Raw genomic sequence first — 144,179 nt, 5'->3', positions numbered from 1 at the left:
CCAAAGTTTTATCTTGCATGCTGACCAACGCAAGAAGCCTGACCAATAAGGCGGATGAGCTGCAGGCGCTTATATCGGAGGAGAGGTATGACATCGTAGGTATAACAGAGACTTGGCTAGACGATAGCTACGACTGGGCGGTAAATTTAACAGATTATAGTTTATTTAGAAGGCACCGGAAACAGGGGAAGGGCGGAGGAGTCTGCTTTTATGTAAAGTCACGTCTAAAGCCCAGACTAAGGGAAGATATAGGAGAGGGAGAAGAGGGGGTCGAGTCCATGTGGGTAGAGATAGAGGGGGCAAAAAATAATAATAAAATATTACTGGGGGTCTGCTATAAGCCACCCAATATAACAGAGGAGAATGAGAAACTGCTATTAGGACAAATAGACAAAGTAGCAAAACATAATGAGGTGATTGTAATGGGGGACTTCAACTACCCGGATATTGACTGGGAAACAGAAACCTGTAGATCGCAGAAAGGAAAAAGGTTCTTGACAAATATCAAGGATAATTATCTCTCCCAACTAGTGCAGGAACCAACGAGAGGGAAGGCCGTGTTGGACTTAATATTGACTAATAGGCCTGATAGAATAACTGAGGTACAGATAGGGGGGCACCTAGGTAATAGCGACCATAATATTATCAATTTCAAAATGCCCTTCAGTAGGGTTATCAATAAGGGAACAACTAAAACATTAAACTTTAGGAGGGCGAAGTTTGATCAGCTGAAAGAAAACCTTCAACTTATAGACTGGGACAAAGTTCTTAATCAAGGAAATACGAATAGTAAATGGGAAACCTTCAAAAGAATTCTGAATACTCAGTGCGAGAGGTATATACCGTATGGGAATAAAAGGGCCAGAAATAAGAGGAAACCAATATGGTTGAACAAGAACGTAAAAGGGGCGTTAAATAGCAAAAAAGAGGCATTCAAGAGATTAAAACAGGAAAACAGCAAGGAGGCACTAATGTGTTACAAGGAAAAAACGAGAACCTGCAAAAAACAAATAAAAATAGCAAAGGAGGAAACAGAGAGACGTATTGCTAGGGAAAGTAGATCAAATCCCAAACTGTTCTTTACGTATATAAATAGTAAAAGGATTAAATCAAATAATATTGGACCGATAAAAAGTGATGAAGGCAAAATCATAGAGAAAGATGAGGATAAAGCTAATCTATTAAATAAATGTTTTTCGTCAACTTTCACAAAGGAAAAAGAACTAACAGGCGAAATGAGAAGTGACAAGCTTAATCCTCCACTAAGTATGACAAATCTAACCCAAGCTGGGGTACAGAAACGCCTCAGTAACATTAAAATAAACAAATCACCAGGACCTAATGGCATACACCCACGGGTACTAAGGGAACTAAGTAATGTGATAGACAGACCGTTATATCTTATATTTAAGGACTCTGTTGAGACTGGGTCTGTACCACTTGATTGGCGACAGGCGAATGTAGTGCCAATATTCAAAAAGGGAGCGAAAAGTGACGCCGGAAACTATCGGCCGGTGAGTCTGACGTCCGTTGTGGGCAAAATTTTTGAAGGCTTCATTAAAGAGGCAATTACGGAGCATCTTGATGCTAATAATCTATTAACCCCGAACCAACATGGATTCATGAGGAATCGCTCCTGCCAAACAAACCTGATTGACTTCTACGAGGAGGTTAGCTCTCGAGTAGATCAGGGGGAACCAGTGGATGTCGTGTATCTCGACTTCTCAAAAGCGTTCGATAGCGTGCCACATAATAGGTTGGTATACAAAATGAGAATGATGGGGCTGGGGGAAAATGTCTGCAAGTGGGTAGCTAACTGGCTAAAGGATAGAAGGCAGAGGGTGGTTATAAATGGAATATACTCAGATTGGGTAAGCGTCACTAGTGGGGTACCACAGGGGTCTGTACTAGGCCCAATGTTATTTAATATCTTTATTAACGACATAGTCAACGGGATAAATAGTAAAATATCAATATTTGCAGATGACACAAAGTTATGTAAAACAATTAATACAAAAGAGGACAGTGCAGACCTACAGAGGGATTTGGATAAGCTGGGTAGGTGGAGCATTAAATGGCAAATGAGGTTTAACGAGGAGAAATGTAAGGTCATACATATGGGAAGGAAAAATGGAAGTCACCAGTACTCACTAAATGGGAAATCATTGGGGAATTCAGAGATGGAGAAGGACTTGGGCATCTTGATTGATAGCAAACTAAATTGGAGTGCCCAAAGTCAGGCCGCTGCTGTAAGGGCAAACAGGGTAATGGGATGTATCAGAAGAGGTATAGCTGCAAAGGAGGAGAACATTGTTCTTCCACTGTACAAAGCACTGGTCAGACCACACTTGGAATACTGTGCTCAGTTATGGGCCCCAATATATAGAAAGGATATAAATGAGCTTGAAAAGGTACAAAGGAGGGCAACAAAATTAATAAAGGGAATGGAGGGACTGCAATACCCAGAGAGGTTGGCAAAACTAGGACTATTCAGCCTGGAAAAGAGAAGGTTGAGGGGGGACATAATAAATGTGTACAAATATGTTAGGGGACAGTATAGAGACCTTGCCCGGGATTTGTTCAAAAGGAGGGATATTACGGTAACAAGAGGGCACTCACTAAGACTGGAAGAGAAAAGGTTTCAGCACCAGCATAGGAAGGGGTTCTTTAAGGTAAGAGCAGTGAGAATATGGAATTCACTGAGTGAGGAGACGGTAATGTCGGATTCACTAAACCAGTTCAAGCGGGGACTGGATGCATTTCTAGATACCAGGCAGATTTCTGCATATACTTAAAAATAAAATAAAATAGTAGGTTGATACAGGGATTTATTCTGACTGCTGGTTTCAGAGTCGGGAGGGAATTTTTCCTCAGGTGAAGATTGGCTAAATCATTTGGGGTTTTTGCCCTCCTCTGGATCAACTTTAGCAATTACAGAACTAACAGGTCGAACTTGATGGACGCAAGTCTTTATTCGGCTTTACTAACTATGTAATACTATGTAAAGGGATGGGGAGCCATGGTCTCCCAAAAGCTATTCCAGGGTATATGGACCAAAGAGGTGAGCCAACGCTCCTCAAATTTCAGAGAACTAAAAGCCGTAGAGGAAGTCCTCAGAGCAGCAGAGCCTCTGGTCCAGAAATCTCACATTCAGATATTTTCAGACAATATCACCACGGTAGTCCCCCTTCGTCATCAAGTGGGCACAAGATGCGAAAGATTAAAAGCAATCTCAGCAAGAATATTCTCCTTGGCCGAAGAACATTTTCTATCCTTGTCGGCTCTTCATATCAAAGGTTCAGTGAATATCCAGGCCGACTTCTTAAGCAGAACAAAGATTCATCCAGGAGAGTGGAGCCTAAACCCAGAAGTCTTCCAGATGTTAGTTGAGAGATGGGGCTATCCAGAGGTAGATCTCTTCGCCAGACACCAGAATGCGAAAGTACCTCAATATTTCTCCCTGCATCCAAACTGCCCTTGCCTAGGCGTGGACGCATTTGCTTACAAATGGGAATTCAAACTAGCGTATGCCTTTCCCCCACTACCTATCCTTTCAAAAACCTTACAGAAGATAAGGACTGAAGGGACCAGAGTAATCCTAGTGGCCCCTCGCTGGCCAAAAAGAAGTTGGTTCGGAACGTTAACCAGTCTGAGTGTGGAGAGCCCTCTAATCCTTCCTCCCATCAAGGATCTCCTTCTCCAGGGACCGATTCACCATCCGGATCCCGAGAGACTACACCTAACTGCCTGGCTTCTGAATTCCTGATATTAAAAACAAGAGGCCCCTCAGAGAAAGTCATCAAAACTCTCCAGAAGAGCAGGAAACCTGTAACAAACACCATTTACCATAAGATCTGGAAAACCTTCTTAAGGTGGTGTGCACCCACTCACCCAGACCCTCATAGGGCTGATGTGGCTCAGATTCGAGACTTTTTACAAGAAGGTCTAGACAAAGGTCTCAGACCTAGTACTCTTAAGGTCCAGGTAGCGGCGTTAAGTTCATACTTCGATCAAAGACTAGCGGAACATCAGTGGGTGAGAAGATTTATGACAGTAGCCACCCGCATCCACCCTAGAGTAACAGACCTGGTTCCCCCCTGGGACATTAACATTGTTCTGAAAGGGTTAACCCTTCCACCCTTTGAGCCCTTATCAACCATAAGACTGGACAGGCTGACCAGGAAAACGGCTTTCCTGGTGGCAATAACTACAGCCAGAAGAGTGTGTGAACTACAGGCCCTTTCGGTCAAAGAACCCTACCTGAGAATCCTGGAAGATCGTCTAATTTTCCAACTTGACCCTTGATTTCTACCTAAGGTGGTCTCAAATTTCCACAGATCTCAGGAGATAATCCTTTCATCTTTTTGTCACAACCCAAAAGACAAAAAAGAGATGGAATTCCACACTCTGGACGTTCGGAGAATAGTACTGCACTATCTTCAGGAAACAGAAGAAGGAAGGAAAGATAAGAACCTATTTGTCCATACACAAGGTCCAAACAGAGGAAAGAAAGCACAAAATCCACAATAGCCAACTGGATTAAGAGGGCGATTATGGAGGCTTACCAGATCCAGGATCTACCTCCTCCAGCAAAGCTCAAGGCCCATTCTACAAGGGCGATATCTGTCTCCTGGGATGAAAAACCCAGCGCATCCATCGAACAGATTTGCAGAGCTGCCACATGGTCCTCAATTCATACTTTCTCCAAACACTACAGACTAGACCTAATTAAATCAAAAGATGACACCCCTCTCCTAATAATAAGGGGGGGGGTAATCAAACCATGACCACAGCTGTTATCATTAAAATGAATATTTATTAATACAAAAAATTCATTTATAAACAACATTAAATGTATGCAGTACCTCAATAGTGAGGGATAGCAAATAGCTCTGCCCTATAGCCACTATATACTCGAACAATCAAATTACGTCTAATTTGGAAAAGTTCATTATTGTAAAAAATGGGCTCAACCAGAAATCCATAATACAATAATCCAATAATTAGTACATAAAAAGAAAATACAAAATCACATAATTCATATGATAAAAAAATGTTATTAAGTGAACTCATGCAGAGGGATCTGTGTCCTGGAAATGGAGTAAAGTGCAATATGCAGGGGCTGCTGGTGTAAATTAGAAAACAATTCTCGCAACCAAATGTTGATAATAAGGCTCTAATAGAATGCAGCACTCCAAAAGTTAATTATATATAAAAGTCCCCTGAGCAAGTGTTAACGAAACGCGCGTCGGGGTTGAGGGACGCGTGCTTGCCCTACACAGAGCTCCTTTACAATTACAGGTAATTCATGGATATAGGTGGACTTTTATATATAATTAACTTTTGGAGTGCTGCATTCTATTAGAGCCTTATTATCAACATTTGGTTCCGAGAATTGTTTTCTAATTTACACCAGCAGCCCCTGCATATTGCACTTTACTCCATTTCGAGGACACAGATCCCTCTGCATGAGTTCACTTTATAAAAAATTTTTATCATATGAATTATGTGATTTTGTATTTTCTTTTTATGCACTACCATATTTTTCGGACTATAAGACACACCGGACCATAAGATGCACCTAGGTTTTAGAGGAGGAAAATAAAAAAATAAAAATTTAAGCAAAAAATGTGGTCATGATGCACTTTTAAGGGGGAGGGGGTCTTCTCCTGACACTGGTATAGGGGTAATGTCCCCCAATTCTGACAATATCCCCCATCCTGGTATATATGCCGCCCCCCTTCCTTTTATACGTGGTCCCCATCCCCATCCTGATATGCCTGGCATCCCTCCATCTTGGTATGCATGTCACCCCTCATCCTTATCCTGGTATGCATGGCACCCCTCATACCTATCCTGATATGCATGGCACCCCTCATCCCTGTCCTAGTATGCATGGTACCCCTCATCCCTGTCCTGGTATGCATGGCACCCCTCATCCCTATCCTAGTATGCATGGCACCCCTCATCCCTGTCCTGGTATGCATGGCACCCCTCATCCCTGTCCTGGTATGCATGGCACCCCTCATCCCTGTCCTGGTATGCATGGCACCCCTCATCCCTGTCCTGGTATGCATGGCACCCCTCATCCCTGTCCTGGTATGCATGGCACCCCTCATCCCTGTCCTGGTATGCATGGCACCCCTCATACCTGTCCTGGTGTGCATGGCACCCCTCATCCCTATTCTGGTATGCATGGCACCCCTCATCCCTATCCTGGTATACATGGTACCCCTAATCCCTGTCCTGGTATGCATGGCACCCCTAATCCCTGTCCTGGTATGCATGGCACCCCTAATCTCTGTCCTGGTATGCATGGCACCCCTCATCCCTGTCCTGGTATGCATGGCACCCCTCATCCCTGTCCTGGTATGCATGGCACCCCTCATCCCTGTCCTGGTATGCATGGCACCCTTAATCCCTGTCCTGGTATGCATGGCACCCCTAATCCCTGTCCTGGTATGCATGGCACCCCTAATCCCTGTCCTGGTATGCATGGCACCCCTAATCCCTGTCCTGGTATGCATGGCACCCCTAATCCCCATCAGGCTGCACATTAAAAAAAAATAAACACTCCTACTCACCTTTCTTCTCTCTCCTCCAGCGCTGCATCCTGTCTGCCCGCACTGATCTCTCACAAGGACAGATCAGCTGCCGGAAGTCACTGCTCCCCACGCCGGGACTGTGTGTGCGGGGAGCAGTGACTTCACTCTCCTTCATAGCCGGCACACAGCGGAGCCGCGCTGCGGCTGCTGCTGGCTATCTCCTGTGCCCGCTCATTAAAGGGCATGAATATTCACCCCCTCCCCACGCCCATGAGCGTGGAGAGAGGTTGAATATTCATGCCATTTAACAGCGGGCACAGGAGATAGCCGGCAGCAGAAGGAGCCGCTCTGCGGCTACACTGTATACCGCTATTATTAAGGAGCATGAATATTCATTTTCTTTAGCAGCGGGGATAGTGTAGGCTGCAGTAGGCGGATGCTGCCTCCTGTGCCCCGCTCCTCCACCGATACTGCTCCCCCCACACCACACATAAATATACCCCCCCCCCCAACATTGCGACTATAAGACGCACCCCCCATTTTCCTCCAAAATTTTGGAGGAAAAAAGTGCGTCTTATAGTCCGAAAAATACGGTAAGTATTGGATTATTGTATTATGGATTTCTGGTTGAGACCATTTTTTACAATAATGAACTTTTCCAAATTATACGTAATTTGATTGTTTGAGTATATAGTGGCTATAGGGCAGAGCTATTTGCTATCCCTCACTATTGAGGTACTGCATACATTTTAATGTTGTTTATAAATTAATTTTTTGTATTAATAAATATTAATTTTAATGATAACAGCTGTGGTCTTGATTCGATTACCCCCCCCCTTATTATTAGGAGAGGGGTGTCATCTTTTGATTTAATTTATTGTTTATGAATCCTTTGATTTATTAGACCTAATGTCTGTTGGAGATTTAGCCTTTGGAAGGAAGGTCCTTCAGGCTATTGTCCCTCCCTAGTATATCTTTGGTATACCTCCTGGTATACCAAATTACCAGTAAGTCTAATTCTATTTTTTTTTTATCTGGTATAGTGTAGAAGTTGTGGAAAAATTGGGGAATTTGCTCTGGAAGCAGTCCTCTATATAACTGTGTTATTTTCTGCAGAGAAGAGTCCCGGCTGGAAGAAGTGAAGGTGGGCTGTGCTGGATGAAGAAGAAAAGCGAAGATGAAGGACTTCACCTAGCAATGTCACTAGTGAGTCTGTAGGTTATCTGTACACTGACACTATACACTATATACTATGTATAGAGCTCCTGTGTATAATGTCACCGGTGATCCCTGTATTACCTGTACACTGACACTATACACTGTATACTATGTACAGAGCTCCTGTGAATATTGGCACTTATGGTAATAAAAATATTGTGTTTTTTTATTAAATGATCAATATTGTAGCATTCAGTCACTATGTGGTAGTAATATGTGGTCTGGTCATGGTGTGGTGGTATTTGTCCCTTGTATGTGGTATTATTTTGTCACTATGTGGTGGTGATATGTGTTCTGGTTACGGTGCGGTGGTATGTGTTCCTTGTATGTGGTATTATTCGGTCACTATGTGGTCTGGTCATGGTGTGGCGGAATTTGTTCCTTGTACATGATATTATTCAGTCACTATGTGGTGGTAATATGTGGTCTGGTCATGGTGTGGTGGTATTTGTTCCTTGTATGTGGTATTATTTGGTCATTATGTGGTGGTTGTTAGAACTCTCCTGTTAGGTTTTTTCTATTTTGCTGGTCACATGACCTTTTTGCCTATTTAATCCTGCTCCGCCCTTCTGGCCATGCTGGACTTCATTGTATTTCTACTCTTAAGCTAGCCAGGTGCTTTGTAACCTTTCTCAGTCAGTTTAGCTAGGTCTTTTGACCTTTATGTTCTATGTTGTGTGTTTGTCTTTTTACTGCTACAATTTCTGCTAGGATGTGTCCATCTTTCTCCCAGTCCCTAGTTCTTGTAGGGATCCCTCCCTCACATCTATAGGTCTTCGTTCAGACTAGCTGAGGACATTAGCGGGTCTGATCGCAGGATCAGGTTCCCCGTTACATCGTAGGGATCTAGCTTAGTTCTATTGTAGGGACAGATCTCCTGTCTTTCCTTAGTGGTTGTAGCCTATCATAACAGTGGTAATATGTGGTTCGGCCATGGTGTGATGGTATTTGTCCCTTGTAGGTGGTATTATTGGTCATTTTAAAAAATGTATGTGACATATTGCCTTAAAGAAAAATTAATAAAAATATACCTAAAAAGAGTATTAGATATTTTGAGAAATGTTTAATAGGTTAGAATAAAGTAGGGCCCTGCAAAAAGAGTCTACCTTGTCATGGTGACAGGCTTAAAACATCTTTTGGCCAAAATAAAAGCTGCTGTCTATGTATGTGATCTGGTGTTCGATGGGACCTGTTAATGTGTGATTGGTCAGGAAGTAGAACATGGAACAGAAGTGGAGTTTTTCCAAGAGTGGGTGGTGGAACTGTGGAAAGTTTGAGGGGTGGAGGCAGCGCTGGGGTGGAGGCGGAGCTGGGGTGGAGCCTAGGTGGAGTCTCAAGGGGGCCCGAAAAATTTGGCAGTTGGGGCTCTGAAATTCCTAGTGGCAGCCCTGACTGTGAGCATCTAGAACCCACAGGTGCTTCACAGAACTTAATAATATTAGGATGTGAAATTGAAAAATGTTTTTTCCATAATAATATTGCTTTAGTCCCATATTTTTCATATTCCAAGGAGTAGAAGGATAAAACGTATTCTGATGCCCTAAATCAAGTAATGGCTGTGTGTTACAGCCAAAATCTGCCTCTAGGAGTTGCTGGCTCTGACAGCGGCATTAACAGCGCACTGGCATGGGTGTGTGTCATTCTATATGCCCATTGGCGCTTCTGTGATGCAATTGTGGCACCCCAGGGGTCTGGTTTTCCACAGTAATGTAATGTTATGTCTGAGAGCAGGTGGGAGGTCCTTTGGTCAGGGATCCTGTGCATGCCACACCTCCTGCCCAGTCTTGGGAGGGGAAGAACTTCCCCTGTATAAACCCTGGGCTGAGGCAGGGTTAGTCAGTCAAGGAGAGTAGAGACAGAGAAGCAGCATAGGAAGAAACAGCAGAAGCTCATTGGGAGCAATATTACTACGAGTCAGGGGCTGGCAGCTGCAGAGCTCGCCCTGACTGAGAAGCTTTCTTACCGGACCCGGCGTCCGAGGCTGTGGGGACTAACTCTTACCCAGCAGCAGAAGCCGACCGGCAGGGGATTTCAGGTCCTCAGGCCCAGAAACCCGAAGGCACGGTCACACGCGTGGGACCAGCACCGCCATCGTGGTAGGAAGCCATTAGAAGGCCCCGAGTCACCGGCCATACGGGTGAGCACCACACGGTACACTCAGGGACGTGGGCTACTTATATCCGCTTCTAGCAAGGTAGCCAGAAGAGTACAGTCAGTTTGGGAGGCCTACAACTCCGCCTGGCCAGGGGAGATCCCATCTGCTCAAGGACTGACCAGGCCCCGTTCACTAGCAAGTACTCCGGGAGGGTCTATCGTTGTTACCAGTAAAGACCCTGAATTACACCGCACCGTCTCTGAGTGGTTCCTGCTACCCCCATCATCCACATCTGCTGCCCTGAGGCCATACCCCTCCCGTTGGGGGTTATACCATCTACGCTGCACCATCCATCCACCGGCCTCAGCGGACTGTCCTGCAGCGGCAGCTCCATAGCTGCATTCAACGGGTGGCGTAGTCGTCCTGCATCTACCGCTGTTACATCGCCGCTCAGTTTGACTCCCTGGGCACGGACCGGGTCACCGCCACGAGACTACAACCCTCAAGAGATCCGGCTCCGGGTAAGCTCCCGCATGCGCAACGCAGCGCGACACAGGCCCAGGGGCGCGTCAACTTTGGCGTAGTCGGCAGGATTTCGTGCCCGCAACCACCGGGTACTGCGTGCCTGAAAAAGACTGTTCAATCTTACCAGTGGTGAAGATTCCCGCCATCTGTGAAGATTCCCGCCATCCGTGGAGTTTTCCCGCCATCCAGCGCCATCTTCTGCCTTCTTCCCGCCATCCGAGGAGTTTTCCCGCCATCCGGCGCCATCTTCTGCCTTCTTCCCGCCATCCGAGGAGTTTTCCCGCCATCCGGCGCCATCTTGGAGACGCCGCGCGGGAAGAAGAGGGGCGTGGACTCCGAAAGCGCGCGAGAACTGAAGCCCCGCCTCACGTCCGGACGTTGCGTAAGGTCCTGGAAGGAGCCCAGCAGACGCCGACGTCACAGGAGCGCGACGCCAGGTCCTCTACCCCGACGATTGACTGCGGAGCCGTGGCCTACGGAAGAGGATCTCCGGAAGGTAGGCCACGGTCCACTAGGGGGGAGGAGGACACCAGGAACGGACAGCAAGATGGCGGACCGGCAGCAGACTAAGCTGCCCAGCATCGGCAGTGCCCCAGTCGTCGCCGGCCCCGACCAGCGCCGGGAGAAGACGCGTGACGCAGGAGCGGTCGCGGGAGCAGTTAAGAGGAGTCTCCCTGTCCCGGACGCTGCCAGCGTCAGCCTGCTCCCGGGCCCCCTGGTGGAGCCGCCGATTCCGGGCGCTGCAGACACCGACCTGCTCCAGCCCCCGCAACAAGCCCTGCGGCCAAGCCCTCCAGCCCTGGGCACTACCACCACCAGCCCGCGCCCAGGCCCAAAGTTGCACCCTCTGACCCCGGGCGTCATCAACGGCGACCCTCTCCACGCCTGGTCGCAAGGCCTGAACTCCCCAGGTGCAAAAGGACTGTACGCCCTCCACGTTCACCGGCTAACCAAGGAGGAGCTGCAGTACTACCAATACGAGGAAAGCCAAGAGGACCCGGACGGGTCTGAAGACTACCATCAGGAGGAGACAAAGAGAGGACACCGCTACTGAAGGGAAGTAGCATAAATAAAGAGCTGTACATAGTTACCCGTCAGGGTATGAGAACTTGCTGAAACTGTTAAATGATTGAAGTGTGGTCCCCGTTGGGACAAGTGTGAACTGTTATCCGTGTGTCCCTATCCCTTACCAGGCTGAGGACTGTGAGCAGCCATTCCCTATCCCTTACCAGGCTGAGGACTGTGAACAGCCGTCCCTTTTTCCCCACTGGCCGAGGACTGAGAGCGGCCACCCTGTACATAGTTGGAGCGTAACCCAGGATGGACTAAAGACTGTTAAGGACTCGGGGAAGGACAAACCCCTATCTGGTTACGTCTCCCTGTTCTGGTGAAATGGACACCGTCACCCTGTTCTGGTGAAATGGACACCGTCACCCTGTTTTGGTGAAATGGACACCGTCTCCCTGTTTTGGTGAAATGGACACCTTGCTTCCCTCAAAGACTGCACCTGGTTGCGGACACGCCGTGACCACCTTTATGTGTTTCTTTATTGTATTGTTATTGTTATATCTTGTTATGTTTTTCTAAAATATGTTTAGTCCCGGAGTACTAAATTTTACTAGGGGGGAATGTGGCACCCCAGGGGTCTGGTTTTCCACAGTAATGTAATGTTATGTCTGAGAGCAGGTGGGAGGTCCTTTGGTCAGGGATCCTGTGCATGCCACACCTCCTGCCCAGTCTTGGGAGGGGAAGAACTTCCCCTGTATAAACCCTGGGCTGAGGCAGGGTTAGTCAGTCAAGGAGAGTAGAGACAGAGAAGCAGCATAGGAAGAAACAGCAGAAGCTCATTGGGAGCAATATTACTACGAGTCAGGGGCTGGCAGCTGCAGAGCTCGCCCTGACTGAGAAGCTTTCTTACCGGACCCGGCGTCCGAGGCTGTGGGGACTAACTCTTACCCAGCAGCAGAAGCCGACCGGCAGGGGATTTCAGGTCCTCAGGCCCAGAAACCCGAAGGCACGGTCCCACGTGTGGGACCAGCACCGCCATCGTGGAGCGGAAGCCATTAGAAGGCCCCGAGTCACCGGCCATACGGGTGAGCACCACACGGTACACTCAGGGACGTGGGCTACTTATATCCGCTTCTAGCAAGGTAGCCAGAAGAGTACAGTCAGTTTGGGAGGCCTACAACTCCGCCTGGCCAGGGGAGATCCCATCTGCTCAAGGACTGACCAGGCCCCGTTCACTAGCAAGTACTCCGGGAGGGTCTATCGTTGTTACCAGTAAAGACCCTGAATTACACCGCACCGTCTCTGAGTGGTTCCTGCTACCCCCATCATCCACATCTGCTGTCCTGAGGCCATACCCCTCCCGTTGGGGGTTATACCATCTACGCTGCACCATCCATCCACCGGCCTCAGCGGACTGTCCTGCAGCGGCAGCTCCATAGCTGCATTCAACGGGTGGCGTAGTCGTCCTGCATCTACCGCTGTTACATCGCCGCTCAGTTTGACTCCCTGGGCACGGACCGGGTCACCGCCACGAGACTACAACCCTCAAGAGATCCGGCTCCGGGTAAGCTCCCGCGTGCGCAACGCAGCGCGACACAGGCCCAGGGGCGCGTCACAATCGCTGGGCAACAATGAGTTGCTATGACAGCCAGGGCTCTGATGAAGACCTCCATGCATGTCATCACAAAGTCCCCGTGAAATAGAGCTTGTGGCAGGGCTTCAAAGGAGACTATGATTTTTACTATATGCAGTAATACTGTAATATTGCTGCATAGATTACAAGTGATCAGACAATTGGAGGTGCAAGGTCCCTAAGGGGACTAGTAAATACAGTAAACAGTAAAAAAAGTTATGGAAAAAAAATCATAAATGTTCAAATTACCCCCGATTAAAAATTAAGATTTTTTTTAAAAAAAAAACTGAAATGTAGCATCACCGCGACCAATAATGTCCGCTCTATCAAAATGTAAAAATAATTGCCGGTAACCAAGTCAGTAAAAACAAGCCAAAATTGCGGGTTTTTTTGGTTATTGCAATACCATGACAAAAGCTGTAACAAGCGATCAAAATGTCATATCTATCCCCAAATGGTATCAATAAAAACGATATCTCACTCAAAACATAAGTCTTCACACAGCTCCACCGACCAAAAAATTAAAGCGTGAGGGAGTTACAGAAAATGGCGACACAATAAAAAAAAATATGTATTTTTTAAGTTCTGATTTTCTTTTCACCACTAAAATAATTAAAAAAATAGACAAGTTTAGTATCGCTATAATTGTACAGATGTGGATAATCATATTGCCAGGTCATTTTCACCACACGATTTACGTTGTGAAAACAATTCTCAAAAAACAATGTGGCTTTCAAGCACCACTCCAGTGTGTTTTTTTTTGCAGCACTGGAGTGGTGCTTCTAATGTAAGATCCCGGCACCTAGTATTATAGTAACCAACTTTCGTCTTCAGCTTTTCCCAGCGCTGCTCTGGTCCCATGCTGCCATCTTTTGAACGCAGCTTCTAACCGACCGGAAGACAGAGGTAAAGCTCACAAGCTCTCAGTGTCTATGGGAATCTCGTTCAGTAAACAGTGGAAGATCACAAACTGCTGGAGACTGACCAGAACGGCGCTGGGAACAGATGAAGATGGCGGCTGATGAGTGTGAGTCAAAGTGCAGGCATCTTACACTAGTGGCACCAATAAAAAAAAAAAGAAAAATGCTGGAGTGGTGCTTTCAGTCATAGAGACACCGCCAGAGTGGATTCAGTCACCGCTCAGTACATGGTGAGTGGTGGTTGTAGCCATGCCCTGATATTAACTGACATCTGTCTCTGCAGTGCATCCGTACAGAGCTGGCTGTCAGTCAGTGCTGTGGCGCGGTTACAGCTGCTGCTCACTATATACGGAGCGGTGACTGAAGCCGTGTAATAGTGGGGAAGGGCGTAGCCTTCCTTTGGCACTGAAGTAGTTAAGGAAAGTGTTCCCTTAATCAATTCTCTCTGAACTGTGGTAGGCCAAGCTAAGGGGTTAGCTCTGGCATAGTTCCTTGTGGGCTGCAGTACCAGTAATCAGCCACAAGATGCCACTGTCCTTGGTGCAGATGTCAGGTTGAGTCTGCTAGCAGTGTTACAGACAGTGATGGGTTAATGTTGTGTGATGACAGCTCACAGAGGGTGGGCACATTAGCAAATTCCTGCTTAGTTTCCAGAAAGCAGGAAGTGAAGTCCAGTAAGAGATAGGACAGTGACCATTACAGGCAGCCTGAATATATGTGGCTGCTAGGGTAGATGGGAGCTCCATACCCTCAGACAGTGGGATCAATAGTGCAAAAGTCTCCCTACGCAAGAGCAAGAGTCCTATTAGCCGGCTGGAGAATATTGTATATATTCCTCTTCCCCAAGTAAAGTTCAAGTTCTGGTTAAGAACCTTGTGTCCTCTGAATTTATTGCTGCCCTGGTCCCAGAAGAGAAATGCCTGGAGACAGCCGCGATCGGATGGCTTGAAGTAAGTGAAGAGCACCACATACACAGCCACACTTCAGAGGGAGGACACGTATTGTCTGTAGGGTGCCAGAGCGAGAGGGGGCTACAGCTCGCCCACGACTACCTCGCTGGGGCACCTCACATTTGGGTAGTCGGCAGGATGCCAGCTCCTCGCATGAAGTAAGCGGGGAAGAGCCGACGCAGAACACTGAGGAGAAAGTGTTCGAAGGCATGCGGCCCAAGATGGCGGACCGAAGCATGGATTCCAAGATGGTGATAATGGCGGTAAAGTCTGGGAGAAGAACCGCCTATCGTGGGAGTGGATGGCGCCGGAGAGCGCGAAAAGATGTCCAGCCCCTATGAGTTCCGACCCGAAGAAGGATGGGCCCAGCGGTGGAGATGCGTCCCAGGATGGGACATCCAGTGAGGAAGAGGGCGCGGCGTAAAGTGAAGTCCGGCCCCGTGAGTATCAGCGCACACAGAGAAGGGGCGCGGCTGAAGGTGGAGCTGCCGAGAGTGACGCGGCGGTCTCGTCAGAAGGCCGGCCCAGGAAGAAGCGGAGTTGGACGCACAGGACGTGCATCACCGGTAAGCGACCAGCACCATTTCTTGTCCAGTGCACGAGGAGAAGAGGGTGCTGCAGCGGACGCTCTGTGAAAATGGCAGCCGGAGGAGCGGATGACATGCCTGAGATGAGCGGTGAGGAGGAACTCCTGAAGCTCACCACGCCAGGGGCCGTAGTCGGAAGCCACTCACTCGCGGGCGCTGCCCGTGAGTCTTTGTCCTTGCCCCCAGTGGTCCACTAGGCCCAATCCGGAGCTGGGCCTGCTCGTCCATGAGTTCCATATGTGGTGCTGGAGCCGGATGCCGGAAGACCCGTCCCCCTCAGCCGAGGGTGGAGAACATTCCGGTGGGGCCGGAGCAACAGCTGCAACAGGGCTTGACGGAGGTGAACAGCCTATACCCCAGTGGCCGGTTTCGCCTGCGGCGCCTGCCGCGACAGCTTCCACGGCGACAGGGGCCCCTAGGCCTGAAAGGAGTGGTGCGGAGGCGAGGCCTCCCAGAAAAAGGGCCCCGCAAGAGAGTTTTTGGCAGCTGGCATTGGAGGCCATCAACGCCCCTTCGGCGAAGCGTTACGCCGAGCTCGGGAGTCTGAAGTGGACTACCCGCAACCCCCCGATGACGCCACGGGAGCAGCGGCGATGGACTGACACTTTCCAGAGAGGCTGGCTGGAAGGGTCCAACGCGGCGCGGAGTCGGTGGAGGCCTCCCAGACTCGGGGACGAGTCCTTGAGTTCCACATCCGTGAGGGGTACGGATTCCTGGAGGAAGAGTGGACCGGGCACGAGGTGTTCGTTACTCACGAGGTAATTAAGCGAGATTATCTGCCTGATCGCCTTCACAATCTGCGTGTGGGGGACATAGTGCACTTCGTTAAGTGCGAGTGTTCCGGAGGGTGGTACGCGGCTGCGCTCACCCGACCGTATGAATAGAAAGATGTCCTGGAAAAGGACGAAGAGGTCTTCAGAAGGAGTGCCAAGAGGGAGGCTAAGCAGTGCTGGGCTAAGGAAGCCCCTAAAGGCTTTCTGCCCCCACCTAAGGCCAGTGCTCCACCAGCAGAGGAGCCTAGGAGGCGGCAGTGGGGGGAGATTGTGAGCGAGGAAGAAGAAGATCTCGCAAGTGACAAGGAAGCTGATTTCCCTAGTGAGGTGCCAGAGGAGGAGTCGGCGCCACAATACCCAGGAGGGGCTGAGAGAGCTGTCGGGGAAATTCAAGCTGGCACCAGTAATGTCGTCCACAGCTTTACAGTGACCAGCTACGGCCCTACCCAGGTCGGCTGTGGCAGTGCTACATCCTCGGACGAGGACCCTGGGCCTACTAAGTACCCCGATCAGCCTTGGAGGTGGAAGAAGGAAGAAGTGAGCTGGCTAAAAGGTCCGTTGACCTTTCACCTTTTCTTCTACTAGGACCCACCAGCTGTGGTCCTGATTCTGGGACTGTTTCCCAATGGGGGCGGAGTGCCCCATGTTGAATTAGGTTGGAGAGAAAAATGGAGGACTGTTTCCCTACCTCCCAGGCCAGGAAGGCCTTAAGCAGCACTAAAGTTGTGTGCCCAAGAGAGCTGCTCTTCTTGTTTTTACTTTTTATTTTTATTTTTGTTGCGCTTGTTGCGCCTTTTTCTGCTGGAATTTAAAACGCTGAGGCACACCTTGAGGATGGATATCCTCTAAATCTAAGAGACTTGCGGCCTAGCGGGAAGAACCGGTGACCCCCGCTAGGGCCAAGAAGAAAGAGACTCACGGGGTGTTACCTGTGACTGTGTGCCTCAGAATGCAGCCCTTAAAGGAGATTGGGGCTATTGAGATCTCGGCCTGTCTTAAAAATATGGACATGGACACTGTGTTTCCAGGGTCCTTACCAAAAAGGACCGGTACCTCTGAAAAGTTTTGAAAGGTTGATAATGGACTGTCCTGAATTGCTGTTCCGGGGCCCTTAACCGAGAAGGGCCAGTCTCCCATCCAAGAAGACGACTTCAGGACCAGTCTCGTACTAAAATGTAGTAATATATTATGATGCCATAATTGCTGATCTGTATTGATTGTTTAGTGTGGTCGGGGACGACCAACATTAAAGTGTCGGGGAATGTAATAGTGGGGAAGGGCGTAGCCTTCCTTTGGCACTGAAGTAGTTAAGGAAAGTGTTCCCTTAATCAATCCTCTCTGAACTGTGGTAGGCCAAGCTAAGGGGTTAGCTCTGGCATAGTTCCTTGTGGGCTGCAGTACCAGTAATCAGCCACAAGATGCCACTGTCCTTGGTGCAGATGTCAGGTTGAGTCTGCTAGCAGTGTTACAGACAGTGATGGGTTAATGTTGTGTGATGACAGCTCACAGAGGGTGGGCACATTAGCAAATTCCTGCTTAGTTTCCAGAAAACAGGAAGTGAAGTCCAGTAAGAGATAGGACAGTGACCATTACGTGCAGCCTGAATATATGTGGCTGCTAGGGTAGACGGGAGCTCCATACCCTCAGACAGTGGGATCAATAGTGCAAAAGTCTCCCTACGCAAGAGCAAGAGTCCTATTAGCCGGCTGGAGAAACTCAAAGGAAGTGTTGAGGACCCGGGGCACTTCTAGTCTGCAGGAAGCAGAAGAAGATAAATAGGACTCCAGGCTAAGACGTGGGGGAGAGATTGGATCCAGATCACTGTTAATATTACAGAAGAGTCTCTTGGGCTAGAGATAGAGTCACAGAGATGCTTCACTCAAAGAGGGAACCAGGGCTGAAGATGTTGCCAGCGCCTGTGAGAGAGATGATAACCTGTTGGGCCTTATCCATTATATCTGCCTGTAAATATTGTATATATTCCTCTTCCCCAAGTAAAGTTCAAGTTCTGGTTAAGAACCTCGTGTCCTCTGAATTTATTGCTGCCCTGGTCCCAGAAGAGAAATGCCTGGAGACAGCCACGATCGGATGGCTTGAAGTAAGTGAAGAGCACCACATACACAGCCACACTTCAGAGGGAGGACACGTATTGTCTGTAGGGTGCCAGAGCGAGAGGGGGCTACAGCTCGCCCACGACTACCTCGCTGGGGCACCTTACAGCCGTGCTGGGCGTGCCTCTATGACTAAAAGCTATAGCCTCCTGGGAGGAGTAAAGTTAATTTCCTCCAGGTATCTGTGCTTTTAGTGCGGCAGCTGGGCAGCTTTAAAATGCTATTAACCTGCAGATTAACCTCATATCTGCAGATTAATAGCGTTTTTTGACATGACAGGTTACCTTTAAATCTCTAACCATATATGAGCTTATTTTAAGCATAAAAGGCTGACTATTCTGAATGTGACTACAGTAGTGGTAACATTTTTTGAGGTTTTAACGTGCAAATAACCCTTTAAGAGGTTAGCCATGGCCTTATGGAATGGCAGCCTGTTAGTTGGCTCTGGTGTAAAGACTCAGCATCTGTCACTTTATTCACTGAAATGATGAAGACAAAAAAATATCTTGATCCAAGACATTCTTGTAAAAATTCCCTGCAATGCAGAGTTTAATTAAAATGAATAAGAACACATAGGTTTAAAGCACATGATAAGCTCAAAATTGGGAAATGTCTCTTTTTCACAATTCAGCCTTTTGGCTCATACTCATCTGCACTCTGACTAATGTTAGTCAATGATTCTGTGTTCATCTGCGATTTTTTTCTCAGCTCGGCTTAGACTGAGAAAAAAAATCACAACATGCTGCCAGTGGCCGCGTATATCGAAACTCGCCAATACAAGTCAAAAGAATCGCACGGCACAGGAACCATGTGTGTGCCGTGCAATTTTTACGCACCCATCTCATAGGAAACCCGACATTTCATCAGCCGAGTACAGTAAAATGACAGCGTGAACCGTCAGAATAGAATAGATAGAATAGTTATACCGTGGGAAAAATAAGTATTTGATACACTGCCGATTTTGCAATTTTTCCTACCTACAAAGAATGGAGATTTTATTGCATGAAATAAGTATTTGATCACCTACCAACTGTAACGGTTTCACCCCTCAGTGTGTCTGGGATGGAGTTACTGACAGCTCATGCTGTCTGTTTTTAATGTTAGAGTAGGGACTTGCAAAACCGTGAGGACCCTTGACGATGGGTTGCGAGCGTACGTATTTTGGCCAAAATATTAACTAATACCTCATATGATATTTTTTGCACTTTTTTTATCTGCCAGGGCACGGCCAGGCCCAGTAATGGTGACCTTGTGAGTTGGGGCTTCGCAACTCTGCGATGCACGCATAGGGTGCCCGGCATCCCGCCTAGTCGAATAGTAGGGGCGTGTAATAGTATGCTGGCTAGGCACGGTGCCGCGAGTGTGTGAATTGCACTCTACTGCAAGTTTCATCTGTGTGCAGTTTTAGTGCTAGGCAATCGCCCCTTCAGTGAGAGTGGGTGAGGGCGATTGTTCATCAGCATTCTGCACCTGTGTTACCTCCTTCTAACAAAAGGGGGACGGCCGTTTCCTGGTGTGCATTTTTCTTGAAACCTTGGCTGGTGAGTACTATTGCCTTTTGCTATTTTCTAAAAAATTACTGACAGCTCAGCCATCCAATCTGGTACACGGGCGTGTTGAAGCTGTCAGTGCTTTGATTGCTCAGTTGCCCAGTCTGGTGCAGGGGCGTGCTGAGCTGTCAGTGAGTTGATTGACAGCTCGGCCGTCCAATCTGAGACTGGAAGGCGCTGGCTATCTCCAGGTGTTTATTATCCCAGGTGATTGCCAGGCTACTTAACTAGGCGGCTTCTCCCAGACCTCTGTCAGATGTACATTCAGCTTGTGTGAGGTTTGTCTCTGTGCTTTGTGTTCTGTGTATTGATGTTCTGTTTCCTGACCTTGGATCTTGTTCTGACCATCCATCTGTTTAACCCCTTCTGCTCTATTCCACTATCCTCCTGGTATTCTGACCAACGGAATGTTACCTGACTATGCCTTTCTCTCTTCCGTCTGGCTTTTGACTTTCGACTCCTTGACCATCCCATCTCATGGCTTGGCCGTGAAACGTGACTCAGCATCACACCAACCAGCAAGAATTCTGGCTCTCACAGACCAGTTTTTCTTTAAGAAGCCCTCCTACTCTGCACTCATTACCTGTATTAATTGCACCTGCTTGACCTCGTTACCTGTATAAAAGATACATGTCCACACAATCAATCATACTCCAACCTCTCCACCATGGCCAAGAGCAAAGAGCTGTCTAAGGATGAACTCCAGTCACCTTACTACCTTATGTCAGCGCACGGCGCTGAAGTCATGTTCTCATGCTCAGCTCAGGGTCTCCTGGATGCCGGGCTGAGTGGTTGCATCATGCCACTGCTCAGCAATGCATCCAGATGTAGCTGAGCTGGGCTTGTCGCAGGACATATGGATTATCGACGGACAGGTGAGGATTTATTTATTTATTTTTTTTACTTTTCTTTGGATATTAATAAATGGATAAAAGAGGGTCGAGGAGTGTTTTGTTCAAATAAAGGACTTTGCTCTGTGTGTGTGTTTTTGTTTTTTTTTAACTTAAATTGACAGGGTTAGTAATAGGGGTGTTTTATAGATGCCTCTCATTTACTAATCTCTGGACTTGATGTCAGCTGACATTACAAAGCTAACATCAACCCCAATACTATTACCCCACTTGTCACCACACCAGGGCAAATGGGAAGAGCCGAGGTTAAGCTCCAGAATTGGCGCATCTAGAGGATGCGCCATTTCTGTGGCGGCTGAGGGCTGATGTTAGTCTGGAAGTGAGCCAATATCCATAGCCCCTTCCTAGGCTATTAATATTAGCTTGCAGCTGTCTGTTTAGCCTCTTCTGGTTATAGGGGGGACCCCACATCATTTTTTTTGGGGGGGGGGGCGGTCACCCCATATTAAGAACCAGTAAAGGTTAGGCAGACAGCTGTGAACTGATATTAATAGCCTGGGAAGCTCCATGTTTATTACCCCCTTCCTGGAATACACTGCTCAAAAAAATAAAGGAAACACTCAAATAACACATCCTAGATCTGAATGAATGAAATATTCTCATTGAATACTTTGTTCTGTACAAAGTTGAATGTGCTGACAACAAAATCACACAAAAATCATCAATGGAAATCAAATTTATTAACCAATGGAGGCCTGGATTTGGAGTCACCCCCAAAATTAAAGTGGAAAAACACACTACAGGCTGATCCAACTTTGATGTAATGTCCTTAAAACAAGTCAAAATGAGGCTCAGTATTGTGTGTGGCCTCCACGTGCCTGTATGACATCCCTACAATGCCTGGGCATGCTCCTGATGAGGTTGCGGATGGTCTCCTGTGAGATCTCCTCCAGAATGGCACATCAATGCGAGCTGTGACAAAAAGGTTTGCTGTGTCTGGCAGCGTAGTGTCCAGAGGCTGGAGGCGCTACCAGGAGACAGGCGAGTACACCAGGAGACGTGGAGGGGGCCGTAAGAGGGCAACAACTCAGCAGCAGGACCGCTACCTCCGCCTTTGTGCAAGGAGGAACAGGAGGAGCACTGCCAGAGCCCTGTAAAATGACCTCCAGCTGGCCACAAATGTGCATGTGTCTGCACAAACGGTTAGAAACCGACTCCGTGAGGGTGGTATGAGGGCCCGACGTCCACAGATGGGGTTTGTGCTCACAGCCCAACACCCTGCACAACGCTTGGCATTTGCCACAGAGCACCAGGATTGGCAAAGTCTCCACTGGCGCCCTGTGCTCTTCACAGATGAAAGCAGGTTCACACTGAGCACATGTGACAGACGTGACAGAGTCTGGAGACGCCGTGGAGAGCGATCTGCTGCCTGCAACATCCTTCAGCGTGACCGGTTTGGCAGTGGGTCAGTACTGCTGTGGGGTGGCATTTCTTTGGAGGGCTGCACAGCCCTCCATGTGCTCGCCAGAGGTAGTCTGACTGCCATTAGGTACCGAGATGAGATCCTCAGAACCCTTGTGAGACCATATGCTGGTGCGGTTGGCCCTGGGTTCCTCCTAATGCAGGACAATCCCAGACCTCATGTGGCTGGAGTGTGTCAGCAGTTCTTGCCAGATGAAGGCATTGAAGCTATGGACTGGCCAGCCCGTTCCCCAGACCTGAATCCGATTAAGCTCATCTGGGACATCATGTCTCGCTCCATCCACGTTGCACCACAGACTGTCCAGGAGTTGGCGGATGCTTTAGTCCAGGTCTGGGAGGAGATATCACAGGAGACAATCTGCAACCTCATCAGGAGCATGCCCAGGCGTTGTAGGGAGATCATACAGGCACGTGGAGGCCACACACAATACTGAGCCTCATTTTGACTTGTTTTAAGGACATTACATCAATGTTGGATCAGCCTGTAGTGTGTTTTTCCACTTTAATTTTGGGGGTGACTCCAAATCCAGGCCTCCATTGGTTAATACATTTGATCTCCATTGATGATTTTTGTGTGATTTTGTTGTCAGCACATTCAACTTTGTACAGAACAAAGTATTCAATGAGAATATTTCATTCATTCAGATCTAGGATGTGTTATTTGAGTGTTCCCTTAATTTTTTTGAGCAGTGTATAAACATCAGCCCCCAGCTGTTGGCTTTACCTCAGCTGGTTAAGAAAAATATGGGGGACCGCATGCCATTTTTTTATTTTAATTCTTTAATTATTAGCTAAATACATGTACAGAAAACTACACACTCACTGCACTAATTATGTATCTCTATCAATCCATCTATATCTGTATATAGTGGGTACGGAAAGTATTCAGACCCCATTACATTTTTCACTCTTTGCTTCATTGCAGCCATTTGTTAAATTCTAAAAAGTTCATTTTTTTTCTCATTAAAGTACACTCTGCATCCCATCTTGACTGAAAAAAAACAGAAATTTTTGCAAATTTATTAAAAAATAAAAACTGAAATATCACATGGTCATAAGTATACAGACCCTTTGCTCAGTATTGAGTAGAAGCACCCTTTTGAGCTAGTACAGCCATGAGTCTTCTTGGGAATGATGCAACAAGTTTTTCACACCTGGATTTGGGGATCCTCTGCCATTCTTCCTTGCAGATCCTCTCCAGTTCCGTCAGGTTGGATGGTCAATGTTGGTGGACAGCCATTTTCAAGTCTCTCCAGAGATGCTCAATTGGGTTTAGGTCAGGGCTCTGGCTGGGCCAGTCAAGAATGGTCACAGAGTTGTTCTGAAGCCACTTCTTTGTTATTTTAGCTGTGTGCTTAGGGTCATTGTCTTGTTGGAAGGTGAACCTTCGGCCAAGTCTGAGGTCCAGAGCACTCTGAAAGAGGTTTTCATCCAGGATATCTCTGTACTTGGCCGCATTCATGTTTCCTTCAATTGCAACCAGTCGTCCTGTCAATTGCAACCAGTCGTCCTGTCCCTGCAGCTGAAAAACACCCCCATAGCGTGATGCTGCCACCACCATGTTTCACTGTTGAGATTGTATTGGGCAGGTGATGAGCAGTGCCTGGTTTTCTCCACACATACCGCTTAGAATTATCACCAAAAAGTTCTATCTTCGTCTCATCAGACCAGAGAATCTTATTTCTCATAGTCTGGGAGTCCTTCATGTGTTTTTGAGCAACCTCTATACGGGATTTCATGTGTCTTGCACTGAGGAGAGGCTTCCGTTGGGAAGCTCTGCCATAAAGGCCTGATTGGTGGAGGGCTACAGTGATAGTTGACTTTGTGGAACTTTCTCCCATCTCCCTACTGCATCTCTGGAGCTCAGCCACAGTAATCTTGGGGTTCTTCTTTACCTCTCTCACCAAGGCTCTTCTCCCACGATTGCTCAGTTTATGCCTCTACGGTCAGGTCTAGGAAGACTTCTGGTGGTCCCAAACTTCTTCCATTTAAGGATTATGGAGGCCACTGTGCTTTTAGGAACCTTGGGTAATGCAGAAATTCTTCTGTAACCTTCGCCAGATTTGTGCCTTGCCACAATTATGTCTCTGAGCTCCTTGGATAGTTCCTTTGAGCTCATGATTCTCATTTGGTCTGACATGCACTGTGAGCTGTGAGGTCTTATATAGACAGGTGTGTGCCTTTCCAAATCAAGTCCTATCAGTTTAATTAAACACAGCTGGACTCCAATAAAGGAGTAGAACCATGTCAAGGAGGGATCACAAGGAAATGGACAGCATGTGACTTAAATATGAGTGTCTGAGCAAAGAGTCTGAATACTTATGACCATGTGATATTTCAGTTTTTCTTTTATAATACATTTGCAAAAATTTCTACATTTCAGTTTTTTTCTCAGTCAAGATGGAGTGCAAAGTGTACTTTAATGAAAAAAAAATGAACTTTTTATAATTTACCAAATGGATGCAATGAAACAAAGAGTGAAAAATTTAAACAGGGCTGAATACTTTCCGTACCCACTGTATAAGATTGTTTTATTAGTTAGAAAACTAGCTTGACATGACAGAGAATTGCTGCATGTAAAAGCTGATGTTAAAAATGCATTGCATACGGGTTGAATATGTATGTCATACGGATGGTAGGTGAGAAAAATTGCACTGTACTCGCATGACACTTGTCCTACTTTTCGGGAACCACATTGGACCAATGATGAGTGTGAGCCCTTTAACAGCAGATGTGAAGTGTATGATTACTTATAGGTAGTGTTGAGCATTCCGATACTGAAATATCGGGTATCGGCCGATATTCGCAGTATCGGAATTCCGATACTTAATTCCGATACTTTTGCAATATCGTATACCGGAATCGGAAGTTCCCATAATGCAATGAGCCATTTTCATTTTATTCAGCCAATGAGGATCCTAAGAAGTGTGGGCACATCCTGTTAGGCATGTAGGCATCTTAACTAATGGCATGGCTGTGATTGGCTGCTGAAATGATGTCATGATGCACTATAAAAGCCGCCGCCGCCATTTTGAGCTCACTCTGCTGTGAATTAAGTTAGGGATAGGATGCTGTTGTTCTGAGGGACAGTTTTAGCTACCTATTTGGTCTATTCTGCTTTACCCAAGCTACTTTATAAATCGCTGTGCCTTGCAGTGCTAGTGCACAGTTCTCTGTGCTGTTCACCGCTTTCTGCAAGGTCTCTGTGTGTGAGTGCAGCTCACCCTGTAGTGTGTGCTTCAGCCACGTCTGGTTATAGTGCACTCAGTGTGTGTCACTGCCTCATACATTGTCCTTTTTTGCTAATTCATAATTTTTCCTGATATCTCCTATTAGTGTGGTGGTTCCATCCGTATTCAGCTAAATTTGTTCCAAACACACTATATAGGAGTAGATAGAGAAATTTTTTTGGTCTTGCAGCGCTAGTGCACAGTGCTCTGCATCTGTACTGTTCACCGCTGTCTGCAAGGTTTGGTGTGTGAGTGCAGCTCACCCTGTAGTGTGTGCTTCAACCACGTCTGGTTGTAGTGCACTCAGTGTGTGTCACTGCCTCATACATTGTCCTTTTTTGCCAATTCATAATTTTTCCTGATTTCTCCTATTAGTGTGGTGGTTCCATCCGTATTCAGCTAAATTGGTTCCAAACACACTATATAGGAGTAGTTAGAGGAGCCTTTCTGCAGCATTGGGCCCTGCAGCCCCAGCCAGATTAGTATTAGCCTATTTTTTGCAGCCTCATCTATTGCATTGTAGGTTACCTTCCTACATTGTAATAGCTACAAAAAGTTTGTGATACTATCGTTATTACATCTTTAGGCACATCCAGTGTCTTTTTGTGACAAAAAAAACCTAAATAAAGTTCACCAAACACTCCACTTTACAGTTCTGTAGGCCACATTAGCTCATATTAAAGTCTAGTCCACACTTTATAAAATTAGTGTTTCTTATGCCTGTTAGCAGCTGTTCAGGAATAAGCACACTAAGCCCTTAGTACTTTTCTGCCTATCTTTATCAGTCTACCAAGATGAAGAAGGCAGGGAGTAAGGCATGTGGTCGTGGGCGTGGAGTTTCTGCAGGGAGAGGACGTGAGGATTCTGTGCCTGCAGGGAGAGGACGTGGGGATTCTGTGCCTGCTGCGGGCACCAGTGACTCAGCATCCCCAAGTTTTACCAGGGAACAGTCCTTTATGCGCAGCTTTGTAGGAGCTAGCCGTACCCCACTGCTGCGGGAGGACCAAATTGAAGCCGTTGTCGGATGGATGGCAGCTAACGCATCGACTTCAATTAGTTCCAGATCCTCTCAGGTCCTGACCACTGAAGAGCACCCATCTGTCTCTTCACCACCTGCCAAATTGCCCAGGCAGTCAGAGAGCCCTGGACAGGAGCCATCTCTACTTCTGTTCTCTGAATCTCTTGGCTTGGAAAGAGGGGGCCAGCCAAGCAGAATTCGAGAATTTGTAGAAGAGGTAGTATGCAGTGATGCGCAACCGTTTTGTCTCTCTGAATCTGAAGAGGCGGGTGGGCCAGTGCCTATGGTCAGCAGCACACCTCAGTACGCATCTGATGATGAGACTCAGGTGCCACTTTCTGGTGCGTACTGTGCTGTCGAGACTACCCAGGAGAAGCAGTTGTTTGAAGAGGGTGGTGTAGATGATGAGGTCCTTGACCCATCATGGCGTGAGGGACAGGAAGGTGGTGGGAGCAGCTCTGAGGAAGAGATTCCCCGAACAGCCCAAAAAGGAGGGAGAGGGAGGGGGCAGACTTGGTTGCCTGTAGCCTCCACTTCGGCACCCATTAGGAGCATGGCTCTTCCAAAATCCAAAGCGGGCGCTCCCAAGACTTGCAGTGCCTGGTCCTTTTTTGACACAGTTGCAGATGACATTTGCTTTGTCAAATGCAAGCTGTGTAATCAGAAGGTGAAAAGAGGGAAAAGTGTCAGCAACCTCAATACCACAAATATGTGGAAACATGTGCGGACCAAGCACGTGGTGGAGTTACAAAAACACACTGAAGACCTAGGCCAACCTACAGCGCCACCTACCACCTCTTCAGCTCGTGTTGTAGCCTCTTCCTCCAGCTCACACACAGCTGGTTCGGCTTCCTCACAGGATCGCCATGGAAGAATCTCTGGCACTGTTGTACAGAGACACAGTGTAATTCCACCCACAGCACCACTTTCCCAGTCATCCTCACACTCCCAGGCCAGTCTACAGCCATCGTTAGCACAGGCATGGGAGAAAAGGCGCCCATACTCGGCACAGGCTCTGAATGCTGGCATTGCTAAACTACTGGCCCTTGAAATGCTATCATTCAGGCTGGTGGAGACTGACACATTCCGTAACTTTATGGCATTGGCAGTCCCACAATACAACGTGCCCAGCCGATTTTATTTCAGCAGGCAAGCCGTCCCTGCCCTGCAACATCATGTGGAGGGAAAAATTAAACATGCGCTACAAAACGCCGTCAGTAGCAAGGTCCACCTGACCACCGATGCGTGGACCAGTAAGCATGGACAGGGACGATACCTTTCCCTCACTGCCCATTGGGTAAATGTTGTGGAGCCGGGTACAGATCTTGAGAGTGGCGCTGTACGTGTTCTGCCAACTCCAAGGATTGCAGGAATCCAGTCTGTACACATTGACTCCTCCTCATACTCCAGTTCCTCTGAATCAGCGCTGCAGGAGCCGTCACGGTCTACCTCCACATCGACCCGTGAACGGTTACCTGTTATGGTGACCAATATGAGCACAGCCGTGGCCAAACGTCAACAGGCCGTATTAAAATTAATTTCTTTGGGGAATCGAAGCCACACAGCGCAGGAGCTCTGGAATGCCATCAAGCAGCAGAGCGACGTGTGGTTTGTGCCAGCGAATCTCCAGCCAGGCATGGTAGTGTGTGACAATGGCCGAAATCTGGTGGCAGCTCTGGGCCTAGGCAACCTCACTCACATCCCATGTCTGGCACATGTGCTCAACTTGGTCATGCAGAGTTTTTTGAGGGACTATCCGGATCTTGATGCACTGCTTCACAAGGTCCGCATAGAGTGCGCTCACTTGCGGCGTTCCAGCAATGCAAGATCACGCATTGCAGCTCTGCAGCGCCGATTACGTCTTCCGGAACATCGCATCATATGTGACCTACCCACCAGGTGGAATTCAACGTTACATATGTTGGAGAGGTTGTGTGAGCAGCAGGCAGCAGTAATGGAGTACCAGCTGCAGCAGGCGCAAAGAAGTCGCAGTGCGCGCCGTTCACACTTCACCACCACTGAGTGGGCCTCTATGAAGGACATTTGCCACGTTTTGCGTGCCTTCGATTATTCCACGCGGATGGCGAGTGCAGATGATGCACTAGTCAGCATGACTATCCCCCTTATCTGCCTGCTTGAAAAAACACTGCAAGCACTAAGGGACGAGGTTTTGGAAGAGGTGGAGGATGTGGAGTCACAAATGCCATCTGCTTCTCTACAGTCTGCGCAACGTGGTTCCTCACAAAGGCCTAGGCAGGGGACACTTTGTGAGGAGGATGAGGAGGAGTCAATGGATGAGGAAGACATCTGTCCAGAGGAGGGAGGTACACAATGCTCTAGTAGTCAGTATCTAGAGCGAGGGTGGGGTGATGCAGAGCAGGCAGAGATCACGCCTCAAGCAGGGGACAGCGTTTCTTGGTCCAGTTGGCAGTCTGCAGCACATGGTTGATTTCATGCTGCAGTGCCTGAGAAACGACCGCCGCATCGCCCACATTCTCAACACGGCTGATTATTGGGTGTCCACCCTCCTAGATCCTCGCTACCGGGACAACTTACAAAGCCTCATAACACCGTTGAACCGGGAGCGTAAAATGCGGGAGTACCAAGACGCACTGGTGCATTCCATCATGTTCTCCATTCCAACCGAGAGCAGTGCTGCTAGTGCTTTACAAAGCAGCTCAGTGCGTCGAGGCAGTGGAGGAAGCTCTGCACAAAGAGGGAGCAGAAGCAGCGCCTCAGCACAAGTCAAGACCAGTATGGCCGAAATGTGGCAAAGTTTTGTGTCCCCGCCTCCACAAATGTCTACACCATCACAGACGGCTCCAGTCAGCAGGAGGCAACGTTTCCGTCAGATGGTGACAGACTACATGTCTTGCCCTCTTAGTGTACTCCCAGACGGCTCTTCTCCCTTCAAGTTTTGGGTCTGTAAGCTAGATACATGGCCAGAGCTAAGTCAGTATGCATTGGAGGTGCTAGCTTGCCCTGCTGCTAGTGTATTATCGGAACGCGTCTTTAGTGCCGCAGGTGGTGTACTAACAGACCGTCGCATGCGACTGACCGGCTTACTTTTCTCAAAATGAACAAGGCCTGGATCTCTCATGAATTTGCCAGTCCTCTTCCAGAATAAATAATTGTTGGCAAAAGTATCCAGGTCTCCTGTTCTGTTCATGTTTCTACCACCTGAACTGTAATCCCTGAGCTCCAACACCGCCAGTTGGAGCTCGGAAGTGCCGTCTGCACAGTCAACACTTGCTGCCGCATCATTGGGGTTCAGTAACGTCAGCTGTTCCCCGGCTGTGCGGACGGCAATTTCTCCTGCTCTGTCCACATTCTCACTACTACAGATTTTAAAGTTGCTCCAATTACACCTCTGGCTCCTCTGTTTTCAGTATTATCCCTGAGCTCCAACACCGCCAGTTGGCGCTCGGAAGTGCCGTCTGCACAGTCAACACTTGCTGCCATGTCATTGGGGTTCAGTAACGTCAGCTGTTCCCCTGCTGTGCGGACGGCAATTTCTCCTGCTCTGTCCACATTTTCACTACTACAGATTTTAAAGTTGCTCCAATTACACCTCTGGCTCCTCTGTTTTCAGTATTATCCCTGAGCTCCAACACCGCCAGTTGGTGCTCGGAAGTGCCGTCTGCACAGTCAACACTTGCTGCCGTGTTATTGGGGTTCAGTAACGTCAGCTGTTCCCCTGCTGTGCGGACGGCAATTTCTCCTGCTCTGTCCACATTCTCACTACTACTGATTTTAAAGTTGCTCCAATTACACCTCTGGCTCCTCTGTTTTCAGTATTATCCCTGAGCTCCAACACCGCCAGTTGGCGCTCGGAAGTGCCGTCTGCACAGTCAACACTTGCTGCCATGTTATTGGGGTTCAGTAACGTCAGCTGTTCCCCTGCTGTGCGGACGGCACTTTCTCCTGCTCTGTCCACATCCACTGTACTACTGATTTAAAACCTCCTCCAAATACACCTCTGGCTCCTCTGTTTTCAGTATTATCCCTGAGCTCCAACACCGCCAGTTGGCGCTCGGAAGTGCCGTCTGCACAGTCAACACTTGCTGCCATGTTATTGGGGTTCAGTAACGTCAGCTGTTCCCCTGCTGTGCGGACGGCAATTTCTCCTGCTCTGTCCACATTCTCACTACTACAGATTTTAAAGTTGCTCCAATTACACCTCTGGCTCCTCTGTTTTCAGTATTATCCCTGAGCTCCAAGACCGCCAGTTGGCGCTCGGAAGTGCTGTCTGCACAGTCAACACTTGCTGCCGTGTTATTGGGGTTCAGTAACGTCAGCTGTTCCCCTGCTGTGCGGATGGCAATTTCTCCTGCTGTGTCCACATTCACTGTACTACTGATTTAAAACCTCCTCCAAATACACCTCTGGCTCCTCTGTTTTCAGTATTATCCCTGAGCTCCAACACCGCCAGTTGGCGCTCGGAAGTGCCGTCTGCACAGTCAACACTTGCTGCCATGTTATTGGGGTTCGGTAACGTCAGTTGTTCCCCTGCTGTGCGGACGGCAATTTCTCCTGCTCTGTCCACATTCTCACTACTACAGATTTTAAAGTTGCTCCAATTACACCTCTGGCTCCTCTGTTTTCAGTATTATCCCTGAGCTCCAATTTCTCCTGCTTTGTCCACATCCACTGTACTACTGATTTAAAACTTGCTCCAATTACACCTCTGGCTCCACTCTGTTTTTAGTATTTACCCTGGGTTCCAGCACCGCCAGCTGGTTCTCGGTAGTTCCATTTGCTCTTGTACCTTCTACTACCCATCCGGGTTCCAGTACCGTCAGCTGGTTCTCGGCAGTGCCTTTGGATTAGGTGCCTCCATCTCGGTATCCAAGTTCCACCAACGTCTGCTGGTTCTTGGTAGTGCTTTCTGGCACAGGTACCTCCTGCTTAGTAACCGAGTTCCAGTACCGTCAGCTGGTCTTCGGCAGTTCCATTGGCTCTTGTACCTTCTGCTACCCATCCGGGTTCCAGTACCGTCAGCTGGTCCTCGGTAGTTCAATTTGCTCTTGTACCTTCTACTACCCATCCGGGTTCCAGTACCGTCAGCTGGTTCTCGGCAGTGACTTTGGCACGGGTACTCCCTCCTGCCCAGCCTGGTTCCAGCACGCCAGCTGTTTCCGGGTAGTGTCAACGTCACTTTGCCTCCAATGCGTTGTCCTGTCGTATTGCGGTCGGGTTAGCCGACTCTATGGTGCCTGCAGTTTAGGTGACTCCTATGTGGGCTGCGGGATCTGGCAATGAAGGCTGGTTCCATAGTGCCAATAGGACAAGCACCCCCTGTAGGACTGTTGGTTTTGGTAACTGCGGCCGGCTCGTGGCCTTGAACTTTTTTTTACATGGGTACCTTCTGCTACCCATCCGGGTTCCAGTACCGTCAGCTGGTTCTCGGCAGTGCCTTTGGATTAGGTGCCTCCTTCTCGGTATCCAAGTTCCACCAACGTCTGCTGGTCCTTGGTAGTGCTTTCTGGCACAGGTACCTCCTGCTTAGTAACCGAGTTCCAGTACCGTCAGCTGGTCTTCGGCAGTTCCATTGACTCTTGTACCTTCTGCTACCCATCCGGGTTCCAGTACCGTCAGCTGGTCCTCGGTAGTTCCATTTGCTCTTGTACCTTCTACTACCCATCCGGGTTCCAGTACCGTCAGCTGGTTCTCGGCAGTGACTTTGGCACGGGTACTCTCTCCTGCCCAGCCTGGTTCCAGCACGCCAGCTGTTTCCGGGTAGTGTCAACGTCACTTTGCCTCCAATGCGTTGTCCTGTCGTGTTGCGGTCGGGTTAGCCGACTCTATGGTGCCTGCAGTTTAGGTGACTCCTATGTGGGCTGCGGGATCAGGCAATGAAGGCTGGTTCCATAGTGCCAATAGGACAAGCACCCCCTGTAGGACTGTGGGTTTTGGTAACTGCGGCCGGCTCGCGGCCTTGAACTTTTTTTTACATGGGTACCTTCTGCTACCCATCCGGGTTCCAGTACCGTCAGCTGGTTCTCGGCAGTGCCTTTGGATTAGGTGCCTCCTTCTCGGTATCCAAGTTCCACCAACGTCTGCTGGTCCTTGGTAGTGCTTTCTGGCACAGGTACCTCCTGCTTAGTAACCGAGTTCCAGTACCTTCAGCTGGTCTTCAGCAGTTCCATTGGCTCTTGTACCTTCTGCTACCCATCCGGGTTCCAGTACCGTCAGCTGGTTCTCGGTTGTTCCTCAGCTTTCTTGTACCTTCTGCTACATTTCCAAGTTCAAGCTTTTTGAAATGGTTCTTGGTAATCACTCTGGATCTCCCTGACGAGGACCCTGAAGACGAGGACCCTGAAGACCAACCCTAAGAAGACGAGGACCCCGAAGACAACGACCCTGAAGACGAGGACCCTGAAGACCACCCCAAAGAAGACGAGGACCCTGAACACCACCCCGAAGAAGACGAGGACCCTGAAGACCACCCCGAAGAAGACGAGGACCCTGAAGACCACCCCGAAGAAGACGAGGACCCCGAAGACGAGGACCCAGAAGACCAACCCGAAGAAGACGAGGACCCCGAAGACGAGGACCCCCGAAGACGACGACCCTGAAGACCACCCCGAAGAAGACCAAGAAGATGACCCTGAAGAAGTTGACCAAGAGGACAAAGAAGAGAAGACAAGCACCAAGATACAGAAGAACAAGAGACAGAAAACCAAGAAGCAGAAATACAAGAAGCTGCAGAACAAAAAGCGGAAGAACATTAAGCATAAGACTAAAAATCAGAGCAAAAGATAATATCTAAATTATAAGCAGAAGATGACTAAGCAGTGTATGGAGGTGAGTCCGTTCCTCCTCGTGGTGCCCCTGGAAAAGACCTACTGCTGCAGGCCAAACTGAACGCGGACAAATCCTGTTGTAAATCTTTTGTGACGGGCAGAACGAAAGGTGTAATGTCCAACCTTTTATAGATAACAACTACAGGAATGCCTGTCACAAATAAGAATATGATGAAGAAGAAGAATATGAAGAAGATGAAGAAGTAGAATATGAAGAAAGTAAAAAAAAAGAATAATACGAAGAAGGTGAAGAAGAAGAAGATGAAGAAGGTGAAGAAGAAGAGGATGAAAAAGATGCTGAGGATGATGAAGGAGAAAGTGTGGGAGAAGTAAAAAAGAAGGTGAAGAGCATGGAAGTAGTGAAACATAAATATCTGACAAAATATAAAAATACTTAACATAGTCAATATTTCCGTAACTCAGAAAGTCTTAAAAAAAATATTAATTCCTGCTATTCCATTTGATTGGGCTAAACCTCTATGCCTTTATTGTCTCCCCCACCTCCCCCAATACATTCTACATTATTCTTAGTTGTTTTCCTTCATGTAGAATTAACCTACAAGGAAAGAAAGGGTTTATTTTCATTCCGATATTTCTGTCCCATTGACTTGCATTGGTTTCCGGTATCGGAATCGGCGATATCCGATACTTTTTCGGTATCGGTCCGATCCAATCCGATCCGATATTTCCCGATATCGGAAGGTATCGCTCAACACTACTTATAGGACATTCATCAATAATGTATTCACACATAATGCAAAAAGTGATGCTCATAGGGTGTGTTTACACTTGCCAACTTGTGACGTTTAATGATTGCAGATGGCTACGTTTATTCAATCCAACCACACTTCGCATGTGCACAGGATAATCTGTAATAGGTCTCTCTCTATCTGTGTTTTGACTGTCATTTTTAAAAATCATTTCACAGATTACATGCATTTTTAGTGCATTTCAGCAGGGGAAACGGCCTAAAAATGCATACGAGTTTTTTACCTGCAGATTTTCCCATCTAATAGAAACACGTCACCACTTCTGTATTTATCACCCACTCCTAGTTTAGGTTTACAAATACTGAGATAAAAAACTCACCAAATACTCAACGTGTAAACGTGGCCTTTAGTTATAAAAAAGCACAGTGGGCATGAGATGTCTATAAAGCCCCATTCCCACAATGAGCTTTTATCGCGTTTTTGACGCTGCGTGTTTTCCCTGCGTCAAAAATGCAGCATCTTAGAGTTGCAGCAAAGTGGATGGGATTTCTGGAAATCTCCTGCCCACTGTGCTTCTTATTCACGCTGCGTCAATTGACCTGCAGTGCGTTTTTCTAATCTGCATCATGCCAATCTCTCTTGCGGGTATACTCTGAGTTTTCTGTGCAAATTTTTCTCATAGACTTGCATTAGATGTGGAAAATCCACAGGTAAAAAACGCACATGCGTTTTTAGCGCGTTTCCCCTGCGGAAACACATCAAGACAGTATGTAGTCCGCACCTAAGTATGTCAATAAAGTTCAGTAAAATCAAAATACCAGAAAGTTTTAAAAACAAAGCATCTTTATTAAAGAATGACACATCAGAGTCAAAAACACAGTAAAAATGCATGTTAAAAAAACGCACACAAAAACGCAATGAAGAAACGCAAGTAACCTAATTTTAATAATAGGTGTAGAAGTTCCGCAATATCAAAAATGCACCAAAAGCTCATTGTGGGAACGTAGCCTAAACCCCATCCACTTTACTGGAACTATAAGATACTGCGTGTTTTGACACAGGGAGAACACGCATCATTAAAAACACGATAAAAGATCATTGTGGGAACGTAGCCTTAAAAATCTGCCAGTAATGTCTTGGTAGCAGATGACTTTAAAGGGGTTTTCCTACTAACAAAATACATTTTAATCAATAGATCGTGGAATAATAATAATTTCCACAATTGGATGTGTTTAAATAGAATATTCCTGTGCTGAGATAATCTTATAAATGTGTCCCTGCTGTGTACTGTGTAATGGCTGTGTCTGACCATGCAGGGACAAGGACTGATCACACCACAGCTCCTGGGCAGAGGAGGAAGCAAAAGAGTATACAGACATTACAGCACGGGATCACAGCTGATTCTTTCTGTGAGGTAAAACATTTCCCTGCCTGTTTATAAACAATGTTTTACCTCAATGAATTAATCATTTGTGATCTGTCGGGGGTTCTATCTGAATCACGTATTTTAGAAATTTAAGTGGTTAGCATAGGGCACAGGATAAATGTGAACCCGAGTATTTAAAGTGATCCAAAATGTTATGTACCCCAAAATGGTACCAATAAAAGCTTTAACTCAACTCACAAAAAGCAAGCCCAGCTTTGTCATCTGTTAGCTGAAATATAGGTGGTGTCCACATTACTGGTAATGTAAAGGTTCTGGAAAAGTGACAGGGCTCTCCCCAAAAGAAACCCAGCAATATCTGCAAACCCAAATCCAAATACCCACCTCCATTCTGATCCCTAAAGGGTGCCTAAACTGCAGCTTGCATCTACGTGTGTGACATTACTGTAGCAGGGAGAGCCCACTTAATTTATTGGGCACATCTTTCTGGAAGCTTGGCACAATGTATTGGGGGGCACAATGTATTGGGCTCTACAATGTATTGGGCACTACAATGGCATATCTGAAATGTTCTCTCTACAACATTCAGTGCATGCTTGTTTCTAGAAAACACCCACGGAGTCAAAATCATCACCACATGTGTAGATGATTTCCCACAGGAGTGTAGTATTCTTGGAAAATCTGTGTTCCAAAAGTCAAATAATGCTTCATCCTTCCCTAGCCTGCCGAAGTGGCCATACAGCACTGTACAACCACATATGGGGTATTGCCACATTAAGGAAAATTGTATAACAAATTATGAGGCCATTTTTGCCAATGTTTCCTTGTGAAAATGTAAAACTTGGGGCTAAAACAACATTTTAGTGTTAATAATGTAATTAATTTTTCTTTACCGCAAATGGTATAAAATTCTGTGAAACACCTGTGATGTCAATATACTTGACTCGCCCCCTGGGCCGTGGGGTACTCGGGACCGGGCCTTTAGGGCAATGCTCGGAGTAGTAGTGGCAACCCGATCCCGTGGCTCAGGGTGGTCAGACCAGTGGCGGTGGAATTATGTGGTTTGCAATGTCCGACTACGCCACCCGTGGATTGCCGTCAGGGAGGACCGCCGCTGCAAGGCAGACCGCTGAGGTTGATGTAGATTTGCAGCACAGGGATAGGATAACTCCCCACGGAAAGAGTGTAGCCTCAGGGCAGTGTAGGTGAATGCTGGGGGTGGTGGTGCAGGGCATCCCATTACCGTTAGTGCTGGCGTGGTAAGAAACACAACGACAACGTGTTCCAGTCCAGGGTCTTTTACTCACAGTTCGTATACTCCAAGCCACTTCTGTACAGGTAGTGACTACCCAAGCCGTGCTGCGTCCACCAGGTGAGGGGCTCGGTCAACCCCCAGGCAATTCAGGAGCATGACACAGAACTCCCTTCTATCCTTTCTCTGGCCGTGCCCCACCAGTGACCAAACTTCTGTCCGGCTGCCTCGGGCCTTCTCTGGGAGAACTTGGCGCCAGCTTCCCTGGCCCTGTGTGGTGCCTTCCTAGTAGGTTTAGCGAGGGGTCGCACCAATAAATGATCACGACCTCCGCTTCTTGGCTGAGGATTATTTGGCTCCACCAACTTGGGATCCGGTACCCTTTTCTTGCCTGACCCGTCACCCGTAATCTCCTGGGTCCTTAGGGTCCCTTCTACCTTCGTGTTTCTGGGCCTTTCTGTTCTGTTCCTTTCTCTTTCTCTGTTCCGTTCCTTTCTTTCTCTCCCTCTCGCCCTGCCCGTGTCCTAGGCCTGGCTCTGGAGCAGAACTCCAGCGGAGCCTCTGCTCCCCTCCTCCTCCACTCTCACTTTCTCCTCACAGACTGAACTTCCTCTTGAACTAAGATGGTGCCTACCTTTCATACCTCCTCCTCCATGTCTGAGCTCAGGTGACCTGCAACCAATGAGCTCCTTCCTATGCCCAGAAGCCAGCCCCTATCTGCTCCCACATCACTAGGGTTCCCTTCCTCCCCACTCCAGCCAGGGACATAGTCAGTCGTGCCTGCATACTAATGGGAGCACCGTAGAGCTGTCCCCCGGAAATGAGGAGTGTATATGTGTGCAGCTAACTGAGCCCTGGTCCATACTCCATCGTTACCCGGGAGTGGAATACCACACCTCTGGTTGAGGTGCAATACCCCTGTAGCAGCCGAACCCTAGGGGCGCTACATACTCACTACACCTCTGGATGAATTCATAGAGGGAAATAGTTTGTAAAATCGGTTCACTTATGTAGGTTTCTGCTGTTTTGGTACCTCAGGAGATCTACCAATGTGACATGGCATCTGTAAACCATTCCAGCAAAATCTGCACTTCAGTATGGGGTACCTTCCCATCAGCTTTGCACTGTACCTGAAAAGTAGTTCCCAACCACATATGGCGTATTGGCATATTCAAGAGAAATTAGGTAAAAAATGATGTCGTCGGTTTTCTTTTTTCATTTTCACAGCCAAATGCTATAAAATTCGGTGCATCACCTGTGGATTTAAAATGCTCACTACACCCCTAGATAAATTTCAATTAGGGTGTAGTTTCCAAAATAGGGCAACTTGTGGGTGGTTTCTACCGCTTTTTCACCTCAGGGGCTCATGTCAGAAAAGTCATGCTATGAAATTCAGTGGTGCTCCTTCCCTTCCATGTGCACCAACATTAGTTTATGACACATATGGGGCGTTGGTGTACTCAGAAGAAATTGAACAACAAATTAAAGGGTCCATTTTCTCTTGTTACATTTGTGAAAATGAGAAATTTGGGGCTAAAGCAACATTTTTGTGGAAAAAAGCACAGGGCCCGATTCATCAAAGCTTTCATGCTATAATTCTGGCGTAGAAGCTTTGAAAAGTCACAAAATATAGGTGCACTTTTTAAATTTTGTGACTTTTGGCTTTTTTACGCTATTTTCTCCCAGCTGCAACAAAATGGGCAGAGCTGGGGTGGGACGCCATGCTGCTCGCCAGATGCTTCAGATTCATGAAGAGATGTGCACCTCTTCGTGAATCAGGAGCGTCTGAGTCCAGCACATTGTTCACGCTGGTCCTAATGACTCGGGCCCACAATATTTAATTTTTTTTTAATTACTTTTTTTAAAATTTTTCACCAATGCTCATAACACCTTGAGGCATGTAGTATCCAAAATGGGGACACTTGTGGGAGATTTCGGCTGCTTTGGCACTGCTGGGGCTCTGCAAACTCGACATGGTGTTTGAAATCTATTTCAGCTAAATTTGCACTCCAAAAATCAAATGGCACTCTTTTGATTCCGAGCCATCAAATAATAGTTTCCGACCACATGTGGGGTATTGATGAACTATGGAGAGATTACACAACAAATTGAGTCTATTTTCTCTTAGTTTTCTCCTTGAAAAATTTGTGTCCTAATCCAAATGTTGTCGAAGGCCTTGAAGCGAGTAGTTTGTGGGAGAAACGCCATAGCTCAGTTGAAACTGTTTTGTCAGGTAGAATTGGCTAAAATTTCTGCAAGCCGACGTGCAGGACTATTCAACAATTACTGGAAATATTCAGATTCAGCTATTGCTCCACAAGGAGGTCACACCAGATACTGAATGCAAAGGTTCATACTTTTGCCACGCACAGACATGTGATATTGGATCATTTTCCTCATTTAAAGTCTAATATTTGTGACTCATTTGTTAGATTTAGTTCTCCGCCTTTTTATGGCTTGTGTGAAAATCAGATGTTATTGATCAAATTTATGCAGAAATATGGAACATTTTCAACGGTTCACTTACGGTGGTGCTTGAAAGTTTTATACATACATATATAATGTGTATACCAGAAGTCACATTTTGAGTATTGTTCCTTAGAATGTTTTCTGACTAACCTCATGCTGGGTGACTGGTCACCGAGTATGAGCTCCCTTCTTCATCTCCTATAATGACACCATTACTTAGTGTATTCTTCCACCCCCATATCTCCTCCTGTCATTCCCACCTCCTACTCGCCACAGCACCCTGATTTCTTTCAGCTCCACGACTGCCATAGAATGACATAATGCATGTTATTGCCATGGGAACCCCTCCTACAGTCTTAATGTCCCTTGAAACATTCCAAACTTGTGATGCATCAGAGATAGACGGTGGTGCCGCCCTGTACAAATTGGGCTTTACATATTAACTTTTGTAATCATGTATAGTCACAGCAACAAAGAGTCAACTGGCAAATGATCAAACCTTTATTTCTGAAACATCCCTCTTTCGATATGTCTTTATTGCAGGATTAATACAGTTGTGCTTTAACCCTATGTTTTCTTAGTAACACTAATGATCCACATAAAACAATAACTCACTGATATAAATCTTCTACAGAATAGTTGACACAGCTGCATAATGGCCCACAGTTGTCCCCACAACTGTATAATGTTCCCCACAGCTAGGGCCGGCTCCAGGTTTTTCTGGGCCCCGGGCGAAAGAGTCTCAGTGGGCGCCTTTAAGACATACCACGATTCATGATGCAGAGATACGGCAGAGAAATATATATATATATATAGTACAATGCAAAGATTTCACTTCTTACATTACATGAGTGATATCTATTGTAAATTCCACAATAGCTCAGAAACCGGTGAATCGCTCCACACAGAATACTGGCCCCCATATAAGGCTCCATACGGAATACTGACCCCCATATAAGGCTCCATACGGAATACTGGTCCCCATATAACGCTTCATACGGAATACTGGCCCCCATATAACGCTTCATACGGAATACTGGCCCCCATATAATGCTTCATACGGAATACTGGCCCCCATATAACGCTTCATACGGAATACTGGTCCCCATATAACGCTTCATACGGAATACTGGTCCCCATATAACGCTTCATACGGAATACTGGCCCCCATATAATGCTTCATACGGAATACTGGCCCCCATATAACGCTTCATACGGAATACTGGCCCCCATATAAGGCCCCATACGGAATACTGGCCCCCATATAAGGCCCCATAAGGAATACTGGCCCCCATATAAGGCCCCATACGGAATACTGGCCCCCATATAAGGCTCCATGCGGAATACTGACCCCCATATAAGGCTCCATGAGGAATACTGGCCCCCATATAAGGCTCCATACAGAATACTGGCCCCCATATAAGGCTCCATACAGGATACTGGTCCCCTTATAAAGCTCCATACAGGATACTGGCCCCCATATAACGCTCCATACAGCATACTGGTCCCCTTATAAAACTCCATACAGGATACTGGCCCCCATATAATGCTCCATACAGGATACCGGTCCCCTTATAACGCTCCATACAGGATACTGGCCCCCATATAATGCTGCATGCAGGCTGTTACCCCCCACATAATGCCCCATACAGGCTGTCCCCCCCTTATAATGCTCCATGCAGGCTGTTACCCCCCACATAATGCCCCATACAGGCCCCCCCCTTTTAATGCTCCATGCAGGCTGTTACCCCCCACATAATGCCCCATACAGGCTGCCCCCCCCCCCTTATAATGCTCCATGCAGGCTGTTCCCCGCCACATAATGCACTATGCAGGCTGCCCCCCCCCCCTTTATAATGCCCCATGCAGGCTGTTCACCACCTTATAATGCCCCACGCAGGATGTCCCCCCCCTCTTTATAATGCCTCATGCAGGATGTCCCCCCCTCTCTTTTTATAATGCCCCATGCAGGATGCCCCCCCCTTCTCTTTATACTGCCCCATGCCTCCATACATTAAAAAAAAAAATCAAATACTCACCTCCCTTCTCCTCACCTGCTACCTGCTGCCCGCTGCCCGCTGCTCGAGTCCGAACTCCAGCGTTGTCGGCGTCTTCCCGCTCAGCGCTCCCTGTGACGGCTCAGGGGAGGGCGCGGTGTAAAGACGTCACCGCGCCCTGTGACCTGAGACGTTACAGGGAGCGCAGAGCAGGAAGACAGCTGATCTGCGGAGGGACGAGGAGAGGTAAGTATCCAGCTGCCGGGGCCCTGAGCAAGCGGCGGAGAAGGGCGGGCGCTGACACCGCTCTCCTCCGCCCATAGCCCAGCGGGGTGCGCGACCGCCAGTGGGCCCCTCTGCCTGCTCAGGGCCCCGGCATTTGCCCGGGTGCGCCGGGTGCTGACGCCGGCCCTGCCCACAGCAGCCACCCAAACTGTATCATAGCCCCCACAGAAGTTCTTGCACTTCATGAGGGCCCCCACACTATGTAAGGGCCTCCACAGTAGCCCCCAAACTGTATAATGACTCCCACACTGTATCATGGCCCCCACACTTCATAAAGGCCCCCACAGTAGTTATTTCAATGCATGAGGGGCAACCCACAGTAGCCCCAACATAGTATGAAGGTCCCCCACACTGTATGTACATTATGATGCCCCCAGTGTCACACAACCATTTTTAATTCAAATAAAAAATCATATACTCACTGAATCCAGGATCCTCACAAATCCGGCAAAGCGTTGATGTAATTTTGCAGGCTGTGTCCCGGTGCGGCGTCATTACGTCTCCATCTGCCGGGACTCTGATGTTTTGTGCGTGTGCCGGTGCCTCGGCCAGTGCGGTCTACAGGACTTCCTGGACTACCGTAGAACTTAACTATATTGGTGTGCTGCTTATGCCGATACAGTTAGGAGTAGCAATAGCTCAAGATGCGCCGCTACTAGTGAGGGGCCCGTGATGACTGCACACCCCCCCCCCTACCCCTCCGGTAGGTACGCTACTGCAACAGACCACATGAAAGTTGGGCTGAGGTTTGATGTGGTCATAAATCAGCTTGTAAAATTTTAATTTTAATTGAAACCCAATTACAAAATCATTTTTAGAATAGATACATGCATTTCAAAGAAGAAAATGCCCCCAAAGGTGTCCATATCCTCTAAGATTAAATACCTGGCATTATAAACGGATCTTAACACACATTTTTCTTAAATACAAGTACAAGCAATAACTCCCATGGCAGATGGTTTCCAGCTGATATGAGCAGTGTAGTGTCCTCAGAATCCCTGCACTGTGGCGGAGTGGTGATAAAGCGCACAATGTGTTCCAGCATAATGGAGGCTGTTCACATTGGGCAGGCCCCGGCTATCTGTTTTCCTGTCCATAAGCAGTCTCTCCTTATTTCATTCTGAAGGATAGACTTTTTAGCAGGCTGAGAATGTCAAGGTTTCATAGTGGATATTCAAGGATCTTCTTGTACATGAGGGTCAACAAGAAGGTATTATGCAAGGCTCCAGCTTAACCCCTTTACCCCACAGCGTAGTTTGCACGCTAATGACCAGGCCAATTTTTACAATTCTGAACACTGTCACTTTATGAGGTAAGAACTCTGGAACGCTTCAACGGATCCCCCTGATTCTGAGATAGTTTTTTCGTGACATATTGTACTTCATGATTGTGGTAACATTTATTCGATATGACTTGCGTTTATTTGTGAAAAAAATGGAAATTTGGAGAAAATTTTGAAAATTTCAAACTTTGAATTGTCATGCTCTTAAATCAGAGAGATATGTCATACAAAATAGTTAATAAATAACATTTCCCGCATGTCTACTTTACATCAGCACAATTTTGGAAACAAAATTTTTTTTGTTAAGGAGCTATAAGGGTTAAAAGTTGACCAGCGATTTTACAACAAAATTTACAAAAACATTTTTTTTAGGGTCCACATCACATTTGAAGTCACTTTGAGGGGTCTTTATGACAGAAAATACCCAAAAGTGACACCATTCTAAAAACTACACCCCTCAAGGTGCTCAAAACCACATTCAAGAAGTTTATTAACCCTTCACATGCTTCACAGCAATTAATTGAACGTGAGAGGAAAAAATTAACATTTAACTTTTTTTTCACTAAAATTTTACTTTAGACCCCAATTTTTTTATTTTCACGAGGGTAACACGAGAAATTGGACCCCAAAAGTTGTTGTGCAATTTCTCCTGAGTACGCTGATATCCCATATGTGGGGGAAAACAATTGTTTGGGTGCACGGCAGGGCTCAGAAGGGAAGGAGCACCATTTAACGTTTTCAATGCAAAACTCGCTGGAATTGACAACGGACCCCATGTCGCGTTTGGAGAGTCCCTGATGTGCCTAAACAGTGGAAACCCCCCACAAGTGACCCCATTTTGGAATCTGTTGTGCAATTTCTCCTATGTTGAAACCCCATGTGTTGGAGAAAACTACTGTTTGGGCGCATGTCAGGGCTTTGAAGGGAAGGAGAGACGCTTTGGAATGCAGACTTTGATTGAATTGTTTGTGGGCGTCATGTCACGTTCTCAGAGCCCCTGATGTGCCTGAACAGTGGAAATACCCAATAAGTGCCCCCTTTTTGGAACTGATACCTGATTTTTGAATCTTATAATGTAGTGTCATACGTCAGTTGTGTAGGACAACTTGACAAACACTACACAACTGATGTAGGACAACCTGACGAACACTACGTCAGTTGTGTAGTGTTCGTCAAGTTGTCATACGTCAGAAATTAATTTAGCAGTCCATGAAAGTATGGTACCTTTTGAAGCATTCTTTCATGCACAGGCCAGGTTTGTCGGGGCCGGTGTCACATTGATAAATGGTGTCCTTGCGCATTCCCCTTTTATAACACACTCGGCACTTCTTTTGTGACTTACCTTTTTTCCGCTGTGAGGGATCTGGGAAATGCTGGCCTGGTACAATTCAAGGTCCTTCATTTCTGGAAGTACTGGGGCCCGCTCCGTCACCGCTGCCAAATATCAGGGCCTTGATCACTACCTCCTGGAACTGAAGGTACGACGCAGAAGTTTGGCCTGCACATCGTGACAGAAGGAAGGCGTTGTGTATTGCCATCTGAACGAAGTGCACGGCCAGCTTCTTGTACCACATTCTGGCCTTTCTCAAAGTACTGTACGGCTGGAGGACTTGATCAGAGAGATCAACTCCCCCATGTACTTGTTGTACCCCACTACACAGTCTGGCTTGACGACCTGTGTAGTGGAACCTCATACAGTGCTGAAGGTTCTGCCATCACCATTTATGGTGGTCAAGAAAAGAACATCTCTCTTGTCCTTGAACTTGATCACCAGCAGGTGGTTGCTACATTGGGCTCTGCTCTCACCCCTTCTGAGCAGCTGCCCAATTAGCTCTGATTTTTGTGGACAGTACCGCAGGCTGAGGGACTTGAAGAGAGGGACACTGGTATAAAAGTTATCCACGTACAGGTGATAGCCTTTATCCAGCAGTGGGTGCACCAAGTCCCACACAATTTTCCCACTCACTCCCAGAACAAGGGGGCATTCAGGGGGGTTCAATCTGGGAGTCCTTCCCTTCATAAACTCTAAACTTGTGAGTGTACCCTGAGGTACTCTCATAAAGTTTATACAGCTTGATTCCATACATGACCCTCTTACTGGGCAGGTACTACCGGAATCCAAGCCGCCCCTTAAAAGCGATTAAGGACTCATCCATTCAGATGTCCCTTTGGGGCATGTACACTTCAGCAAACTTGTTGAAGTGCTCGATGACAGGCCGAACTTTGAAAAGATAAAAGTTCGGGTCATCGCGTGCAAGACACCTTGCATTATCGTTGTAATGCAAGAACTTGCGGATGGCCTGAAAACGTTTCCAGGTCATGATCATTCGGAACACTGGAGTGTTATACAAAAGGTCAACACTCCAGTATTCCCGAAGTTCTGGCTTCTTCAGGATCCCCATATGAAGGACCAGGCCCCAAAACGTTATCATTTCTACTGCGACTACAGTAGACCAGTTAGAAAATGATGAAGAGGGATTTTGTTCCAAAAATTGATGAGTGTGCAGATAAGTTTGGCCCACCATAAGGTTTTCAAAATCCTCAGAGAAAAAGACTTTGAAAAAGTCTAGTTCTGTGAGGCCAGTGGTGTCAAACTTGATTCCTGATTCTGCCACGAAATCAGGAATCAGTGGTTCATAATTTTCAGGGGGCGAGGTCCATAAGGGGTCAGTAGTGGGGGGCGCTGGTTCATCTTCTCTTCTGGGGCATCTGCGTGGCGGTACAGCAGCACCTGAGGGGGGGGAGAGGAAGAATAAGAGGAGGACGATGAGGAATCAGAAAAATAAAGAAAGGTGGGATCCTCGCCCTCGCTGTCAGTGTCGGAGGCAAGAAAAGCATATGCCTCCTCCTGAATAGCGAGTTTGGGATGAGCGGGACATTTTATTTTTGTGGTGCATGTGTATCAGTACTTTATTTAGAGTGTGTGTGTGTCAGTGTGCTTGTTGTGAACTTTTTTTTCTGAAAAAAAAGAGAAAAAAAGGAACTAGAGTAGGTGGTGCAAACAGCGAGCACGAGTGCGGATCGGTGAACTGTCATTGATCAACACTCGGCGGCTGCTGGGTGTGCACGCGGATGTGGTGCAAAGGACGAGGCTATGTAAAACAGCGAGCACGAGTGCGGATCAATTATCTGTGGTCACTGAACAGCGCTCTGGCCGCTGCAGGAAGAACAAAAAAAAAAACGGACAACAGTCAAGCGATCAAGTACTGATCAAGTAATAATCAGCACTTGGCGGCAGAAAGGGGTATAGGAAGGGGGGGGGGAGGGAGAGGGGGATTGGGGTGGATGAGGAGGGATCAAAAAATCCTACTTACAGATGTCTTCTGGAGCAGGAGCGACGATTGTGGCGTCACAGGCTTCTGTGGCACCGCAAGGCCTAGCACGGCGCCCAAAAGAAAAAAGGTTAGTTGAAAAAAAAAGGGTAAAGTAGCGAGCGCGAGTGCTGATCGGTAATTTGCGTCACTGATCAACTCTCGGCGGCTGCTGGATGCACACAAGTAGGTGGGGCAAAGTGAGGAGGGGGGGAGAATTGACGGGGACAAAAGTCCTGAAAAGTAGCGAGCAGGAACGTTGATCAGTGAAGTAGTCACTGGTCAGCGCTCGGCAGCTGCAGGACGCACAAAACAAAAAAAAACTGGAGGTATGGGGGGTAAAAAGAGGGTGGAGGTGAATGAGGGGAGAACAGAGATGGACTTACCAAAGTCTTCTCTGTTCTTCTTTCAGCAGCAGGATTAGCAGCAGGTTCTGGAGGAGGCTTTGGAGCAGGAACCGCAGCAGCAGGACACGGAGCAGGAGACCCAGGACCCAGGAGACCGCAACAGGAGACCGGAGCAGCAGCAGCAGTGACTGGAGCAGGTGAGAAGAAGGTCTTGTGGTGTCACAGGTGCTTCTGTGGCACCACAAGGCCCAGCACAGAGGTGATCAAACGTGACCACTCTGTAGAAATCCTCACCAAGTGTGAGGATCTGCAGGGTGGCATAGAGGGGTGATAGGGTGGTGACAGCCAGATCACCACCCGGTCGGAACTCTGATTGTTGCGATCTATGATGACATCAATCGCACAAATCAGAGATGGCTGGGGCCTGGGCAGTATCACAGGGGCTCACAGGGAGGTGACACCGCCCTGTGACTGCCCGGTCACCTGTGTTCAGGTACTCTGATTGGAGCGATCCATGTCATCATCGATCGCTCCAATCAGAGCTGTCTGGAGCCTCTACACACGTCACAGGGGGTCATGGGGCGGTGACAGGGAGGTCACAAGCCGGTCACCGCCCCGTGACCGCCCTGTCACTGCGCGGTCGCGCTATGATCGGTGCGGTGACACCCCCCCAGGATGACAGCGCCATCTACCCTGAGGTAAGATGGCGCTGGAAATTTAATGCGATCACCACAACTTCGGTCGCGGGACCGCATTGAAGCTAGGGCGTACTAATTTGTATCAGGCTCTTAAGTCCCAGGGTGCAAATACGTATTAGTATGCCTTGGGCTAGAAAGGGGTTTTCCCATGAACAAAAGTTCATTTTAATCAATAGATCTTGGAATGATAATAAGTTCTACAATTGAATGCATTTAAATAAAATGTTCCTGTACTGAGATAATCTTATAAAGGTTGCCCCAGCTGTGTACTGGCTGCGTCTGACCATGTACGGAACACGGTCTAATCATACCACATCTCCTGGGCAGGGGAGGACACAAAAGAGTATACAGACATTGTTAGAACCCTCCTGTTAGTTTTTTCCATCTTGTGTTTAGCGGTCACGTGACCATCTGCCTTTATATTCCAGCTCAGCCCTTTGGCTGTGCTGGACTTTAGTGTTTGACTGTTTATCTAGCCAGGTGCTTCTGTGCCTTTCTCTGTCAGTTTGCTTGGTCCTTCTGGGACCTCTAGTACCTTTTTGTCAGTTTGTCTTTTTGTGTTCTGCAACAACTTCTCTGTTTAGGAGGTGTCCCATTTTTGTCCCAGTCCTTAGTTCTTTTAGGGACCCCTCCCTTAATGCTATAGGTCTTCGTTCAGACTAGCCGAGGACTAAGGCGGGTCTGTTCGCTAGGAACAGGCAGGAACAGGCAGCCCGCTACATCGTAGGGATTCAGCTTAGTCTTACTGTAGGGACAGCTTTCCCTTATCTTTCCTTAGTGCATGTTGCAGATCATAACAGACATTTCAGCATGGGGTCACAGCTGATTCTTTCTTTGAATTAAAACATTATTTAAAAACAGGCTGTGAAATGTTTTACCTCACAAAAAATCAGCTGTGATCCCATACTGTAATATTTGTATACTCTTTTGCTCCCCCCCCCCCGCCCAGGAGCTGTGGTATGATCAGACCATGTTCCGTACACGGTCAGACACGGCCATTACACAGGGACACATTTATAAGATTATCTCAGCACAGGAACATTTTATTTAAACACATCCAATTGTGGAAGTTATTATTATTCCAAGATCTATTGATCAAAATGAACTTTCATTCGTGGGAAAACCCCTTTAAGTAATAGGTTTTGCAGTATCGTACAAATTACCAATGATGGCTGAATTAAGCTTAAGGCTGAGTTCACACGATGCGTTTTTCATGCGTTTCCGCGGCGTTTTTGCAGTTGCGTAAACGCCGCGGAAACGCATGAAAAACGCATGGTAGAAGGGCAGCAATGTTCCCCAATGGAAATCCGCATGTGCTGTGCCCATGATGCGGATTTTTCCGCAGCGTAAACGCTGCGGTCAAAAATCCGCAGCATGTCCATTAATTTTGCGGAAACGCTGCTCTTTTGCCGCCATTGACTTGCATTAGACCGCATGGAATCCGCATCACTGTATATGTTGATGCGCTTTTCATGCGGTCTAATGTGCGGATGGTACCCGGGTGTGGATGAGAGGACTCTCATCCAGACCCAGGTACCAAAAGAATAAAATAAAAAATATATATATTCTCACCTTCTGACGGCCCGCGCTGCGTCCTGCCGGCTTCCCAGGCACTTCGCGTTTGAATGAAGAAGGACCTTCGCTGACGTCAGAGTCATGTGACGGGTCACGTGACGCTGACGTCGGAAGGTCCTACAGTCTTCACTGCCGGCAGCCGGGACCGATGAAGCAGGACACCGGGGGCCATCAGAGGGTAACGTATAGATTTATTTTTTATTTTTTGACATCACACACTATATAAATCCATGCCGGTTGCATGGATTTATATAGTGTGAAGTTGACAAGCACTTTCCAAGTGATGCTAAAATCGCTTGGGAAGCGCTTGTCAACCCGCATGCGGAAATGAAAGTGAAGACCGCTTCATTTCCGCATGTCCCTGGCAGGAAACCGCATGTACAATCCGCATGCGTTTTTTCCTGCCAGAGAGATGCAGAAACGCTCAGGAAAAAATCCTGAGCATTTCTGCATCGTGTGCACATACCCTTAAAGTGACTGTCTATTCCCCGAATGACAATTATCCCTGGGCTCTTATTTTGCATAGTAACTGTTTGAGTTTTTTTTATCTAAATAATCTCCCCCATGGCTCCCCTTCCATTTCAAAATATAGAGGAAGGGTGGATGCTAGTGACATCACTACTTGTGCTCGCTGACACTATTCACTAGACTGTTCTGTTAGCACAGTATCATACTGCTGTTTTTCCAAATTGAAACTGGGGAGAAATGGTATTTTGTATGTTGTAATTACATCCGATGCTGCTTTTACATCCAGACAGCAGCTATAGGAGCAGAAATGTAAGGGGTGTTTATGGCCGATGTTGCCTTCAATGCGACTGTTGCATTGTACATTATTTTTATTTCTTCTGCATGGTTGCTGCCATCATACTTGAACAGCAGTGATCTTACGTATTACACTTTGGCTTGTTGACATTGCTGGTGAATAATATCATTAATGAAATATTCTTCCTCCTCATTCAATGTATTCATATCAGAAATTGACTTTTACTTTTTAGCAATGAATAATCAGCAGGGAGGTTAATATTTGTAGGATATAATTGTTCTACACACAACACAGCTGTAATGTTAAATAGCATTTCATCATTATATATTTATACAGAGACCCATGGGTGCAATTAGCAGCGGTTGGTTAGATTATTTGTATTTTCCATTGTGCCAATAAAGAGTTTTAGCTGGGCAGGATTCTGGAGATGTACAATAATGAGTTAATTCTAAACAGATAAAGTCTGTCTTCATCCTCTAAAGTCATGTGAGTGCCAAAACTACATAGAATCATAGAATGGTAGAGTTGGAAGGGACCTCCTGGGTCATCTGGTCCAACCCCCTGCTCAAAGCAGGATTCACTAAATCATCTCAGACAGATATCTGTCCAGCCTCTGTTTGAAGACATCCATTGAAGGGGAACTCACCACCTCTCGTGGCAGCCTGTTCCACTCATTGATCACCCTGTCAAAAAGTTTTTTCTAATATCTAATCTGTGTCTCCTCCCATTCAGTTTCATCCCATTGCTTCTAGTCTTTCCTTGTGCAAATGAGAATAAAGATGATCCTTCTACAATGTGACATCCCTTGAGATATTTGTAGACAGCTATTAAGTCTCCTCTCAGTCTTCTTTTTTGCAAGCTAAACATTCCCAAATCCTGTAACCGTTCCTCATAGGACATGGTTTGCAGACCGGTCACCATTCTGGTCGCTCTTCTCTGAACTTGCTCCAGTTTGTCAATGTCTTTTTTAAAATGTGGTGCCCAAAACTGAACACAGTATTCCAGATGATGTCTGACCAAAGAGGAGTAAAGTGCGATAATGACATCACGTGATCTAGACTGTATGCTTCTGTTAATACATCCCAGAATTGTATTTGCCTTTTTTGCTGCTGCATCACACTGTTGACTCATGTTCAGTCTATGATCTATTAGTATACCTAAGTCTTTTTCACATGTACTGTTGCTTAGCTGTATTCCTCCCATTCTGTATATTCTTTTTCATTTTTATTGCCAAGATGTAGTACTTTGCATTTTTCCCGGTTAAAAACCATTCTGTTAGTTGCTGCCCACTGCTCCAGTTTATTTAGGTCTTTTTGAATCTAGTGTTAGCTATCCCCCCTAGCTTTGTGTTATCAGCAAATTTAATCAGTTTACCCTCAATTCCTTCATCTAAATTATTGATAAAGATGTTGAACAATACAGGTCCCAGGACAGAGCCCCGTGGTAACCACTTGAGACATTCATCCAACTGGATGTGAAGCCATTTCCGACCACTCTTTGAGTCCGATCACTAAGCCAGTTATGAATCCACCTAACAGTTGCCTTGTCCATTCCATACTTGATAATTTTTTCAATAAGGATGGTGTGAGATACTTTGTCAAATGCTTTGCTGAAGTCAAGATATACTATATCTACAGCATTTCCCTGATACACCCAGTCAGTGATTCTGTTATAGAAGGAAATTAAGTTAGTCTGACATGACTTGTTAGTTACAAACCCATGCTGACTCTGGTTAATCACTTCATTCTTATCCAGGTACTTACATACATGTTGTTTAATAATTTGTTCAAAGATCTTTCCTGGTATAGAAGTCAGACTCACCGGCCTATAGTTCCCTGGGTCCACCTTTTTCCCCTTTTTGAAGATAGGAACAACATTTGCTCTTCTCCAGTCTTCTGGGACTTCTCCTGTTCTCCAAGAACAACATGAAGACATCTGTCGACTGATTAAGCATCGCCATTTTCTAATGATCTTTACCTGAGTAGCAATGGAAGAGGACTGTGTTGCTCCTCAACAGTAGTTTTTAGCTTGAGAGGTGGGTAATAAGTAATTTAAGTAGAATCACGGATATAAACTATATCTACGGTGATTACTGTACTAGTCAAAAATTTGGAAATACTTGTTCATGCAAAAAGTTTTCCTTGTTCTTATTAGAATGTGCATATTGTAAATTCAGACTGAATGCAGCAAAACCATGAAGGAACAAATATGTAAAGGAGTAAAAAAGCATATATGAAACAAACCAGAATGTGTGTTAAACCTTAGATTCCCCAAAGTGCCCTGCTTTTACTCTGATGACAGCTTTATACACCCTTGTCATACTCTCTCACAGCTTCATCAGATAGCTGTTATGGCTTTCCAACAGTCTTTAAGAAGTTTGTTACAACACAAATGATAGACTGACTGACTAATTTCAAACCAGATGGGATGGCATGTCATTGCAGAATTCTATGATAGCCATGCTAAGTGTGCCTTGTATTTGGAACAACTCACAAAGTGTCACAAGCAAACCAACCCACCATCACATCATTTAATGGACAGTATTTTGAAGGGGATTAATATTTTCAAGATGTTATCTTGAATAAAAAAATGTTAAATAAGTAATTCTCATTCTTTTTTGGGTACCCCCTCGTATTATACGTTGATCTACTGTGGCTAAGTAAAATTTTTAAAAAATGGAAATGAACTCCTTTGTTAACATTTTGAGTGTATAAATCCACTGCCACCTCATGGTAACCTCCGTAGTGAGTCTTTTAAAGGGAGCCTATCACCATGAAAATGCTGTCGAATCTGCAGGCATCCTGTTATAGAGCAGAAGGGGCCGAGGAAGAGGCCAAGTAGATTGATATACAGTTTTGTGAGAAAAGGTTCAGTATAACCTGCGTTTTGATCTTTTAAATCTCTGCCCTTTCTGGGATTTTTTTTTCCATTGGGCGGTCCTATCAGTGACTGATAGCTGTCTCATTAAATACACTTATACATGGAAGGCTGTCATTTCGAAAATCTCAGAAAGAACAGAGGATTAAATGATTAAAACACAAGTTATACTTAATTTTTCTCAAAAATGTATATATCAATCTACTCAGATACCACTGCTCTATAACATGCTGTCTGTAGCGTCGGCATCCCTGTACGTTCCTCCTCTCCCTCGGCAGGGACGCTGATTTACTCACCTCCTTGGCCCCTGTCCCGCACTCCCTCCTTCTTCCTCTCTGTATGCCGCCCGGGGTCTTTTCAAGGTGCGCAGATCCCAGGGTACTGTGCTTAGGGTGTGCGCACACTCCCTCCTTCTTAAAGGGGCCGAGCGCGCTGTCCTAAAGTGTCCCCAGCCAATGGCTAGGAGACACTTGTTATTTACCTGAATGGAGGTGCCTGTGCAACGTGTATAATTAGCTACCCTGCACGCCTGCTAGTTGTCAGGTCCCCAGTACCTGCCTGCCCGTACTTGCCTTTTGTTCCTACATTTCAGCCTTGCCCGCCTGCAAGTCGTGTCCACCTGTCCGAATACCAGCTTGCGCCCGCCAGTGTCCATCTGTATACCAGCCTGAACCTGCTGTGCTCATCCGCATATCAGCCTGCACCTGCCGTGCTCATCCGCATATCCGCCTGCACCTGCCGTGCTCATCCACATATCAGCCTGCACCTGCCATGCTCATCTGCATATCAGCCTGTGCCCTTTCCATGCTCATCTGCATATCAGCCTGCACCCACCAGTGTCCATCCGTATACCAACCCGTACCAGCCAGTGCCTATCTATATCCCAGCCTGCACCGGCCAGTGCCTATCTGCAGGCTAGCCGTACCTGCCAGCATCTGTGATTCCTGTGTTCCCGCTGTGCCTGCTTGTACCAGTTGTACTCTCCTACTGGGCCGTTCTAGCTACCTGTCCCTTGGGGTCAGTTGCCGTGCATCCGAGATCTGACCTGGAGTAGAACCTGGTGTCCATTGGGAACCAAACCTAACCCCATCATAAGCGGCTCTACTAGTGAAGAGTCTGGTGTTCACCTAGTCATGCCCCACCAGGCGCTCCTCGGACCACGGCACCGTGGTTCCACCATTACCATTGCAGTTTACACAGGCTCTCAGAACCCCTTTATCTCAGACCTGTATCAAGAGGTCTCCCACCAGAAAGACCAGCAGGATAAAATTCTCTCCTACTTGTGGACAGTGACCACCCGCCTAGATGTATTGACAACTCTGGCTGCCTCTGCACCTCCCCAAGCTGCGACAACCTCGGACGTGACCCATCAGCCTGCCAGCTATGTTCCTGGTGATCCTGCCCTATGTTGGAGGCTCATCAATCAGTGCACACTGCACTTTGAACTTTTGGCTCATCAGTTCGTTCAGACAAAGATAAGGTGGCCTTCATCATGTCCCATCTCACTGGCAAAGCTCCGTGTGGCTCAATCTCCTAAGGGAGAGAGGGGACCATCTTGTTTCTAACATACAGTTCTTTTTTGAAGCCTTCCGTGAGGTATTTGATGAGCCTTGCCATGTTACCTCCACAGCATCTTCTCTTCTCAGACTGTGCCAGGGAAACCTGACTGTGGGCTAGTACGCTGTCCAATTCCGTACTCTGTCCTCCGAGCTTGCCTGGAAAAATGATGCGCTTGTAGCCCCCTTATGGAAGAGTCTGTTTGAGTGAATCAAGGATAAGCTGGCTGCTCGTGATATACCCACGTCACTGGATGACCTGGTGTCTCTGGCAACTCGGATCAACATCAGGTTCCAGGAGCGTTCTAAGGAGGTGATCCGCAAGAGAAGACCTGTGCCCTTGGCTCCTACCTTTGAAAGGCCGATAATGCAGCAGACTTCAGCTTCGGCATCTCCCCCAGAGTCCATGCAAATCAACCAGGTAAAGATGGCCAAGCATTGTCAGGAGGCCCGTCATGCCGAGGGTAGGTGCTTCTATTGCAACAGTTCTGAACATTTAATCCGCTCCTGCCCTGAAGAACAGGGAGACTCTAGAGTCTAGTGTCTGCTGGAGAGGCTACTCTGGGCGAGGATCACTCCTCTCCTTTGCTAACTCTGTCAGTATCCGTTTCCTGTGGCAACATCCATTTTGTCGAATCGGACTCTGGTTCCACAGGAAATCTCATTCAACAGGCCATTGTGGAGCAGTATCATATCCCGATCCAACATCTACAGGTTCCGTTGGTGGTTTCTTCGGTGGATGGAAAACCTCTTTCCAAGACCATCCTCTTCACTACCGAACCTGTGGAAATTTAGGCAGGATTGCTACACTCAGAGAAGAATCCTCTCTATGTGCTGTCAGGTCTGTCTTATCCTCTTCTTCTAGGTCTGCCATGACTGCGGAGACACAAGCAAGTTTGGATTGGAGATCCGGTGAAGTACTCCGTTGGGGACTGGAGTGCCACGAGAGATGTCTTATTTATTCTTAATTATTACCGCCAGTTCATCCCTCATTTCTCGGACGAGTCGTCCGAGAAGAGAAATGAGAGATGAACTGGTGTGTAATAATTTGTGAATCTGAGAAACCGCTGGATAGCTTTCAGACCGCCTGGACAGGATGGCGGACACCTTCTCTATTTCTGCCCTTATCCCGCATAGGGCCAATCCTAAGGTATGGACTACGGAGGCAGAGAACGCCTTTGTCTCCTTAAAACAGGCCTTCCCTCTGCCCCTGTGCTGCATCAACCAGACAATAATAAGCAATACTTTTTGGAAATGGATGCTTCTTCCTCTGTTCCTCTAGGGCCAGAACCGTTCTTACCCAGAAGTCTCCTTCCGGCTGTATGGTGATCTGCGGCTTTTTTTCAAAAATATTCTCATCTCCAAAACGTAACTATTCGATAGTGTTAGAGATAAAACTGGCACTGGAGGAGTGGCGATTTTTGCTTAAAGGAGTGATGCATCTGATGGTTATTTACACTGACCACAAGAATCTAGCCTATCTACAGTCCGCACAGTGGCTAAACTCAGGTGCTCTCTCTTCTTCGCCTGTTTCAACTTTTTTCTCCATTTCCGGCCGGCAGATCAGAACGTCAAGGTGGATGCACTCTCTATGTCCTTTCTCTCTTCTGACCAGGAAGAGGAGCTTCAATACATCATTGAGCTCTCCATAATACTTATGGTCGCTCCTCTGGATTTATCTTGTGTCCCATCCGGAAAGACTTTTGTTGCTGAACCAGACAGGTTCTTTACTGGGGTCACTCCTCTAAATTGGCTGGTCATGCCGGACAGAAGAAAATGTCTCCCCTCATTTCCCGGCATTATTGGTGGCCGACCCAGAACAAGACTCCGAAACACCTTTCAACCGGTTGGCTACTTTCTTTGCCTGTAGCATCTGCTCTCTGGCAGCATATTGCGATAGATTTCATTACTGATCTTCCAGTATCAGCCGGGTGTACCGTCATCTGGGTGATTGTGGATCACTTCTCTAAGATGGCCCATTTCACTCCACTGTCCGGTCTTCCGTCTGCTCCTGTGCTTGCAGAGAAGTTCATACTACATATTTTCCGCCTCCATGGATTGCCTCTGCATATACAGTAGTCTCAGAGGCGTTCAGTTTACATCTCGCTTCTGGAAGGCTACCTGCAAACTACTGAATGTCACTTTGGATTTCTCTTCAGCCTACCATCCACAATCCAATGGTCAAGTAGAGCAGGTCGACCAGATCCTGAGCAACTTGCTGCGTCACTTCGTTAATGCCCACCACAATGATTGGGTCGAACTCCTACCTTTGCCCGAATTCTCATACAACAACCATGTGAGTGACTCCTTTGCTAAATCTCCATCATTTGTGGTCTATGGTCAACAACCCAATATTCCATTCCCTGTGTCTACTACCACTGACATTCCTGCAGCAGAAACCCTTGTCAAGGGCTTTTCTAATATCTGGGAAGACACCAAGACAACCTTATTGAAATCCTCTGAACAAATGAAGAAACACGCAGAGAAGAGACGTCTGGATCCACCTCTGTTTCATCCAGGAGACAAGGCTTAGCTCTCATCAAAGTATGTCCGTCTCAAGCTCGCTTCGTATAAATTGGGTCCTCGTTTCATTGATCCATTCGAGGTTCTTAAACAGATAAATCCTGTAGCCTATAGGCTCAAACTCCCGGCCTCTTTATGGATACCAAATTCATTTCACGTGTTTCTCCTCAAGCCTGTCGTCCTCAGTTCCTTCTTCAAAGATCCAGGTACCACTCCTGCTCCAGTCAGCTCTGAAGATGTTTTTGATGTAGAAAACATTCTGGCCACCAAGAGGGTAAGGGGAAAAACCTTTTTTCTTGTGGATTGGAAGGGGTTCGGTCCCGAGGAGAGGTCATGGGAGCCCAGGGAAAACATACATGCCCCTCTCCTCCTGGAGAGATTTTTTGCGGGCTTGAAGGAGATGGGGCATAAAGGGTGTGTGGGGAGCACTGTAGCATTGGCGTCCCTGCATGCTTCTCCTATTTCCTGGCAGGGACACTGACTTACTCACTGCCGCGGTCCCTGTCCCGCACTCCCTCCTTCTTCCACTCCAGCTGCTGCCCCGGGTCTGAAAAATGGCACTCCCCCCTTCTTAAAGGGGCTGCACGCACCATCCTAAAGTGTCCCCAGACAATGGCTGAGAGACACTTGTTATTTAAGGCACCTCCACCTGAATGGAGGTGCTTGTGCAACGTGTATAGTTAGTCCCTGCACGCTTGCTAGTTGTCAGGTCCCCAGTACATGTCAGTCAGTCCAGTACCTGTCTGCCTGTAATTGCCTTTAGTTCCTATATTTCAGCCTTGCCAGCCTGCCTGTATATCAGCCATGTCTGCCTGTCCGAATACCAGCCTGCATCTGCCAGTGTCCTTCAGTACACCAGCCTGCACCTCTGCACCTACCGTGCTCATCCGCATATCAGGCTGCACCTACCGTGCTCATCTGCATATCAGCCTGCACCTGCCGTGCTCATCCGCATATCAGCCTGCACCCACCAGTGTCCATCTGAATATCAGCCTGCACCAGCCAGTGTCTATCCATATATCAACCCGTACCTGCCAGTGTCTATCTGTATTCCAGCCTGCACCTGCCAGTGCCTATCTGCAGACTAGCCATACCCGCCAGCCTCTGTGATTCCTGTGTTCCTGCCAGTAAAGCTGTACTCTCCTAAAGGGGCGTTCCAGCTACCTGTCCCTTGGGGTTAGCTGTCGCGCGTCCGAGATCTGACCTGGAGTAGCACCTGGTGGCCATTGGGAGCCAAGCCTAACCCCATCATCAGGACCTCTAGTGAAGAGTCTGGTGTTCACCTAGTCACGCCCCACCAGGCTCTCCTCGCACCATGGACCACTCCCGTTACACTGCCTGCAGATTCTACTGCATTTTCATAGTGACAGGTTCTCTTTAAAGAAGAAAAAAATTGCAATCCAACACCGTGAGAAAAGTAAAAACGTTGTCGTTATTAAATTACCATCTTTTTTCTTGGTGCTGGATTGCAACTTTTTTCTACTTTAAAACATCTAATTGAGGATACTGGCCTGGAGAGCATCATTGCAAAGAATATTTTTTTTATTATCTAATTGATAATAAAAAATATCATATCTGTAGTGGTTCCTGATTCTACAAAAGGGCTTGTCCGGCATATAATATTTATGATCTGCCTAAAGGATAGGTCATCAATATCAGATCGGTGGGGGTCCGACGCCCAGCTCCCCCACGATCAGCTATTAGCTACAGCAGCAGTAAACATTGTACTCTCACTGATCTCATATTGATTACCTATGCTAAAGATAGGTCAATATTATGTGCCTGGACAAACCCCTGTATCACGGCGACCTCTGTAGTAGGTCCCTACTCTATTAATTGTAGCTCAGGTTGGTGGCCGCTGACCCTGCACCCACCCTCAAAACCACCCAGGTCCAACAACACACCCCCTGTCTGATTAAAATATTAGCTAAGAAAAACAAATGTTCATTTTGGATACATTTTGCTTAGCTTCAACATATCAATATGCAATAGTTTGATAGGCGGTCCGTGTTTTTTATCTACAGTTATGGCATAATTACTTATTCTGTCCCTTCATGTTTCCTTTTCTATTAGTACCAACAGACCTCCACTTGACCCAGCTGTTTTTAATTTATCAGGAGACTGGAACAGCACCTACTTACTCTCAAGTTTTTGCCTAAGACCAAATAGAAAGGTGAGTTTTTGAGAACAATTCACTTGGTGCTGTGTGGCAACCAATACTACTGTGGTGTTGTTTCTGAGGGGTACTTAGCCTGGCAGCAGGGGTGCTGTTAGGCATGTGTGTCGCTGCGGACGCTGGTAAGGACCCATTAAAGAGGCCGTTGTGACGTGGCAGTAGGCCTATACATTTTTGATCAAAATGTTAACTAAGATCTTCCTGTTCATATTTGAAAAAAATATCTTTGCCTTTGTAAATCAATGTATAAAATTTGAATATCCATTTTTCTACAGTTATAGTTCAATTACATATTAATCTCTTTCCCATGGTCTACTGTGATCTAAGGTGACTACCCATGTGAATGGTGAAGATGAGATGTGTAGTTCATTTAGCAATTTAAAGAAGTTGTCCACTAACCTCCCCAATGTATCCCCCCGGGGGCCTCTAAGACTTCTTGTAAATACCCTCTGTTGCTGATAGCGCCGCTCACAGGCATTATCGGTGGCTGCTCACAGACATCACGTGACCCCGCACTGACGTCACGACAAATGAGGTGTGACTCAGCGCTGGGGTCCCCGCGATGGCTGGGGTTACCCACTGCGTCACACCCAGCATCCACAGCGCGCTTTCACAATGAATGGGGAGAGGCAGAGTGCGCGGTGGATGCCGGGTGTGACACGGGGGGTAATCCCGCCCACAGCCTGGCATCCACCGTGGAACCAGGAAGATCGTGACCCCCGGCTGCTGACAGCACCTGTCGTGACATCAGCAGATGTCAGAGCCGGCTGCAGCCGGGGGTCACGTGATGCCTGTGAGAGGCCGGTGATAGCGTCGCTCACAGGCATTATGTGCAACAGAAGGTAATTACAAGAAGTCTTAGGGACCCCGGGGGATACATAGGGGAGGAATATAAAGTAGTGGACAACCCCTTTAAGGAGAAAACACTTTTGAAATATTACATAAATGAATAGTTTTAAATGTTTATCATCTTTCACTCCCCAGTGAGTACAGCCCAAAAACTTCCTTCCAGATAACACTGGACTCTTCAGAATTCTGACATTTTGTTGTCATCAATCAATGATTTTGACACTCAGACTTTGCACGCACAATGGCTTTCATTGCCCCAAAGTTAAGATGTCCTTGTAAATTATCATAAAAAGGAAGGAGTGAAAAGGATATATATGTAAAAGGTTCAGAATGCACACATAATCCCAGTCTGTGACATGTTTTATGATTTGGAGCCAGCAACCTGCACCATGCCCATGGATCATTTATGTATTATTTGCATGAGCGTGCTAGATTACACTATTAGATGTGAATATTTATAAAGGCTAGACCAAAGAAGCCTCATACGGATGGCATTTAATTGGCTAATAAGTAGCTCTGTTTGAGCCCACTTACTGGCATAATCTGGCAATTGACTTTTGATGTAATGTTTTTATTACTTTATAGCCATCTGGTGACTTAATTTACCATTGTCATCATCATATTCATGATGGCAACAGGAAATAAGCTTCTCTATGGCTGAGAAACAAGGAAGAAATATACATTTTCACTGCGGTAAGATATGGCCTAATGTTATTGTAGCGAGTGCGGTCATAATTAGCTTGTGGTTAGGTCTCTACTCTTTTGCAAGTCTGGCAGTAACAACTTGCATCAGATCCCCATCATTGTTTCCGTCAGTAGATGGAAAAGATATAGAAACAATATATATTTACTCAGAAGATAAAGAAAAATATTCCTTCAAAAAGATACATATAATCCTATAGGGACTATGAAGTCGCATATGATCCACGATATTTCAATATAGTATAATTTTTATTAAAGATACAAAATACCAAAATTGATAAAAAGACATTCTGTTGTCAGTTGACAATAAAATCAACACATTATACAGACAGAATTTCTGGCTTCAAACATAAAGATATAAAATTCTAATTTTTTTGGGAAGAATCAACAACAAGTGGGACACAATCGTGAAGTGGAACGAAATTTATAGGATATTTTAAAGTTTTTTACCAAATTAAAAACTGAAAAGTGGGGCGTGCAACATTATTCGGCCCCCTTGAGTTAATACTTTGTAGTGCCACCTTTTGCTGCGATTACAGCTGCAAGTCGCTTGGGGTATGTCTCTATTATTTTTGCACATCGAGAGGCTGAAATTCTTGCCCATTCTTCCTTGCAAAACAGCTCGAGCTCATTGAGGTTGGATGGAGGGCGTTTGTGAACAGCAGTTTTCAGCTCTTTCCACAGAGTCTCGATTGAATTCAGGTCTGGACTTTGACTTGGCCATTCTAACACCTGGATACTTTTATATTTGAACCATTCCATTGTAGATTTTGCTTTATGTTTGGGATCATTGTCTTGTTGGAAGATAAATCTCCGTCCCAGTCTCAGGTCTTTTGCAGACTCCAACAGGTTTTCTTCCAGAACGGTCCTGTATTTGGCTCCGTCCATCTTCCCATCAATTTTAACCATCTTCCCTGTCTCTGTTGAAGAAAAGCAGGCCCAAACCATGATGCTGCCACCACGTTTGACAGTGGGGATGGTGTTTTGAGGGTGATGAGCTGTGTTGCTTTTATGCCAAACATATTGTTTTGCATTGTGGCCAAAAAGTTCGATTTTGGTTTCATCTGACCAGAGCACCTTATTCCACATATTTGGTGTGTCTCCCAGGTGGCTTGTGGCAAACTTCAAACGAGACTTTTTATGGATATCTTTGAGAAATGGCTTTTTTCTTGCCACTTTTCCATAAAGGCCAGATTTGTGCAGTGTACGACTAATTGTAGTCCTATGGACAGACTCTCCCACCTCAGCTGTAGATCTCTGCAGTTCATCCAGAGTGATCATGGGCCTTTTGGCTGCATCTCTGATCAGTCTTCTCCTTGTTCGAGATGAAAGTTTAGAGGGACGGCCAGGTCTTGGTAGATTTGCACTGGTCTGATACTCCTTCCATTTCAATATGATCGCTTGCACAGTGCTCTTTGAGATATTTAAAACTTGGGAAATCTTTTTGTATCCAAATCCGGCTTTAAACTTCGCCACAACAGTATCTCGGACCTGCCTGGTGTGTTCCTTGGTCTTCATGATGCTCTCTGCACTTGAAACACAACCCTGAGACTATCACAGAGCAGGTGCATTTATACGGAGACTTGATTACACACAGGTGGATTCTATTTATCATTACCAGTCATTTAGGACAACATTGGATCATTCAGAGATCCTCACTGAACTTCTGGAGTGAGTTTGCTGCACTGAAAGTAAAGGGGCCGAATAATATTGCACGCCCCACTTTTCAGTTTTTAATTTGGTAAAAAAGTTTAAAATATCCAATAAATTTCGTTACACTTCACGATTGTGTCCCACTTGTTGTTGATTCTTCCCAAAAAAATTAGAATTTTATATCTTTGTTTGAATCCAGAAATGTGGCAAAAGGTAGAAAAGTTCAAGGGGGCCAAATACTTACACAATGCACTGTAACCCTATAGACAATTCATATGGTATAGCAAGTAGAGTTATATAATGTGATACAGGCCATATGTATTGGCAATATTATAACATGCATACATACAGTTAGGTCCATATATATTTGGACAGAGACAATATTTTTCTAATTTTGGTTCTAGACACAATGAATTTTAGACAAAACATTTCAGATGCAGTTGAAGTTCAGACTTTCAGCTTTCATTTGAGGATATTCACATTAAAATTGGATGAAGGGTTTAGGAGTTTCAGCTCCTTAACATGTGCCACCCTGTTTTTAAAGGGACTAAAAGTAATTGGACAGATTAAATAATTGTAAATAAAATGTTCATTTCTAGTACTTGGTTGAAAACCCTTTGTTGGCAATGACTGCCTGAAGTCTTGAACTCATGGACATCACCAGATGCTGTGTTTCCTCCTTTTTGATGCTCTGCCAGGCCTTCACTGCGGTGGTTTTCAGTTGCTGTTTGTTTGTGGGCCTTTCTGTCTGAAGTTTAGTCTTTAACAAGTAAAATGCATGCTCAATTGGGTTGAGATCAGGTGACTGACTTGGCCATTGAAGAATATTCCACTTCTTTGCTTTAATAAACTCCTGGGTTGCTTTGGCTTTATGCTTTGGGTCATTGTCCATCTGTAGTATGAAACGACGACCAGTTTGGCTGCATTTGGCTGGATCTGAGCACACAGAATGGCTCTGAATACATCATAATTCATTCGGCTGCTTCTGTCCTGTGTCACATCATCAATAAACACTAGTGACCCAGTGCCACTGGCAGCCATGCATGCCCGCGCCATCACACTGCCTCCGCTGTGTTTTACAGATGATGTGGTATGCTTTGGATCATGAGCTGTACCACGCCTTCGCCATACTTTTCTCTTTCCATCATTCTGGTAGAGGTTGATCTTGGATTCATCTGTCCAAAGAATGTTCTTCCAGAACTGTGCTGGCTTTTTTAGATGTTTTTTAGCAAAGTCCAGTCTAGCCTTTTTATTCTTGATGCTTATGAGTGGCTTGCACCGTGCAGTGAACCCTCTGTATTTACTTTCATGCAGTCTTCTCTTTATGGTAGATTTGGATATTGATACGCCTACCTCCTGGAGAGTGTTGTTCACTTGGTTGGCTGTTGTGAAGGGGTTTCTCTTCACCATGGAGATTATTCTGCGATCATCCACCACTGTTGTCTTCCGTGGGCGTCCAGGTCTTTTTGCATTGATGAGTTCACCAGTGCTTGCTTTCTTTCTCAGGATGTACCAAACTGTAGATTTTGCCTCTCCTAATATTGTAGCAATTTCTCGGATGGGTTTTTTTCTGTTTTTGCAGCTTAAGGATGGCTTGTTTCACCTGCATGGAGAGCTCCTTTGACCGCATGTTTACTTCACAGCAAAACCTTCCAAATGCAAGCACCACACCTCAAATCAACTCCAGGCCTTTTATCTGCTTAATTGAGAATGACATAACGAAGGGATTGCCCACACCTGTCCATGAAATAGCCTTGGAGTCAATTGTCCAATTACTTTTGGTCCCTTTAAAAACAGGATGGCACATGTTAAGGAGCTGAAACTCCTAAACCCTTCATCCACTTTTAATGTGGATACCCTCAAATGAAAGCTGAAAGTCTGAACTTCAACTGCATCTGAATTGTTTTGTTTAAAATTCATTGTGGTAATGTCTAGAACCAAAATTAGAAAAATGTTGTCTCTGTCCAAATATATATGGACCTAACTGTATAACTCTTGGCCAATCTTAGTCGGAAAACGTGCCAGAACCAATTGGCTTGAAACATGCATATATTATAATAATAAAATTATCTAATACCATCCAAATAGATTCATGAATCCTTCACCTCAGTATTGCCATATGAATTAACATGAAGTTGAACACCGCTATAGTGGATCAGTATCTCAATAAAGTAGTATTATCTGTGGCGATATTGGAGGAGGAAAAAAGGGCTACTGCACTCCTCGACGCGCATTTCACCGCCACCTGGGGTTTCGTCAGGGAAAGCTATAGAATCTGGGACAGTCTAATAACTTCTACAATTGTACACAGTTAGGCTATATTCACATGTCAAGTAGTGATCAGTTAGAACGGATCCAGAAGCAATTCATTAACAAAATAGTTGTGCAGACACAACTTTTTAGTCTGTTTTTAGAGAACTGACCTCTGCTGGATCCGTTTTTTTAACATGGAAGTCTATGGAAAATGGATCTGTTAATTAGCCATCTGTTTTTTGCTTACTGTATCCAGTAAGCCAATATGTTCCTCCACTACTGAGAAATCAGCGTTTGAGTTGATTTGCACATGAGGCTGAAGAGCTATTTGTAGGTCTGAAGCCTCTGTCACTCCAGCTCTATTCCCCACTCAGTACCTCCTCTTCCTACTTGACTGACAGCCTCTTTACTATGTGATTTTAGGTAATAGAGTCATTAGTCAAGCAGGAAGAGGTGGCTTTAGATGAGGTATAGAACTGGAGTGACAGAGGCTTCAGATCTACCATAGTCCTTTAGCCTCATTTGCATAGCAATTTAAACCCTGATTTCTCAGTAAAGGAGGAACGGACTGGCCATACAAAGGTATTGCTTGACTTGTCTTTGAAAAAGCTATATGTGCATATAAATAGTTTGGGGAATGAAATACTGCTGACAGATTCCCTTTCAGAGTCACAATTCTGCTTTTGTAATTGCCACAATTCTAAATACGAACTTGAATATGTATGTTTATCTTTTTCAGCAATTACCTTCAAAAACTGAAGCAGAATATATGTCCATGAGCATCATCCTCGTCATTTTCAGTCTCAGATTTTGGAAAGTTGTTGACAAATGGACATTTCATTTACAAATAATGTGATATCAAGAAGCAAAAGCTGGAAGATCAACATCACTATCTATAACTGCACCTATTTGAGATTCAGTATTTCCCATACCTGTATCTATTATGTGCTTGGAATTGACAGAGTTTGTTTTATGAAAATGAAATATTCAGTTTGGACATTTAGATGAGACATATTATACTTTATATACTTTTAAAGGTAGCCTGTCACCAAGTTTTTGCCATCTAATCTGAGAGCAGCATAATATAGGGATGGAGGCCCTGATTACAGCAATATGTCACTTACTGGGCTGCTTGCTGCAGTTTTTATAAAATAACTGTTTTATCAGCAGGAAATTATCAGTAGAGGACTAGTAAACCTGCTGCCATGTCATCTTCCATATTTACAATCTCTTTATAACCTGCCCCCACCACTGATTGGCAGCTTTCTGCCTATGCACAGTGTACACAGAAAGCTGACAATCACTGGTGTTGACGGGGTTTTACAGAGCTCAGCATTCAGAGAACTGGTAGATCTGCAGCTGATTGAAGTTTTTTTTTCAAAATGACAGCATGCAGACCAGTAAGTGACTAATTGCTGGAATCAGGGTATCTGTCCCTACACCATGCTGCTCTCAGATGGTGTAGCAAAAGCCTGGTGATAGATTCTCTTTAATAATGTCCCTGGGATTGGTTATAGTCCAGTGGAATACAGGGAGTTGGAATAAGTTGGGATGTGTGTAAAAGTTATCTAAGGATATACTAATTTCTATATGTCAAGATAAATAAAAAAAGAAACTCAAAAGCTGTAATAGTATTAACATAGGAAAATAATGGTTTCCTAAAAAGGCTTTAGTACGGATTCTATATGATTAATGCTTAACATTCTGGGATTTCTAAATTAGTTGATACAGATATATATAGATGCACTCATATACGATCTGGGTGCTCAAGATTTGGTAAAATAATATGCGTTTCACATTTTAGTTACTTTATCACTTTATTATGTTATTGTGGGTCTGCCATTTGATCCCAGGGGGGAGCTACCCTCTATGGAAAGCACGCTTCCACTAAGGGGATCTACATTCCGCTAGACGGGTGTGGAATTTTAGATTTTCCCCTATCAGTCGTTTTTTTTTTTAGGACTTTCTTTGCGGCTGGGAAGGTCTCCCATCCGATCGTTTTTATTTTCTTTCTTTTTCTGCTCCCCCCTCCTCCTCTCTTTTTTTTTTAAGGGAAACACCATTATCTTGTCAGAGAATCTGACTTTTTCTGGAGATTTCTTCTTTTTCCGGTCTTTTCTCAAACCCTATACCTGGTCCTTGAAATGAACTCGGTCAAATTCTGTTCACTGAATGCTAGAGGTTTTAATGTCCCTCAGAAGCGCTCTCAGATTCTTTACTCTATGCACAAAGAGTCCAAATTCTTACGTTTCAAGAAACACAATTTAAATCTGATCATATTCCTAAGTTAAAAGATAGGTACTTCAACACCTGGTTCCATAGCACAAATCCTGAATCAAAATCCAAAGGTGTCTCCATTGCAGTCCATAAGTCATTAGCATTTTCTCTCAATGATACACTTATAGACACACAGGGTAGATATATCTTTCTTAAGATAAAAATTGCAGACTCAACATACACATTTGCTAACTGGTATCTTCCTAATAAGGGCCAGATCCCAGCATGCCGTGCGTTCCTAACCTCACTCTCTAATTTCGCAGAAGGTACACTGATCGCAGGTGGAGACATCAATTTTACAATGAACCCCAAAGGTAGACTCTTCCTCTGGGAGGGAAACTGTTCCGGTCAGACAGCTGCGTTCTCTTAAAAGGGTCCTTCATGCCCTCCGACTGACTGATGTTTGGCGGATAATGAATCCTCAGGGGATGGACTACACATATTATTCTCATATACCGTATTTTCCGGAGTATAAAACGACTGGGTGTATAAGACGACCCCCAACTTTTCCAGTTAAAATATAGAGTTTGGGATATACTCGCTGTATAAGACTACCCCTAAGGCACATACGGTAAAAATTAGAAAAAAATCAGATTTGATTTCAATATGGTAATTTTAAAGTGATGAACCTTACCGGCGATTGGCTGGTTGTTATATACAAATCCTGCTTGGATTGGTCAGCTCTCCCTGCCTGCCCAGCTCTCCCTGTCTCCAAGACTATCAGAGCGGTAGCACGTCCCTCTGACCCGCCCTTGTATCCTATTACTGGTATCTCCTTCTCTGCCTCTCTGATCTGAGGACTCCTGAGGACTGCAGTGACGAGGTGAGGGGGCGCCTCACCGGGAAGGTGTAAGTGAAGCAAGTTGCAGGCGTCCGGGACGCCCGGGGTATGGAAAAAAGAGAAAGAGCGGTGCTGTGCCCAGAAAAACACGCCTCTTTCACTCGTCTGGCCCGCCCTTGTATTACCTCCTTCACTGCCTCTCAGATCTCGAACATGCGCGCCTGCGCCACTTCATTGCAGTCCTCAGGAGAAAGACCTGAGAGGCAGAGAAGGAGGTAATACAAGGGAGGGCCAGATGAGTGAAAGAGGCGTGTTTTTCTGGGCACAGCACCACTGTTTCTCTTTTTTTCCATACCCCGGGCGTCCCGGACGCCTGCAGCTTGCTTCACTTACACTTTCCCGGTGAGGCGCTCCCTCACCTCGTCACTGCAGTCCTCAGGAGCGAGATCTGAGATGCAGAGATGGAGGTACCAGTAATATGATATAAGGGCGGGCCAGAGAGATGTGCTACCACTCTGACAGTCTTGGCGACAGGGAGGGCTTATAAATTACCATAAATACCGTATTTTTCGGACTATAAGACGCACCGGACCATAAGACGCACCTAGGTTTTAGAGGAGGAAAATAGAAAAAAAATTTAAGCAAAAAATGTGTTCACGATGCACTTTTAAGGGGGAGGGTGTCTTCTGCTGACACTGGTATAGGGGTAATGTCCCCCAATTCTGACAATATCCCCCATCCTGGTATATATGCCCCCCCTTCCTTTTATACGTGGCCCCCATCCCCATCCTGGTATGCCTGGCATCCCTCCATCCTGGTATGCATGGAACCCATCCATCCTGGTATGCATGGCACCCCTCATCCTTATCTTGGTATGCATTGCACCCCTCATCCCTATCCTGGTATGCATGGCACCCCTCATCCCTGTCCTGGTATGCATGGCACCCCTCCATCCTGGTATGCATGGCACCCCTCATCCCTATCCTGGTATGCATGGCACCCCTCATCCCTATCCTGGTATGCATGGCACAGCAATCCCCATCCTAGTACGCATGGCACCCCTCATCCCTATCCTGGTATGCATGGCACACCTCATCCCTATCCTGGTATGCATGGCACCCCTAATCCCTATCCTGGTATGCATGGCACCCCTAATCCCTATCCTGGTATGCATGGCACCCCTCATCCTTATCCTGGTATGTATGGCCCCCTCATCTTTATCCTGTTATGTATGCCCCCCTCAGCCTTATCCTGGTATGTATGCCCCCTCATCCTTACTTTGGTATGCATGGCCCCCCTAATCCCCATCATGCTGCATATAAAAAAAATAAAGACTCCTACTCACCTTTCTTCTCTCCTCCAGTGCTGCATCCTGTCTGCCCGCACTGATTTCGCCATGTGAGCCGCGCATGGCGTCACTACCATGCACGGCTCACAAGGAGAGATCAGCTACCGGAAGTCACTGCTCCCCACGCCGGGACTGTGTGCGCGGGGAGCAGTGACTTCATGCTCCTTAATAGCCGGCACACAGCGTGGCCGCAGTGCGGCTCCTGCTGCTGCCGGGCGATCGCATGTGCCCGCTATTAAAGGGCATGAATATTCACCCCTCCCCACGCCCATGGGCGTGGAGAGAGGTTGAATATTCATGCCCTTTAACAGCAGGCACAGGCGATTCCGGCAGCAGCAGGAGCCGCGCTGCGGCTACACTGTGTGCCGCTATTAAGGAGCATGAATATTCAGTGCTCCCCACGCCCCATGGGCGTGGAGAGCACTTTATATTCATTTTTTTTAGCAGAGGGGACAGTGTAGGCTTCAGCAGACAGCTGCTGCCTCCTGTGCCCCGCTCCTCCACGGCTACAGCTCCCCCCCCACACTCCACACATCATATATATATACCCCCTCCTCCCCCAACATTCGGACTATAAGGGTATACGCCCTGTAAGATGACACCCGGCGTATAAGACGACTCCTGACTTTTTGAGAAGATTTTCAGGGGTTAAAAAGTCATCTTATACGCCGGAAAATATGATACACAATTCTTATAGCCGCATCGACCTCTTTCTTTTGAGCCACCATGCTCTGTCCAGGCAACCTAAGGCCACAATCTGAGACATTCTGTGGTCGGACCACACTCCCATTTTTCTGTCCTTATCTCTGTCATCTCTGGTCCAACGTTCTTGGACTTGGAGATTAAAGGATAACTTTATCAAAGATATTTTATGTGCTTCGGAGCTGAAAGAGTCTATTGACTCCTTTATCCAAATACATACAGTATAGACCAAAAGTTTGGACACACCTCATTTAAAGATTTTTCTGTATTTTCATGACTATGAAAATTGTACATTCACACTGAAGGCATCAAAACTATGAATTAATACATGTGGAATTATATACTTAACAAAAAAGTGTGAAACAACTGAAAATATGTCTTATATTCTAGGTTCTTCAAAGTAGCCACCTTTTGCTTTGATGACTGCTTTGCACACTCTTGGCATTCTCTTGATGAGCTTCAAGAGGTAGTCACCGGAAATGGTTTTCACTTCACAGGTGTGCCCTGTCAGGTTTAATAAGTGGGATTTCTTGCCTTATAAATGGGGTTGGGACCATCAGTTGTGTTGTGCAGAAGTCTGGTGGATACACAGCTGATAGTCCTACTGAATAGACTGTTAGAATTTGTATTATGGCAAGAAAAAAGCAGCTAAGTAAAGAAAAACGAGTGGCCATCATTAAGAAATGAAGGTCAGTCAGTGGGAAAAACTTTGAAAGTGTCCCCAAGTGCAGTTGCAAAAACCATCAAGCGCTACAAAGAAACTGGCTCACATGAGGACCGCCCCAGGAAAGGAAGACAAAAAGTCACCTCTGCTTCTGAGGATAAGTTTATCCAAGTCACCAGCCTCAGAAATCGCAGGTTAACAGCAGCTCAGATTAGAGACCAGGTCAATGCCACACAGAGTTATAGCAGCAGACACATCTCTACAACAACTGTTAAGAGGAGACTTTGTACAGCAGGCCTTCATGGTAAAATAGCTGCTAGGAAACCACTGCTAAGGACAGGCAACAAGCAGAAGAGACTTGTTTGGGCTAAAGAACACAGGGAATGGACATTAGACCAGAGGAAATCTGAGCTTTGGTCTGATGAGTCCAAATTTGAGATCTTTGGTTCCAACCACCGTGCCTTTGTGCGACGCAGAAAAGGTGAATGGATGGACTCTACATGCCTGATTCCAACCGTGAAGCATGGAGGAGGAGGAGTGATGGTGTGGGGGTGCTTTTCTGGTGACACTGTTGGGGATTTATTCAAAATTGAAGGCATACTGAACCAGCATGGCTACCACAGCATCTTGCAGCGGCATGCTGTTCCATCCGGTTTGCGTTTAGTTGGACCATCATTTATTTTTCAACAGGACAATGACCCCAAACACACCTCCAGGCTGTGTAAGGGCTATTTGACCAAGAAGGAGAGTGATGGGGTGCTACGCCAGATGACCTGGCCTCCACAATCACCAGACCTGAACCCAATCGAGATGGTTTTGGGTGAGCTGGACCGCAGAGTGAAGGCAAAAGGGCCAAAAAGTGCTAAGCATCTCTGGGAACTCCTTCAAGATTGTTGGAAGACCATTTCTGGTGACTACCTCTTGAAGCTCATCAAGAGAATGCCAAGAGTGTGCAAAGCAGTCATCAAAGCAAAAGGTGGCTACTTTGAAGAACCTAGAATATAAGACATATCTTCAGTTGTTTCACACTTTTTTGTTAAGTATATAATTCCACATGTGTTAATTCATAGTTTTGATGCCTTCAGTGTGAATGTACAATTTTCATAGTCATGAAAATACAGAAAAATCTTTAAATGAGAAGGTGTGTCCAAACTTTTGGTCTGTACTGTACCTCTGACCAAACTTCAACTCCTTTGCAATGGGAGACTTTGAAATGCATTATGAGAGGGATTCTGATAAAGCATGGTTCTAGGTTAAAGAGAGAGAGCTTGAAAAGTGGATGAATTATTACAGCAAATTCATTCCCTTGAAATTTCACACAAACAAACTCTATCTGCTTCCACGCATAACCCCTTAAGCCCCGAGGGTGGTTTGCACGTTAAAGACCAGGCCAATTTTTACAATTCTGACCACTGTCACTTTATGAGGTAATTACTCTGGAATGCTTCAACGGATCCCCCTGATTCTGAGATTGTTTTTTCGTGACATATTGTACTTCATGATTGTGGAAAAATTTCTTCGATATCACTTGCGTTTATTTGTGAAAAAAACAGAAATTTGGTGAAAATTTTGAAAATTTTGCAATTTTCAAAATTTGAATTTTTAAGCCCTGAAATCAGAGAGATATGTCACACAAAAGAGTTAATAAATAACATTTCCCACATGTCTACTTTACATCAGCACGGCAGGGCTCGGAAGGGAAGGAGCGCCATTTGACTTTTTGATTGTAAAATTTGCTTGAATAATTAGCGGACACCATGTTGTGTTTGGAGAGCCCCTGTGTGCCCAAACTTTGGAGCTCCCCCACAAGTGACCCCATTTTGGAAACTAGACCCCCCAAGGCACCTTTCCAGATGCATAGTGAGCACTTGGAACCCCCAGGTGCTTCACAAACTGATTCGTAAAAATGAAAAAGTGAAAAAAAAAACACTTTTTCATTTTTACGAATCAATTTGTGAAGCACCTGGGGGTTCCAAGTGCTCACTATGCATCTAGATAGGTGCCTTGGGGGGTCTAGTTTCCAAAATGGGGTCACTTGTGGGGGAGCTCCAATGTTTGGGCACACAGGGACTCTCCAAATGCAACATGGTATCCGCTAACAAATTGAATGGAAAATCGGCTCAAATTGTTAGCGGACACCACGTTGCGTTTGGAGAGCCCCTCTGTGCCCAAACTTTGGAGCTCCCCCACAAGTGACCCCATTTTGGAAACTAGACCCCCCAAGGCACCTTTCTAGATGCATAGTGAGCACTTGGAACCCCCAGGTGCTTCACAAATTGATTAGTAAAAATGAAAAAGTAAAAAAAAAAACACTTTTTCATTTTTATGAATCAATTTGTGAAGCACCTGGGGTTCCAAGTGCTCACTAAGCATCTAGATAGGTGCCTTGGGGGGTCTAGTTTCCAAAATGGGGTCACTTGTGGGGGAGCTCGGGCACACAGGGACTCTCCAAATGCAACATGATATCCGCTAACAAAATGTCGGCTCAAATTGTTAGCGGACACCATGTTGCGTTTGGAGAGCCCCTGTGTGCCCAAACTTTAGAGCTCCCCCACAAGTGACCCCATTTTGGAAACTAGACCCCCCAAGGCACCTATCTAGATGCATAGTGAGCACTTGGAACCCCCAGGTGCTTCACAAATTGATTCGTAAAAATGAAAAAGTGAAAAAAAAACACTTTTTCATTTTTATGAATCAATTTGTGAAGCACCTGGGGTTCCAAGTGCTCACTATGAATCTAGATAGGTGCCTTGGGGGGTCTAGTTTCCAAAATGGGGTCAATTGTGGGGGAGCTCCAAAGTTTGGGCACACAGGGGCTCTCCAAACGCAACATGGTGTCCGCTAACAATTTGAGCCGACAATTTGTTAGCGGATATCATGTTGCATTTGGAGAGTCCCTGTGTGCCCAAACATTGGAGCTCCCCCACAAGTGACCCCATTTTGGAAACTAGACCCCCCAAGGCACCTATCTAGATTCATAGTGAGCACTTGGAACCCCAGGTGCTTCACAAATTGATTCATAAAAATGAAAAAGTGTTTTTTTTTTCACTTTTTCATTTTTACGAATCAATTTGTGAAGCACCTGGGGGTTCCAAGTGCTCACTATGCATCTAGATAGGTGCCTTGGGGGGTCTAGTTTCCAAAATGGGGTCACTTGTGGGGGAGCTCCAAAGTTTGGGCACACAGAGGCTCTCCAAACGCAACATGGTGTCCGCTAACAATTTGAGCCGACAATTTGTTAGCGGATATCATGTTGCATTTGGAGAGTCCCTGTGTGCCCAAACATTGGAGCTCCCCCACAAGTGACCCCATTTTGGAAACTAGACCCCCCAAGGCACCTATCTAGATTCATAGTGAGCACTTGGAACCCCAGGTGCTTCACAAATTGATTCATAAAAATGAAAAAGTGTTTTTTTTTTCACTTTTTCATTTTTACGAATCAATTTGTTAAGCACCTGGGGGTTCCAAGTGCTCACTATGCATCTAGATAGGTGCCTTGGGGGGTCTAGTTTCCAAAATGGGGTCACTTGTGGGGGAGCTCCAATGTTTGGGCACACAGGGGCTCTCCAAACGCAACATGGCGTCCGCTAACAATTTGAGCCGATTTTCCATTCAATTCGTTAGCGGACACCATGTCGCGTTTGGAGAGCCCGTGATGTGCCTAAACAGTGGAGCTCCCCCACAAGTGTCCCCATTTTGGAAACTATACCCCTCAAGTATTTTATTAAGGTGTATAGTGAACATTTTGAACCCAGAGGTACGGCACAGAATTTGTTTACATTAGGTCATCATATTGAATAAGTTGTCATTATTCTTGAGCGCAAGTGCTCGCTACTTGAGTTTGCATCGGGTACTCAGGTATGCACCATGTACAGCGTGTGCTCGAGTGACATGCTCGAGTCCCTGCTCCGCATGTTTCACGGTTATTAGACACCCAAAAAAAAACATGCGGGGATCGCTCGTGCATGGCAGGCAATCCCCGTAAAGTTTTTTGGCCGCGAAGCATATGGGGCAGAGACTCGAGCATGTCACTCAAATACCCACGATACTCAATGCATACCAGAGCACCCGATGCAAACTCAAGTAGCGAGCACTTGTGCTCAACACTAGTCGCCATATCGTCATCTTTTTTTCTTACTTTTGAAAAAAATCCCAACCCCAGCCCTAACCCTAGCACAACCCTAACCATAGCACAACCCTAGCCCCAGCACAACCCTAGCCCCAGCACAACCCTAGCCCCAGCACAACCCTAGCCCCAGCACAACCCTAGCCCCAGCACAACCCTAGCCCCAAACCCTAGCCCAATCCTAACTCAAGAGTTTATTTTTGACGCCGTTCCTTGTGCGGTATAAGTGATTAGATGACTTTATTCTTCAGGTCGGTGTGATTACAGCAATGCCAGAATCATATGGGGTTTTTATGACTGACAGCTGTCACACACTAAAAGACGCATTTTTTGTAAAATCTAGTTTTTGCATCGCCATATTTTGAGAGCTATAATTTTTCCAGATTTTGGCAGACAGTCATGTGATGGCTCGTTTTTTGCGGGATGACTTGACGTTGTTATTGGTGCCATGTTCAGGCACGTGACATTTTTTGATCGCTTTCTATTCCGATTTTTGAGAGGCAGAATAAACAAAAACCAACAATTCAGGAATTGTTTTTTTTTTTTATTTTTTATTCTGTTCCGCGTGTGGTAAAATTGATGAGGTAGCTTTATTCTTCGGGTCAGTACGTTTACAGCGGTACCATATTTGTATCATTTTTCTATGTTTTGGCGCTTATACACAATAAAAGCTATTTTATAGAAAAAAATATTTTTTAGCATAGCTTTATTCTGAGAGCTATAACTTTTTTATTTTTCGGCTGATGGAGCTGTATGGCGGCTTGTTTTTTGCGGGACGAGATGACGTTTTCAGCGGTACCATTTTTATTTATATGCGTCTTTTTGATCGCGTGTTATTCCACTTTTTGTTTGGCGGTATGGTGATAAAGCATTGTTTTTTGCTTCGTTTTTTTTTTTTTTTTTTACCGTGTTCACTGAAGGGGTTAACTAGTGGGACAGTTTTTTAGGTCAGGTTGTTCCGGACGCGGCGATACCAAATATGTGTACTTTTATTGTTTTTTTTTTTTTTTTTGTAATAATATTTATTGATGGGTACATTATATTTTTATTTTTGGTGGATTATTTTTTTTATTTTTTTTTTATATTTTTGCAATTTTTTTTTTTTTTTTCCACTTTCAGACAGTTTATACACTTTATTACTTTGTCCCACTCTGGGACTTTCACTTTTTTTTCTCTGATCGCCTGCATGGCATAGGAATGGAGCACCATCCCTATGCCATGCAGGCTGTCAGCGGTGCAGTGTGAAGATTGTTTGGAGATGCACTGCGCATGTCCAAACAATCTTCCTGCTGTCTGGTGACCCGGATGTTGTCATGACGACATCGGGTCGTCATGGCAACACCCGGGAAGCCTTTGCAGACTGCGCTGGAAGCCGGAAGAGGAGGTGAGTATCGGCGATCACCTCCCCTTGCCCCCGCAATGCCGCGATCGACTTCGATCGACTTCGATCGCAGCATCGCAGGGGTTAATGTGCTGGGAGCGGTGCAGGACCGCTCCCTGCACATAGTACCGGGTGTCAGCTGTGACAATCAGCTGACACCCGGCGGCGATCGCGCCCGCACAGCCTGTGTGCGCGCGCGATCGCGATGACGTACTAATACGGGTCTGGCTCTTAAGTCCCAGGGCACAGACGCGTATTAGTACGTCAGATGTTGTTAAGGGGTTAATGACTTAACAAAGAAAAGAAATGGATTAAGAGAAATTTTAGAAAAAAAAACTTCAATCCATGGAAAAATCGAAACGTTTTTTCTATGAACTATCGGACAAGTGCGGGAGACCATTATCCAGACTGCTCCATCCACGAGCTTCGGCTACATTTATTCCGTTTGTTAAAAAACAAAAATGGCAGGGATACAAGCAACCCAAAAGAAATTGTGGATCTTTTTCGGTCTTACTATGAGAATTTATACAACATTAAGAACCAATTTGCAGATATGCCCCAATTAGATCTCTCCTATAAGATAAAAGAATACATTCAGTAAACATCCCTACCTATGTTGAGTAGTTCAGTTCTGAAAGCTTTAGAGGAGGAGATTTCAATAGAGGAGATTGACTTTGCAATACGGTCCTCTCCGTCAGGTAAATGCCCTGGTCCAGACGGATTCACACCGGCGTTTTATAAAAACTTTAGGGAACAACTCTCTCGAATAATGGCAAAAACTTTCAATGCTATGGATGAACATACTGAATTTGTACCCCAATCTCTAGAGGCATACATTAATGTGCTCCCTAAGCCAGGTAAATACCCTTCGATAATTGCCAACTTTAGGCCAATTTCTCTCTTAAACATAGACATTAAATTATTTTCAAAAATCTTAGCTGAGAGCCTAGCCCCTTTACTTCCTTCCCTAGTCAATAATGATCAGGTAGGCAAAGGACGAGAGGCCCGGGATAATGCTATGAAAACATTACCAAGGCAAAAATTATCTCCATGCCACTAGGTCTTTTTTATCTGTAGACGCAGAGAAGGCTTTCGATAGAGTCCATTGGGGTTTTATGGAGGAAGCCTTGAGACAGATAGGTTTAGGCCCTCGTTTTCTATAGAAAATCTTAGCCCTATATAATGGTCCAATAGCACGGGTTAGAGTAAATGGTTCACTATCAAGCCCATTTAAGGTCGACAATGGAACCAGGCAGGGCTGCCCTCTTTTCCCATTACTTTACATAGTGGTAATGGAACACCTATGAAACGCTATCAGAAATAATAGCAATATTCATGGATACACGATAGGACCTAACTCTTATAAAACAGCTCTGTATGCAGATGATTTACTCCTTTATATATCACAATCACAAATATTGTTTCCAATGATTTTAAAGGAATCCCTTTCTCAGAATGAGGTCCTTCAAATCATGAATGAATTACCATTTAAATGGCAAGGAGAGTCATTGAAATATCTAAGGGTTGTGGTCCCTTCTGATCCTAATAAAATGTTCGAGCTTAACTATCAAACTTTATTAAGCAGAGACCTAGCGAATTATAGAAAATTTAAACTATGCTGCTTTGGAAGGATGAATGCTATCAAAATGGACATTTTACCCTGTTTCTTATACAAATTCCAAACAATACCGATTTCCACCCTCATAGTTTCTTCTGTAAATTACGATCAGCTTTAACCAAGCATAAGGTACATAAGCATACAGACTCTTTCTCGATCTAAATCTATGGGTGGTGCTGGCCTTCCCAACTTTAGGAGGTACTTCCAGGCTATTGCATTGCTTAGGTTTCTAGATTGGCACATTCAAGCTGATGCTAAACAATGGGTGGATGTGGAACAGGAGGGTTTAGATGTCCCTTTAAGACATCTGCCGTGGTGTTCCGGAGAATCGTTGGCTATAGTCAATTTTAATTTAACTAGAGACACACTTAAAGTATGGCACACTCTGAGAAAGAAGGGGTTCCCAGATAGGAATATTAGCCCACTTACATCAATGTTTTTCAATCCATCCTTTCTCCCTGGATACTTGCGTAGATCTTTTCTCGGTCGGAGGGCAGTGGAGGATACCCGACTGTTTCAGGTGCTAGAAGACAGGGAGTTGCCTTCTTTTGTCTCTTTACAGGCTCAGTTTCCAACTGAGAAAATTAGGTGGTTTGAATACTTGCAATTACAATAATTCCTAGTGGCACATCATTTTGATAAAATTTAGATTTCAAACTTCACCTTTTTTGAGAAATTGTTCTTGCAAGAAAATAAGCCGCTACATGCTATATCAGTGATTTATGGGGGATTGAGCAGAGAGGGTGAAGCGGAGAAGTTAACATTTCAACAAGCATAGGAGAGAGACTTGGGGATAAGCTTCTCTCCTCATGAATGGGAAAGGGGGTTTCTCTTCACTCATAAACTTGCTAGCGCTTGGATTGCACAAGAGAAGAACTCTAAAATACTTATGAGATGGTATCATTATCCTTCTAAACTACACGCAATATATCCAGCAGTTTCAGAGGTATGTTGGAGATGTGAAAAGGAGGTGGGCTCTATGATTCACATTTGGTGGGAGTGCTCTAAGATCAAGCCATTCTGGGAGAAGGTTTTTGACAGTTATCAACAGTCATGGGAAACAGTGTAGTAAGGTCCCCTCAAATAGCTCTTCTGTCAATTTTACCTTCTTCAATAGGAACTCAGAAAAGAGATATTCTTCTGTTTTGTCTAACAGTAGCATGAATGGTAATCCCGCGGTTTTGGAAACTTACAAACCCCCTCTGACATATTAGACTAGTATAAGGAAATGGTCAAAACAATTAATTTAGAAGGATTTGTAAATTAATAATTTGTTCCGCTGACTTTTACAGTTACATAAGAATTTGTGCATTAATATATACATGATTTTAAGGACCCCTCCCCCTTCATCCATAACCCCTTCTTATTCCCCCTTTTCTTTTAGTTTTTTTTTACCCTTGTCTTTCTTTCCCTCTTCTTCTTATCCTATATCTTTCTTCTACATACAACCCCTGGCAAAAGTTATGGAATCACCAGGCTCGGAGGATGTTCATTCAGTTGTTTAATGTTGTTGAAAAAAAGCAGATCACAGACATGGCACAAAACTAAAGTCATTTCAAATGGCAACTTTAGGGCTTTAAGAAACACTAAAAGAAATCAAGATTAAAAATGTGGTACTCAGTAAGGGTAATTTTTTTCAGACCAAGCAGAGGGAAAAAATTATGGAATCACTCAATTCTGTGGAATAAATTATAGAATCATGAAAAACAAACACACAAAAGAACACTCCAATACATCACTAGTATTTTGTTGCACAACCTCTGGCTTTAATAACAGCTTGCAGTCTCTGAGGCATGGACTTAATGAGTGACAAACAGTACTCTTCATCAATCTGGCTCCAACTTTCTCTGATTGCTGTTGCCAGATCAGCTTTGCAGGTTGGAACCTTGTCATGGACCATTTTCTTCAACTTCCACCAAAGATTTTCAATTGGATTGAGATCTGGACTATTTGCAGGCCATGACATTGACCTTATGTGTCTTCTTTCAAGGAACGTTTTCACAGTTTTTGCTCTATGGCAGGATGGATTATCATCTTGAAAAATGATGTCATCATCCCCAAACATCCTTTCAATTGATGGGATAAGAAAACTGTCCAAAATATCAATGTAAACTTGGGCATTTATTGAAGATGTAATGACAGCCATCTCCCCAGTGCCTTTACCTGACATGCAGCCCCATATAATCAATGACTGTGGAAATTTGCATGTTCTCTTCATGCAGTCATCTTTATAAATCTCATTGGAACGGCACCAAACAAAAGTTCCAGCATCATCACCTTGCCCAATGCAGATTTGCGATTCATCACTGAATATGACTTTCATCCAGTCATCCACAGTCCACAATTGCTTTTCCTTAGCCCATTGTAACCTTGTTTTTTTCTGTTTAGGTGTTAATGATGGCTTATGTTTAGCTTTTCTGTATGTAAATCCCATTTCCTTTAGGCGGTTTCTTGCAGTTTGGTCACAGACATTGATTCCAGTTTCCTCCCATTCGTTCCTCATTTGTTTTGTTGTTCATTTCCTGTTTTGGAGACATATTGCTTTAAGTTTCCGGTCTTGACGCTTTGATGCCTTCCTTGGTCTACCAGTATGTTTGCCTTTAACAACCTTCCCATGTTGTTTGTATTTGGTCCAGATTTTAGACACAGCTGACTGTGAACAACCAACATCTTTTGCAACATTGCGTGATGATTTACCTTCTTTTAAGAGTTTGATAATCCTCTCCTTTGTTTCAACTGACATCACTCGTGTTGGAGCCATGATTCATGTCAGTCCACTTGGTGCAACAGCTCTCCAAGGTGTGATCACTCCGTTTTAGATGCAGACTAATGAGCAGATCTAATTTGATGCAGGTGTTAGTTTTGGAAATGAAAATTTACAGTGTGATTCCATAATTTTTCCCTCTGCTTGGTCTGAAAAAAATTACCCTTACTGAGTACCACATTTTTAATCTTGATTTCTTGTAGTTTTTTAAACCCCTAAAGTTGCCATTTGAAATGACTTTAGTTTTGTGCCATGTGTGTGATCTGCTTTTTTTCAACAACATTAAACAACTGAATGAACATCCTCCGAGCCCAGTGATTCCATAATTTTTGCCAGGGGTTGTAATATAGAGGATACTTTCTTTCTTGAATACCTTGTTGGTGCTCGCCATATGTTTACTGTTATTGTCTACCATGGTACTGTATGTTTGACTTAATGTTAAAAGTGGTATTCTCATTTTGAATACTAGATATTTTCTATGATTCTATATATTATCATTTTTCGTATAATATATTACTTGTTTGTAAAATGTTTAATAAAACAGATTGAACCTAAAAGTAACGGGATCAGCTCACTTTCTTGGTCCCGATTCTGTCCATACCTCCTCACCCTGTGTCCAGCCATGCAAGTAGTATTACATAGCAGCCCTGCACATCAATGTATAAGTGAGTTAATGTCATTACTGACTTCTTTTCTGGTTCTCCATGTTTCTTTCCAGCACAGTATATAATAATGTACAATACACTGACACTTTATATCCCTATATATAATTTCCATATTATATGAAAGATACAGTCATTTTCTTTATAACCAGTTTTATCCTACATTAACATACGAGTCTCCAATAATACTCACTCATACACAGAACAGATGTATGTAGACCTAAAGACAAGCACAGTATGTAATAAATGATCTTGTTCTGTTTCGCACTCTCATTACTCACACCCAGCAACAGACTGCATAGCCCCAGGTTTCTCAAGGATAAAAAGGTCACAAGAAGGAGGTTGGAACAGACAATTCAAATTGTCCAATATGGAATCAATATGTCAATCAGATAACTGGAAATAAACCAGCTACTCCCAGACACTGTAATGTTCCATCTTTCACTATTACTATGAAGTTACTGTATAAGCACTAAATGCTCTGCTTCCTCTCACCAACTCTCTTCTCCCTCCACCGATGCCTAGTCATGGAAGTGAAGAATAATTGCCATTGACAATGATAAATGTGTGTTAGAACACAATGCAGTGCAGACTTCAGTAGTTACAATGTAATTGACTTTAACCATGTAAAATGCCCTTTACATCCGGCATACTTATGTCATAGTACAATGCATATCCCATATTCACTGAGACATTTAAAAATAGGTTAAATTCTTGAGGTATTGACTTATTTTTGGTCTTAAAGGCATTGATTTCTTTTAATTTTTGCATTAATTTAATAATTTATTTTAATGCACTTTTTAATCATTTTAGGCAAAGGTGAGCAGTAGACATCTTAAAAATATGATCCTGCAGTCTTTTCTAATATGTGACCAATGATTGTGTCATGGTGGTCTGGAATACTCTGCAGGTGCTGAAGTTATTATTGATTAGTGGATTTAGCAATTGCCGATATGTATGACTAATCCCGGCCATTACAGTAAGGTTCTCAGCTGTGGTTATGACATGCATCTGCCAATGACAGCAAAGGTTCAACTTCTGTCATCCAATTTCATCAAGACATAATAGTATACTGGTATGCAGAAATGACCTATTTACCATGATGTACCATTATGTCCTGGGGCAGGGTTCAATGCAAGAATTCAATTAAGAGAAAGTAATATCTCAATGGATTTTCAAATTAGAGAAAAATATCCATACCAGCATTGGCTAATGCAATTATTCTATGTCAACTACCACCATTTAGTAATCTCTCTCCATTATCTAATTATAGCTGCTTTTCTCAATCTAGTTTATTACTGTGTCATCCATATTCTGAAAAGATTAGAAAAAGATACAGCAGTACAGGTCAGTGACAAGCCTGGAGCACTGGACCAATATAATGTATAGAATAAACCACTAGAAGGCAGTAGGAATGATAATACCCATGTATGCTACCAGTAACCCTAGAAAGACCAGATGTATGGTGTTAGTAGTAATGCTCTGAAATAGATCACAATATACACAGTATATGTATATAGTAATATACCATGAGACTTTATAAATGAACACAAAAGTATTGGGTTAGTACAGTAACTAAACCAGCTGGGGTTGGTCTTAGAAGCTGAGTGACTTTTTCATTAAAATTAGTGGTAGTATAATGATTTTATAACCTTTGATATACTTTGTCCTACCTGCTCGTATTCAGTCATAGGGGTGTGATCTTCGTATTCAGTCATAGGGGTGTGATCTTCGTATTCAGTCATAGGGGTGTGATCCTGCTATTCAGTCACTGCTGGCGCCGCCCATGTATTTGAATATTGCTCCCGGCAAGCGCTATTATTGTGGGGCGCATGAGCATTTGTCCATGTCCTGCCGAAGGTCCCGCGCGTGCGCAGTGAGGCTGAATGTGAGAATCACACCCCTATGACTGAATACGAGCAGGTAGGATAAAGTATATAAAATGTTATAAAATCATTATACTACCAACAATTTTAATGAAAAAAGCTTGTTAGTGATGCACATCGCATCACTAACAAAGCAATGGGGGCAGTATACATAGCAACTAGGACGTGACAGGTTCCCTTTAAGTAAGGAGGTGATTACTTTCTGCCCCTTTGACTGTCAGTAAAACTAGTGAAATTATTAAAGCTTGTTCCATGAACATAGTAGGGGGCATTAAACAAGATAAATGCGCCAAAACAGTGGCACAATTTCCTAAAAAAAGTTTCTGCGCCCTATACTGAAAAGGGGTGTGCTATAGCGGATATGAAACATAATATAACATGAGATGCTATGTGCCAAAAATTGAACCAAAATTGAGGCACACATTTTGGGCACAATGTAAACTAATTTATAGGGGCGTTTACAATGCAAAATTATTGTGAAAGAGCATTCGTAATCTTGCAGTGTTAACAGGATGCGGAACAAAATGCTTGGTCATCGGGTAAAATGATCTTTTGGTTTTCACAAAAGATCACCATTCTTGAAAGCGCATCATTCTGCGTAAACAGGACTCACACTGCTGAGAACAATGGCAGCCTATGTGCACTGAACGATCAATCACAGGTTGTTTAGTGCGCATTTTTAAATGGGCGGTCCAAAGGTGAAAGTAAATTTATCTAAATCCCTATCTATTTAGTGCCATAATCAAAGCTAATTTCTAATATGCTTGCTTTAAAAATTCCCTACTGTTCCCTAACTACACTGTTAGTCTTTTTTTTTACTTCCTGTCTGATGACGATTCGTTTGAGAGCCCCCAGTGCATCCTGGGTTACTCAAAGTAAGCATCATCAGAGCAGGAGGCAGAGGCTGCAGTCTCTGTCGCAGCCTCTGCCCCCTCCCAGAAACAATGCATCATCAATAATACTCGTTTTAGGAGTGGGCTAGTCCTGGCTCTGTGCACAGTGACAGCGCCCAATCTCTTGTCGGCTCAGATCTGCAGTAATGAGCCAGCAACACAGTGGTGTTACAAAACCAGTGACGTCACCTGCGGGACCTACTTTCACCTTTGGACCACCCCTTTAAGTATGGTCTAACTGTGCAAACAGGCTATTATACCACTGCCGATTAGTAAATATTACACATCGGCTGTCATTTAATGCTGCAAAATTAAAGAAGCACTTCTCCTCCCATCAAAATTTTTATCCTTTTAATATATTACCATCATATTATATTGCACTGTGTACTTACAATTGCTCATTTTGCCCTTGTACCCAGGTAATTATTCTCTTTTACATTAGGTCTATGACATCAAATGATTAAAAACTGACTAGCTGAATCCCTCTAAGCTTTATGTAGAAACAAGAGGTCAAATTTCCCTGTATAAGAAAACATGGATTTAATTTCTGCGCTGCCATAAATACCAAAGAATATTTCAGAGAAAGAATCAGGATTCAGGAATACGGTTTATTGCCGATACGTTTCAACATATAACAAACTTCTTTCTCAGGCCAAACCACAAGTGCACGTCTGCTGTGGCCATATCAAGCGCATTGCTTGTGGAGGATTCACAACCTGACCAGGTGAGCAATTCCCTGTGCCCCTAATAGCCTAGTCACCTGGATGAGACACTATAGTTCCATTGTTTTTTCAGCTTCTCCACATTGCAATTTTCCCTGTATGAGTCATCAGTCACTGCAAAAGTCCCTGACAGGGAGGAGGCAGAGCAGCTGGGTCAGGAGGTGAATTATTTCTGCAGGGAAAATAGACTTCCTGTTTCTACATAGAGCAGAGAAAAGAATAATTTACTGGGTAGAAAGGCAAAATGTGCAATTATAGTATACAGTGTTATATAATATGATTGCAGTTTATTAAGAGGATAAAAACTTTGATGGGAGGAGGAGTGCTTCTTTAAGCAAATGTCTCTTTCTTAGTGTAGGGCTCCTCCTTGGGCCTCCCGCCATTCCTTGGTATAAGCACATCTGTAGTGGCCACAATGAGGCCCAGAGACCCACTCGGCTGTAGGACCTGTGCTAGCTAGCGCCACCAAGCGGCTTCTTCTGACATGTCACAGAGCCAGCTAACCTTTTGGGTTGGATGAGGGAGTTATGCTGCTCTGTGCCGTATCTGTTCGCTGTGAATAAAGCTGGGGCCCATTCCTGACTTTACTATGGGGCCCCATAAAATCTAGTGTCGCCCTAAATCCTATAATGACCCCTAGCAGACCGCACAGTATCCTTCTCGCTAAAGCCCTTACAGCACCACCTTCTTGTGACAGCTCCCGCATCTCAACCCAGCTTGAAACGGGCCAAGTTCCCGCCCCCATTCCTGATTGGACGAGCTCAGTTAAGCCTTCTCCTGCCATTGGGTATAAGCAGTGTCGCTCACTCGAGGTTGTTAGGTTGAGTGCTGGTCACCCCAGGCTCTGCAGGGAGAAGTGCGGACGTAAGAGCCGGGGCCCCCGGGACCAGGAGCCATTAGGGCCTGGGGGGCATGGAGTAGACGTCAGGGCCTCTTCCGCCTTCCTGCCCTCCTATGGCCTAGCCCGCAGTGTTCTGTGTGTGGCTGCAGCTTTGTGAAGCATCTGTGTGATGTGTGGATGCAGCGGAGCACATTGCATTGCACATAACCGATGTGTGTTACTGCTGGCAGACGGCCGGGTCACTGTGCTCACTGTACTGCTGTGTGTGGCTGAGCTGTGTTTGTCATGTGAAGTTGTGGATGACCCCATTTCTTCCCCCAATGCTTGATGTGACCTTCTCCCCTTCCTTTGTTGTAATTCTACCTGTCCATTGCTGGCCTTCCTTATTTCATGGTGCCCTGCTCCATTGCTCCCCCCACCTACCCCTCTACCCTGTCCCCCCTCTGGATATATGAAGCGCTGCCAGTCAGACGAGCTGCACCCTGAGGAGGTGGCTGCACAAGATGCTCTTTTGCCACCTACTGTCATGGAAATGCGAGGCTCAGACAGCCCAGTACCTGGGGATTCGGGCTCTGCAGGAGCATCTGTTAGCCAAGCACCCCCTGTCATCACAAGGAATAAACCTCCAGACCTCAAGGTAATATGATTGTATGAACTCTTACAAATGTATCAGGGTGGGAAATCAATAGACTAGCATTTATATGGCTTCTGTATACATACAGATCACTGCCAGTCCTCATAATATACACTGTAGAGCCTTGGTAAATCTGCTTTATACCAAAATGTGCCAAGTAATCACCAATCCATGTACCTAGAGAGGTGGTGGGTACCTCTGCTTCAGTACCAGTATATAGGTATCATTGTGATGCGATGAGTTACATAGATTATATTGCACTAATAATTCCATTCTAATAGTGACTTTTATCATTTGACAGCCCAAATTCATTCATGTTTGTGTTGTTAAAATATGTACTTTATCCAACGAGGCTAAACAATAGACTAAAGGCTATCGGCACAATTGATCAAGCACTCTCTCTGCATAAGACGCCGATCAATGTTTTTCTCTGCATCTAATATGAATATATAATGACCAAAGACATACAGATTAACCAGAAAGAGCATTTCAACCATACAGTAGACAGTTGTCAGCAAATGCATTCCTCTGCAGAGCATTGCAAGGTGGTGGAGTGTTGAACTTATTTGGCTCTGTAGCTGTTTCCATAGAGACGCTGGAAAGAGAATAAAGTTTTGCTGGCTGTCTTTGGTGTGAGAGCTGTGGAGTGGGCTGTTAGCAAGATGCATGATATGGAAATCAAGTTAATAAATATCATGCTTTTTTTTCTGTAATTATTATTTTTTTTGTACGTAAACAAGATATATTACCAAGATAACGCACAGAAATCTATCATCATTGTGCTCGTCTGAGCTTTCTTTGTGATATGGCAGTGCCACCAGAATCGATTGGGCCTCATCCTTTCATTTTGGAGAAGTTCAGTTTTTAGCACTTGTGATTGACGATACATAGTCTACTTGGCCTGCGTGTACCAATAGACTGAATCATTGAAGTCACCAATTGCTGCACTAACTGTAGTCATTCTTGAGGGTATTACAAGCTTAAGGCCATGTTCACACGTTCAGTATTTGGTCAGTTTTTTAACTCAGTATTTGATTACCTCAGTGGGTTAAAAATACAGAAGTGGTGACGTGTTTCTATTATACTTTTCATCTGATTGTTCCACTCCTGGTTTTGGCTTACAAATACTCATGTAAAATACTGATCAAATACTGAATGTGTGTACGAGGCTTTAGGGTGAAAACTAACACCTCTATCATAACTGTTTATTGGCCTTATACCAACCACTAGCCCATAATATCCAGCACAACATGTAATATGTAGACAAATATAGCTAGGTCTGGAGCTTCACTAATCCTCATTCATCAGACTAATGCCACGACCCCACGACCCCACTATCAGTATTCGGTCAGTATTTTTTCTCCGGAGTGGGAGCCAAAACCAGGTGAGGAACAATCAGAGAAAAGGTATAATAGAAATAAGTCACCAATTCTGCATTTATCACCCACTCCTGGTTTTGTCTCCCACTCCTGAGAAAAAATACTGGCCAAATACTGATCAAATACTGATAGTGGGGCCGTGGCCATAAATTGGGAAAAACTGCATTTGAAAGCAAAATATATAATTTTTAATCTTATTGCAAATGTATATTTCCAACAAGCTTTATTCAATCCGGATGAAGCTTTGTTGTAACACAAGGTGCCGTATGCAGCTACATGCAGATGAGGACTGTAGGAAGAAAGCTAACAAGCATACATCTAACACATTTTGTGTGTGAAAACGTGACAAGGAAATATCTGCCATAGGCTGTTAAGATGTATAACAATGGTGTAACACTAAATATAGTTAGCACAGCAAAATTGCATATCCAGAACTTACATAAAGCGCAGTGTGAGCAAAGTTGTCAGCCTTTCAGTCTGTAAAAATAGTATCTATGAAAAAAATGGATGTGTCCATGATTTTGGGAGGAGGCCGTGAAGTTTATTTTAAATTATATATTATGATTAATTTACAGATCACAGCAAATGCTGCTAATGGGTTAATACAAGGGCCGTAAGCATGTCACTTAGAGTCTGCATCATACATTGATTTAATATGTCCATACAAATATTGCCCATACTGCAAATTTCTGACAGATTTGTACTGGGCAAAGCAAAAGTACCTATAAATATGCCTGTAGTCATGTAGTTAATGGCCAGGGCTCATTGTAATCTTCTGCAGTTTGTCAGGGAGAATATGTAACATTTCAGTTCTTGCTTAGTATCCATACTATGGTCACACTTCACTAGAGAATGTCATTTATTGTAATGCTAGGGCTAAGAAGCCAATGACCTGCAGTGAAATTGCCATTCTCACAAAAAGCACATGGCTGCAATACTATAAGCAGTTCTAGTTTTCCTCATACACAATAATTCCACATAAAACATATTTGACTTAAAAATGAACACAAATTTCTGAAATATCCATCTCTCCTATGTAACCTGTTCACTGTGAAAAAGTGCACACAAAAAAAATCAAAAACTGCACCATGTAGTAAGAGTGCTACCTTTTAATTGCCTACGTCAATTACAAACATTGGCTTAAAAAGGCACCTGATAAGTGATACATGCTACCCACGGTTTGGACAGCATGTATCAGCCTCTGTGTACGATCACAGCCGTGCATGTTTTACTCTGAAATACTGCAGTGTTTCAGAGAAAAATATACTTTTAGTAGCTGCTGGGGCCGAGCTGCACTGTACACTAGTCGTATAGGCTGGTCCCTGGTGGTTTCTCCCTGCCCACTGACAGTGACTGACAAGTCTCTGCCTATATGCGCATAATAGGGTTATTGCTACCACATTCAATAAGTGCATCAGTGGTGGGCATGCGCAAGCACTGCTTCGTTCTATTAGGACACTTCAGAGCTCTGGTCTCCGGATCAGTGGGGGTCCCAGCATTCAAACCCCAAGAGATCAGCAAGTTGTTACCTATCCTGTGGAAAGCTGATAACGTTTTGAAATGGGAATACCCTTTAATAATGATATTTATGATTTTCTTTAGAATACATCCTCATCTGTATTTGTAGTTCATATTACACACGTAAAATGTGTATTTGCATTTTAAACATATTAAAGGTGTTGTACCAAGTTTGGAAGTTATCCCCTATCCACAGGATGTGAATGGAGTGGTAGTCGATCAGTGTACCTCCGCTCCATTCCTTCTTTATGGGACCACCGGAGATAGCCAGCCCCCCCACCCTCCATTAAGAATGAATGGAGTGGAAGTGCACATGATCAACCACTTCTCCAATCACGCAGAGCTTTTCAGTGCATCAGTTCTTGGGATCAGTGGGGGTCTCAGCGATCAGAAAGTTATTCCCTATCTTCTAAATAAGGGATAACTTTGAAGCTTGGTATAAGTAATATCAGCAACCAATTTATCAAGTTTTTCCTGTAGTGCACTCCCAATCAGTGCAGAAGGGGAATAACAGTATAACGCGAGTGCCTTTTTAACCCCTTTACCCACGAGGGTGGCTTGCACGTTAATGACCGGGTCAATTTTTGCAATTCTGACCACTGTCACTTTATGAAGCAATTACTCTGGAACGCTTCAACGGATCCCGCTGATTCTGAGATTTTTTTTTTCATGACATATTATACTTCATGATAGTGGTAACATTTCTTCGATATCACTTGCGTTTATTTGTGGGAAAAAAATTGAAATTTGGCGAAAATTTAGCAATTTTTAAAATTTGAATTTTCATGCCCTTAAATCAGAGAGATATGTCACACAAAATAGTTAATAAATAACATTTCCCACATGTCTATTTTATATCAGCACAATTTTGGAACCAAATTTTTTTTTATTAGGGTTAAAAGTTGACCAGCGATTTCTCATTCTTACAACAAAATTTACAAAACCATTTTTTTAGGGACCACATCACATTTGAAGTCACTTTTGGGTATTTTCTGTCATAAAGACCCCTCAAAGTGACACCATTCTAAAAACTGCACCTCTCAAGGTGCTCAAAACCACATTCAAGAAGTTTATTAACCCTTTATGTGCTTCACAGGAATTTTTGGAATGTGGAAGAAAAAGATGAACATTTAACTTTTTTCACAAAAATGTTACTTTAGACCCAATTTTTTTTTTTATTTTCGCAGGGGTAACCGGAAAAAATGGACCCCAAAATTTGTTGTGCAGATACCCCATAGGTGGGGAAAAAGCACTGTTTGGGCGCATGGCAGAGCTCTGAAGAGGAGCGCCATTTGACTTTTTGAATGTAAAATTTGCTTGAATAATTAGCGGACGCCATGTTGCATTTGGGGAGCCCCTGATGTGCCTAAACAGTGGAAACCCCCCACAAGTGACTACATCTTAGAAACTAGACCCCTCAGGGAACTTATCTAAATGTGTGGTGAGCACCTTGAACCCCCAGGTGCTTCTCAGAAGTTTATAACATTGAGCCGTAAAAATTACATTTTCACTTTTTTCCCACAAAAATGTTTTTCAGCCCCCACTTTTGCATTTTCATAAGGGTGACAGGAGAAATTGCACCATGCAGTTTGTTGTGCAATTTCTCCTGAGTAAAGCAGATACCCCATATGTGGGGGAAAACCACTGTTTGGGCGCACGGCAGAGTTCAGAAGGAAGGAGCACTGTGTGACTTTTTGAACGCAAAATCGTCTGGAATCGAGAGCGGACACCATGTCGCGTTTGGAGAGCCCCTGATGTGCCTAAATAGTGGAAACCCCCCACAAGTGACCCCATTTTGGAAACTACACCCCTCAAGGATTTTATCAAGGGGTATAGTGAACATTTTCAATCCAGAGGTACGACACAGAATTTGATAACATTAGGTCATCATATTGAATAAGATGTCATTAGTCTTGAGCGCAAGTGCTCGCTACTTGAGTTTGCATCAGGTACACGGGTATGCAACATGTATCGCGCGTGCTTGAGGGACATGCTCGAGTCCCCGCTCTCATGTTTCATGGTTACTAGACACCCAGAAAAAAACATGCGGGGATCGCTCGTGCATGGCAGGCAATCCCCGCAAGTTTTTTTTGGCCACGAAGCATATGGGGCAGAGACTCGAGCCTGTCACTTGAGCACCCGCGATAGTCAGTGCATTCCTGAGCACCTGATGCAAACTCAAGTAGCGAGCACTTGCGCTCAACAGTAGTCGCCATATCGTCATCTTTTTTTTTTTACTTTTGAAAAAAATCCCAACCCCATCACAACCCTAACCCTAACACAACCCTAAGCCTAGAGTTTATTTTTTACGCCTTTCCTCGTGCGGTATAAGTGATTAGACGACTTTATTCTTTGGGTCGGTGCGATTTTCTGTGATACCAGAATCATATCGGGTTTTTATGATTGACGGCTGTCAGACACTAAAAGACGCATTTTTTTGCAAAATCTAGTTTTTGCATCGCCATATTTTGAGAGCTATAATTTTTCCATATTTCGGCCGACAGAGTCATTTGACGGCTTGTTTTTTGCGGGATGAGTTGACGTTTTTATTGGTGCCATTTTCAGGCACGTGACATTTTTTGATCGCTTTCTATTCAGATTTTTGGGAGGCAGAATAAACAAAAAACAGCAATTCGATCGCAGCATTGCATGGGGTTAATGTGCTGGGAGCGGTGCGGGACCGCTCCCTGCACATAGTCACAGCTGACACCCGGTACTATCAGCTATCGCCCCGCACCGCTTGTGTGCGGCGTGATTGCCATATGACCTAATAGTACGTCATCTGCCCAGGTCACCAAGACGTACTATTAGGTCATATGTCAGAAAAGGGTTAAAGCCTTGTGGGTGTTTAAGGGGACGCAGGCTGCAGACCTTCATGAGTCTGAGAAACAATCTAATTTTGAAAAAAAAATCTTTATCGAATGGTCCCCTTTTTTTCTTCCTGCAAACTGCTGGATTACAGAAGATGTGTATCTGTACAATACTGCTCCCTCCGACTCATTTTAGCTTCTTTATTTATTCTGAGGCATAGGGAGGCTTTTTCTCACAAATTCCATATGGCTGAAATTGTGGCATGTTCCAACATGTTCCTTATGATTAAGGTTTTTCTTGCTCACAAGGGCCCATACATGCAGCTTTGGCATCTCTGCGCAGCCTTATTCTAGCAGAATAGCTGCTAATCCTACTTCCATTTCCTAATTCTTTCCATGGAACACTTAGTTTACTGCTAAGAGGGATGAGACAGGTACAAAGAGAGACGATTGCATTAATGTATGCACATATATATATTTTATTATGTAACAGAAATGCACGGTGACCTTTAATGCCTGAATGCTGGGGAGCAGGGATCCTGTTGAACTGCTGCTTTCTTGACCAAGCCATCATGATCTATTAATTATTCATGTGTGCTTGTCTGTGTTTTTTTTTTCTCGCTGTCACACAATCCTATGTTCTTTTGTCATGCACTTAATCTCTCCGCTCACTATAACTTTCTCATCTTTTCTCGCACACTTCTTCACACCTACTTTCTCAGCCTCAAGTGCTATATCTTCCCGTCTTTCTTACTTATATTCAGCTTTTCCCACCGACGCTCTGTTCCGCAGACTGTCGCGCCTTGCTTTACATCCCTTTGCTGTCCTCTCCTGTTGGCATCGCAGGTTAGCCCAGAGCTTAGACACCAGACTGGGAACCTGATAGCTGACTGTAAATTTTTCATGGATGTAATGTGACATTCTCTTGCTGACTCCGGCCAGCTGTAAACTCTCAGACTGCAGGATTTCAGGTCTGACAAGCTCCAGTGCGTATGGAGCCTAGACGGTTAGCACTCTAGTGGGGTACTATATTGCAAGAAATAGGCCCAGTTATTAGGATTAGGGTCTATACCAAAGCTTAGCCCAAATTGAAGAGCACATTTTCCAGAGCTGATAGCATATCAGTACGTACACTGTATTGTAGTGCAGACTCGGCTTAAACTGTGCTTCTTTGTGCCGGATGTAATGGGCTTCTTGGATAGATGGAACTGTTACTGCTTAAATAGACTGTAGTTATTATTGTGTCATGCGTGAAGCATATTAGCTTTGGTTAATTATATTATAATACATCATTGATAAAACCCTAATTGTCTAACAAACCATATTTCCCTACAGAAAATCCAACAGCTTTCTGAAGGATCCATGTTTGGACACGGACTGAAGCACCTCTTCCATAGCCGTCGTCGTTCAAGAGAGCGTGACCACCAGGCAGCTTCAGAACCCACTGCCGTTTGCTCAACCCCTGGACCTCAAACTCCCCAAGCGTCCATAACTGCCCCCCTGTCTTCTTCAGACCACGACTCTGCAGATGAAAAAGAGCGATCTCCAGAAATGCATCGAGTGTCTTATGCTGTCTCTTTGCATGATTTACCAGCACGTCCAACTGCCTTTAACCGTGTGCTACAACAAATCCGCTCCCGTCCTTCCGTCAAAAGAGGCTCTGGTCAGCATGGTGGAGGGCGCCGGAGCAAGAGTGGTCCTGGGGACACAGCTCACCATCATCATCATCAGCAGTTGCGTGGAGGAAGCCCTCATCTTCCTCGACGTCCACCGCCAATGGATGGTGGCTTAGCTGCAGTGTTACACCATCACCAAGGTCGACCTAGATCTTCTTCTACCACTGATGCTGCCATGTTAGCTGGAGGTGATGCTGCTGGAGCTGGAGGATTTTCACATGAAGATCAGGATAGAGCAGCAGAAAAGGTATGGCGGGTGTGATTCTACAATGAGAAGTTGTATGTAATGGTGGATGGCTGTATTTACATCACGTTTTGTGAACACATTCGGCATGTGCATGGGGAAAGCTCCAGGCTATGCATTGATTATAGCTATCGACCATTCACCTGTTGGGGACCAAATGATGGTGCTTTATTTTTGATACACTGGACAATTGTAAAAAAAAAGTGTTTTTTTTGCAGGTATCTGCTGTTTTACATTGTGACAGTGATTCTTGGGTCTCAGGAAAAAAGTTTATTGCCCAGGGCATGCTATCATATATTGGTATTAATCATCTAAACTGCACTGGAAAAAATAATTTGGGTTGTCTAAGTGTTGTGCTACACACCACAAATGCAAATGGCAGCCTCAAGCGGCTGAAGAAAAAATTTGTAAAAAATGAATAAATGTTAAAATAGTTAATTTATTTTGTTTTTAAAACAAATATTCATATAATTATCAGTGATTAATAAAAAATTAAAATCGTGACACATTTAACTAATTTGGCGCATCTTTCAAGAGCCATGTGCCGCACCAGAGATGTACTTTAGTCAATCGCTGCCTTACTTTTGTGGTGTAAATTGTAATTAATTTGTTAGGCGTGCTTGACCACACTCCCTCCTGCCAAAGCTCTGCCCACTTCTCTAAAAGTTGGTGGAGCTGGCCTGAACTGGCTTCAAAACTACAAAGTTGCAAATTTTTTGCTCTATATGTGTATGCATAGGCAGAGACCTGTCAAATATCAATCACTGGAAGCTTCAAAATATGTTTCTGTAAAACACTGGAGCATTTAAAGGGAGTCTGTCAGAAGGATCCACCCTCCTAAGTTGTCTGTATGGGCAAGCAGGACATGAAAAGTTGAAATAATATCTCTCATCATGGTAATCAGGATTTGGGAAGTACAGCTCAACTGACAGCATTATGAGAGGAGAGCTGATAAAAGTGTTACTTCACCCTGAACCCCTCCACTGTTTGCCATTATGAAAGCTGAACAAGTGTTAGGAATTACACTTCTCTGCTCTACAGTGTGAGCAGACTGTCAGTCATTACATGTCTCACACTTAACCCCTTTACAACCCAAGGTGGTTTGCACGTTAATTAGTGTTGAGCGAGTATGTTCTGATAACCCTTTCGCCGAGTATGCTCGGGCCGAGCTCCGAGTAGTTACAGCTGCTCGGTGATGTGTTTGAATCACTCCCATGTGCATGATTTGCGACTGTTTGACAGTTTTACTACATGTGAGGAATATCTATTTCTTACACATTCCTCACATGTAATAAAGCTGTCAAACAGTTGCAAATCATGCACACGGGAGCGATTCAACCATATCACCGAGCAGCTGTAAATACTCGGAGCTCGGCCCAAGCATTCTTGGAACAGAACATACTCGCTCAACACTAGCGTTAATGACCAGGCCAATTTTTACAATTCTGACCACTGTCACTTTATGAGGTAATTACTCTGGAACGCTTCAACGGATCCCCCTGATTCTGAGATTGTTTTTTCGTGACATATTGTACGTCATGATTGTGGTAAAATTTCTTCGATATCACTTGCGTTTATTTGTGCAAAAAACGGAAATTTGGCGAAAATTTTGCAATTTTCAAAATTTGAATTTTTATGCCCTTAAATCAGAGAGATATGTCACACAAAATAGTTAATAAATAACATTTCCCACATGTTTACTTTACATCAGCAAAATGGGGTCACTTGTGGGGGAGCTCCAATGTTTAGGCACACAGGGGCTCTCCAAACGCAACATGGTGTCCGCTAACAATTTGAGCCGATTTTCCATTCAATTTGTTAGCGGACACCATGCCGCGTTTGGAGGGCCTCTCTGTGCCTAAACAGTGGAGACACCCACAAGTGATCCTATTTTGGAAACTAGACCCCTCAAGGATTTTATCAAGGGGTATAGTGAACATTTTGAGCCCAGAGGTACGACACAGAATTTGATAACATTAGGTCATCATATTGAATAAGTTGTCATTAGTCTTGAGCGCAAGTGCTCGCTACTTGAGTTTGCATCGGGTACTCAGGTATGCACCATGTACTGCGTGTGCTCGAGTAACATGCTCGAGTCCCTGCCCCGCATGTTTCACGGTTATTAGACACCCAAAAAAAACCATGCGGGGATCGCTCGTGCATGGCAGGCAATCCCCGCAAAGTTTTTTTGGCCGCGAAGCATATGGGGCGGAGACTCGAGCATGTCACTCAACTACCCACGATACTCAATGCATACCAGAGCACCCGATGCAAACTCAAGTAGCGAGCACTTGCGCTCAACACTAGTCGCCATATCGTCATCTTTTTTTCTTACTTTTGAAAAAAATCCCAACCCCATCACAACCCTAACCCTAGCCCAACCCTAACTCGAGAGTTTATTTTTTACGCCGTTCCTCGTGCGGTATAAGTGATTAGACGACCTTATTCTTCGGGTCAGTGCGATTACAGTGATACCAGAATCATATGGGGTTTTTATGATTGACAGCTGTCACACACTAAAAGATGCATTTTTTTTTGTAAAATCTAGTTTTTGCATCGCCATATTTTGAGAACTATAATTTTTCCATATTTTGGCAGACAGAGTCATGTGACGGCTTGTTTTTTGTGGGATGAGTTGACGTTTTTATTGGTGCCATTTTCAGGCACGTGACATTTTTTGATCACTTTCTATTCCGATTTTTGGGAGGCAGAATAAACAAAAACCTCCAATTCAGGAATTGTTTTTTTTTGTTCTTTTTTATTCTGTTCCGCGTGTGGTAAAATTGATAAGGGAGCTTTATTCTTCGGGTCAGTACGTTTACAGCGGTACCACATTTATATAGTTTTTCTATGTTTTGGTGCTTTTACACAATAAAAGCTATTTTATAGAAAAAAATGTTTTTTTGCATCGCTTTATTCTGAGAGCTATAACTTTTTGATTTTTCGGATGATGGAGCTGTATGGTGGCTTGTTTTTTGCGGGACAAGATGACGTTTTCAGCATTACCATTTTTATTTATATTCGTTTTTTTGATCGCGTGTTATTCCATTTTTTGTTTGACGGTATGATGATAAAGCATTTTTTTTTGCTTCGTTTTTTTTTTTTTTTTACTGTGTTCACTGAAGGGGTTAACTAGTGGGACAATTTTATAGCTCAGGTCATTCCGGACGCGGCGATACCAAATATGTGTACTTTTATTGTTTTTTTTTTTTTTTTCCATAATAATATTTATTGATGGGTACATTATATTTTTATTTTTGGTGGATTATTTTTTTTTTATTTTTTTTAAATATTTTTACAATATTTTTTTTTTCTTAATTCACTTTCTGACAGTTTTTTTATTTGTTTACTTTGTCCCACTATGGGACTTTCACTTTTTTTATTCTGATCGCCTGCATAGCATAGGGATGGAGCACCATCCCTGTGCTATGCAGGCTGTCAGCACTGCACAGTGAGAAGATAGTTTGGTCATGTACTGCGCATGACCAAAAAATCTTCCTGCTGTCTGGTGACCCGGATGTTGTCATGACATTGAGTCGTCATGGCAACATCCGGGAAGCCGCGGCAGACAGCGCTGGAGGCCTGAAGAGGAGGTGAGTATCCGGATCACCTCCCCTTAGCCACCGCAATGCTGCGATCGACTTTGATCGCAGCATTGCGGGGGTTAATGTGCCGGGAGCGGTGCGGGACCGCTCCCTGCACATAGTACCGGGTGTCAGCTTTGACAATCCGCTGACACCCGGCGGCGATCGCGCCCGCACAGCCTGTGTGCGCGCGCGATCGCCATGACATACTAATACGGGTCAGGCTCTTAAAGCCCAGGGCACTGACGCGTATTAATGCGTCATGGGCTTTAAAGGGGTTAAAACGCATGTTTGTTTTTTACCTGTGGAATTTCCACACCTAATACATCTATGGGGAAAATCTGCACATAACTCATCGTACCCGCAAGAGAAATTGACATGTTACAGATTTCAAACATTCACCGCAGATCAGTTTACGCTGTGTTAAAACCAATCACAGTGGGCAGGAGATTTCTATGAATCTCATCCACTTGGCTGGAATTGTAAGACGCTGTGTTTTTGACTCCGCAAAAATACACAGCATCAAAAACTCACCAAAAACTGATCGTGGAATGTAGCCTTAAATGTGCACTGTCAAAAATTTGGTGCAAATGGGTACTAGGTAAATATTTTTTTGACACCTCCATTTACAAAGAGGTATACAATTGGAATATTGTTGACATGTAATTGAGATATATTTGCCCTTTTTCTCAAATGGATTTAAACGCCTACTTTGTAAAAATATACCCATATGTTTGCATCTTTCTGCCATTGACTTCCATAAAAAAGCAGTATAGTTTAAAGGGAATCTGTCAGTAGGATCATCCCTCCTAAGCCTTCTATGTGGGAATGCAGGACATAGGAAGCCGAATACAATGTTACCTTGATATCTGTGATCCGATGTCTTATTTCAGAGAAATCTACGTTTTTCTTATATGTAAATGAGCTGTTCAGGGCAATGGGCCAAACACATTGGCAACCAAAAGTTTTGCATTCTTTTTAAAAGTGTGATTACTTCTGTCTGGTTGTTGTGATGCCATTTCCCTGGTGATGAATTGAAAGTGCATGAAGTTGTTATCATGCAAGACCTTAATTTTAGCCAAAATGCTTTTGAATATAGGTATGGTCATTTAATTAAAGAAAACTGACTGCCAAAAGTCTTGCATCTACTGTTTATTGATCACAGTATAGAGAGTAATTCATTGCTTACAATGCCATAACTTAGTATTTTGTAGCATAACCTCTTGCTTTAACTACTGCACCACACCGACGGAGCACTGAAGCCGCTAGGGTATTCAAGACATCTTGAGGAATCTTGCTCCATTCCATTTGCAAATCTGCAAACAATTCATCTTTATTTCTATGAGATCGGGCCCCAACTTGTCGCCCTAACACATCCCAAAGGTGCTTTATAGGGTTTAAATCAGGTGATTGACTTGGACATTGCAACAGGCAAACATTTTTGTTTGCTAACCAATTTTTGACTAAATTGGGTGTGTGCTTAGGATCATTGTCTTGCTGGAATTTACATTCTCTGCCTACTTTGGTTTTACCATGTAGAAGCATTACATTCTCCAGTATATCCTTCTACATGGTAGCATTCATATTTCCATCAATTCTATGTAGATGGCCAATGGCAGATTTAGAAAAGCAGCCCCAAACCATGACATTGCCCCCACCATGTTTCACTGTAGGTGTTTGGTACCTTACATTACGTTTTGAAATTGGGCGATATATATAGTGCTTGCCATCATCTGTGATTCATACCCTTCCTTGTATAAATTAATAAAATATTGCCATCTTTCACTGATTAAGTGGACTTTGTTTCGAAGTGTTTCTCTCATTTTTCTTTAAAAAAATGCAAAACTTTTGGTCTCCACTGTAGATCTTCCTAAGAATTTGTCTCCAGAGATTATTTTAAATAAAAGGGGGAGTTACTAGTGTGAGACAAGTAACTTAACACAGAACAGTAGAACTGAACTTTGTGTCCTTACAAACACATTTTTGTAGCTCTCACAGCTCTGCTGTATTGAAACAATATTAGAACACTGTCTGCCTGTGAGATGGAACCTGAATTTTATTCAGCTTTCTATGAACTACATGCCCATATAGACGGCTTAGGAGGGATGATCCTACTGATAGATTCTCTTTAATGGTAACATGGTTTTGTGTTTCAGAAAACATAGCCTATACCTTCTAGAGTTGAAAAATGAAAGGAGTTAAAAGTAAACCTGCCACACCTTTTTTAATGTGACAGTATACATTTGTGTATATGTAATTGTTGTATAGACATATCTGTGTCACACAGACTAAACATGTGATGTGAAAGTCTGAAAGACAAAAGTTACCATTGTAATTAACTTTGCATTCTTATAGTGTCAGTCCGGTGATTGGGGGAGAGGCTGTAAGCTTGTAATATATGGAGTCTGCCTGCATTCTTCACTTCTGTATGTAATCTCATATCCTATGTAGAAGTGTATTTTTACCGCTACCAGACTAATTGACAATGAATAATTCAGTTGTGTATAGTTGTCAAGCTACCGCTAAAACATTTCATGTCTACAAGCATGGTGGTGTTTCACCTTTTCTCCCGTAGGTATGTTGGGTATGGTGTCAGCGATGGCGTCAAAGAAACACAAATGTGTTCTACTTCATTTATCTTTTGCCAGACCACTGATCCTTCAACTTGATGCACGGACAATTGACACGTTTTTTTTTTTTTCTACAAAACCATTTTATTCAGCAGTTATTGTGAATATACAGTACGAGTCATGGAGAAAAAAGAAAATCTAACGTGATGGCTTCTTGGTTTCAATGAGAACATCTTGGCACTTGCAGAGACCAAACTCTCATTCATGGATCCTTATGTACCCCATGATAATGACATGTGCCTGGGAGGCTTCATGTTACCTCATCTACAGCACCACCATCATTTAGGTGCTGTTTTGGTGATCATACATTGCCTTTGGACCAGTTACATATAATCAGCATACTGCACATGCTCTGCCCTACAAGTTCAATAATAGCCACTAATATATTTTACTAAGAGCATTTAGCAAATGTCAATTGTCAGGCCTGGACCGACAATCTGTCTCACTGGGCAGATTCCCGGTGGCCCAATCCAGATTGAGCCACTCTGCCTGCCAAAGTTGAATTTTATATGTACGGAGCTAAACATTATCCCTGCCATGCTCTCTTGCCTGTGTTGGCATTAGAAGCACAAGTCTGGAATGTCCAAAACTGGGAGCCGCCTGTGCCACAAGCACTGTAGGGAGCTGATAAGCAGAGAGGAGGCATTGTAGCTTGTTCCACCTCTCACCAGCGTCTTAGTCAGGAGTTTGCCTGCAGCTGAATGAATTAGATACTTGGCCCAGCAATAGCGGGAATAGGAAACGGGAATATCGAAAGAAGGGAACAGAGAAAGAGGGAAGCACGATAAGGAAGCACATGGTAGAAGAGAAAGGCGACACCTAGAGGTGCAGAGGAAAGGTGAGAAGGAAGGAAGGCTGGAGCTGTCAGCATAATAGGGGGGCCCATCTCAGTTACGGCTCAAAAGTACCTAGAAACACCTGGGTAAAAGTTTTCTCATGGTTTTCCCTTTTGTTGTGATAATTGACAAGGCTTAGTGTGGTATATGGGCTGAGCCTAACTGATCCATGGTCTCATGCCTATCACAGTAGGATTGCTGGTCTTTTAGGGACTGTTCACATTGCATTCAGGCTCTCTGCTGCTGAGTCAGTCAGGGGTTTCTGTAGTGTTTTACACTCTTATGTCCGTTTGAAAAGACAGACACCCCCAGAATGGAGCATACTTGTAGTTGGAACTCCGTATTATTTTACTCAATGGCTCTGTTGAGAATTCCATTTTAATCTGTTTTTCAAATAGAGTCAGTAACCTAGTGGCTGAACAAAATGTGAACCATCCCTTACTTGCAAAAAAAGGCACGTGCTGTAGTTACTATTTGTAGTATGAGTGAAATGTGTCTGGTTTGTGTGCAGTATGTATGTGATGTGTAATGTTGTGTGTGCCTCTCACCCAGCCAAACCAGAACTCACACTTTGCACTGACGAGGGGCAGCACCCAGAAACACAGTGTCTGCAAATTGAGTTTCTGGTTCTGGCTTATATCCTAAGTCATGTGATAAGGCTCGTTAAAGGGTCACTATTGACTTTTAGGATTGCTACTTCCTGTAGGTGGCACTAGAATTCTGGTCCTCTTCCTCTCTGAAGAGACAATTTGCACTATTCATGTAATGTTTCAGTTATGTGAGTGCTACACTTATCTGCTACTTGTATGTGTGAGCGACATGTTCAACATGTATTTATTGTGTAAGTGATATGCATTTGGCTTGTATCTAATGTGTCAGTGATGTGTGTTTGGTATGTCTCTAATGTGTGAGTGACATGTGCTTGGTATGCATTTAATGTGTGAGTGACTTGTGCAATGTGTCTGCATGATTGATGTGTTTGGCATGTATTTATTGTGAGTGACATGTGCGACGTGTCTAATGTGTGTGAGATATGCACTGTATCTAATGTGTAAGTGACGTAGGTAGATAGGTGAGAAGAAGGCAGGTAAAGAATCCCTTTGTACCTGGTCATACTCGTGGATTAAATTAAAAATGAAAGTTTTAATCTGTTCTATGCTGTAATGGGAAATGTCAGGGAGTGTTCCTGCCACATGAAACATCCTGGGCTCTTTGCACTGGATCCGCCACAGCCCTTTCCCTCTGCTCTTGAGTGACAGCTCTAGCTGTTGTCTGAATTGACATGACAGCCATCACACAAGAGGGAATTCTCTTTTTTATTTTGCTGCCTGATAATTTGTGTAGACATGATATCTAACCAGTTAGGGGAGAGTGTCCAGCGACAGATCCGGGGGAGGTAATCAAAAACAATTTAATTTATTAAAAAAAAATTAATCAAAAAAGAAAAAATGTAGGAAGCTTTTCCCGGAAGTATTCCCAACTTAAAGTCCCCCGGATCTGTTGCTGGACACTCTCCCCTAACTTGTTCCGCCGTTTCTCCTTGCACTGCCGAAGGGATATTAGCTTCACAATTGGTGAGCTGGAAAACCTTTTTTCATAATATCTAGAAAGCATGTGGTCCCTGCATGGTAGTATTATTTATTGTATTGGTGCTTTTATAGCAGGGCTGTGGAGTCGGTGTCCATTTTTGATATAATAAATTGGGTACAGTAGTTCAAGGCAGTTTGTTGGGAATATTTTTTCATAAGAATTTGGGAAAGTTATGAAATGTCCTATTCCTGATCTAAGGGTCTAGACTTTTAGCTGAGATGAATCTGTGCTACAGTAAATTTATCACTTACACATGAGCCATGTATGAGGGAGTCGGAGTCATGGAAATTGAGGAGTCTGAGTCGGAGGCTTTTCTTACCGACTCCACAGCCCTTTTTTATAGTAATAGCGTGCACTTGACACCGAGTGAAATACAGTGGGGGAAAAAAAGTATTTAGTCGACCACCAATTGTTCAACTTGTCCCACTTAAAAAGATGAGAGAGGCCTGTAATTGACATCATAGGTAGACCTCAACTATGAGAGACAAAATGAGAAAACAAATCCTGAAAATCACATTGTCTGATTTGGAAAGAATTTTTTTTCAAATTTTGGTGGAAAATAAATATTTGATCAATTACAAAAGTTCATCTCAATACTTATTACTTGTTATATATCCTTTGTTGGCAATGACAGAGGTCAAACGTTTTCTGTAAATCTTCACAAGGTTGGCACACACTGTTGCTGGTATGTTTGCCCATTCCTCCATGCAGATCTCCTCCAGAGCAGTGATGTTTTGGGGCTGTTGCTGGGCAACATGGACTCTCAACTCCCTCCAAAGGTTTTCTATAGGGTTTAGATCTGGAGACTGGCTAGGCCACTCCAGGACCTTGAAATGCTTCTTATGAAGCCACTCCTTTATTGCCCTAGCGGTGTTCTTGGGATCATTGTCGTGCTGAAAGAGCCAGCCACGTTTCATTTTCAATGCCCTTGCTGATGGAAGGAGGTTTTCACTCAAAATCTCACAATACATGGCCCCATTCATTCTTTCATGTACACGGATCAGTCGCCCTGGTCACTTGGCGGAGAAACAGCCCCAAAGCATGATGTTGCCACCCCCCTGCTTCACAGTAGGTATGGTGTTTTTTGGATGAAACTCCGCATTCTTTCTCCTCCAAACACGAGTTGTTTCTACCAAACAGTTCTACTTTGGTTTCATCTGACCATATGACATTCTCCCAATACTCTTCTGGATCATCCAAATGCTCTCTAGCAAACTTCAGACGGGCCCGGACATGTAATGGCTTAAGCAGGGAGACACTTCTGGCACCGCAGGATCTGAGTCCCTGGTGGCGGCGTGTGTTACTGATGGTAGCCTGTGTAACTTTGGTCCCAGCTCTCTGCAGGTCATTCACTAGGTCCCCCCATGTGGTTCTGGGATTTTTGTTCACCGTTCTTGAGATCATTTTGATCCCACGGGGTGAGATCTTGTGTGGAGCCCAAGATCAAGGGAGATTATCAGTGGTCTTGTATTTCTTCCATTTTCTAATTATTGCTCCCACAGTTGATTTCTTCAATAAGATGGAGAGGGGGCGCCAATAGCGCTGTTACCCAGACAAGTAGTGGTATAAAGGAAAAAGGATGCTCACCTTGGTGAGTTGTGAATTGCACAACTCATATGATGGTATAGTGGAGTGCTGCAGGAGAAACCAAACCTCAAGGGTCCAAGTACCATAAGTTGTGGATGCAAGAAAGTGCCAATGATTCCACGCTCCTCCGGGTCAAACGAAGTGATGCAATACCCAGTGGTTGGTTAAGAATCCATTTATTTAGAAGCTAAAATAAGACGCGTCCACGAAACGTATTGCATCACTTCGTTTGACCCGGAGGAGCGCGGAATCATTGGCACTTTCTTGCATCCACAACTTACAGTTGATTTCTTCCCACCAAGCTTCTTGCCTATTGCAGATTCAGTCTTCCCAGCCTGGTGCAGTGCTACAATTTTGTTTCTGGTGTCCTTCGACAGCTCTTTGGTCTTCACCATAGTGGAGTTTGGAGTGTGACTGTTTGAGGTTGCGGACAGGTGTCTTTTATACTGATAACAAGTTCAAACAGGTGCCAGTACTACAGGTAATGAGTGGAGGACAGAGGAGCCTCTTAAAGAAGAAGTTACAGGTCTGTGAGAGCCAGAAATTTTGCTTGTTTGTAATTGACCAAATACTTATTTTCCACCAAAATTTGAAAAATAATTTCTTTCCAAATCAGACAATGTGATTTTCAGGATTTGTTTTCTCATTTTGTCTCTCATAGTTGAGGTCTACCTATGATGTCAATTAAGTGAGAGAACTTGCACAATTGGTGGCTGACTAAATACTTTTTTTTCCCCACTGTAGCTAGCAAACCTTTATCACTGTATGTCTAATTAGGTGTTTACATGTTCTACTTTTATTTTCTTTCTTTTTCATTGATGGTGTGGTTACATATTATGTTTAAGAGAGTGGTGAGGAGCATGGCCAAGCAAAGCATGCACTTTCCGCTGCTAATTTTGGGAGGCGATCTTGTTTGTGGCCTGGTGGGATTACTGTGCCCAGGGCTGCTTCTCAGTGCCAATCCAGCTGTTAACCATCCATATATAATAATGTAGAGATCATTGGAATCTCAGCAGATGGACCCTCACTAATCTAAGTGATCGATCGGTTGGAATCTGATCACTGGGATCCCACTGATTGCCACTTTGGATAACCATATGAATACTGGATTTACCCCTTTAACAGTATTTGTTTTTAACATTTAAGCATTTGTTCTATTAGTCATGGCAATTATTTGATCCAGTATATATCAGTATATATCTAATTAATTAACTATTTCAAGGGGTTTTCCACCGCTTCATATTTTACAGTTGTACCAATGGTGGTCCTAAAATAGAAGAAAAAGCACTTACCAACCGGATCACGGCTTTCCTTTTGCGGTCCGTTTTCCATTATTGTCTCCTCCCTTACTCTTTCAGTTGGGGATGTTACGTCTGAGACAGAAGAAACATTCTCCTAGAACTAAAGGCCCCGTCACACTTAGCGACGCTGCAGCGATCCCGACAATGATACGACCTGTCAGGGATCGTTGCTGCATCTCTATGTGGTCGCTGGTGAGCTGTCAAACAGGCAGGCTCACCAACGATCAGGGGAGCAGCGACATTGTGTAAAGAATCTTTCCACGATGTCCGGCTCCTGGTTACCAGCCTGCTGAAGCAGGAGCAGGCTGGTAACTATGGTAAACAACGGGTTACTAGGGGCACACGCGCACCTAGTAACCCTTTGTTTTATCATGGTTACCACTCTGCTACAGTGAGCGGGAGGTTACCGCTCACTTTAGCAGGCTCGTAACCATGATAAACAACGGGTTACTAGGTGACACAGCAGCGATCTCGCTATGTGAGACGGGAGCTTAACTTTCGGCTCAGATTGAACGTCACTGCTGCTGCCTAACAGTGCTTATTGATTGGCTGCAAGAATCAGCTGACATCCCTCTGTGAAAAAGGAAGCGGAGAACACAAGCAGCGGTTCAGAGGAACTGCCGCAGCCCACTTACTGTAAAATAAAATGTTACAGTGGACAACCTATAAAATATATTTTATTCAATGGTCAGAAAGCAATGTAACAGTAATTCCCCAAGGAATTTTAAAAAAACTGTTTCAGGCTCTAAAAAAAAAAAAAAAATGCTTCCGTTACTGATCTCTGTTGGTCACGTCTATTACCTGTGTTTTGTGGTCATTTAAGCTTTACCGGCCGGGAGCGGAAGCACAGAGACTGGCCAGGGACACGGACGACATTGAAACAAGAGCATCAGGGTAAAATTTAAGTCTGTCAGTAATGATTTTCCAAATTGAAACCTTTCATTTTACATAGCAAAACACTGATTAATCTGGATTTAACCTTCCTGCTGATGGTTTAATGAAACTTTGTGCAATAAAGACTGGGGGCAACTGGCAATTGGTTGCTAGAATGAAGGGGTGTTGGGTTGTTCTGAGATCTCCCATCTAGTGTTGATGCATGTGGGAACATAATGTGCTTTCTACAGTACAAATGGGGTTTATAAAATGAAGGTGCTTTATAAGTCAAATAAACTAGGAAAACCATCCAGATCTAGAATTAAAAGGATCTTCTACTTTCTAACTGTCCCAAAAGTGGACAACTTGAATGACTTGAACTGGAATAAAGATTAGTCCTTTAATGTTTAAATAACAGTATTTAATTTTGGAATTAGCTGAAGACCTGTAGGAGTATAAAAGATCATTTTTTTTCACTCTTCTGATGTAAATACCGATCTTTGAGTTTGACAGTATTGTGAGAAGTGTGGAGTACAGCTGAGTACAGCTCTTGTCATTGCTGCCTTTTTTGCTTTTTATTCATTCCATATACAATTGCTCCACCTGGTGGTTGCAAATAGATACTACGTTTATAATGTCAGCAGAGAGGATACTGTTGTCTCTACACTAATCCAGCCTTGGTGACCTGCCAGTCAATTCCCATGAGTCTACAGCACGGATTAAAGGTTCCCAAACTGGGTGACTGTCTACGAGGAGGAGACAGAATTGTTGCGTGACTCTGTATAGGGAGGTGACCGAGACAGAACACAGTCTCCTCATTGAGGACAAGCAGAGGTTCTGTCTTTAATGATCACTAGTGGATCCAGCATTGGTTCAGGAGCTACCTAAGCATGGTGCACATACTGGTAAGTTTTTGACAAACATCCCAGACATAAAATACTAACATAACTGCAGATTACCTCTGGAGATAAGCATTGGTTTCAGCTCCTATAGTAGACATGTGCCCTGGATCTTGTCTGAGATCTCATACATTTCCATTGTGTGCCTGAGACAACTTACTGAAGTCAATGGCAGCTCAGCACCATGGTCACATGGTGGTAGTTGGCATTCATTCCGTGAGCCACAAGGTCACCAAGTTACAGCTGCTTATCAAAATTTGTACCGTTCTGTGCTTTCACCACACGCAGTCCTGTGGTATCAGTCATATGAGAAGATATTCCCCTAGAACAGAGGAGTAGCAAGCAATCATTATGGTTGTGGGTATGTGTATTTTGAAATAATCATTTTTATCTAACAGCATAAAACTTAAAGGGAACCGGTGACATTGTACCTGCAGTCTGATCTGTGGACAGCTTGGTATAGAGAAGGAGAAGCTGAGCAGAATGATACATTTGTAGGAAAAGATTCAGTATAATTGTATTTTATTCATTGAAATCCTATATGATTGCATGCATATGAGTACTACTCAGTGATTGACAGCTATCTATACAGGGAAGACGGTTAATTACTGAATAGCACCACCCACTGCACTCATTTACATAAAAACACCCGGGATTTCAAAGAAGAAAATAAGTTGTGCTGAAACTTTTTCCTCAAAAATGTCTATCAATTTGATTATCTCCTCCTGCTCTATAATATCCTGCCGGCAGATTAGATACCATTTGCAACACGACCAGTTCCCTTTAATTGTGATTAAATACTTTAGTTGAATTTTGGATTGCTTGCTTATCTGATACCATAGCCCATCACAACATCACAACATATCTATGATTGGCAGTGGAAAGAGTTTAGACATTGAGATGGTGGACTAAAAATAAAACCGCAATTAAACATATTGGGTTTTTGACCATGCCAATGTGAAGAAATCCAAATTGTGGCAGTGTGTGACTTTTATGATGCAGACAAATATTTCAACATTTAAAAGTTATTTAAAGAAACACTCCCATCTATATTTTTTTTATTAAATGTGTGTATATGTGCATGTAATGTAGTGTCAGTGTATTAATATACTCACCTACCGCTGCTCTCTCCGGTGTCCAGCGCTGTTCTTCTCTTCTCAGTGACGTCACCGCAATAGCGACTATCCGGCTCTCTATGCTCTGAGTGAGCCGGAAAGTCTCTTTTACAATTTAGGTCTATTGGGCCTTGTTCTGACGCTCTATAGTCTCACATTGTAAAAGCCACTCCCAGGTCACGCAGAGCGTAACGCGGCCCAGAGAGTCTGCAGAGCGGTAACGTCACTGAGAAGCAGAGAAGAACGGTGCTGGACACCGGATACTGGATAGGGAGCTGGTGCTTGAATTCATTGTCTTTTTCTGTTAACCATGGTTACATTGCTTCTTGTGAGATTGCTCCTAAATCGGTAATTTACTGGATCTTGAAGAACTTTAAGAGAGAGACATTCAGTTGCTATGAAGAAGGCACCGCCCCCCCCCCCCCCCAAGACCAAGACAGTCTAGCAAATGCCAGGACTGTCTCCTAATCAGGATTCATCTATGGGATCAGTTCAACACCAGTGCAGAGCTTGCTCAAGTATGGCAGCAGGCAGGTGTCAGTGCACACACGGAGGCAAGGGCTTTTGGAGGCTGCCTTAGTGTCAAGAAGAGCAGCAAAGAAGCCACTTCTCCCCAAGGAAACCATCAAGGACATGACATTCAGCATGAAGTACAGGAATTGCACTGCAGAGGACTGGGGTAAAATAATTTTCTTTGATGAATGTGTGGAATAATGATTGTCCAGAGAAAAAAAAAGGTGAGCTCTACCATGAGTCTTGTCATGCCAATAGTAAAGCATCCTGAGACCATTCTTGTGTGCGGTTGCTTTTCATCCATGGGAGTTGGTTCACTCACAATTTTACCTAAGAACACTTTCATTAATAAAGAATGGGATCTAAACATCCCCTAAGAGCAACTTCTACCAACGGTCCAGTAGCAGTTAGTTGATGAACAATGCTCTTTCCAGCATGATGGAGAACATGTGAGAAGGCAAAAGTGATTGGATCCATGGCCAGGAAACTCCCCAGATATCAAACCCATTGTGAATCTGTGGATAATCCTCTAAAAGCAGGTGGACAAATCAAAAACACAGCAATTGTGATAAACTCCAAGTTCTGATAAGCAAGAAGGGTTGCAATCAGTCAGTATTTAGTCAGAACCTTATAACTAGCATACCAGGGCGAATTGCAGAAGTCTAGAAAAATAAGGGTCAACACTAAATATTGAGTCTTTGCATGAACTTGATGTATTTGCCAATAAAAGTTGAAATACTTATGAAATGCTGAAAATTGTACTTCAGTAACTATACACTGTGTTCCAAATTATTATGCAAATAATATTTTCTCAGATTTTCCCAAATTACCTATATGAATTGCAGTCCTTGTAATTTTCCAGTCAAATAACTATTAGAGTACAATTGAAAGGTTTTTGTACAAACTGCCTATGATAACAGTATATTTTTTAAAAAATAAAAAAACTCAAAATGCATGTTCCAAATTATTATGCACAGCAGAGTTTTCAACCTTTTCATTTTAATAAAGAACAAAAAAATGGTCATTTTTGAAATGATAAGCATTAGCAGGTTATTACAAACTGAAATCAAACCGTTTTCAACTCAAACCTTTATTCTAGGTGATGTTACATTTTCACATAGGACCGCTTGTTCGAAAGGAGCTTCTGAACTCTCTCGTCCATTGAATTTGTCAGGTTTTGGATGGTTTCTGCTTCAATTGTTTTGCATGAGGACAGAATACCCTCCCAGAGCTGTTGCTTAGATGTGAACTGCCTCCCGCCATCATAGACACTCCTTTTGATGTTGCTCCAGAGGTTCTCAATGGGGTCGAGGTCAGGGGAGCATGGGTGCCACACCATAAGTTTGTCCCCTTTTATGCCCATAGCAGCCAGAGATGCAGATGTGTTATGTGCAGCATGAGACGGGGCATTATCATGCATGAAAATGATCTTGCTTCGGAATACACGGTTCTTCTTCTTGAACCATGGAAGGAAGTGCTGTTTGAGAAACTCAACATACATTATGGAGTTCATCTTTACCCCTTCAGGGATCCTAAAATGGCCGACAATCTCTCTCCACATGATTCCAGCCCAAAACATTACTCCACCTCCTCCTTGTTAGCGCCTTAGCCGTGTTTGCATGGGGTGTCCATCAACCAGCCATCCTCCACTCCATCCATTTGGACCATCGAGATCATTTCATGCATGATAATGCCCCGTCTCATGCTGCACATAACACATCTGCATCTCTGGCTGCAATGGCATAAACGGGGACAAACTTATGGTGCGGCTCCCATGCTCCCCTGACCTCAACCCCATTGAGAACCTCTGGAGCATCATCAAAAGGAGTGTCTATGATGGCGGGAGGCAGTTCACATCTAAGCAACAGCTCTGGGAGGGTATTCTGTCCTCATACAAAACAATTAAAGCAGAAACCATCCAAAACCTGACAAATTCAATGGACGAGAGAGTTCAGAAGCTCCGTTCGAACAAGGGGTCCTATGTGCAAATGTAACATCACCTAGAATAAAGTTTTGAGTTGAAAACTGTTTGATTTCAGTTTGTAATAACCTGCTAAGGCTTATAACTTCAAAAATGACCATTTTTTTTGTTCTTTATTAAAATGAAAAGGTTGAAAACTCTGCTGTGCATAATAATTTGGAACATGCATTTTGAGTGCAGGTTGAGTTTTTTATTTTTTTAAAAATATACTGTTATCATAGGCAGTTTGTACAAAAACCTTTCAATTGTACTCTAATAGTTATTTGACTGGAAAATTACAATGACTGCAATTCATATAGGTAATTTGGGAAAACCTGAGAAAATATTATTTGCATAATAATTTGGAACACAGTGTAGAAACATCTGACTAAAAGCTCTAAAACCACAGAAGCAGAAAACTTTGTCAAAACCAAAATTTGTGTCTGGCTCAAAAATTTTGGCCCATGACTTAACTTTTTTTTTAAAGATTTTTCCAATAATCTCCCTTTTTTGCTTCGGATTGAGAGAAAATATTATGTCATGTATTGTAGACCAATGCTACCTATTTAGTATCTGTTCCCAAGAGGCTTTTGTGTCATCCTTGCCCTTAAATATTGTAATTTACATATTCCCAAAATAATGTAGTCAGGTCCAAAATAATAGCTTTGACTACACACACAGAAATATCTTCTATTGTTCTAGTTAATGGGGACCTGTGATTTGCTCCAAAAAATTGAGCTAACTACTTTGTAAAAATTCCTGCGTTTCCCTAATTCTGCTACATTTTTCCATTTGTGCTGCATCGCTCCATTGCAGAGATATTCACATTTGTCTTCTGGAGCCCAGTATGTGAAATCTCTGCCTGCAGACCAACCAGACATTTCTTCAGAGTCTTCTCTGGGGGTATGCGCTTTCACACCTCCCTCACAGATGCTGTGAATCACAGCTTAGCAGCATCTGAGACTGAAAGGCTGCTAGATCAGCGGCTGAGCCTATATTCACAACCTCTGCGAGAGAAAGGTGAAAGCGCACGCCCCCAGAGAAGACTCTGAAGAAATGTCCAGTTGGTCTGCAAGCAGAGATTTCACATATTGCACTCTAAAAGTAACAATTGTGAATATGTCTACAATGGCGTGCCGTAGCGCAAAATAGAAAAGAGCGGCAGAATCAGGGAGCTACAACATTTTTACATGGTATGTAAAGGGGTTCTCCCACGAACAAAAGTTAATTTTAATCAGTGGCTGTATATGACTGTACAGAACAGGTCTGATCATACCACAGCTCCTGGGCAGGGGAGAAAGCAAAAGAGTATACAGATATTACAGCAGAGGATTCATTTTGTGAGGTAAAATATTGTTTTAAAAAGGCAGTGAAATGTTTTACCTCACAAAATGAATCCTCTGCTATCCCCTGCTGTAATGTCTGTATTGTCTTTAGCTTCTTGCCCAGGAGATGTGGTATGTTCTATACACGGTCAAACACAGCCATTGATTAAAATGAACTCTTGTTTGTGGGAAACCCCCTTTAATTATATTTTTTGAGCAGGTGACAGGTCCTCTTTTAAAATTATATCTGATCAATGTCTTCACATTGAGTTTTGCCCCTACAATTAGGTGTTCCATCTTAATCACCAAAAAACAGGATCCAAATGGAACCCCGGATGGGACCATAGACTACAATGAGCGAAATGAAGTTCAAATGGACTCTGCCAATTTTTCCAGGTAGTCTACTACATACTTGTACCTGTCTGAAAAGGCAGGCACTCCTGGAAAAAAAAAGCACAGAGTCTATTTGAAGTCCATTTGTGTAATTGTACTCTATAGCTCCATCAGGGGTTCTGTTTGACACTATACTTGGAAATGCCTTTATCAGCGTAACTTCACTTTCAGAAAGACTTTTACTAAATCCAGAAAACACATGTTCCTTGTATTCACACCCTCTTACCAGTATTCACATGACAAGTAGATGCAGATTAAATGACTACAGTGGTTGGGTACAAGGGTCCACATGGAATCTTTTACCTAGAATAAACCATTTATGTTATCTCCATTGCTTCACTGTGTTCCTAACTTTCCTTTGATTATGCTGAATTATTCCTCCATTTAATATTGATTATAACCCGTTCCTATGGGTAATGTGGGCTTGATGGGTCTGCTAAGATTTTGGAAAAGGCTATTATTTTTACTGAGTTTAGGTGAATGGAGCACATGGTTTAAAGCTGGCCTTACATATTAGATATGAACCATATTGGGCAACTGTCTAATTGAAAAAGTGTTATTGATGCACATGTAAGTGGTAGGTCCAGAAATATTTGGACAGCGACCAAACTTTGTGATTTCATCTCTGCATGACACTATTTTTTATTTAAAATGAAACCACTGAGATGCAATTGAAGTGTAGACTTTCAGGCAACCATTTTTCTACCAAGCTTCATGTCTGTGGCTCAAACATAACACAGGTCTGGGACTAAAAAGTTGTTTGATTATTTTCATTTAATTTCCATGTATTTTGGTTTTGATAATGAAAAAAAATATTGAAAAAAAATCCTAAACGTCAGGACTTGCCACAAACCTATAGGTTCTTCTGCAAACTCTGGTGTGAACCATTGGCAGGCAGCTTATTTTCTTTCCCCATTGACATCAATAAGAACTGTGTGATTGGTGGCAGTCAGGTGCTTAGTGACATAATGAAAAGTCCTTATGCTTTTAAGAAACTTGCTTTGGAATTTCATTCATCAACTGTGTTTCCCCAAATTAGCATTATGGCTTTGCGGAAGTGTATTCATTCGCCTGACCGTTTCTGTTTCATTTGTGGTGAATATACCGTGTTGAATTAACTGCTGAATATTACAGACTTTGTGAAAAAAGTATACTTCGCATACTTCAGACTAAAACTTGGAGATAAAGTTTGGGCGCCTCATAAACTGTGCAAATGGTGAGTTGAGGACCTCCGAAATTGGTTCAAGGGTAAGAAAAAAGCTTTCCGTTATGGGATTCCTATGGTATGGCGAGAGCAAAAGAACCATAATGACAACTGTTACTTTTGTTCATGCAATGTGAAAGGGTATATTCCAAATGGAAGCATTCCATTTCATACCCCAATCTTCACTCAGCAATTCGTCCCATCCCCCCATGGCACAGATACCAGGACCCAAGGCCCCTGCTATCTTGGAAGAGATATCTAGCTCCGATGAAGGTGGAATCATACCTGAACCAGATGACGAATCAAGTTCTGACTTTGAAGATGATACAAGACAAACATTTTTTTCCCAGGAGGAGATAAAGGATGTAGTAAGAGACTTGAATCTTCCCAAAGATGGCGCTAAGTTACTTGGATCAAGTCTCAAAAGCAGGAATTTATTGTTACCAGGAGTGTCTTTTTCATGGTTCAGACATCGTGAAAAGGAGTTCGTTCCTTACTTTGCCCAGGAAGACAAGTTGGTTTATTTCATCGATGTCGAAGGTGTGATGGGTCAATTCAAAATCCAATATGATTCAGCGTAATGGCGTCTTTTTATAAATTCTTCAAAAAGAAGTCTCAGCAGTTTTACTCCACAATGGTGGTTTTTACGCTTCCATCCCTGTAGGTTTCCTTCAGGTATATGGAATGACCTATGAGAACTTGGAATTGGTTCTTCGTAAACTTCAATATGAAGACCACGGTTGGCAAGTGTGTGGGGATTTGAAGGTCTTGTGCATGCTGCTCGGGCAACAAGCTGGGTATACCAAACACCCTTGTTTTCTGTGTCTGTGGGACAGTCGAGACCGACAAAATCACTGAACCAAGAAGAGTTGGCAGTCCAGGGTGCTCACAGTCGATGAAAAAAATGACCTCTGAGAAACTTTGGAACCTCCCTATAAAGTTCTTCTACCACCTCTCCACATAAAATTCGGCTTGATGAAGCAATTCGTAAAATCACTTCCAAGAAATGGGAAATGCTTCAAATACTTGGTCATCAAGTTTCCAAGCCTCTCGGGGGCAAAATTGAAGGAAGGTGTGTTCGTCGGACCAGACATTAGAAGGCTTATAGCTGATAAAGAGTTTGTCAATACCATGATGAATCCTCAAAAGGGTGGATTGCATTTAAAGTGGTCGGAGAGAAATTTTTAGGCAATAAAAAAGATCCGGACTACAAAAAGATCGTCGGACGAAAGCTGAAAGCATTTCAAGCTTTAGGTTACCTGATGAGTTTGAAAGTGCATTTCCTCCATTCCCACCTTGACTACTTTCCTGAAAATTTGGGAGCTTTAAGTGAAGAGCAAGGTGAACGATTTCACCATGACATTAAAGAGATGGAAAATGGAGCCTTACAATGATGGCAGACTACTGTTGGATGCTTCATAGAGACTTTCCAGATGCTACTCACAAGTGTAAATGTACCAAGAGGAGCCTAACAGGGAAAAAAAATCGATTTTTAGTGAGTGTTAGTGATCTCATTTCAGATCAAAAATTATTTTCATGAAAAATTTGTAATAAAAAAATTAATTTTATAAGCCTATTTTCATTTCTTTCACGGTATTGCCTTTTTTAACATAGTTACCTAAATTGTCAGGAAACGTGATGTCCTATGACAAAACGAAGGTCATTTTCGAATTCAGCGCACCAAAAAACAAAGATTACGTGGAATAACCAAACCAGCTCTTGAAATTTTATTTTTTGCAGATCTGTGTAAGTGGACAGATTAATTTTAGAATAAATAAAATGTTCATTTTTAATACTTTGTAGAGAATCCTTTGCAGGCAGTGACTGCCTCAAGTCTGGAAGCCATGGACATTACCAAACGCTGGGTTTCCTCCTTTTCGATGCTTTGCCAGACCTATACTGCAGCTGACTTCAGTTGTTTCTTGTTTGTGGGTCTTTGTGCCTTTTAAGTTTTATCTTAAGTATGTGAAATGCTGCTCGATGGGGTTGAGATCTGGTGATTCACTGGTTCATTGTCCAGCTGTACTGTGAAGCGACGTCCAGTCATCATTGCTGCATTTGGTTGAATCTGAACAGAAAGTATCGCCCTGTACACTGCAGAATTCATCCAGCTGCTTCTGTCTTCAGTCACATCATCAATAAACACTAGTGACCCGGTGCCATGGGAAACCATGCATGAGCACGCCATCACACTGCCTCCACCATGTTTTAGAGAGGATGTGGTGTACTTTGGATCATGCAACGTTCCAGGCCTTCTCCATACTTCTTCCCAGCATTCTGGTACAGGTTGATCTTAGTTTCATCTATCCAAAGAATACTGTTCCAGAACTGGGCAGCTTTTTAAGATGTTTTTTTTTTTTGGCAAAGTCTAATCTGTCCTTTCTATTTTAATGGCTGATAAATGGTTTGCACCTTGTGGTGAACCCTCCTGTATTTGCTCTCATGAAGTCTTCCCTTTATGGTAGACTTAGGGAAACACCTAATTCCTGGAGAGTGTTCTTCACTTGGGTGGATGTTGTGAATGGGTTTTTCTTCACCCTGGAAATTATTCTGCGATCCTCCACTGCTGTCTTCCGTGGACGTACATGCCTTTTTGAGTTCCCAAGTTCACCAGTGTGCTTTTTATTTTTGCAGAATGTACCAAACTGTTCATTTGACCACTCCTACCATTTCTGTTATATGACTTCTAGGTTTTTTCATTTGTTATATGTTTGATTTTTTTTCAGCCTAATTATGGTCTGTTTCTCTTCCATTGAGAGCCCCTTTGACCTCAACAGTTTACAAATGCATATGCCACATCTGGAATCAACTCCAGACCTTTTACCTGCTTAATTGATGATGAATTAGCAAAGGATTAGTCCATGCAGCCCATTAAAGAGCATTTGAGATAATTGTCCAATTACTTTTGGTCCCTTGAAAAAGATTCAGATGCATATTAAAGAGCAGTAATTTCTAAACCCTTACTCCAATTAGGATGTGAATACCCTCAAATTAAAGCTGAAAGTCAGCACTTTAAACCCATATTAATTAACTGGATCTTGAATATGTTTTGGAAACAGCTAAAATGCCAAAACTTGTGTCACTGTCCAAATATTTCTGGACCTAACTGTATATTGAAAGTAGTACAGGACTGTGTCAGAGTTTGTGAGCGATCTTGACTTCGGAGTTGGTCATCTCCAGGTCCGATCTGTTTAAGCTTCATTTCAGATGTTTTATAGGAAATACAATGGGTAACATTGCTCTTGATGAATGTCACCCGTTATCCCTGTTTTTTAGCTCTGATTTTTAATATATTTTGATTGCTTTTTATTCTTGGTGTAATTTCTTCTGCTATCTTAACCTTTTTCAGTAAAGTCCTCCAGTCTTTTAAAGGTTACATAGATACACTCCAGCGCATAACAGCAATATGTATGAAGGGAGGGGAAGCAATACGATGCCACTCGGTGCCACTGAATCAGCAATGCCACATCACTCAGTGTCTTCGCTGCCAAGATTGAAGTAAGCATCATCTATTTAGAGGATTTATCATCATAGAGGCATGGAAAGAGCTCCATTATTTGCTGTTAAAATAAAGTCCCACAAACTAATACAGTGATCTCTCAAGTTCCAATATTTAGCTTCATTTTTATTAAAAGTCGACAATAGGATAATCATTTTAAATAGCTTATATTGAAGGAGACTGATAGTAAAATAGGTCGATTTACTGTAAAAAAAAAAAAACTGTACAAACTGTTTTTTGTAATATTTTACTTCTGTGTGTAGATGAAGCCTTAAAGGGTTGTCCACCTTTGGGACAGTTATTTTTTCCTTAAATGCATGTGTTTGGGACTAAAAATCATTTTTACATTTGGGTCTCATTCAAAATTTTTAAGCTTTTCTTTTACGGGCTCTTTTATTTCTCTGCACATTCAAGTTTGATGTGGTCTGTGGGCATAAATCAGCTGAGAAGAGCTCAGATAGAACAGTTTTATCAGACTAAGGCTGTGTGCCCACTATGCATTTTTTTAAGCGTTTCCGCAGCGGCAATTCTGCCGCAAAAACGCTTAAACGCTTGGTGGAAGGCCTGCCATGTTCCCCAATGATAATCCACGTGTGCTGTGCACATGCTGCGGAAATTGCCGCTGCGGATTATCATTGCGGAAAAATACGCAGCATGTCCATTAATTTTACGGACACACAGTGTAATTGCCGCCATTGACTTGCATTGAAACGCTTCATATCCGCATCACTACATGTGCACACGCGGATATTAAGCGATTCAGTGTGCGGTTGGTACCCGGGTCTTGAGAAGAGGAGACTCTCCTCCCGACCCGGGTACCATAGTACCTGTAAAAGAAAAGAATTTAAAATAAAAAAGAAAAACACATTATACTCGCCTTCTGATGGCACCGGTCTCCTGTACAGTGTGTCCAGGCTCCCCAATGATGTAAAAGGACCTTCCATGACGTCATTTAGTCATGTGTCAGGTCACGCGACCGCTGACATCGGCGGTCGCGTGACCTGTTACATGACTAAATGACGTCAGGGAAGGTCCTTTTACACCACCGCGAGCCACCGGGGAGACCGGAGAAGGAGACCGGGGGCCATTGGAAGGTGAGTATAATGTTTTTTTTTATTTTTTACCATTTAATTCTTTTTTTTTTTTTAACTATTAACTTGGTCACACTATATAAATTCATGCCGGTTGCATGGATTTATGTAGTGTGACCAAGTTGTCAAGCACTTTTCCAAGTGGTGCTAAAATCGCTTGGAAAAGCGCTTGACAACCCGCATGCGAAATTGCATGGGACAAACGCTTGTCCCTGGCTGAAAAAATGCATGTAAAATCCGCATGCATTTTTTCTGCCTGGGAGATGCAGAAATGCTCAGGAAAAATCCGGAGTATTTCTGCATCATGGGCACGTAGCCTTAGGGTTCGCTCACACTTGTGTATAATATGAAAGCATGCAATGAGACAAAATCTCGCATTGCACTCTGACCAGTGTTGAGGCAGAGCAGACCTGTGAATTTTTTTCAATTGTGGGGCTCATGCTGGACATGGGGAGGCTTTGTGGGGCTCATGCTGGATATGGGGAGGCTGTGTGGGGCTCATGCTGGACATGGGGAGGCTGTGTGGGGCTCAAGCTGGACCTGGGGAGGCTGTGTGGGGCTCATGCTGGACATGGGGAGGCTGTGTGGGGCTCATGCTAGACATGGGGAGGCTGTGTGGGGCTCAAGCTGGACATGGGGAGGCTGTGTGGGGCTCATGCTGGACATGGGGAGGCTGTGTGGGGCTCAAGCTGGACATGGGGAGGCTGTGTGGGGCTCATGCTGGACATGGGGAGGCTGTGTGGGGCTCATGCTGGACATGGGGAGGCTGTGTGGGGCTCATGCTGGACATGGGGAGGCTGTGTGGGGCTCATGCTGGACATGGGGAGGCTGTGTGGGGCTCATGCTGGACATGGGGAGGCTGTGTGGGGCTCATGCTGGACATGGGGAGGCTGTGTGGGGCTCATGCTGGACATGGGGAGGCTGTGTGGGGCTCATGCTGGACATGGGGGGGCTGTGTGGGGCTCATGCTGGACATGGGGAGGCTGTGTGGGGCTCATGCTGGACATGGGGAGTGTGTGCAGGGCTCATGCTGGACATGGGGAGTATGTGTGGGGCTCATGCTGGACATGGGGAGTGTGTGTGGGGCTCATGCTGGACATGGGGAGGGTGTGTGGGGCTCATGCTGCATATAGAGAGGCTTTGTGGGGGCTCTTACGGTATACAAGGGGCTGTATTCGGACTCAAACTATATATAGGGGGATGTCACCATACTTAATTCTGCTCAATAATAAGTGATATCATTAATATTAATATAATATAATTATTAATATAATAATTAGAATTAAAGGGGTTTTCCCACAAACAAATTTTAATTTTTTATTTTTCTTTGAAGGGTGCATTGCTCACAGGCTTCTCTGGTGGCATGTGTATGGGCGGCTCTGTAGGATCACCCTGTGTGCAATGCCACCTTGGTAAAGTCCATAAAAATCAGAAAATCAGAACTAAATATAAAGGCCCATGTTTCTGAAATTGTATAGCGGATTTAAAAATAAGAATAAAATAATGGCATACTCTGGAAAAGCAGGAATAAAATAAGAGCAAAAACTGGGCACTTTTGACCTGGTAACGGCCCTCTTTACAGGGGTTGTCCTTTTTTTTTTTTTTTTTTTTTTTTTTTTTTTACAAAAGTCTGCTGTGACTCCATGTGACTACACTCTTGTGAATCCTCACGTCACATGCGGTCAGAATCCTCCATTGCTGTTGAGTGAGTTGGAATGAGGCCAGGAGTATGCATATTGCATACTCGTCGCTGGCCCTGGAGAATCCTGACAGCGTGCTCTGTGAGGATTCACATAGAGTGACTGCAGACTTTTGTGATAAATGTGGACAGCCTCTGTAAATGAAAGGGAATCTGTCTCCAGGTTTTTGCTACCTCATCTGATAGCAGCATAATGTAGGAAAAGAGACCCTGAATCCAACGATGTATCATTTAGTTTACTGGGTGCAGTGGTTCTAACAAAATCAGAGTTCTTGAGATGTAGAATGCTGCAGAGCTGAGAAAGCTAACCCCGCCCTCACCAGGCTCTGTATGTACATAGTCTATTGACAGTGAGCTGCTTATCACAGGACGACATGGTGGGACTTTCTTTTTTTTCCCTCTTCTATTTTATTCCGGGTTGGAGGGAGAATAGTGTGGGTTATCATTAGGGAATAGATAATTAATGTTGTGCTGTGTAGTAATTAAATAACAAATTTATTTCTTTGTTAAAACAAAAAATGATGCATTAGGACTAAATCGGGTACACAAATTTAATGAGATTAAAAAACTAAGTCCTACAAATCATAAAAAGAATCTGAAGCATTGAGGTGAAAGGTGGCTTGTGGCCTGGATTCTGCCATTCCATGACGCTGTGAGACGGGTGATGAATGGGTTATATCAGGCATTGGCATGTGAGACATGGGATTGTGTTACAAGCACTTGTCACCATTATACCAGCTGTTGCCTTCCCTCCTCTGGGCGAGGCTGAATGGGTAAGAGGACCTCTGATACTGAGTTGATATTTGCAAAACTGATCTGCAAGCCGTTAGCAGCCAGCTCTACCTGCGTGGGTGATGTGAAGCAGCCATATTCTACCAGTATCCTTCCATTCTTGGATGTTTGCACATTAGCTTTTCTGGACATCGGCAGCACGGATTTCTCATTGTGCACTCTCTTACCTTTTTCTATGCGATGTGTAATGTTTTATGTAGAAGCCTTGTATGCCCTGGAGTTTGGGGTAGCTGTCAATAAGTTATTGGCCTAATAACGTTTAAGGTGCCGCTTTCATTTACTCCTTGGACTTAGATAATAGGGTATTTTGGATGTGTTGACTGAAGTCACATATATTGCCACATACTGTGTGAAATGTAATATCCTGTTTTTTTTTGTTTCCATTACTCTGCAAAATTCTTGCTGTAGGGGCTGAGTCCCCGACATAACGGCTTACCGTAATTAGTTCAGTTTGCGTTTCCTGAGGGAGACGGACTCTCTTTAATTTCCCTGAACATTTGCATTAAAATCAATGGGCAAACCATATAATGTATAGTCAGGTTTTTTTTTTTTGTTAATCTAGCTAACAGATTTAGGTCCTAGACAAGGGACCTTCCTTCTGTTAACCCAGAAGTCCCTAATAGGTTATTTTATTTTAGCCAAAAAATTGCCCATTTTTTGAAAAAAAAAAATTAAGTTTTCAGAAAATCCATGTCACCAGTTGCCGATTGCTTTAAAAAAACAAATACAAAAAAATCCTGTTCTTTACTCACCCTCCCCAAGTCCATCACTGAGTCTACAGCTCTGCCCCATGTGTCTTGTTACTGTCTGCAGCGCTGCCGTTCTGTTGACAGCGCTGCAGCCAGTGAGCTCAGTGGCAGACGGCAGGAGCCACTCAGAGCTGCTGAGCTCACTGATTGGCTGCAGCTCTGTCTGTGACGTCAGCGCTGCAGACAGTAACAGACATCGGGCACAGAGCCTGTGGATGATTTTTCTAGAACCATAAAACCCCTTTAAACATAACTTTGCATGTTTCTATTTGCAAGGTTGCTTATAGGTGTGGTCTAGGAATATATATTAAAGTTATTCATACTCTACGGACTGGGTTACCCTGCAATTTGCTTTAAAAAAAAATAATTGTTGAGCTATTGTGTCGCGACTGCATCAATCAATTTCCTATAACTTAAAGTCAAGATCTTATTACATTTTCAATTTGCCCTCCTGACCACATAACACGGTGGATTATAAACTTACAATGTATTCTTCAAAGAAACCTTTTACAGTAACCTCTTTTTCTGTTCTGTTTCCAGGCATCAGTAATTTGCTCTTATCTGTAAAACCAAGATATGGGTTCTTTTCGTCATGGTATTCTTTTTAAGGCCTGACAACAATGAATCCATTTAAAAGAAAATATATCTGAGAATTGCACAAAGAACAACCTCCGGGGCTTCGGAGAATGCTAGATTTCTCCATGTCAGGCCACTCTACACTCCACACAGCATTCATAGATGTACTTTCCCAGCAGCTAAATGGCCACGCATTGTATGCATCGTGTTTAAGTGTTGGCACCACTTGCGTTCTGCCCTGATAACTCCAGCAGCTGATGTCCTGATTCCGATCAATATAAGGGGACGGCTGTGTCCATGTGTCCCCCGAAGGCTGATAAATCACTCATGCGATGACCATTGATTGGCAGCGAATGTTGGGAAATATTGATTCTGTGCTACCAAGCTGCCATGTCCGAGCTGAGGACAGAAGGCTGCAGCGTGGATCCACCGGGCGCCCTCTTTTGCTTCCTTTTATCATTCTCTGCCTTTTGCCAGTTTGTAATATTTAATTTTATGTTTATCTGCTTCCAGTTAGGCTTTTGTTTATTTATTGATTATTATTTTTTTCATTCATCTTTTACCTTTGGTTGTTCCTTAACTTGGGGTGGGTCATCATGAGGGAGGGAGAAGAAGAATTGCCATTTGTTGGAGCAGTTGGACAGACTCTATACACAAATCCTGCGGGTCATTTATTGCCAGAAGTATTGCCAGCTGAGCCTGGACCCATGAAGATGCATCTTGTAAATCTTCTCATTGCAACTGGTGTAAGTATAGTCATATGGTAGAGCATGCAGGTTACCAGTTACATAAGGAAGGATAGATAATGCAACACTCACTCTAGAACGTATAGGAGTGGGTGAACCAAATGTTCTGGAGGTCCTTCTCAGTAGACCATTGCTAGTATATCCGGGGAATCGGCATGATGGGATCTAGCAGATCAGCGCTGTTCCCTTCTGTATAATGTAAAAGGGTAAAGATATAAGAATTGTACATTGTGATCTGATTACTTCTGGCTTCATCTAGCGACAATTACTACTTGTAAGTGACGCCAAGAGGTTCTATAATTATTTCTATCATAATGGAAATTATTGGTAATGTCTAAACTTTCAAATGCAAATGCTTTGTTATACTATGTGCACATCTGCACTTGTGTGTGAAATTAACGGCAGTGCCGGATCCCGGTACAAGCTGTGGATAGAGCGCCCCATTGACTGTAATGGGGTCCATTGGGTCTTTGTAACGGTGTGTAGCATTTTACCACATAAAATGCTATAGTCTTTTTGGCCAGATTTATATAAGTGGTGGTGACCGCCAGCAGCTATTCTCCCTCTCCCTACATACTGATATTACGATGCTTACTCAGCCTTTTTTTTTGGGATTTCTTGTGTATAAAGCAAAGGTGTTGATAGACTTTAAGATAATTCAGTGGACAAATTTGCTATAAAGGGCAGTAATCTGTGCTCTTATTGTAACATTTTCTCAGGCATGCTGATTTACGAGATACAGTCCTAGTGTTAAAGGACCATCTGTCACTGGCAAATGACAGGCCAGTCTGCTGTCAGCATGTAGAGCAAGCTGCTACATTATGTGGGCTGGAGAGGCAGAGCCTCTAATGAATATTAATGAGAGAACAGCTCAGAATATATATTTTTTACAGTATTTTACAATAACAACCTTTTTGAGAAATCAAACTAAATTTTCCTATAAGGGCCCAATAGAGCTATCAGCAATTTGGGAGCCAGGAGCTGATTGAACCAAACTGCTACTAACAAAAAGGGATTGTCACATTTGGATGCCGTGCGATATAGCATATTGCTTGTAGGCAGTCATGCCCTTTTCTCTGCTTTCTTTCTTATTCTTAAATAAAAAAGGAGAAGTATGCAAGTATGTACCCAGTTAATTTCCTGCAATCCAGATTAGTGCAATAGTTCCCCTCTCAGCTGAGCTCCTCTCCTTGGTTCAGCAGTTTTACGTTACATCCTCTGACACCATCGCAGCTTTGTTCTGTGCTATACTGATTAATCTGAGACGTGGACAGGACATGAGAAAGAAGCTCGGCCAGGTACCAATGTTGTCCTGTATTCCTATTGATAAACATCGGATTGCATATTCCATATTCTTGTGTCGTGGGTTCATAAACTAGATGTTCACTTACGTTTTTGAGATGCTTTTTTTTTTTCTCCTATGCGCTCCACATTCAATCTTCCAGTCTCCATTCACCAGAACTGCAACCGGAAATCTTTTACCATTGTCTGAATGAAATGAGGACTGGGCTGCGGGTCACGAGGTCAAATGTGACTAAGGGAAGGGATGCAAGCAAAAGCTAGGGACTACTGGTGTCATCAAATGATTGGATTATCATTAAAAGCAAACTGCTCTTGTACTAGATGAGACGGAAACTATGTAATGTTCATTTCTGACTTTTATATAGTAGTTTTACTCTTAGGTTTGGTTTGTGATAATTTCATTTACATTATCATTTCAGCTGCCGGATAAGGGGGATTTGAGTAGCCTGAGTCTCCCCCCAAGTGCAATTCATGGAGGTTCAGAGGGAAACATCAGTCTGGAAGTCCCTGAAGGGGCTCCAGATCCACAGCGCACCAAAGCCGCAATGGACCATTTACATCAAAAGATCCTCAAGATAACAGAACAGATTAAGATCGAGCAGGAGGCACGAGATGACAACGTCGCCGAGTATCTAAAGCTGGCTAATAACGCAGACCGACAACAAGCTGCCCGCATCAAACAGGTACTCATTCTCCTTTATTATTTATTATTATGCTTTGCTTATATAGCGCCATCATATTCCGCAGTGCTTTACATGCATTATCATCACTGTCTCTATTGGTGCTCTCAATCTGCGTTCCCACAATGAGATTTTGGTGAGTTTTTGATGTTGCTCCCATTAAGTAAAGTAGGTTACTTGCATTTTTTTGAAAATACGCAGCGTAAAAAAACTGACCAAAACTCATTGTGGGAACGCAGCCTAAGGTCTTACTGTTAAGTGAATAGAACCACCTCAGACGCACAACGACTCATGAAAAATAACAGTGTCATTATTAGTTTACTAAAAACTAGGCCAACTTGCTGACGTAATTGTTTTCTATTACTTTATAAGTTGCTCACATCGTTCTGGACAAATTTTGACTCCATCTTCTTTACAATTTTGCTTAAAGGGAATCTGTCACTAGGTTTTTGCTATAGAGCAGCATGATGTAGGGGCAGAGATACTGGTTCCAGATATTATGTCACTTACTGGTCTGTTGGTGTAGTTTTGATAAAATCCCTGTTTTCTCTTCTGAAGATCTACCAGTTCTCTGAATGCTGAGCTCTATATAACCCCTTCCACACCACTGATTGGCAGCTTTCTGTAACACTGTGCATAGGCAGGAAACTGCTAATCAGTGGTGGGCGTGAGGTTAACAGATCAGGACTACATGGCATGAGACAACTAGTCCTCTAGTGATAATCTCCTGAAGATAAATCGCTGATTGTATTGAAATTACAGCAAGCAGGCCAGTAAGTGACACATTGCTAGAAACAGGGTCTCTGTCTTTCCATGATGTAGTTCTCAGATTAAAGGCGCAGATATCAGATTAAGGGCGCAGACAGAAGTCCTTATTTCTCATGTGAGGATTGCATCCCAGAGCACGGACTGGCCCGGCACCTCTCCTGACCTGAGCGTGACAGCGTGATGTATTTCTATGCAGCTGTCTCTCTCAGGTCAGGAGAGCTGACGGTCAGTCTGAAGGTTGCAATGCGATCCTCGCACGAGAAATATGGCCGCCTGTCTGCCCCCTAAATTGCAAAAAGCTGCTGACCGGTTCCCTTTAAGTTATTTGCAGTGTGTGGGTATTGGTTAATGCATAGCTCTCTTAAGGTCCCGCCACACTATTTCATTTGGGTTGACATCTGGACTTTGACTGGGCCATTACAACACCTTGGTTATTTTCTTTTGTAGCCGTTCTTATGTAGCTTTGCTGGTGTGCTTGGGATCTTTGTCCTAGTTTTGACCTAGCTTTAAATTTTGAATAGATGGCCACATATTTGAATATTTTGATATACAGAGGAGTTCATGGCCGACTCCAAAGCTTAAAGGTGTCTGGGTCCTGAAGTTGTGAAACAAGTCCAAATCATCACCTTGCCAGACAGTTGACTGGCATTGCCAAGTGCGATCTGAATATCAGATCAAACTCGACCGTGCTGCAATTTTTTTCTTCGGACTGTCCTATAGAATAACATTGGTCTGAGTGCAATCCAATGTATTGTCGGATCACACTCAGGCGGAAAATACGGTAGTGTGCTCTTGGCTTAAGAGCGTACTTAATTTTTTTAAGAAACAGATTTTTTTTTAACTATATGCTGATATGTAAACCATAGAATCAAGTAGGATGTACTTTACTTTTCTTATACCAATAAGCCTGGTTTATAGGATATTGGCACCTTCAGGGAAGTTTTTTTCAATTGAATACATTTATTTTATGCTAAATAATTTTTGCAGTTGGGTTTCATGAAACATTTTGCAGCATTTGACTTTTATAGACTCTTTGTTATTTGCCCCAGAACGAGTTAACTTAGAATTAGTAAGTGAGCTTGTTCTGACTGTGTGATTGTAACTCTCCTATCTGTCTTTTCCAAAGCTCCTCTCAGCTGATTTATGATCACATCAGAGTTCAGTTCTGATGTGGCCGACGGTCATAAATCAGAACAGAGGAGTCTAGAAAAAGACAGATAAAAAAAGTTACAAACTCCCTTTCAGATCAAGTTCACTAACAGATTCTCAGTTAAATGCAGTTATAAGTAAAAAATAAAGTGTCCCCAAGTTGTCCATGATACTTTAAAGGCAATTTATGCCACATGAATCTCAGCCTGGCTGCATGATTGCAGAAAATTATATTATATACTTTGAAGATCTGGCTGGGGACCATAGCTGGATGTAAGAGTAGTCCGGTGCAACCCCCAGCCAGCTCTTCCCAGAGCTGCTGATTGACAGGTCTCTCTCTATGTACACTACGTATCATGAATAATTTATTAGGCAATTGGACAATATGAGTAAAACCATGCCAAATTTGACCTGCTTTTTATGGCATATTCACTCGATTTCATTGTCATTGTCCAGCATCAGCTAGATTGGGGAATTTTTTTTATTGTATTGCTTGTATATTCCATTCACTAAAGAGTTGTTCCGAGATTAGAAAAATAATGGCTACTTTCTTCCAGAATCATTGCCCGATCTGTTCCCTGTATGTGTGTGATACTGCAGTGCAGTTGCATGCACTTCAGTGAAGCTGAGCTGCAATACCATTCACAACCTGCAGGCAGGTGTGGCACTGTTCATGAAAGAAGGTATAGATTTTTTCTGGTGTTTTATTGTATTTATAAGGGTTCAAGCTTGGATTACTTCTTTCCCTTATTTCACTTTAGGTTTTTGAGAAAAAGAATCAGAAATCTGCACAGACCATTGCTCAGTTGCACAAGAAGTTAGAACATTATCACAAGAAACTGAAGGAGATTGAACAAAATGGCATATCACGGCAGCCAAAAGATGTCTTAAGGGACATGCAGCAAGGGCTAAAAGATGTTGGAGCAAATGTGCGAGCAGGCATCAGCGGCTTTGGTGGAGGTGTGGTGGAAGGCGTCAAGGGGGGCCTTTCTGGACTGTCTCAGGCCACCCATACTGCTGTAGTGTCAAAGCCTAGAGAGTTTGCCAGTCTTATCCGAAACAAGTTTGGCAGTGCTGATAATATCCCACACCTCAAAGATGGTATGGAGGAAGATGGGGAGGGCCAGGGGGGCTCAAGAGCACTAAGTGGCAGTGCAACATTGGCACCAAGCCCCAAATACGGGAGTGATGATGAGTGCTCTAGTGCTACTTCTGGGTCAGCAGGGGCAGGAAGTAACTCTGGGGCTGGACCCGCAGGACCCGGTAGCCCAAGGTCAAACACTCTAGATGGACATCATCACAGTCACCATGGAGGCTTTGATGCCATTCTCGAGGAATTATGTGAAATCAAGGAAGGACAGAGCCATCTTGAAGATTCAATGGAAGATTTAAAATCACAGCTACAGAGAGATTACAGCTATATGACACAATGTCTTCAAGAAGAACGCTACAGGTTAGTGTTACCTTAGATGTAGGTATAAATGTTAGTGCTGATAAAAATGTTCATATTTCATGACAACAAGGTTTTAGAATATTATTTAATTAGATACATTAGTATATGCCCATTTCTGTACTGTCACCTGAACAACTTCAGTTAGACCTTCAAGTAGACCTTTTTTTGGCCTAGTATCTACACTCCCTGACAGAAGTTATGTCGCTTATCCATGTTATGTAAATAAAAGCTTATAACCTGACGTTAAATTCATCCATTGGTTTTATAAATTACTCTTTTGAAAGCTGAAACCCTCCCAAATTTGGTTTAGGTTAAGAAAATAAATTGGCATTAATGCTGAAATATTGATCATTTACTGAACACAGAATGGTCAGATTTTGGCAAGACAAAAGTTTTGTCGCCCACAGAAAGTAATGTGATATTCAAACAAATAATTATCTTAAAATACAGTTATATGTTGCATAACATTAGTGAATGAAGTTGTGTTGCTATTAGAGTCATATTTAATATTTTGTGTGACTTCCATGAGCTTGAAGGACTGCATCCATGCGGTTCAACAATGATTCATACAATTTATAAATGAAGTCATCAGGAATAGCAAAGAATGCCGTCTTACATTCCTCCCAGAGTTCATCTAGATTCTTTGGTTTTGTCTTCCAACCTTCCTCCTTCATCCTACCCCAAACATGCTCAATGATGTTCACTTCTGGTGACTGGGCTGGCCAGTCCTTGAGCACCTTGATCTTTTTTGCCTGGAGGAACTTTGTCGTAGAGATGGATGTATGAGATGGAGCACTATCCTGCTGCAGAATTTGACCCCTTTTATGATTTGGAATGTAAGAGGTAGCTAATACTTATTGATATTTTAGGCTATTGATATTGCCTTCCACCTTGCAAATATTTCGCACACCCCATACTGAATGTAACCCCATACCATGATCTTTCCACCACCAAATTTAACTGTTTTCTGGGTGTATTTTGGTTACATATGGGCTCCAGTTAGGTCTCCTGCAGTATTTGCGGCGGCTGTGGTGTAATTCTACTGAAGATTCATCAGAGAAATCCACCTTCTGCCACTTTTCCAGCGTCCATCTGTTCAGCAGGCTGTGGGACTTTGCAAATGCCACACGATTTTTTATTTGCCTTTTGTTTAGTGCTGGCTTCTGGGCACTGATTCGACCATGGAGGCCATTTCGAGACAGAATCCTACAAACTGTTCTAGGGACTTGAGGTGACCAGGCCTGTTGGAGCTCTGCTGCAGTGGAAGAGGGGCTTGCTTTAGATTTTCTAACCAACAAACGTTCCTCCTGAGCAGTTGTCTTGCGGGGTCTGCCGGACCAGGGCTTGTCAAACACATCTCCAGTCTCTTCAAATCTTTTTTTAATTCTTTGTACTTGACGCTGAGACACATTAAAGGTGCCAGCCACCTCTGCAGTGGATCTGGTCTTCAGCCTCTTGATAATCAAGGCTTTGGTCGCAGGGTGGATTTTTGGCATGTTGTCAGAGCTCAAGTTGCAGTTCAAGTGAAGGTCTGGGGTGCTGGGTTTCTTTTTATACACACCCACAAATTAACCGATCATTTACTGAGCACTGGTGAGGATGTAAACTAGGATTGGGTGCATTATATGACCAGGCGACAAACTTTTGTCTTGCCAAAATCTGACCATTCTGTGTTCATTAAATGATCAATATTTCAGCATTGATGCCAATTTTTTTCTTAACTTAAACCAAATTTGGGAGGGTTTCAGCTTTCAAAAGAGTAATTTATAAAACCAATGGATGAATTTAACGTCAGGTTATAAGCTTTTATTTACATAACATGGATAAGCGACATAACTTCTGGCAGGGAGTGTATAACCTCTGATTAGTTCTCCTTCGCTGCTAGTTGGGGAGAGAGTGGGTTATTTTATTCATTGAACACTAAACATGGCTTGTAATGGAGAAGCAACAGTCTCCGTGTTCATTCTCAGGACCGCAATCTCCACACTCTACTGTTTGTGTTGAAATTGCCTCGGAGAGAGAAATTTGAGCTCAGATTGCATTACGTACTTATGTTGTAAAGGAGACTTGATTTTTCCATGGTAAACAGTTTAAAGGGAATCAACACTATTGCAAGCCTTGTCATTTTTTACTACTTCAATCTCTGCTGATTTCTAAACATATCTTAAGGGTTAGAGCTCTCTATATCTGATTATAAGCTCTTGATCCGCTGCAGGCGCATAAGGAGAAATGATAAAATTCAATACTTAGTTATTTGTCTATGCAATGGATATGTAGCTCTATATCAGAAAATTCGTCTCTAGCCAGTATAAAGATACTCTGTATTAAAGGGAACCTATCATATTAAAATGGTATGTGATTTTTGTGGGAAAATCTTCAGTAAAATATACATAATGTATTTATTGAAATCTCTGGAGTCCAGTGGGCGGTCCTATTCACTGTATGACTGCATGCATAGACAGCTGTCAATCACTAGTAGTACCGCCTACTGGACTCTTGCATATAAAACACCAGGGATTTCAATGAATAAAATACAAGTTATACCGATTTTTTTTTCCAACAAAGCTATATATCATTCTGCTCAGCTTTTTTCTCTCTACTATGTCCACAGATTGGACTACATGTACAACGTGACAGGTTTCCTCTAAGAAATTAATCAGTGTAGAATTTTAAACTTGTCTGATGGGAAAAAATATATATTTATTATATTTCAAAGGTAAAAAAGAAGTCTGTTATTTATCAGTTCTGCACATCCTATTTCTGATCGTCTCTTTACTACCTGGACTCTCCACTTCCAGATTCTTTTCAGCGGAGGCGGAGAGCTTTGTCTCACTCTCTGCATCGGTGACCTGTATAAAGAGGACTGGCGTCTGGCTCTGTTTAATAGCTAAACCAACCCCCTTCTGAGTCACTATATCAGTCAAGGAAGATAAAAGGTCTGGATAAACTAATGAAATTAGCCTGACTACCAGTCCTCATTATCAAGTGTATTCATGTTTATCACTTGATACATTTGTATCATAAGACCAACAAACATCACAAAGCTTAATAAAGCAATACAACATTCAGTTTTCTATATAAAAACATAGAATTCAGCTTTATTGAAACATTCACAACACATCAGAGATAGATCGCAAGACAGGAGAATAAAAGGAGAGGGGGAACAGTTGTTTCTGCTGTTTTGTTTATTTTGGCTGATGGGCAATCCTTTTAACTATGTCTATGGAGGGAATCTGGAGCTTTGTATCAGAAAAATTGAGCTAAAGATACATTATATAAAGAAATGAATCACCCAAAATGCTCAAACTAAAGGCAACATGTGGTTGACCTGAAAAAGGAGTCTGACTTCGAAACACGTTGATATTAAACCACTTTTAACAAATCTTGTTCCCTGGATCCCTGACTGAATATTCATCAGCGCAGAGTAAATCTGCTTTCCTTGTATCCTGGCCTACATTATGCTGCTCGCAGATTAGGTGGCAAAAAACTGGTGATTCCCTTTATATAGCTTTTACATACATGTTCATCAGCATTTTGGTAGGTAAGGAATTCACTTCTAGGTTCCCTACTATTTAACACTTAGAAAGGCCCCTTCATAGTTTACATAGGCTTAGCAGCTTGTTGGTGGCTCTGTTAGTTCATTCATTCATTCATTCATTCATTCATTCATTCATATTCGAATGAATGGGACAAAATATAGTACCTGGCATAGCCACCTGAACCGACAAGCTGCTGTGTCTACATAAATAATGAAGGCAGAGTTTGGACCACCATCAATTAATTGGTAATGAGCTGTTCTAAGAAAAAGTCCCAATGAACACCTTTTAATCGCTACAATAACCAGTATCATGTTTTACGCTAAGGCCAAGCTAAGTAGAAATTAGCAGTAGAGCCAAGTAAGATCTCCTCTGTAGCACCAACCATTGTAATCAGACACTGAATCGTAAAAAGTGTGCTGTTTCTACAATGTGTACCTGCAAGGAACAAATACTAAGTATTTGTGTATTTATTTGTGAATCATTAGAAAACTATGGAAAACTCTTCACTGCCTAGGAGTAATTGTCTGAATTGTCCAGTTTCATAATAACCTATAAAAGGGTTTTCTAGGTTTGGGAAAACCCTTCTTCTACAGCTACAGTTTACAAAAATGCAAATGAACGGCGCTTTACTCACCCTTCCCAGGTCTGGCACAGTGTCTCCGCCACTGCTGCCGGTGTTTGTTATTGTTGACAACGCTGCAGCCAGTAACTAAGCTCAGTGGCTTTGCCAAAGTTGACGGCACAAGACCCTCAGAGCTGCAGAGCTCACTGATTGGCTGCAGTGATTTTGACGTGACAATGACAGACACTGGGGTCAGCGGAGTGTGTGTAAAGTACCATATGTTTTTTGTTGTTGTTGTTGTTTTTTTTTTTATAAAATAAACTGCCCAGGGAAGAGGGGTTTGTCGAAATTGGAAACCTTTAAACATAAGACACTTACTATACTTTTGCATCACCATATTTTAGCATAACCATTTAATTTCCTTTATAAGACAACGTCTCCTATTCCAATCACTATTGTAAAGGCGAGGCTGTAAATAGTATCATGAAGTGAAGAATCTGATCCTTGTTTCATCAGCAGTTTTTCATTCCATATAGGTATGAACGTTTGGAAGAGCAGCTAAATGACCTGACAGAGCTTCATCAAAATGAAATGACATTGCTTAAGCAGGAGCTGGCCAGCATGGAGGAGAAAGTTGCGTATCAGTCATATGAACGGGCCAGGGACATTCAGGTACAGATATGGGACCCTGTGCAACCAAAGGAAAAATTAGTTACTCAGGAAACAATTCCAAATCACCCTCATATTTACACCAGATTTTTGATTAGATTTTCACTTCTGACATATATTGTGCTTACTGGCCATCTGGCTACTGTCCTAGACAACCATTGTTCACTGCAATTACTGGTGTAGTAAAATACTCCACAAGCCCAAAATTCTATGTTCACTAGGAATCTATACTTTACTACCCAAAAAATCTGCCTGATGTGGCACATGGCTAAAATCAGGCTATGTTCGCTTTAATGTTTCTTTATTACAATTGGCAATACATCTCTTTATTTTAAGAGGCTGGCTCTATCTTGCCTCAGTGGTTAGCACTGTTTCTTTGCAGCGCTGGGCTCCTGGGTTCAAATCCCACTAAGAACAACATCTACAAGGAGTTTCTATGTTCTCCCCGTGTTTGTGTGGGTTTCCTCCGGGTTCTCCGGTTTCCTCCCACACTCCAAAGACATACTGATAGGGAATTTAGATTGTGAGCCCCAATGGGGACAGTGCCGATACTGTCTGTAAAGTGCTGTGGAATTAATGGCGCTATATAAGTGAGTAAAATAAATAATACAGTAAACAGTAAAGTTTTGACATATCTAGTTGTGTAGACATACCATTATGGCTTGTTTCCATATACAAAGCCATACAGTTTTTTTTTTTTACCTCTGGTGTAGTACAGATGCCAGTAGGAAATTAATGCTGGAACTGATCCCTTACATTTCTATGGGATCAATCCATCTAGTGCATCAGTTGTTGCGCCGCACTGGTTCTGGAGCTAGGTCAAAAGACGTCACCCCATTCCAAGAGCTAACAAGAAATTACAATTGAAAAATGTATGAAACAATGAAGATGGAATCTCATTTGCTGAGATTACCTTTGGTTAGAGCAGTGATGTGAAACTTAAACACACAGAGGGCCAAAATGAAAAACTTGGACAAAGTTGCAGGCCAACAGTATAATGGCCCCACATAGCTGTCCATCTAGAATAATGGGCCCCATATAGTCCTCCTTATAGTATTATGGACCCACATTGCCTTCTATACAGAATAATGGGCCCACATAGGGATGATTGTTCTGGTGTCGTGGGCCAAATATGGCCAGAGGTTGACATGTATGGGTTAGAGGCATCTTTTATGCTCAGTTCACATAAGCCTCCAATACTTTGGTAGGACAACAAATATTTTCAAATTTGGAAATGCAATATGTTCTCCAGAAATCTACATAAGACATTTGAAAGAATCTTATAAATGTGCCCCTGCTGTGTACTGTGTAATGGCTGTGTCTGACCATACAGGAACATGGTCTGATCATACCACAGCTCCTGGGCAGGGGAAGAAGCAAAAGAGGATACAGACAGGACAGCATTCAGACCAATGCTATTCAACGGGTCAGTGTAGATGAGTGATTTTTTTTCATGGACCAAATCTAATTGTGAAAATAATCGCAGCATGCACTAGTTATTTATTTTTTTTTTTTTTACTGATACCCTGCAACTCTGTAACATATCAAACTGTAAATGCTCTTGTAAATTATTAATAGCTGCTGCTGTAAAAAACAGATTGTATTTGGATGACAAGTGAGAAAAAAATCATCAGAGTTTTCTGGATGAAACTCTGATAATTTTTTATATGCTTGTGTGAACCCGGCATTTAGCTGGACTATAAACTGCTGAATTTAATCACCAGGAATATAAAGCCATTCTGGCATAGATCTTCAAAGTAATTACACCAGCCTCATCAGGTGTAACCAAGCATAATAATGTTTACTGAAATGTGTTGACAGATCCACTTTAAGTGTTTTTAACAAGAAAAGACTAGTGTGAATACTTAAATGAGAGAGTTTAGCTGGTGAGCTACTGCATTCATGTCTCCCTGTATTCAGTCAGTAATAAAGTATATATAAATTGTATGAAACAGCATTAAACTAGGTTTTGGATTATTTAAAGGAGAAGCACACTGTCTATTTCCCTCTTATTTCCTTCTTTTTTGTAATTTCAGGAAGCCGTGGAGTCTTGCCTCACTCGTATCACTAAACTGGAGTTACAGCAACAGCAGCAACAGGTTGTCCAGCTGGAAGGTGTGGAAAATGCCAATGCTCGGGCTTTGCTAGGCAAATTCATCAACGTGCTGCTAGCCCTCATGGCCGTTCTGCTAGTCTTTGTTTCTACAGCTGCCAGTTTTATAACTCCACTGGTTAAAACACGTGTACGCCTTTTGTCCTCCCTCCTCTTTGTACTCTCCCTGCTCACCCTGTGGAGACACTGGGACTGTGTTACTTACTGTCTGGAACATGTTCTCCTGCCCAGTTGATTCCTCCCCCTTTATATATATATATATATATATATATGTATATATATATATATATATATATATCTCTATCCTGCATCAATGTCTCCTCTCTTTAAATCTGAGATGTAGACTGACCTTGGCAGAAGATGATGCCCAGTTCCTTCTATACACATATTTATCCGGATGGATCTGTTTATGCATATATTGATATACCTATATAGAGCTTTTCTTTTCTTTTTTTTACATTGGGCAGCTATTTGCCACTTATACCCCCCAACATGAAAATGGAAGGGTCTCTGGAAAAAGAGCTAAGGTATAAGCTGTAGTTCCGCAGAACATGGAATGACAGTTGTGAAAATATGTCACAACATGGACACGGAGTACCAGTGGATAATGTATGCAACGAGACATGCATCTGAAAAAGTGTGGCATCGCTGCGACGTAGAGGACGTATGCTGCAAGGCTCTATATTATTCTACATAGAAATCTATGGAGCTCCTGGCAAAGCAATGAGTGGCGAGACAATTAAGGACAAATTATTAGTGTCATGGAAATACAAAAATGGATATGCTCAGTAGGAGAGTCGTGTGGTGTAAGCTTTCTCCAGCTTGGATACAGAAGGTTTATATAGGGTTGATTGGTGTAACTATATACCAGAACCATTGGAGGACTTTTAGGGCGTGTGAGGAAGGGAGGTGATGGTTTACCCTTCCTTACGTTTTACCCCTCTATGGTTCCCTCATTTTAAAGGAACCGTCTTGAGGGTGGGTGCTGTATAACCAGCATTACAAACATCGTCAGTAAACTGTTTACATGAAGACAGAAAAATGGAGACTTATTTCATTTTGAGAAGTATTCTAATTGTAACGCAATAACTAGGGTAGTGTTATTCTGCATCCTTCTCGGCCTCCCTGCGAACACAAAGCAGCTGACATAGCCGGTTATGTTCTCTTAATGATTTAGTAGCCTGGCTATAACTCTTACAGTACAGTATTTATGGGGAGGCCCATAAATTAAATTGCATTTCATGTATTTATTTATCCCTGATTCAAAGAATATTGTATATTTATTTATTTATTGACGGTCAAAGTGTACTTACATCCTATACACAGTGGAGAGGGTCGTGTTCATCCCTATACATCTGCTGTGACTCTATAGGGGGAATACTGGCTCAGCATACAGCGGCTGCTTCCACTGTGACTAGATACGTGGTCATATTTGAGCAGCCTTTTTTTGCATATATTAGAGATTTATTTTGTGGGGTTTTGTTGTTTCTTGATTTTATTTTTTTTTGTTCTAGCTTTGCTGTAATGCATTAACAAATGCACAAATAGAAAAGGAAGTAAAACTTTGAGATAGCCAAATAATTGCAAAACATCATACACTCCACATCACGTGTATAAAATTGTTTTATTTCACGTGTTTTTAGATTCTATTTTTTACCAAAAGTATTACATGTACATATTTAGAGGTCTTCCCCTTTAAGTTATGTGTACATATCATGAATTTCACTGTCTCTGGCAAGATGGAGACCTTTTATTTGTGCATTTTGGTAACATTGGGACAAAAAAAAAAAATGTTCATCTTTTCCTTGTCCCTTCTACTGATTCATGTAACAGTGCTATCACAAGGCAAGGTTTGTGTTACCTTCTCTTGCCTCTGTGTGAAAATAAAATTTACACATTTAAACACGGTGTCTGAGTTTTAATAAAAGAAGTTCCAATGACTTGTTCTGTGGTATGTTTCCAGAAATGTCAAATGAGACAATAGGGTTTATACATCCACGCCAAATTAATAGCCATTTGAGTAGTGATGAGCAAACATGCTTGGATAGTGTGTTATCGGAGCACGCTCGGGTGCTATCAGAGTATCTTGTAGTGCTTGGATAATATGTTCGAGTCGCTGTGGCTGCATGTTCGAACATATTATCTGAGCACTACAAGATACTCTGATAGCACCCGAGCATGCTTGGGTAACACATTATCCAAGCACGTTTGCGCATCAGTAGTTTTGAAGCATGCATGCATACGAGAACTTGCGCTAGACTTGCATTCGAACCCGGAACACAAGACATCACATTGTTCTGATTCTGCATGCGTACTTCCTGCGGCACATCCCTTATACATCAGGGCATTGACGTGGTAAATGACGGGACAATTACGGCAGCGGACTGATGCCCTTTTTCCACCTCTAGTGCTTGGATCTGTTAGCGCATGCACCAGGCGTCTAGTACGCATAGGCACTGGCATATCTGGGGACATAACAGGCTTTTGTGTTTAGCCTGAAGCACAATATTTAGGGCGTGAACCATCTGCCTGTTTTTTTGATGATGGGATATTTAAAGCAGAGTACAACCTTCACCAGATCAGAGGTGTATCTAGGTTTTCCGGCACCGGGGGCAAGAATTCAGTTTGACCCCCACCCCCATCCTAAGCACATATGCGATTTGCACACTTAGGCCACGGCCCCCAATATCAGTATTTGGTCAGTATTTTTTCTCAGGAGTAGGAGTCAAAACCAGGTGAGGAACAATCAGAGAAAATGTATAATAGAAACAAGTCACCAATTCTGCATTTATCACCCACTCCTGGTTTTGTCTCCCACTCCTGAGAAAAAATACTGACCGAATACTGATAGTGGGGCTGTGGCCTTACAGTCTTGTGCTGGCGAGCTGGTCTTCCTAATTCGCTCAATGTTCAGTGAAAAACTGAGAGAAGCAGGAAGAGAAGTTCGTTGTCACGTGACCGTAAGTATGAAAATTGCATATGAGTGAAGTGGCCATGTGATGACTGCTGAACCTGCAAGCAGAGCTGAATCCTGACAGTGAGTATTTTACACGCTGTTAGGAATGGCTACAGGGCTTCATTTTATAATTAAAGGGCTTGTCAAGGTTTGAGATTAAAGTCTGCAGTCACTCTGTGACTGCAGGCTTCTCAATTCTGACAGCTCATGCAGTGCACACTTTTAGGATTCTCCCTTGCCAGTGGCAAGAGTGGATGGTCATGTGAGCACAAGTATGCGATATGTATACTTCTGGCCGCATTCTGACTAGTCATGTCTGGCCTGGCTCAATTCACTTTCATTGAGTGAGGCCACACATGTCTGGTCGGCACGTGATTGCATGTATGCAAATCGCTGGCACCACAGAATCCTGACAGCGTGCAGAGCGCGCTGCGAGAATTCAGAAGTCTGTAGTCATATAGAAAGAACTTGGACAACCCCTTTAACCTCTTAGTGACGGAGCCAATTATGTCCTTAATGACCAGGCCAAATTTTACAATTCTGATCACTGTCACTTTGAGGTAATAACTCTGGAACGCTTCAAGGGATCCCACTGATTCTGAGATTGTTTTTTCGTGACATATTGTACTAAAAGCTGTCTGATAACACACACTTGGACTTAAAAAAAAATGTTCACATTAGATGCCAAATACTTTGATTGCTAATATTTGAGGGTTGAAATTACACACAAAACAAAAAAAATCATTTTATTCTGGAGCCACAATTACATTGTGTGTTCAGTTCAACATCAAAAATTTTTAAATGCCTATGTAACAAGGTCCACTGCCCATGTCCCTTCTTAGACCGCTGTTATCTGAAATATCTATTCCGGTTTGCCCCGGTTCATTAACACTGGCGTGTTTTTTTTGTTGCTTCTGATGGAATAAGATCCACCTCTTAATGAATATGGCTACTCATTCAGTAGCTATGTGTCAGTTTAAGAAATCTACCCCAGTCTGGAGCACATTTTGTTTGTTACTCCTGAATATTGCAATTGTTTAAAAATACATGCCCTATAATTCTGGTCTACTGCTGGGCATCCCAAAACACCTTGGGCTGAAATAACATAAATTGTTTATTGCAAATACACACTCATATAATTCTTCTAGAAGCTTCATCAGGACATACAGTAGCATGTAAAAGTTTGGGCACCACTGGTCAAAATTACTGTTATTGTGAACAGTTAAAGTACCACTCCAGCTGTTTTTTTTTTCAGTGCTGGAGTGGTGCTTTAAGTGGAAGCCCCTTGCCCCCAGTCATAAACTCACCCTCCGGCGTCTTCCCCGGTGTTCAGCACTGCTTTGGTCCCCCTGCGCCATCTTGCGAGTGCAGCTCCTGACAGCCGGAAGTTAGAAGCTCCACTAACTGGCTCTCAATACAAGTCTATGAGAGCCAGAATGAGACCAGAACGAGGCTCTCACAGACTTGTATTAAAAAGTGACCTCTGACACGCTCCAGCATACACCGAAGCGTGTCGACAGGTCACTTTTCACAGGAGACGGACTGGAGCGGCGGGAAAAACGATCAAGGCGCCGGAAGGTGAGTATATGACGGGGCAGGGGACTTAAATTTAAAGCAGCACTCCAGTGATGCAATAAGCAGTGATGCTTTAAGCAAGTTGAAGATAAATGATGTCTAAAAGGCCTAAAGTTAAAGATGACACATTTCCTTTGTATTTTAGGTAAAAAAATATATATTTATTTTTTACATTTTAAAAATTAAAAAAAGTAAAATGGGCCAATGCAAAAGATTGGGCACCCTGCATGGTTAGTACCTAGTAGCATCCCCTTTTTGCAAGTATCACAGCTTGTAAATGTTTTTTGTAGCCAGACGAGCCTTTAACTTTAGCCCTATTACAGATCATTTCATCTTCAACTTTAACAGTAATTTTGACCAGGGGTGCCCAAACTTTTACATGCCACTGTAGATTGGTAAGTTACAAAGAAAGTATGAAACTTTGGGAAAAATCATCATTTTGAATTACACTAAACTGTCTTAATCTTAAAATAAAAAGTCACAATTACTAAATGAGAGGAATTATAAAAGTGTTTTGACAGGAGAAGTGGGGGTGTCAGGCCATGTGCTGCAACAATAAATTTTAGAAATGTCCTAAAAATACTGGAAGAGAAAGATAGAAAAAAAACATAGAAATACGCTAAATTGGCTTCATAGCACTTTGTCTAATATATAACATGAAAACATATGCCAAGAAGGTGATATGTTCATCATGACTGGACCTTACTATACTATTCATTTCTAGTAGGGGTGGCGGAGTATTTAAACTAGGTATGAAGCATGGCGGACAAGGCAGAAAATAAAGTGGTAGGTTAGAGAGTTAGAGAGGGGTGAGATTACAGTATATTGGAGAGTAGAGAAGTGGACTGTGGGGGAGAATTACTGTAGGTCGGAGAATATTGAAATCCATGTGTTGCAAAGAGTGAAGACAAATGTGCCCACAAAATAGCAAGAAATATCATTTATGAAAGTGAATGTTAATTCTAGAAAGAAAAAAGAGTAGCAAGCAAAATGGGAGAACTTGAAGCCTTGGAGGAACACCTTGATGTAGTTGGTGTTGCTGAGACAAGGTTGGACTCTTCCTGTGATTTGGCTGTAAATCTCTCTGGTATTACGCTCTTTCGGAAACCCAGGTCAAATTTGAAAAGGAGAATGAGTATGTATGTTAGTGATATGAAAGATTTGGGGGAAGTTGAAATCTTGCGGGTGGATTTACAAACATAAGTAAACACTGAAAAAGTTATTTTTTGGTGTCATCTACAGACCCTCCAACATCACAGAGGAATTGTTGGCTGCATAATCAGGCGATGTGGGCTGCACAGGCTGCTCAGTAGCGATTATGAGAGATTTTAACTACACAAATATTTACTGGGGTCATGGTTCTGCATCAACTGCAAAGGGGAGAAAATTCCTTAACATATTACAGGATAATTTTTTGGGCCAATTGTTGGAAGGCCTGACGAGGCGATGCTTTGTTGGATCTGGTCATTTCTAACAATGCAGAGTTTGTTAGAAATGTCTTTGTTCATGAAAACCTTGGTACCAGTGACCAATATCCCTTAATTTGGCTTAAATTGGAAAAAATATATACTCTACAGGGAGGGCAAAAACATTTAAAGGAAACCTTATCACTAGAAAAAAAACACTATTAACCTGCAGATATGGGGTTAATCTGCAGGTTAATAGCATTACTGGCCAAGCGCCTGCACTTAGCCAAATGCTGCGGGGAGAAAATTAACTTTATTCACCCCCAGCAGCACTGAGTATATAGAGCATCAGCTGTACCGCGCCCCGTGGCGCTGATTGACAGCCGGCCCCAATACAGCCTTTGGCTAAGTGCAGGCGCCGGGCAGGTTAGTATCGCGATTAACCTGCAGATTAACCCCATATATGCAGGTTATTAGCGTTTTTTCTGGTGACAGGTTCCCTTTCATTTTAAAAGAGTACAATTTCTCCAGGTTGATGGTTGCTCTTCAGTACATTGACTGGGAGCAGCTATTGTCATTATAATGACACAAATAATAAATGGGAGTTGTTTAAATCTATGTAGTTTTAATCAGACTGCAAACTGTATTCCTATAGGTAACAAGAATAGATGACAAAAAATAAGCCCCACATGGCTTACACCTAATGGTAGAAGGATCATTAATGACATGAAAATGGTATTTAGAATATATAAATTAGAGTTGTCACTACTAACCTTTAAAAACTAAGAGGTAAATAGAGTTTTGTAAAAATAAGTAATCATATTCAGCTAAAGTACAAAATGAATGGCAGATAAGCCCCACCAAAAAAAACAAATCCCAAGAAATTCTTTATAACCTCCCTAACATTTCTCTATCATGAGGATACATCAGAGGATGTACTGGAATAGATCAGGGGAACCATAGTATCAGGACCCCATCGGCAGGCATGCGTAGTCCTACATTGTGAGGTTATTTGGGGTACTGTATAACATTAGCGGCAGCCCTATACTTGGGAACTGCCCTTGTAGGGGAGGGAGCAAACATATAGGGCACGACTGACGTGGATGTTTAGGCAATGTATAGACCAACTTTAACCTATTTCCTCCTGTACATCATAGATCTGTTCCTGGAAATTGGGTGAGATCAAACGATTTATTATCATGCACTGTTTTTCATGAGCACATTTTTGCACATCATTGGATTGTTGTTACTGCAATTGGAAGCCACAGTTTAATATTTTATGAATCAGCCCCTTCTGGTAACATTAGTTTGTATAGCACTGCTATGTATAGCAGGAATCACGATCTCTTATGAATGTCGGCCACGAGTATCGCAATGACAGGCTCGGGGGTCTTCAGCAGACCCTTGGCTGTCATGACAACCCATTGGCGCTCCGCAATCATGTCAAGGGCAAGCCAATGGTAGCGTGGAATGAAGTGCGCCCTGCCGACACATGTTAAATCTCCCGCTGTAAGAGATTGAAAGCGGGCTTTAACAGGTTAACATCAACAATTGTTAAAGGCACATACCAGCTGATTAAATCAGCCGTCATGTGCTGGGAAAGATGCGGGTTCACCACCGAAGCCCGCATCAAAGTCAAGGACACGACATATGACATAAATATATGTCATGATGTGAAGGGGTAAAGGTTAATTTTATCTTTAGGCCTCTTTTTTATCCTAATATACATTAAAAGTTACATCTTAATACTACTCTCCTTGCTACAATCACAATCAAATTATTGTTTTTGTTGTTGATCCAGTCGATTAAAACTCAGGATCAGGTGCAAACAATTTGCTCTGTTAGGGCAAATTGGTTTATGCAGTATGGTTGTACTTTTGCTCCTTCCGTTTATTCCTCTTTCATCCCTTGGTTGAACTTAAACATATTTTTTATTAACCATTTGATCACCTACCAACTAGCAAGAATTCTGTCTCTCACAGACCTGTTAGTTTATCTTTAAGAAGCCCTCCTACTCTTCACTCATTACCTGTATTAATTTCACCTGTTTGAACTCCTTACCTGTGTAAAAGACACCTGTTCGCACAATCAATAACACTCCAACCTCTCCACCATGGTCAAGACCAAAGAGCTGTCTAAGGACACCTGGGACAAAATTGTAGACCTGCACAAGGCTGTTATTGGCTACAGGACAATAGGCTAGCAGCTTGGCAAGAAGGCAACAACTGTTGGCACAAATTTTAGAAAATGGAAGAAACACAAGATGACTGTCAATCTTCCTCGGTCCGGGGCTCCATGCAGGATCTCGCCTCGTGGGGTAAGGATGGTTCTGAAAAAGGTCAGGAATCAGCCCAGAACTACACAGGAGGACCTGTTCAATAACCTGAAGAGAGCTGGAACCACAGTCTCAAACATTACCGTAGTAACACATTACACCGTCATGGATTAAAATCCTGCAGGGCATGTGAGGTCCCCCTGCGCACGCCAGCATATGTCCAGGGCCATTTGAAGTTTGTCAATGACTATCTGGATGATCCAGAGGAGGCATGGGAGAAGGTCATGTGGTCAGATCAGACCAAAATAGAACTTTTTGGTATCAACTCCACTCATCATGTTCGGAACAAGAAGAAGGTTGAGTACAACCCCTAGGAACACTGTCCCAACTGGGAAGCATGGTGGAGGAAACCTCATACATTGGGGTGCTTTTCTGCAAAGGGAAGGACGACTGCACCATATTGAAGGGAGGATGGATGGGGTCATGTATCGTGAGATTTTGGCCAACAACCTCCTTTGCTCAGTAAGAGCACTGAAGATGGGTTGTGGCTGGGTCTTCCAGCATGACAATGGCCCAAAACACACAGCAGAGGGAGGGTGCATAGAAATGTTTATTTTTTTATGTGTGCAGCGTGATGGGGGCCATATATACCAGGATGGAGATGGATGGCCATGTATACCAGGTTGGGGATGGAGGGGCCATGTATACCAGGGTGGAGGCCATGTATACCAGGATGGGGATGGGGCCATGTATACCAGGATAAGGATGGAGGCCATGTATACCTGGATGGGGGGCATGTATACCAGGATGGAGATGGGGCACCATGTATACCAGGATGGGGATTGGGGTCATATATACCTGGATGGTGATTGGAGGCCATGTATACCAGGATGGGGATGGGGGACCTTGTATACTAGGATGGGGATGGGTGGCCATGTATACCAGGATGGGGACAATTTATACCAGCATGGGGAATATTAGTACAGAATTGGGGGACATTACCCCTATAAGTGTAAGCAGCAGGTACCCCCCATAACAGTGCATCATGACCATATTTTTTGCTTCATTTTTTTCTATTTTCCTCCTCTAAAATCTAGGTGCGTCTTACGGTCCGATGCATCTTATAGTCCTGCATTCTCACCAGTTTTCCCTTCTTGATGTGCTATATGTAACTTGCAATCCACTGGGAGCTGGGGGGAAGAGATGAGCTGCAGTGATTTCTCCCATACACAGAACAGCACAGAGAGGGGAATGCCTGCTCTTCATTTACTTATTAGCTCACAGAGACAAACTGCAGCAGTATGGAGGACATTATACAGCAGAGCCGAGCTGTCTTGATCTAAATCAACCTCTGATGTGTGGGAAAACACTTATTACAGAGCTCTGCACAGTGTATTTCTGTCTACCTCTGTCTGTTCCCCTTCCTGCTGCTCACTCTTTCTTCCTTTCCCCTCTCCATAGAGGATAATGGCCTGTGTCAGATGACACCTGCAGTCCGTCTCCACTAAGCAAGACGAACTTGAGCTGTTTTTTTACGTTGGATGATGAGTTCAGGATATGGGGGGAGGGAAAGAAGTGTCTGATATGTGGGGAAGAAAGCAGATTTCATTTACAAGATATGTTGCAAAGTTTCTTATTGTTATGATCTGCAACATAAACTAAGGAAAGATAGGGGAAAGCTGTCCCTACAGTAAGACTAAGCTGAATCCCTACGATGTAGCGGACTGCCTGTTCCTAGCGAACAGACCCGCCTTAGTCCTCGGCTAGTCTGAACGAAGACCTATAGCATAAAGGGAGGGGTCCCTAAAAGAACTAAGGACTGGGATAAAAAATGGGACACCTCCTAAAAAGAGAAGTAGTAGCAGAACACAAAAAGACAA

At 43.7% G+C, this 144,179-nt stretch overlaps 1 protein-coding gene across 4 annotated transcripts; it reads left to right on the top strand.

Moving 5' to 3' along the window:
* The first annotated feature begins 84,578 nt into the window (after positions 1 to 84,578).
* Positions 84,579 to 135,926, top strand: TMCC2 (transmembrane and coiled-coil domain family 2). Of its 4 annotated transcripts, none has more exons than XM_073666986.1 (6): positions 84,579 to 85,266; positions 92,306 to 92,893; positions 123,574 to 123,837; positions 126,513 to 127,204; positions 131,842 to 131,977; positions 134,011 to 135,926. In XM_073666986.1, exons 1-6 carry the CDS (start codon positions 85,081 to 85,083, stop codon positions 134,320 to 134,322), a joined length of 2,178 nt encoding a protein of 725 aa, XP_073523087.1. In that variant the 5' UTR covers positions 84,579 to 85,080; the 3' UTR covers positions 134,323 to 135,926. The 4 variants fall into 4 exon arrangements, with proteins under 4 accessions (XP_073523087.1, XP_073523090.1, XP_073523088.1 ...); XM_073666987.1 differs by lacking the exons at positions 84,579 to 85,266; positions 92,306 to 92,893 and adding exons at positions 119,772 to 119,867; positions 121,708 to 121,852 and having other exon boundaries at positions 134,011 to 135,925; XM_073666989.1 differs by lacking the exons at positions 84,579 to 85,266; positions 92,306 to 92,893 and adding an exon at positions 106,036 to 106,196 and having other exon boundaries at positions 134,011 to 135,924.
* The last annotated feature ends 8,253 nt before the right edge of the window (positions 135,927 to 144,179 follow it).

This window comes from Phyllobates terribilis, unplaced genomic scaffold, assembly GCF_046119375.1.
Source record: "Phyllobates terribilis strain yellow unplaced genomic scaffold, ASM4611937v1 Scaffold_2__4_contigs__length_985480577, whole genome shotgun sequence".
Classification (NCBI taxonomy): domain Eukaryota; kingdom Metazoa; phylum Chordata; class Amphibia; order Anura; family Dendrobatidae; genus Phyllobates; species Phyllobates terribilis.
The sequence above is the reverse complement of the archived record's forward strand: the minus strand, read 5'-3'. Positions and strand labels throughout refer to the sequence as shown.

What these genes read in the sequence shown, in the direction of transcription:
- TMCC2 (XM_073666986.1), top strand. Translation starts at nt 85,081, where the DNA reads ATGAAGCGCTGCCAGTCAGACGAGCTGCACCCTGAGGAGGTGGCTGCA. An exon ending in AAGCTGCCCGCATCAAACAG is followed by an intron (nt 123,838 to 126,512) that starts GTACTCATTCTC and finishes ATTTCACTTTAG; the next exon opens with GTTTTTGAGAAAAAGAATCA. An exon ending in AACGGGCCAGGGACATTCAG is followed by an intron (nt 131,978 to 134,010) that starts GTACAGATATGG and finishes TTGTAATTTCAG; the next exon opens with GAAGCCGTGGAGTCTTGCCT.